Source organism: Eurytemora carolleeae, unplaced genomic scaffold, assembly GCF_000591075.1.
Source record: "Eurytemora carolleeae unplaced genomic scaffold, Eaff_2.0 scaffold206, whole genome shotgun sequence".
Taxonomy (NCBI): Eukaryota; Metazoa; Arthropoda; class Copepoda; order Calanoida; family Temoridae; genus Eurytemora; species Eurytemora carolleeae.
In genome coordinates, this window is record NW_019396213.1 from 75,257 (window position 1) to 219,296 (window position 144,040).

A 144,040-nucleotide genomic window follows, 5' to 3' on the forward strand; every position below is an offset into this window, starting at 1 on the left:
GTAGAAAGATATCAACATATATAGATAAATAGATTGACAAATAGATATATAGATAGATAGATTGACAAATAGATAAAAAAAATTGATATATAGAAAGATAGATAGATAGATAGAAAGAAAGACAGAAAGGTTGACACTTGTCTAGATTATATTAATTGTTTGTATTATATAAAGTATCTCCAGTAATACCCTCTTGTCACCCTCTGCATCCTAATATACTCCAGGGTCTCATTCCTACTCCAGGGTCTCATTCCTACTCCAGGGTCTCATTCCTACTCCAGGCCTACTCCAGGGTCTCATTCCTACTCCAGGGTCTCATTCCTACTCCAGGGTATCATTCCTACTCCAGGGTCTCATTCCTAATCCAGGGTCTCATTCCTACTCCAGGGTCTCATTCCTACTCCAGGGTCTTATTCCTACTCAAGGGTATTATTCCTACTCCAGGGTGTTACTTTAAGGTTTTGTTTTTATGCTATGTGTCAGTATTCCATCTCTCTGAAAAAGAGCAACCTGGCGAGATTTTACTGTTTTTGGTTTGTTTAGGTTCATTTAGTTAAAATAGATAGTCACGGAGGGTTGCTCTCCAGGATGCGTTTGATAAGAAAACACCAATATTTCTCATTTAAGAGACCAAATTGTTCATATTTGTATCACAATATTTCACAGTGTGTCCCCTCCTCCCTCCCTCTCTAGAAAATGTAACCCTGTAGGTCCAGATGTGAGGGGGCGGAGGGGACTCCCAGGAGGCGTGGCTGAAAGGGAGAAGGGGCGGAGTCGAGAAGGGAAGGATTGCAAGGTTTATAATTGTTTATATCTCATCCTTCCCTCATCCTTCCTTGCTCCTCAATAGATGGTTGGATGGTTTACATGGATTTCATCTGGTTCAACACCCCCCTTCCCCCCCACACACACACACTTTAAACCACATGTGTCAACCCTTACCCCCCCCCACCTCACCCTTGATCCATTCAACGTGCAACAATCAAAAAAATTTTAAAACTGATCTTTAAAACTATTAATTCTTTGTAAAAAAATTTCCTTATCCTGAATGTGGTTTGAAATAAAAATTTTAAGAGCAGAATTAGACAAATTATACTTCAGTCAGAAAGCAGTGGCGACGAATTTGACAAAAAGGGACAGGTCGTGAAATTAAACAGATTTCTAAAAGGGAGAGATCGTTAAAGATAAAGTTTTTTACAAGAATATCCCAAATACTGTAAAATCAAAAACTTGATTATGTTTGGACTAAATCTGTTTTGTAACATGATTATCAAGGTTTAATAGATGAACATTCTCTTTAAAGAAAGATTGATTATGAACCCTCAGCTAATTTGTTAATTTAGAGAAACCTGCTCCACTCTCATCTATCTATCTATCTATCTATATATCTATATATCTATCTATTTAGCCGTCATCAAATTCATCATTCTTTTTTAAAAGACAGACAACCGGCCCCCCTTTTAGATAGATAGATAGATAGATAGATAGATAGATAGATAGATAGATAGATAGATAGATAGATAGATAGATAACTTTGTAAGCCCCCCCCCATATCCCTTCTCCTCTCTTCCCTCAATAGTCCCCATCCTGCAGCTAATTAGAATATCCGATTTATGGATGGATAGATAGATATTTTGATAGATGGATAGATGAAGAAAAAACAATGATGCTGAATGTCTGTAGTAAATGACCTACTCCACTAAATAGCTATAGATCTGTACCAATCCAGGTACAACCTTCCGTATTCTCCGGCTTATCTGTTTTCTAGGATAAAACTCAATCTCGAACTCAAGGTTCCTCAATAATACCATAGTCAATATCAATCCGGATACGACTCTATTTGTATTCTCAGGTATCTGTTTTACAAGATACAACTCAATCTTGAAATCAAGGATCTGCGTTTGTTTTTAATCTTCCTGACAGAAACAATATGAAGAACTGACGAGGGTCATTCCAGATCAAAATATATTTTCAATAAATGTGGAACTAACATCTACTTTTTTACTCTTAAGAGGTTTGGTCCATCACCGAACTTTAATAATACACTAGTCAATATCATTCGAGATACGACTTTATCTGTATTCTCAGGTATCTGTTTCACAAGGTACAACTCAATCTTGAACGCAAGGTTCCTCAATAATACCATAGTCAATATCAATCCGGATACAACTCTATCTGTATTCTCAGGTATCTGTTTCACAAGGTACAACTCAATCTTGAACGCAAGGTTCCTCAATAATACCATAGTCAATATCAATCTGGATACAAATCTATCTGTATTCGATCTCAGTTATCTGTTTCACAAGATACAACTCAATCTTGAACGCAAGGTTCCGCAATAATACACTAGTCAATATCAATCTGGATACTAGGCTATCTGTATCTGTTTCGCAAGATACAACTGAATCTTGGATTTGAAAATTTTACGAAAATCTTAATTCTTTTGGTAATTTTGAGCATCCATATATCTTCCCTGGGGTCATGTAATGTCCCAAGCAAAATTTTGGCCCTATCGGTTCTGCCTTTTGGATACAAGCAAACAGACAGACAAGCAAAGTATATATAGAAGATAAATAAATAAATAAACAATTTTAGATATTAAAAAGAAAACATGAAAGAATCAGGAGAAAAAGAAAAAGTAAAACAGACATAGTTGTAGGGGGGAAGTTGAGAGGCAAAGGGGGAGTGGAGAGATAAAAGAGAAGTGAGGAGGTAAAGAGTTAGTAGGGAGTTAAAGGGGCAGTGGGGAGGTAAATTTGAAGTAGAGAGGAGTGTTACTGTTGAGGTAAAGAGAAGTAGAGAGGTAAAGAGGGAGTGGGTAAATACGGGATGAATGCTGAGGTAAAAGAGAAGTGGAGAGGTAAAGAGGGAGTGGGGAAATACGGGATGAATGCTGAGGTAAAGAGAGGTAAAGAGGGAGTGGGGAAATACGGGATGAATGCTGAGGTAAACGAGAAGTGGAGAGGTAAAGAGGGAGTGGGGAAATACGGGATGAATGCTGAGGTAAAAGAGAAGTAGAGAGGTAAAGAGGGAGTGGGGAAATACGGGATGAATGCTGAGGTAAAAGAGAAGTAGAGAGGTAAAGAGGGAGTGGGGAAATACGGGATGAATGCTGAGGTAAAAGAGAAATATGGAGGTAAAGAGGGAGTAGGGGGAAGTCCGAGAGGAGTGCTAAGGGAAAAGGGTTCGTGCAGGGAGGAAAATAGAGATTGGGGCAATAATTGTGAAGTAGGGAGGTAGGTGGGAATGGGGAAGTAAAGGGGGAGTGCTCCAAAGTAAATATGGGAATAGGGAGAGGTAAATAAAATGGGGGAGATAAATAATATGGAGTAGGGAGGTAAAGGGGGAGTGGGTTGATAGTTGCAGGGAGTATTGGGTGAGGTAAAAGTGGGGACATTACGGGAGGGGGGGGAGGTAGATGGTTAGGGATACTGAGATACAATGTGTTTATGTCCTGTGTTGTGTACTATATCTTCTTTATCTACTAATCTTCCAGGTTTGTTTAAACTATTAATCTTCCTTCTTCAGATCTTACACAATCCACAGATACAGGCTTTATACCTTCACTCTCCACCTTCATCCTTTGTTTTGTACTTTTCTTCACTTTTGTACGATTTTTTAAAATTCCAATATATATAAAATATACAAAGTTACAGAATTGGGAGCGTTTTATTAGACACTTGTATATATTTCAAATTATTCTCTCCTGAAGTAATTTTTTTCTATATTTTTCAAATTATTCAACCCCCTAAAAGAATTTTTTTCTATATTTTTCAAAATATTCGCCCCTGTTATTGTCAAATTGACCCCTCCCACTTTGCCATTCCTTAAAATTTTCTACCCTGATTAATCTGATTATTTGCCCCTAGATTACTGAATATCTGGCACCTCCCAAGTAGATGATTTGAAGGTATAAGTATAAGAACATCATCTCGACTTCATTTATAAATCTTTTCATCATCAGATCATTCATCATCAAGAATAGCATTCAGAGAATCGGGGCCAAGCAAACAGATAATCCGCTAAATCGGCAGAGTAACCGAAAAATCGACCAAGAAGCTGGAGAATCAGCAGAGTAACCGAAGTATCAGCCAAGTGGCTAAAGAATCAGCCAAATAGCTGAAGAAAAAGTCAAGTAGTTGTAAAATGAGTCAAGTAGCTGGAGAATCAGTCCAGTTGCAGTAGCTGGAGAATCAGTCAAGTAGCTGGAGAATCAGTCAAGTAGAATAAAGGTTGAATAAAAGAAAGTAAAAGAATGGGATAAGGAAAAGGCGGAGGTGGAATCTGTGGGAAAAGGGGTGTGAAAATAATATTTACTTAATCCCCATATAGTCCATAAATAAAGGAGGGCAAGCACCTTAAGTGTGATATGGGCGGGGCACTAGCTGCAGGCCAGCCAGGTGTAGAAGAGGGTGTGGCACACTATACTATTCAATATAACGACTTCACACATACTTTGATTCCTCATTAGTTGTCCAAACATTTTTCTAACTCGTTAGAAGAATAATGTAGCGAACTGACACTCCTCTTCCGGTTAACGAGTCAAATTTCTCCTGGCGCCTTCAACTCTAGAAATACCGTCCTTAAATTGATTGTTTGTGAGTTAACTCTAATTACAGAACTAAATATTCTTGATCGTGTCAAGATACAGTGAGAACCAGAAAACTGTGGAATAGCAAGACACTAAATATTCTTGATCGTGTCAAGATACAGTGAGAACTAGAAACCTGTGGAATAACATTAAAGCAATAATTAAGTGTATTTGATGCTTTTACAACAAAAATAGTTTTACAACGAATTAACTCACTTTTTAAGTGAAATTGGTCTGTTCACACTGCACAATTTTTGTGTCTTATGTTCAGTAGACTATTTAAAGTATTAACTTGAGTCTAAAAGTCGTCTTCTGTTCTAGAGTTTTCTGGTTATCACTGTATGACATATCTTTCAAAGGAAATTTTTAGCTATATGTAGGAAAGGAACCTATAAACACAAGACCCTAAAGTAATTTTCCAAAACAGGATACTCCTTCCGTAAAGGTGATATTTGACTGTAAGTTTTCTAAAGCGAAATTTTTTATTCAAGTTTTTAAGATATCTTAATTATTCTTAAACCCTAAGTGAATAGACTTATATATTTACACTTCTTTGTAGCAGCAGCGCTCGGCCCTCGAGTCCTGGCCTCGGCGCGTAACGTAAGTTGGCAGACCATATTTTAAAAAGCCCAATAAAATTAAAGCCTTGCATCAGAGAATCTTAAAAATACAATTCCTAGAAATGGGAAAATATGGAGTCGTCCTTCATTAATTTACTTTGAATCAAAAACGGAAGAAAACAAGAAAATTGATTTCATTCGTTTGGCTTTGTATTCATCCAGCCATCCTTTCCATCCATTAAATCTATTAAATCCATCCAATCTATCCAATATATCCATCCTTCTCTCTATTTATCTAGGACCAGATCCTCTGCCCTGTAACCTCTGCAGAATGTTAACTAACTTTTTGTAGCATTTAAACACGCACAGACAAACCCGGAGGTTAACAGGCTGACAGCTGAAAACTAGACAGCTAGACGCACAGACAGATGAAAGGACAACAAAACTAGACAACATGTCAAATTGTCTTGTTGCTTGGTTGTCAATCTGGGAAGACTACGTGCACAAGAGACTGGTTGCACGTCTAAAACATTTCCGATATCTTTGCAATCTTGAGCATTTCAACCCTTGATTATGTAGCAGAATTCATAATATAATATAATATAATATAAAAGGTCTACGATATGAGATTGTAAAGATTTATTTGGAATGTGAGAGGTTTGAGTAAGCAAAATATTGTCTTTATGTCAATTTGTCTATGTGTCTCCATGCCTAGTCGTCTAGTTGCACAACTGTCTATAAATGTCTGACAGTCTGACAGTAAGACAATTAGACAGAAAGCTGGTTTTGTAAAATATATGATGACAGAGAAACAAAAGGATTGAAGGATTGAAGAAGAAAAGAAGAAACATTGAAATTTGAAAAACCAACAAAAGCGTAAAACAATGGACTCAAGACTGGGTAGTGGGTATCTATTAGCTGGGAGGGGTGGGGGGGGGGCATGCATTGTGAACTCAGGTGATATTTAGGTCAAATTAAGGCACACAACCTTTTGAATAGGCGGGCTATATGTATATACATGGTAGCTAAGGCGGGCTATATGTATAAACATGGTAGCTAAGAAAGTCTAAAGAACGCAAACAGGATTTGAAATTCCATCATGAATCAAGAGATTTCAACGTGTGGAAGACTGATTTTTGTTTAGAGCCAAACTAAATCTTGTTTTCTTTATGAAAGGGGGGTTGAAAAATAACTCACAAATATTCAAGCCTCAAAGGGTTATATTTAATAAACATGGAAAATGTACTCGTTTAATCTTAGAGCCAAACTAAATCTCGTTTTCTTTATGAAAGGGGGGTTGAAAAAAAACTCACAAATATTCAAGCCTCAAAGGGTTATATTTAATAAACATGGAAAATGTACTCGTTTAAACTCAGTTGTACTTTTAAAGTTTATATCACCATTCTTTAAAAAAGTCATACAGACCTTTTAAAAGTTTTTTTACAAAGTCATTTACAAAAGACACATATTGTTTCATATATGATATTGATATCCATTTTAGGAATAATTCGGTTCAAATCATCTCTCTGAAGTCCTATTTTTTTAGGAAACTCAATAATATCTTTTTAAATAACATTTCATTCTTACTTCAAACTTTTATTCTGACAAATGACTTAAAATAAATTAATACATAAGGTTACAAAGTATCACATCTATATTTGGCAATTAATAAACAATATTTCTACCAATGTAACCTAACCTACAAGATAATATAACCCTTGCCGGGGCTAAATCATTCACACCATATTACAGTGTCTCAATGGCTTGAAATTTTCAACAAAAATTCACTAGTTTCGGCAAATTGTTCGATTTTTGTTAGTCGCCGATTTCAGTTTTTTGGACTGTAGCCTTGCAGAGAAGGATGAGTGGAGAGGGTCAGGTAGGGCTAACTGGACTATTCGGCGGTTATTGGGATCACTCGGAATCCAGGTTGCTAGAAGGGATCACCCGGAATTCAGGTTTCTAGTAGGGATCACCCAGAATCCAGGTTGCTAGAAGAGATCACCCGGATTTCAGGTTGCTAGAAGGGATCACCCGGAATTCAGGTTTCTAGTAGGGATCACCCAGAATCCAGGTTGCTAGAAGGGATCACCCGGATTTCAGGTTGCTAGAAGGGATCACCCGGAATTCAGGTTGCTAGTAGGGATCACTCAGAATCCAGGTTGCTAGAAAGGATCACCCAGAATTCAAGTTGCTAGTAGGGATCACCCGGATTCTAGGTTGGTAGGGTCTAGTTGTGTGAGGACTAAGGGTAGGGTTCAGTATGAAACGGGTTGACCCCAGAGTTTTTGTATTGCTAGGGATCATCCCAGAACTAGATTACACGGAGGGTTCAACCTATATCCAGGTCATTGGTAGGGCTCACCTACTCCTTAATAGCTTGTAAGGATCACACGGAAGAACAGGATTCCACCATCCCTCGAGAAAACACGTTGAACCAGGGAAACAAATCAGAATTTTAACATTTCTATTCTCCGGAGTTTGGTTTGGTTTGGTTTAGGTTTAGGTTTGGTTTGGATTTTTATCCGCATCCAATATAAGAAGATTTGCTGACGGCGAGCTCCGCCATCGACCAGATCCTGGGTTTGGAGGGAGGGAGGGGGACACCGTCCTTGACGGTAGGTTGGGTTAGTTCTCTCATATCTCCAGGTCCTACTACCCAACTACTTCTTTGGTCTTCTAGATCTGAAAAAAAAAATTAAATTAAATATTGAATAATATGATTCTTTATTCTGCCTACCATCTACAATCTACAATCTGCTGATTTTAGTTCAACTTCTACTTTTATATATCTTTTATTCTCAGTCGTTCGTTTCCTTGGTCTTTTAAATATTCAATTTGTATCCCCTGATTTAAGAATAACTTTTCGATCTCCTTTTTCTAATTATCCCCCCCCCCCTCCCTCCATCCGTTTGCATCTACCCCTCCCCTTTCTTCCTTTAAACCATCTTTACCTTCCCCCCCCCCTCTCATGTCCAGTTAGTATTTATCGGTCTGGTATATAGGAGGCGCCAGGACCCCCCCCCCCTCCCCAACCGTTACCAAACTCATTATGTCATTACTGTTAGAGATGAAGGTGAATAGGGGGGGAGGGGGGTCAGGCGGGATAAAATTTTGTTTTACATTTTTTAATGGTCTAAAGTAGCTTTTTCAAATAAAAATTTATCTATTTTCTATGTTTGTTATTCATTCTGAAATTTTTACTCATCACCCCCCCCCTCACTTACTAGGTGGATAATTGGAGCAAGCTAGCTTATATAGGCTAATTTAAATATCTGGGAGTAATCGCAAAACCAATACCCCACCCCTCCCCCCATGTTTGCCCCCATCTTGCCAAATCAAAGAATAAAAACCGGCAACATCTTAGTGATAATTTAGCTTCGAGCCATAGAGGGGTAAACCAAGAGAACACCGCGGCAAGGGGCAATAGAGATGAAAACCAATAGAGAACTCATCATCAAACAATTCCGACTTTAACACATTAAACACATTTCCCCTTTTCCATGTCAATTATTTGAACAATAATAAGGTAGATATCAAATTTTTCCTTAGATATGTGCAAAGTACAACAAATATTAAATGTTGTACATAAAGCAATATAAAAAACTCCAGCTATTAATGAATTTAATTAATATTTGTAATGTACAACTTGTCGTAAAGGTATATATATATATATAAATATATTTTGCTAGTTTAGAATTTCAAGTGTACACAAGGGACAGATAAACTTGAAACCTACACACAGCTCATTTTAATTTTCAACTCGACATTTAGCATATTAACAGCTCTAGACTTTGCCAGTTAACTTTATGCAAATCGGCTAGGTACGAAATTGAACATTGGTCCTAATATCAACGTTTTCAATTTAAATCCCATGTTTATGGACTTTCCCTGTGCGATAATAATATCTATCTATCTATCTATTCTTTTATTCATATATACATAACTATCGGCTATTCATAATTATTTTTAAACTATCGACTATCATCATCCATATATTTATCAATCTATTTTTTATCTTTCTATCTATCTATCTATCTATCTATCTATCTATCTATCTATCTATCTATCTATCTATCTATCTATCTATCTAATCTATCTATCTATCTATCTATCTATCTATCTATCTACCTGAATGTGATTTCTCCTCCTTGAATGAATGTTCCTGTAGATCCTCCTCATCTGAGACATCAACATCTTCATCATTTAATCCGTTCTTAGGCTCCCAGGTCATCTTATTCTCCTTCTTCAACCTTCTTCGTGCATTAGCAAACCAACAGCTAACCTAATATATATATATATATAAATTAAACCACCAGCTAACCTAATATATATATATAAATTAAACCAACAGCTAACCTAATATATATATATATAAATTAAACCAACAGCTAACCTAATACATATATATAAATATATTTAAATTAACTAGGCGAAGAACTTATTCAATGTAATAATCATTTAAAGGCTTTTATAGTTAAAATCAATTATAAACTAAATCAAAATCAATTGCTATGTTTGAGTAAAAATTTATTACAAAATTAATGAAAATCAATTGGAAAGTGTGAATAAAAATCAATTGAAAATTGAGTAAAAATCAATTGCAAAATTGGAGTAAACATCAATTACAAACTGAATGAAAATCGATTGAAAAATTTGAGTAAAGCTCAATTGCAAAGTTTGAGTAAAAAATAATTGCTATATGTACGGATTTGTTTTCAAATATGGCATTTTTATAAACGTGTTATTTAAAAAGAATTTTCAAAGTAACCTGTCAACCAAGAACCCCCCCCCCCCCAAATATATATTGGTAAATCTCCCTGCCAAATTTAAACATATAAATCAATGAATCCCTTGCAGAGAGAATAATGCGTCAAATTTCCCACTTTTAAAACAATTCCTTTGATTTATTATGACCCAGGTCCGCTCTCTTGAATAAATTGATTTTAAATTCTTATCAGGGTGCAGAATACCTCAACAAATACGATATTTTAAAACAACATAAAGGGACTGATCCCTAAAACAATTCCACATACCTGTGTCAGAGTCATCTTGGATATTATAGCTAACATGATCTTCTCCCCCTTGGTAGGGTAGGGGTTCTTCTTGTGCTCGTTCAACCAGGCCTTTAGGGTCGCCGTAGACTCACGTGTCACGTTCTTCCTTGTCGCCGCTAAACCGTAGGCGCCACCGTAGCCATAGGCTGCAAGCGAGGATGTGTCATAAGGATAATAGCCAGCGGCTGAGGCTGCAAGGCTACTAGAGGTCCAAGCAGCCATTTCTGCTGCGTCGCTGCTATTCTTTAAACTGTATGGATTTGCCTGAAAACACAAAATAAATATATTTTTTGCCAAATAAATTGTAAACATTTTCTAAAGATAAATAATAATAGTTTTCTTACCAAGGGGTTGTAAAAATTTTCCATGGAAAGGGAAGAATAAGGATTTTGTTCACTGGAAGAGTATGGAAGACCGGGCATGCCCGCCCCCAGGGCCATCATTGAGGAACCAAGACGAGGGTACGCGAGACCAAGGTTCGCGTGTTCAGGCAGGAATTGTCCTGGATCTAGATTATGTGGGATGCGTGAGTCTGCTAGGCTCACCGGAATCCTGGAAATGGTATCGGAAAGGGAGGTGGGGATTCCACGGTGGGCGGGGAGGGGGGATACAGCCCGCCCCTCCTCGCTAGAACACACAGGGGAGAGGGATGGGTTGGATATATTGGGAGAACTGGCTGGCACTCCAGTCAACATCTAAAAAAAAATAAAAATTAGATATTTCCTGAATGCCAAAAATGTTTATTAATAATAGATTTATGTGTATGTTGTCTATAATTATTGTCAAAAGTCGGCATCGATACACTTAATTATATAATCATTTTTAAATCATGTTTAAAATCAATGTTTTGGCCAGTTTTTTGCTAAAATGCATGAAACGCTTCAGCATGAAAAATGTGACTCGATCAATTACTCCGTGAAATCCAAAATTTGGTTTTCATAAACATGAAATTGACGTGAATCAGTGTTATAGTTTTGTGCTGTTGTAGTGGCGGCATTTGATTCAAGAGTGGCGGCAATTTTTTTGAAAAATCCGCGAAAGCAGAGACATCTGTCGGCTGCCGGTGGAACTCGCCTTGTTTAATAAAGCTAGATCCAGGAAAATGTGTTTGCGGATTTTAAACGATGCTGACATTTAGTTTTGGCGCTTGAGCCTATGCCAAGTTCTCGTATAATTAAATTCAAGTCAGGACTGATAATTCCACACTAAAATGTCAACAAATATTTGTGTTTTAACCTATGTATACGGATTCAAAACATTTCTTATATGTTTTAGCTAGGTGCTTAAAAACGTGCATTCTCTAATTTGACTAAAAGATTAAACTTTAAAATTATGCAATTAGGGTAGATTTCAGTATGTGCATTGTGCATGTTTTACCATTTTATTTAAAATAATAAAAAGCTAATTTTTAAAAACCCGTTAAAAATATATTTTCTGAAAAATACAAGACCCCCCCCCCCCATATTTACTGTGCAGTGCACACACACCTATAGATTCCGTTGAAATCATTAATAGTACAAGAATTCTTCAAATCATCAGTGTAAACCTTAACTTTGGGGGAAATATAAAATCTTTATGTCAATTTAGAAGTCGCCAAGCAGGATTTTAACTGACATTTTTCACAATTTTAATCAACTTTAGGGTCACGTTAATCTTTTATTAACTCCATGCTATGTTTGAAAGTAAGAATGTATAAACTGAAAAATGTAAATATTTATATTTTCAGTTTGGTTCGTATAGGTTTATGTTTATGGGTGTATGGGTAGACGTATGTTTTTGACAGGTTTATGTTTCTGCATCATTTGAATATTGCCCCTCCCCCCTCCCTAGCTTCATTACATCAGTGCGCACCCCCCCCCCCCTTCAACCCGTTATGCAAATGAGGTATGAAGATATATTAAGGAAAAAATTAATTCACAACCCTGAACCATATTTTACAAATAGCGAGAACTGGGCGGGGTTATAAGTTTGGAGGACTAGGGGTAACAAATATCATAAAAGAAGCAAAAGTATTTAAGAGGGGGGGATGGCAAAAAATTGCAAAAACGAAGTTGTGCGAATGTTTCTAAAGTATTAAATGAAAAAATAGGATTTTATGCAACACAAGTTTGAAAAATGTGAAAATATTTTTAAAAGCTTTAAGGAGACGATAACGTAACAAAGTAAAACTTCATAAGATTTAAAAATTACATTGAAAATTGGAAAAAGACTGAGCTCTGGCCACAAACTATGACTTTTTAATTTGTAAATCTTTCCAATCCGATGTCGTAGACCTTTGATGTTTCTAACTATGAATTCTGTTAAATCAAATCGTCGAAAATTAAAATATTAAAGGTTTACACCATCAGGGTGCAAAAATATAAAGATTAGAATCTTTCATTTTGTTGCAAGAAAATAGTTTATTTATAATTTATTAAAAACTAGTAATTCGGGAGGATTGTTTTGTAGAAATAGTAAAAAAATATTGTTTTTAAAAAACAAATTCTTTCTATTTGTAAAAAGCTGCAGAGAAATGAAAGCTTAAAATTAGATTTATAAATTAGTATTTCTGAGTTTTATATGTTATAACATTTATTTAAGTTTAAATTAAAATTTTTGCTTGATTGCATTGTTAAAGTAGAAATGTAAATTTAACATGATTATATTAAATGAGGAACATGAAACTTTTCTATGTTTAGCTTTTCATTATAATTTATACATAAAATATAAATGAACTTTTTAAAGGTAAAAATCTTATAGATTGAGCTTTTTTTTTAAATTCAAGCAATAGCAAATTATGAATTAAATGAAAAAGTTAGCTTTAAGGCCTTTTTATACTCAATTCTGATTTTTTTAAACTTTAAAATTTTTCAATCATTTTGAGCTAAGTAAATACACAAAACCCATCTTTACAACTACAAAAAAGTAAAGATTAAAATTTTGATAAAAAGATGAATTTAAACTGAAACGAAAAAATTATTTTTAAGCTTTGAAACTAACCTGAGAAGATGTAGGTAGTGCCGAACTATAACTAAACGCAAGATGTGACATATCTCTAAACTCAAGTCTTTATCAAGCACAACCATTCATTGTAGATTTATGCAGGCGCAGTGCTGAGAATGTATCTAAGTTTAGATCCTTATCTTATAGTCTATCACCTTGATTACTGTGCAGGGCAAGTTGGCTATTAAGAGACTAGTCGACGACTACGGCTGTGACATATAGCTGTGCTCTCACATGAAAACACTCGTCCCAATTATCACAAAGATGTATTACAAATGTTGGACAAGGAAACATGACCATTACACTGCTGAGCGACTAGAAACCGTGTCGGGCTGCGTGTGTCGCGGCCCGCGTGTACCCAGCCTAGATTGGTGCCGCCCGACTTATCAGCGCCGTTTTACACTCGCGCATTTTCACAACAGCGAATCCAGAGCAGTTTTGTCCAGGCCGGACGGTGGGAGTCCGGGCCGGGCGGGCGGGGGCCTCCGACCCGGCCTGGCATGTCTAGCTGATGAATCTTGACGCCTTCACACATAATGAGCAGGGTTCTGCATATTTAGCAAGTTTTTCTATTTGTTTCTTCCATCTTCCAAATTCTAAGTCCAACTAGCTGCCAAATATATTTAGTGTAATCTGTGTTAGCTGATAGTAGGAAAGTTAAACACACACTTAAGCTGAATATAAGACACATCACTCAGTTAACTAACTAACTATCTATCTATCTATCTACTCTTAATTAAGACTCATGAGGAATTAAGAGAATATATACCTTGATTAATTGATTTTAACTTTTAAGTAAAATCTATACTTAATAAAACAAGAATTAGTGAAACATTATAAATTTAATTAATAATACACTATTTTGTTTAAAATCATATATTTCAGCTTGGAAATCTTTTCATCCAACAAAAAAATGCCTGGTAATTTTAAATCAAGGGCAAAATCTTGGTGACAGCTCTAATCAGGACCAGTCTTGATATATATATCGCTGTGGATGTTCGAGTTTTAGTAATAAAAGATAATTTATAGACATTTATATTTTTTAAAGAACTTATTTTACCTTTTTAAATGTTTGTATATATCTGTAAATGTCAAAAAATATTAAAAAGAACAAAATATATAATATTTTAGCATTTCAAATATACACATATATTCACACAGTTATATATATAGTTAAACCAAGATTATTGATTGATGAGGATCCAGCGATCTGAAACAATTTGTATTGATAAATATGAAAACTGAGACGCTGTTTTGATTATTGCTTTATAGTTATAAATATATATATATATATACATTATATAGGTATTTAATATAGGAAATTATAACTGGACTCATAAAAATCCAATGATACTTTTTTAAACGAATTTCTGAAATTATTTTTTTAAACTTAAAAAAGATAATTTATAACTATATTAGTTTGTACTCTAGGTATCTGTGAAATATATCTTTACTAAAAATGTTTATAACTTTTTGATTTGTTTGCTAAGAAAGACATTAACCCCCCCCCCCCCCTCTGATATAACTAGAGAGCGGTGAGACCTGTAACCTGACAATTGTTTGTGTTCAATGTTTATCACTAGCTGGGTAAAAACTTAAAGTAACCGATATCAGCAAAAGATAAAGGTTATTATATATCCAACAAACGCTTTCGAGTTCTCAAAACAAAATCAAATAAAAGTATATTAGTGTTATCTATAATATTTATCATAGTCGTAATTATCTTAATATAAAATTTCCATCAAAAGTTTATGAAATTCGAGTTTTAAAAACTCACTTTGTTTTTAAATTAAACTTTTAATGGGAAAAGTTTGTTTTCTAACTCTTAGGTATATAATGGAGGAATTAAGAGGGCTCAAAGTCACAGTAGTAAACTAAAGAGAGAAGTGAAATCTAAAGCATGGTCTCTAAAAATTTGTTTAATGTGTGGGGGGAAGGGTGGGGGGGGTGGCCTTGATAGCACACAAAGATGATAAAACATTACCTAAGTTTTCACTTCTTAAAAAATTGCTTTTGTTTATTATGAATAATTTACATTACATTTTTGGGGTTTAAAGTGAGTGACTGTCTATGTAAGGTAGTCGAACTGAGTATGCAGTGTTGTGGAAAACTTCTTTCGGATTCATTTGAGATATATTAAACTTTTTAAATATCTGTAAATCCTGATTTTGAGCGCAAACTCGACGTTCAAAACTCCTACTTTGGGGGTGGATACGTTTTCAGAAGTTTTAGATGTGTCAAATGAATCCGAAAGAAGTTTTCCACAACACTGCATACTCAGTTCATCTACCTTACATAGCCGGTCACTCCCTTTAACCCTTAAAAAGAGTATTTTTTTCTTTTTTGGTACACTTGTGTAAAATGGGGATTTTTAAATTTATTTCATTATTATTCGTTTATTTTTCTAATATGAAATGCACTTTATGTTTTTACAAGAATTAGAAATGGTGTAATAATGAAACACGCACCTCTGCCCCTTTAGTAAAAGTAAATTCAACCTATTTGAAGTATAAAGTTTGACCACGTCAACCTTGTTGCACCGGCTAGTCCTGTCCATAGAGCTAGGTACAGTACAAACTAGGACCGGAAAAGTTGACCCGGCTCGGAAATTCAAATGTACTACAGCTGCCCGTAGAAACGCAATTTCTATAAAACTGTTATTAAAACTAAACCTTAGGTTTTAAAGTAAACAATCGGTTTTACTTTTTAAATATTTTAAATTTGAGCTTTTAATTATATTTAACATTGAGCTAATTAAAATTTAGCTTTGTAAATTGTAATTATTAGATTAAAATGGTGGTGAAACAAAATTTTTGAATAGCACTGCATACAATCCTAAAAACTGGCTGTTTCGTATAAATATAATTCAAACCAAACCGGCTTTTCGGTTAAAAATGCATGGTTCAGCTATATGAATTGAATATAGTTTTTTTTATCCATTTATTAAACATTTCTTTGACATTTAGAAGGTTTTATAAGAATCATTAAAGATTGAAGTTTGCATCTATGATTAGAACTGAGTAAATTTATGCAAAAATATAATTCTGAAACAATAGTTCGTCGTGTTGTAACAAACGATATTATTGTTAAAGTTAAAGCAAACGTTAAGAGAAAACAATTTTGCAAACAAACGCAAAAACGCAACGCCCATCTCTATCTAGCAAACATTTAATCTAGAATCCGTCATTTTCTCTACCCATTGTTCCTATGTATGCATGACTATGTTTCATGCTTGAAAAGTATAAATTTTGTAATTATATCTTTCGGCAACTTTATACCAGGCCGCAGAATCATTGCAGCTTTAGCAATTTCATTAACACTGTTTACAAAAGACAAAAATCCATTAATTTTTGCATCAGTTTGGCATGAAATCCACGGTTTATATTTCTGCCCGCTGAGTACTCCATACAACTGTGTACAGCCCTCCAGCTGTTCATGGGTCTTGGAGAAACTTTAGAATTCGTGAGACGAGTCGAGGGTTTTTCTTTTTTTCAGAAATTTATCGTTGGCAGTTTTTTTTCTGAAGAGTAGTTTACTGTACACACAGGTCACTTTTAAGTTTATCACATGTAATGTTAGTAAAAAGGTTCTTTAAAAAATATTAATAAATAATATGGATGAAAATATTGTATGTATTTCAAAATGTATAAAACTATATTTGAACTATAAGTAATACAACGTAGCTTCAAAATTGTGCTTTAATGTTAAACAATAACCTTAGCTTTGAACTTATTTTACATATGTAAACCTATTCTTATCCTTGTGGACATATTCTTATCCTTGTAAACCTATTATTATCCTTGTAAACCTATTCTTATCTTTGTTAACATATTCTTATCCTTGTAAACCAATTCTTATTTTTCTAAAGCAATTGTTATCTTTGTAAACCAACTCTTATCTTTGTAAACCTATTCTTATCCTTGTAAACCTATTATTATCCTTGTAAAACAATTCTTATTTTTCTAAAACAATTGTTATCTTTGAAAACCAATTCTTATCTTTGTAAACCTCTTCTTATCCTTGTAAACCAATTTTTATCTTTGAAAACCAATACTTATCTTTGTAAACCTATTCTTATAATTGTAAACCTCTTCTTATCCTTGTAAATCTATTCTCATCATTGTAAACCTATTCTTATTCTTGTAAACCTATTCTTATCCTTGTAAACCTATTCTTATCCTTGGTAAGCATATTCTTATCCTTGTAAACCTATTCTTATCCTTGTAAACCTATTCTTATCTTTGACGGGTTTTATCACAATATATCACTATTTCTAACACTCCACTAAATTATTCTATGTCTTCGGTAAGAATACTGCAGATTCTATTTACTGTAGCTTAGTTTAGGGTGTTTCATGTGTTCAAGTTTTGTAAGTCAGTTTTTTTCAATACCTTTTTTAAAGTTTGATCTTTTCCCGTATTCTCATATATATTTTTTTATCTTTAACCTTTTTTCTATCAATAATTGACTCAAAATTGTCCTAGTAAGAAAATTTCACGCTATAGGATATAAATCTTACATTTTTCAAATGATAATTCCTTTTAATGAAAAGCTATTGAAAAGAAAAACTATTTTAAATATGTAAATAATATGTAACTAAACAAATTCTCAATTTAGACTTACAAGAACCAAAAGCAAACTTGATTGATTGCCCATGATAACCTTTTTGTTCTCATCTTTTCCGAAAAAAATGAGTTGTGTTTGAAAAATACAATATTTTCACACAAATTATGCAAATTTTATGTTTTCTAAATATGTGGTGTACTGAATGCCAGATATATAGACAACTATAAAAGTTATGCATCAGATCTTAAGACCGCGTCGAATTTGAAGTGTCTCACGACTTAGGTTTTGAGATTTAACTCACCTACTCCCTTATACTTTTTTGTAGCCTTGGATATATTCATTTCAAAACTACGTTGTGCTTGTTTCTAATTAAAAAGGTCAGGAGCTTAAAATTGGTTTTGTATTAAAGCTTGCTTATTTTAGTTTGCAGTCAATATAAGACATGTTTTGAACCAACCCCAAAATCGTTAAAGAATTAAAAAGAAACCTGTGTTGGCTCTACCCCATATACTGCTTGTAAAAAACAAACTTATCTCTGGTTTGAATGTTATATGGTCAGTTTATAAAGCTCGTGAAGCATACGTTTATATATTCGTTACAACAAGAGGTTTGAATACAACAATATATTTGGATAAATAAGATAAGTATAAGCATGTTATCCTAGGAAAGATAGGCCTGGTATCAGGCTACTCCTAGTCCCTCCATTAGTTGTCTGTATATACATTCCTCGGGACATAATCTTATCATACCAAACCTTGTTCTACACCCTCACTCGTGTATTCTACATAACAAATATTCTTCACTACTTTATAAATAAAAAATAAACTTTTAAAATTGAGTCCAAACATTTTCTGCTTAATTTCTGAAATTTTTACTATGAAAATTTTGATAGGTTTATCCCTGGTGAAATCCATGTTTTTGGGGCTAGTATTGGGACTGGAGGCTGCGCGGAACATCTGATTTCGACCAATCAGAGACAAGAAAGCTAGGATTCTAGCCCGGCACACCAATACGCTTCTCTCATTGGTCCAAATTTTATTGAACGTAAAGCGGATAAGTGGTTGCCAAAATGTTTGAGCAAAAAGTCTAGTGGTTCTCAAATCCAAGGGGATAATACAATTATGCTGTTTTAGGTTCTGTAAATGTTCCTTTTTTACAAAACAATTTAAAAAGAATAAGAATTATGCATTTATTTGTTCAACTCCCCCCCCCCAGGGCCCGTCCCTCTTCTAGTCCCCCTCCCCCTCGACTCCCTATCCTTCTTATGTGTATACTGCATGTATACTACATTGAGCCAGTTTTGTCCCCAACCGAGTTGGTAAACACTAAGCCTATTAGCTGCATACATCTACGGAGGGGGGATGGAGCACCAAGGGGGGGGGGCGTCAGTAGGGGGGGGGGAGGCACCAAAAGAAACATGGTCCAAGGCAAGGAAAGTTAATTGCGGTTGCGTATTCTCTGCGTACATATTGAAACCAGCTCTCTCTGGGAGGTATTTGTAAACAAGAATAGATCCATCAGGGTTCGTTTAGTATCCGAGGAGGATAAAAGTATTTAATTTTGATAATTTACATAATAGTTTCCTATGACTAGAATATTTCATTGATTTTTATGTGAAGGATGCAGTAACATCCGTCTTGTGTTTACTTTACAGCCCAGAGACAGTACACTGCAGTACAAAAGATACGTACATCTCTGAAATAACTATCTTTACATTATAATTCTTTGGTCCAAATATTTGTTGCAACCCACACTCTCTTTTCTCATGGTTTAGGTTTAGAATTTATTAAGTTTTGTTTATGCAGATTTAGACAAAAAGAATAAGAAAAAACTTTATAATGTGAAAACTATAAAAGTTATAAGGAATAACAAAGAAAAACAGTAAATCTTCTGAAACTTTCAATTTGGTGAAAAATTAATAATGATAACTTTGTATGTTTGTCAAAATAGACAAAAATTTTCAGAAAAGATAAAAAAGAAGATATTTTATTGGAAAGAAATAATTTTTGGAAAATGTGTAAATTTCACGCTAGATTGTCATCTTATATGTTTTCAATCATAACTTCACTTATTGAAAAGCTATTTGAAAATTTCTAAATTTCTAATATGTTAACAATATATTATATGCTTTTCTCATCACCAAAGTTTCAGTAGAAGTAAATATTTCCATTTTCTGATAGCACCGATTGAAGGATTAATAACACTAATTGGATAAAGAGATAGATAGAAAGATAGATGTTACCGCCACACTATTTCTATTGGTTCAGAATAGACAACAAACATATGACTGAGCCCTGATTGGATCAGGCGCTAATGAACTCGGTATACAGGAGGGTCATACTTGAGTTAAATCATAACTGGAGGAGATACAAAGTGACAATGTTGCATAAGTTTGACCTGCTTTGTTTAATCTTTAATCTTTTTATATAATCCTTAGAATACATCTTTTTACCCGATCCTTGTTTTATAAGGACATTTGTCATCAAAAAGAAATTTATTTTCAAATATTTTTTTTGTATATTTAAATTATATAAACATTTTTCTTAAAAATCGTAACGTTTTTTTTTTATTTTTAAGCTTCTTTCTAAGACGTAAGAGAAAGAAGTAATGAAGTAGAGAAATGAAACCAAGAATTATTAAAATGGAATATTTGTGTACTAACTGTACCCAATTTATAAAAATTCATAAAAACAACACATGATAAAAAAGTTTCTTTCTACAAATTGATTTTTATACCCAATATAACTTTATAAGATGTATCTACCAAAAATCCTCGTGGTCTTATCCTATTAGACATGAAATCATACTTCTCAGTCTGAGAGAATTCTGTAAGATTATCTATAAATATCTACAATCTAGACAACCAGTAATGCCTTTAGTTTTGATTTTATGCGATGATAAAAATTATCCGGTTACATTTTAGAAATTCAAAACATTTTTCTTCTTTTTCTCCATAAATCTTCAAAAAGAGAAGTTATGATTTAATAATTTGTAATATCAATATTTTAAATCTTCAAAAAGAGAAGTTATGATTTAATAATTTGTAAAATCAATATTTTAATTTATTTTAGTTTGACATGACCATACCTTTGTCAATAAGTAAAATTGTAAAATATAGGACACATTAAATTTAAAATAAATGTGATTTTTCTATATAAAATCACTTCCTATTTATTTAATAAAAAGTACGTACGTAAACTCACATTACATTTTGTTACTATTTCTTCTTTATACTCTCTTAGACAGCGCAGTAAAGTTTTGCGCATTTCAATTTTTTACATATTTAGATAATTTTATAATTTGCAATTGATGTAGTTCTGTATTTTGATTTTATGCCTGCATGCTTAATCTACTTTACCCATGGCAAAAGGAGAGGGGGGGGGGGAGGTTGTAAACGGCATGGCTCATAGCCTCACAGTTAGGACAATTATTTCAAAATGTTTTTATCTACCTAAATATTAAAATTAATAACTAAAAACCACTCAAGTTTTCAAACCTTACATTTTAGTGACAATTTCTATAAAAACTACCCCTCAAACTTTTTCATTTATTATTGTTTGCAAATACTATTAATTAAAGTAAGACAAGATTAAAACAATCTCTGGCTGTGTGTCGAGTAATTATGTTTACAGGAACTGTGAAGAGGTTGCGTGGTTTTCAGAAAATATCTGGAAACATATTTCATAACATATTTTATAATTTAACTCAACTACTGATCATGTGACGGACGAAAAAAATCATATAAAATAAAAAATTGGAAAATCACTCAAAACGGTTGTCGTATGTGAAATTATTTTCTTTTGTAAACATCAATTGTCAGCTATAAAATATATGAATATATCACGTATCGTTTATAAAGGTAGAAACATATTCAAGACCAAAATACTATTTTTATAGCTTTGAAATATGGGTTCATCATCAAAAAAAATATCTTCAGAAATAATTTTTCTCCATCTTAGTTTTAATTCCGTTTCTAAAAATCATAATCATTTCCGTTTTCTACTTCTACAAAAATATCAAACACAAAGAAGAAAAGAATAATAATGATTAAAAATTTATATAAAATATAACTGCTCTAACTTTCTTAGCTCCCTTTCACAATCAAGTTTGAAATAATTTATATCTAAACATCTACAATGCATTTAGTACAATGAGGTTATAGTATATAGAGTGCACATAGAAACAATCAATCAATCTCATCAATTTTAAGACAGGGTTTACTTTGAAGTGCCGCAACGCCTTGGGCTTAGATTTTACCGATCTAACTCATTTTTGCTTTTCTGCAGCCCTTTACGTTTACATTTCAACACTATAAAAACTTGATGTTTGCTTTGGTTTGTAAGAAGTAATTGGCAAAATTCTCATCGATATTTGCTTGAGACCGTGAGACATTTAAAACACAGTGAGTAATGATGTATTTACTAATTGTACAAGCCAAGGTACTAATGCAAGGTACTAATGCAAGGAAAGTTATTTCAGAGATGTACGGATCGTTTGTACTGCAGTGTACTGTCTTTGTGCGGTAATGTAAACACAAGACGGATGTCATGTAAACACAAGACGGATGTCGAAGCCTGACATGGGATCCATCTTTCACATAAAAAATCAATGAAATATTCTGGTCATAGGAAACTATTATGTGAATTATCCAAATTATCAAAATCAAATGCTTTTAACCTCCTCGGATACTAAACGAACACTGATGCAGATTCTTGTTTACAAATCCCGCCCAGAGAGAACTGGTTTCAATATATACAATGGTACCATTAAAGCTCCTTTAAAGCTCTTTTAAAGATCAATATGTTAAAGAGCAATATTACATTACTCGGGGGTGATTTCTGAAATTAAAAAGGGTTTCAATCAAAAAAAACTTAATAAAAATGCAGACATAATTTCAACTTTTCCGTTAAATAGAGAGGGATGAACGTTGCACAATGATTACGAAGGCACTAAATAATTTTCTCTTTGAAAATAGATTATTTTTATCCTGATTTCTCTGAAAAGTAACTTGCGGGGTTTACTGACGAAACAATGGAGGAAATCACTATTGCAATATTTCATCGTTCATCGGTTCTGAGAAAACTGAGTACAATTTAAGATACAAAACCTCCCCATATACACTTGTACTTGTACACTTTACAATATGAATAGGCCATAATCTCTAAATATCTTTTTTCAGTAAACTGTCGAGTTTCCTAAGTGTACACTCAGGCTAATGTACACGGACAGGTAGCTAAGATCCAGCCCCCCTGATTATATACCAACATACAAGAAATACAATTGTGTCATCAGTGGTCAAGTTATCTTTTTCTTTAATAAATTACACTCTAAGATTTTGAATAAAATGTAAAACTGTGATCTGCAACTGCAAAGTTTAAGTTTACTAGGCCTTTAAGGCGCTTTGAGCACCTAATCTAGCTTTTAGCTTTGAACTGTTTTAATTTTGCAATAAAAAATATTTTTGCAAATTTTTCTGTTTAAATTGGTAGATAAAAAAATTGTGAAACGTTTCATAAATTGAAAAGTTATTTAAATAGCGAAGAAAAATCTTTTTTATAGCTATACATATGAAAATTTTATAATCCTGGCACCCCCCTCAAAAAAACCACAATATCCACAGCCCCCACCCCCCTCGTTTCCACCCTCCTTTAAAATAAATCTAAATCTGAGTGGTTTACCCAACAATCTAAACTTGAAAGAGATTTTATTGAAAACTGAGGAGGGGGGGGGGTCCCCCAGGAGGGGAATAAAGGGAGGGGGGAATTGATATTTTGTGTAAAACCATAAGGTTGAGTGTTGATACGGTATATGAGGGGAATAAACAGGGGAAAATACTTTCCCTCATAGACATTTTAAAAATATATATTCTGAATGTTATAAAATTAAACTTTTTTGAAAATAATTTATGAGGAAGATTTTTTTTCTGGTAAGAAGGGTTGAGGAAGGGGTTGGTGGAGTGATGTACGGGAATACAACTAATAATAGATTCCCACACTTTTATACATCATCTATGTACACAAACCACCCCTTCGTACAGTACACTATAAACAGTATACTTATTTGTAAATGAAATATATTCACACAGTTTGGCGAATCCTTTTTTTCTACAAAAAATATTATTTTTTCCAAAAAAATCAATCTTGGAAACTCAACGCTTCCGTGAAAACAAGTCATTTCAACACAATCTAGAACTTAACAAGTCATTTCAACACAATCTAGAACTCAAGAAGTCAAATCAACACAATCTAGAACTTAAGAAATCATTTCAACACAATCTAGAACTTAAGAAGTCATTTCAACACAATCTGGAACTAAAGAAATCATTTCAACACAATCTAGAACTTATTCAACACAATCTAGGACTTAGGACAATTAACAAAATCTAGAACTTAAGAAAACACTGAAACACAATCCGTAACTTCAGAAGTGGACTATAGCACAATATAGATCTTAAAAAGTGCACTGAAACACAATCTAGACTTTAAGAAGTGCACTTAAACACAATCTAGTACTTGAGAAGTCCCTTAAACACAATCTAGAACTTAAGAAGTCACTTAAACACAATCTAGAATTAAAGAAGTGCACTTAAACACAAAATAGAAATAAAGAAGTGCACTTAAACACAATCTAGAATTAAAGAAGTGCACACAATCTAGAACTTAAGAAGTCACTTAAACACAATCTAGAATTAAAGAAGTGCACTTAAACACAAAATAGAAATAAAGAAGTGCACTTAAACACAATCTAGAATTAAAGAAGTGCACTTAAACACAAAATAGAAATAAAGAAGTATGCACTTAAACACAATCCAGAACTTCAGAAGTCCCTGAAACACAATCTATTACTTAAGCAGTGTGCACTCAATCACAATCCAGAACTTACGAAGTGCACTTAATCACAATCCAGAACTTACGAAGTGCACTGAAACACAATCTAGAACTAAAGAAGTGTGCACTTAAACAAAATCTAGAATTAAAGAAGTACATTTAAGCACAATCTAGTACTAAAAAAAGTGAACTTAAAGACAATCTAGAACTAAAGAAGTGAACTTACGCACAATCTAGAGCTATAGAAGTGTACTTAAACACACTCTAGAGCTAAAGAAGTGAACAATTACTCGCAATCTAGAACTTAAGAAGTCAACTTAAGCACAATCTAGAACTAAAGAAGTGAACTTAAACACAATCTAGAACTAAAGAAGTGGAAAGGAAAATCTAGATCATAAGAATTGCGCTCAAACACAATCTAGAATTTAAGAAATGAACTTACATGCTATCATAGAAGCACAGAAGTCGAATTATTCTCGAAAAAAACTTTTCTCGGCATGAACTTAAAAATAATTATTTTCGTTCACTTAAACTCGTAATTAGTCGTTCCAAAAGAACTGCACTATAACAATTGTCAAAGGGGAGACCAGCCCACCCCTTCAGCGAGGGTCCTGTAATATTGTAAATTTATGAAGAACAAATGTTTTTTTAAAAATGAATGAAGATGGCACGGGCAGATAGTAGATAGAGAAGAAGATATCCGGGCAGAATATTTCAGATTTCTTCTATTGTGTTTCTGGAATTTAATCTTAGGAGTAAATCATATCAAATATAGCGTAGGAGTCCTGGGGGGGGAGGGGGGGAGATAGAAAAATATTCATTGTAAGTATGAAAAACTGGTAATTATCTTAAAATATCTAAAACACATTAAAAAGAAGAAAATATGTCAAGTAACTGGTTCAAGGTTTTCTGAGAACCAGGGGCGTATACAGGAATTTTTCCACGGGGGCTTAATTTCTTTCTTTCAAAAATTCCCCAGGGATCCAGGATCTAAAGATTTCACTGTATACACATTTGCTTGAAATAATTTATCCTAAAAACGGAAAGTACGGCTTTAAATTGTTTCTGTACGTCCAGCTTACAGATATTTGACAAAAAACAAGGATGTAATTTTAAAAAAAACCAAAGACAGTTGCTGAAAAAAAACCAATACATTTTGGTTATTATTCCACCATATTCTCAGAAATATTAAATTGAATTGAACTGGTTTTGTAATCATAATAATTTATTACAAATAAATATTAATGATAAACATGGGAATTATTATTGAATCAATTATCACAGATAAATAATGAGAAGAATTACATTAAAAGTCAAGAAGACGACTTTAATTCTAAAAATGCCGCGTGTGCGCTTTACAGTAACAAAACTAAATTCGAAAATCTAATAAAGTCAGAACAACAAAAATACTATTAATTAATATTTCTAAAAATTAAAACGAAAAAAGCATATTTTAAATCTATTATAAGTTTATAAATTTTACAATACATGGTGGAGGAAGTAAAATGATAATGAATTTATTAAGTAGTGACAAAAAATCTTGTTTCTGAAAACGACAATTAAAGTTTTATATTTCACCCTTATTTCCATTTTAAAGAGTAGCTTAAACATTTTATAACAGTGCACTTTTGTTCACATAATCCTGTAGTTGATGGCCAAAGGGGTTTTAATGTGAATCATTATGACACTATATTATATTCCCCAAAAGCTTTGAATTACCATAAATGAAGACGAGGGTGTCTGCCCCAAATTGTTTCGAAAGCTTTTAAATTTATCATTTTTAAAATTTGTCATATGGACTTGCATATAACATAAAGCACTAGGAAGCAGTATACTTCTAAACAATGAAATGTACAGTTCATAGGTTAACAGTTTAAACTACAGTATAGGTTTCCAGCAATCCTTGTTCATAACTTGGAGTAGTTAACTTCTACAGACAATACTTAACCATCCACAATTCGAATCAATATCATGATTATACTGAACAATATACAGGGATACCTACAAAAGATGAGACCCTAATGGGAACTTAAACTCCTTGAATCAATTAAGTTCTCTGATTTTGTGTAAATTTTGTGATACAGAGTTGTCGATCCTTTGTGGGTAACCCTGCAATATAGTACCAAATGATACTATTCATCTTGAAAAATCATTTCTGTCTTCTTTCTTATACTTATTCAACTACTCCAAGTTTAACAATAAGTTTGACCGTCTATAATTAACTGTTTAACAGTTAAATCTCGTCTCTGTACCATCTGGTAGTAGAAGGGTCACAGTTCTAAACATTAAAAAGGGATTGTTCAAATATTTGTGTAGTAAGGTAAGTACAATTCATTGAAAAAATGTTAAAGGGAACGTAATTTTAAGTGACCTTCCATGCAAAGACGACCATTTCCGATCTACAACGGTACACATAAACGTAATGTCTTATCAAGTTTGAATTAGACATAAATGTTTATAATTTGGAAGGGGTCTCTAAAAAAGTGACTTGCGCATTTCTACTGGAGGTGAACATAAAGGAATTAACAAAATTAAATAATTTTAAACATTGAAAAACCGCGTTATATTCAACATGATTGATCGGATGTTTCAAGGGAACCGGGGATTGAATGGAGGGTCACTTGAGATTATGTTTACACTCGTATTATATCGATATTTAATTTTTAGTGAGATTAACTTTACTTCTCTTCATTGCATTACATATTTTCAAATATTTCAGGGGACAATAGTTCCAAAACAAACACTTGGCCCATTTTAACACTGAGTGTTAGAAATGAGCACAAATTGGCTGGGTTTTTAGGATCCCGGCCCATATCGACAGTAAAAGTCGTTGATAAAAACTATAACCAACATTTTATTAAGCATGAAGAGGACAGCAATTCCCAATTTAAAACTATTTTCTAAAATCAAAATTATAAAAGGAGTTATTTTTATATTAAAACCCTTGACCGTTTTCAAGACAATGTTAGGTTTTCCATTTTCGGGCATTTCCTTAATTTGAATCATTGTCGCGTTTTCGAGACAAAACCCACGTTCCCGTTTTTGAATACAATTCAGGACAAAGCTCACTTTCATAACTTACAAAATAAATCACTGAAAGTCAAAATTATCTTATGTTGTTAAGTAAGTGCTTAAATGCTTGAAAATTGGCATTGATATGAATTCCAGTAATATGTTTCAAAATAGGGATATGTTCGAAAATGAAATCAAGTATCATCAAAAACCAATTCTCACAACTTATTATTAGTGTAAAGTTGATATTTCTGGTATCAATATATAGTTTTAGCAATTTTTTTATAAATATATGGTGTAGTTTTGTTTAACTCGGCTTGGATTTAAAGATATACACGCTTGGAAAAGATAACTTTGCAGACTTGGCCTATTTCTAACACAGTGTTAGAAATGGGACAAGTGTTAGTTTTGGAACTAATTTCCCTTGTATTTATGATGAGATTTAAGTTCAATTTATTAAAACAATGTTTAGTTTTATAAATAATTAAGTATTAGTAAGATTGATTTTACAGGATTTTTCTCTTGAGTTTGGAACGCTAAAATGTTCTGTTTTTAAGTGGGTTACATGTTTGAACTAAATATTTTCAAATATTAGTGTTGTGATTTAAGTTTAATTTATTTATAAAATGTTTTGTTTTATTGATAATTTTAATTTTACAAGGAAATTTTGTTTCTTTTCAATTTGGAACGCTAAAACGTTCAACTTTTAAAATTGATTGAATGTTTTTTATTACATATTTAGTTGTAAAATCTAAAATAATAACTTACTTATTAGAAACCCAGACTAGTCTAGGGGTCCTGAGAGGATTCCATTTAACCACAAGGGGAACAGGAGTAGTATTATAACTCTTAGTGCACCTAGTAACCGCTTGACCCAACCCAAACATACCAGTACTAAATAAACTAGTTAAAGTACTTATCCTGACCCAACCCAAACATACCAGTACTAAATAAAACTAGTTAGAGTGCTTATCTTGACCCAACCCAAACATACCAGTACTAAATAAAACTAGTTTAAGTACTTATCCTGACCCAACCCAAACATACCAGTACTAAATAAAACTAGTTAAAGTGCTTATCTTGACCCAACCCAAACATACCAGTACTAAATAAAACTAGGTAAAGTACTTATCTTGACCCAACCCAAACATACCAGTACTAAATAAACTAGTTAAAGTACTTATCTTGACCCAACCCAAACATACCAGTACTAAATAAGTTAAAGTACTTTTCTTGACCCAACCCAAACATACCAATACTAAATAAACTAGTTAAAGTACTTATCATTAAAGATGAACAATTAATAGTACTAGTATTATACAAAAGAATTTGTTCCCGTGGTACTTTCTTGAAATTACGAACTGTCCCTAGGCGTTTTTACTATTTGTAACTGTTAATGGAAAATTTAGAAATAGATCATAGACAAATTACAAAATTCTTAGTGAAACATTGATACAAAAGAAGAAAAAAAACCATTGCACAAATTTATGGTTTTATGTAATCTGTAATACATGCTCAATTTTGTGGTTATATAATCCTTAATATAATAGAAAAGTTGTGATAAAAAGCTTTACTGTTTCTTGGTTTTAAATAGACTTTTTCATGCATGAGGTTTTATTTCATCATTTTGAAATAGGAAACTAAATTATTACACATCACAGCAGAGGGTTGTTTCAAATGAGTTTAAATGTTCATTAAATATATTCTTTTTTTTTTGGGGGGGGGGGGAGATGCAGTGATGAAGTTTTACCTCGTCTGCCAGAATGAAAGTTTATTCTCTGGTGCTGAATAGGTGACGAGATTCTTTCCATCAGTATTAAAGGAGAGAGCTGTAATAGCAGCCTGGAGAATGGAGATACATCAATCTTCCATTAGAATTAAAAAAATATTCTGTGTTCATAGGTCAGGACATTGTGTTTTGTTTATCTTGAAGGTTTGATCTCGGATATACAATATGAGCACTTTTAAATTCGAGGACCAAGACTTGATCCATGAAATTTATATCTGCAGTGCAGGGGTTGGTCACCATGGTGTATCGAAAATGAATTAAATTGATACGTAGGTCTGCCAAGACTTGATACCGAGATTTGCAACAATAAAGTTTTGACTTTAGATAATAAATGCAACAACGTGCACTATCAATAATATCCGAGTAAAAACCTGCATGCTACAATAAATTTTGAACTATTTTGGCTGTTAAATCCTATATTTTCAACTAACTTGCCTCTTACTCTAAATTTTCAATTATTATATATTTGCAACCTGACGGTGTGAACCTTTAACATTTCTAACTATAAACTCTGCTAAATAGATGACAAATGGAAATTCAATCAGGTTGCAAAGATAAAGGAATTAGAAAATTAGGAGTATGCGGCAAATATAAGTTCCTATACGTGTAGAAATGTCAAGAAAAATATGTTTATTATCCAACTTAATGGTGGGATTATAAAGTCTGATGTATTCCTGGTGAGCGGGGATAGTTTGAACTTTGCTTGCTCTCAGTTCATACATAACCATAGAACCAGACTTAGTTCCTACTGCTATTCTTCTAGTAGCTAGGCAATGGGATACCTGAATACACAGCTTTAGTAACTTGGATAACTTATTTATAAAGTTTTTGTTTAAATAAGAAAAAATCAAGAATTAGTTTTAAGCTGATGTTTTGGCTTGTTAAGAACATGTTAATGATAAATGATAGTCTAGTTGTGTAATCAAATGATTTAATTGATTTATTTTTAAATTGATAACTTAATTTTTATTTAATTAATTTGGTAGATTTGATGATCAATGGGTAGATTTAATCCAATTAAATAAAATTATAAAATGTGATTAACTAATTACATGATTATTTGGTTGATTTTAGTTCCAATGATTAATTATTTTAATGGGTAATGTTTGATGTAATGAATGAAAATTCATTATTGATTGATTGATTGATTGATTAATTAATTTATTACCTGGTGGAAGGTTTGTACTGGAGGAAAGACCTCTTGAAGAGGTTTTTGTTTTAAATGATTATGATCAACACAGTGTAGAATTATATCTATCACATCAGTTAACAGATCCTAAAGAAATCATTATTAGTCAAATTTTAGGTCAAGTTTATGTGGAATAGCTGATGTAAATTAGCCACCTCGTTCATTTTCCAGTTTTGATTAAAAACCCAATTATAATTTTCAATTTCTGCTTCAAAACCAATAAAGGAATAGCAGTGTTGAACATTTTTCAGAACTAGAAAAACGACAATTTAACATTTTTAAAGGTTTACGAGAACCGTTGTGATACGAAGTATGACGCAGACTGATTTTGATGTATTGCGCAGGCTGGTTCTGCCTGTCAAATCTGGGAGGCTCTGATGCTGTACTGCGGAGGCTCATGGCGGCCTGGGGTTATCTCTCTAATTTGAGTTTATTGTGAGTGTTACCTTTATTTCCGAAATGGTTGTGTCGAGGTTGATGAGAGTCTCGAGGACATGGAGGACCTCAGCCTTACTTCTTGATAGAACGTGGTGGTTTAGGTTCACGTTTAGGGTCTGCTGGTTCGAGGCCAAGGTGTTGTACCTACATTAAGATTCAATTTTGATTCAGGTATTACAGTTAACAATCGGACTAGAAGTAAATAAATAAAAAAAATATGACAACAAAAATTAAATTGTTTGGTCAAGAAGAAAATAAATAAATCCCCCAAAAATAAAGGTTATAGCATTTTTAAGAAAAACCTCATTAAAAAATATTTAAACTTTACTAGTTTAGTTATAATATTACTTTAAAATTTAAAAATTGATCTTTGTAAATTTTTATTTGTTGTTTAAAAATTTAAACTTCATTAGGTTAATTTTTAATTTCAAAATTGAACCTCGTCAATTTTCGTTTATATTTTATTTTATTAACCTCATTGGCAGAGTTAGGTTGACATGCATAAGTTAGTTAACTTGCAGAAATGTTTTTACTTAATGATGAAATTAAGTTGATAAAATGTTGTCTTCTGAAAAATAAGACAATGATACAAACTGACCTCGCAATCTCTTTGGCAATACTGGTAATGAAGACTCCTGCCCTGGCTTTGGCAATACTAGAGAGCGCGTGCCGCGCTGTTCGACAACAGTCAGCAACTGAATAAAATGTAGGATTTAAAAATTATTTGTACTAGTATGAGGTAAATGTTTAATATTATTTTATGAATTTCATAATCAGAGCAACATTAATTTTACAATTTTTTAAACTTTTAACTTAAGAAATCTAGAAATATTATCTATTATTTAAAAATATTTCTAGATTTCTTAAGATTGGGTAGAAAAAAACAAGAATTTGGGAAAGACTTAAAACTCAGACCCATAGGAAGGATGCCGAGCAAGCAATCCCTGTAAATTATGATTTTATATTTTATTTAATAAAAATTAAGATTTGTTTAGTCAAACAACGTTTATTTACCGGGTGTGAGAGGAAGAGCATACTTCTGACTTGGAACCCATTTATCAGCTTCACTTGCCATATCTAGGAGTCCTAGGAGTACCTTCGATACTTCAAGATGGGGTTCCCACAGAACAAATCCTCGTCCTACAATCAAGGAATTGATTAAATGTTTTTTAATAACAAATTAATTTATCACTGATTTGAAAGAGCGAGACAAGTGTGAATTTTACTGAAATATTTCTTTTATGTCTTGACCAATTTTTGATTGGGGAAAATAAATAACTTTCCAGGGAGAAAGCAAATTGTGAAATTGACATTCCTATATAAGTTCGCTATATCCGGCCAAAAGGCTGACCGAACGGGCTGGCATTTTTTCAGCAAACCCAGGGGTAACATAAGCTTTAAAAAATTCAACTTTTTTATTCCACGGGCAACGACGGGCACTTTAGCTAGTTTCAAATGTAATTGGCAATTTAAGTTGAGTTTGCAAAAAATGCTCAATAGATCTTCAGAACTGATTGTATCAAGTACCATATAAGGATTCATATATCTCAAAAAATCTAATGACATGAAATTAAAATTCTAACTTCCAACCTATGAGATCAAGCGCTGCTCTCCTGAGTGGTGTATGAGCTGGAAGCTGCTCCGAGGCTGGGGAGAGGACCAGGTACATCAGAGCCTTTGCGGTCAGCCGGGTCATCACAGTATCAAGGGCAGGTATTCCACCTTCTTTCTTCTCATCCTTAAAAATTCAAATATTTTTTTCCATAAAAAAATCATAAAACTTAACAAGTTGTTAATTTGTTGCACAACTATGTGTCCTGATTGCCAAAATGGGTAAATTGTTGTTCTGTGACTGCTTCTTCAGACTCATACTGTAATTTAATAAATATTTTTATTGCCGTAGTTCCCCTGCACTAAAGGAATCGCTAACCATTCTTCACAACTATCTTGCTCTCATCGCTTCACGAAAGGATCAGCCCAAAAAATATGTTATCAATGGGCTAACTCAAACAGTCTCTAGACTCTGTTAGTCCTCAAACTAGAGAAAGACTATATATATGTACATAAATACTGTAACAGATTTTAATTTTTCGACAACTTATATATATACATTGACCATAAAATGATATGTAATAATTAATCTAGTTTGAAATACATTTATTATTATTATTATTATAGAAGATTGGTTTAAAGCAAACAAACTGACTTTAAATGCGTCTAAAACCAAACATATTCTCTTCAAAAATAAAAAAGAAGATGTAAGTATCACCTCGCTTAAACTTCAAATAGATAATAAAGATATAGAAAGAGTAGGAACTGGATGCAAAAATGAATCATTTAAGTTTGTAGGTGTTCATTTAGACGAAAATCTTAACTGGAACCATCATCTTAAGGCGGTTAAAAACAAAGCATCCAGTGCAGTTTTTGCTTTGTCAAGTGTAAAAAATATTCTTCCTAGTAATATTAAACTAACCATTTACAACTCTTTATTTCGATCATTTATTGAATATGGAATTTCAGCCTGGGGATGTAACAAATGTTCAGAAATGAAACAAATTCACATTTTACAGAAACGAGCAATACGATTAATTGATAACTCAAAAGCCACGTCTCATAGTGATCCTCTTTTCCTTAAGTATAAGATTCTAAAGATTAATGATCTGGTAGACTTTAACCAAGCTATATTTATGTATAAATATACACATAAACTTCTTCCTGCATCTTTTGAAAATATTTTTAAAAAGCTTGGAAACTTTGAAAGATCTCTTAACTATCAACTTGACATTCTCAAAATGAGCTCATTACAGTATTTACCATCAAGCTCTCTTCTTAAGATGTGGAATAACCTGCCTCTTGACTTAAAAAGAAGCAACTCTCTAAGTATATTTAAAAATAGACTACTAAATTCTCTTTTTGAAAATTATAGGACAATGTGTTATAAACCGAATTGCTATTCATGTAAAACTAATTAGATATGTTTTAATATGCTTTGATATTTGTTGTGTACATGTCAGAAAATTACTTTAAACTCTAGTTATTCGAATTAGTGTATAAACTATTTTGCATATGATAAATTTGCACCCTGATCTCTAATCGTTCTCCTTAAATCTATTTAATTGAAATATTTTGTTATTATTACTAAAATTAGGTGGAAAAAATAATCAAAACAGCCAAGAGCTATTTTCCACCTAATTGCTTTATACTTGTACTGTTAATATAATCATCAATTTTGTGATTGTAAACTCTATCTGTATACAGATACATTTATTTTAGCAATAAACTTTATCTTATCTTATTACTAATTTCACCCTACCTTTTCCAATTCTAGATCAAACAAAGCTCCAATAACTCCACAAAGAATAACAGCTGTGGTTTGATTACGTTTGGCAGCAGCAGCACTCGGGTCGTCTTCATCCGGCCTATTTAGATAAAGAATTATTTGCGGCATTGGACATGAAACGTGCCTAGAACTAACCAGCAGTCTTCAGATCTGTTTCAGTTTATCTAAACTAGGAAAATACAAATGATGTTGTCTTCAGGAAACAAGATAACGATACAACAAATATTAAAATTACACGAAGAAAAGAAAATATATTTTTGATAAACAGGACAAACCAGTTTTATAATTTGGAGAGTTAGGAACTTTAAAATGCGACATTTATGATTTTAAGCAAGAGTCTTTACTATAAAATTAAATAAGAACTAAAATAATTGCATGCAAGAACTTTTTAAAACTATGAACACTTCCATTACTATTAACTACAGACATGTCCATTCTTTTCACTCAAAAATTTTGTCACTTTTTTCTCATTAAAGCGTAGATGGAGAAACTGAAAAATTCATCAAGTACTGTAACAGAACACTTAAATAAAGGAAAAAATGTATCATATATTGTCAAAGATTGTATAAAAGAGCAAACTAAAATAAAAAGCGATAGACAATACATTTTTCCATTTTAGTTTAAGCCACTCATAATGGAAAAATGTTTTGATGATGAAGATAATATAAAAACACTGACAACAGTATGAATGAAAAATGGACTGTATCAAGAAAGTTTACCGAAAGTCTCGGGCAGAACTCGCTCTAAAATCAAACAGGATTAATCCAAACCCAATTAATAGGAAAATAAACAGATTTTCAGCAATTTAAATTCTTAATTTTCTCGAAATTTGAATTATCTTAACCCCTAGTTTTGAGAAACGGAATTTGGCTCTTTGGAAATAGATCCACTGGGAAAAAGAAAAATGAAAATTTTTCGCTTAGACGAATTGGCAAAACTTCCAATCGGTTTTTTTTTGTCATTTTTAACTGATTATTAACCAAATCTAATTCTAATTGATTTTAATCTTACCAGCATAAATTCCGTACAACATATTTTTTTAACAGGGTAAATTATCATTAAAATACATAAGGTTACTTTATACTTGAGGTACTGGTACATACTTGAATCATGCAGTGCATTTTGTTATGTGCAGTGTACAGCATTCAGGTTTTTGCAAACATTAAATTATTTAAAGGGAGTATTAATGAAATTTAAAAGGAGGGAAAGGATGAATTAGATTATGAGAATAAATCAGTTCTTTTATAACTTAAACAATTTCTTAAAGTCACTTGGTTCATCCTTTACACCATTTAAAGATTTCGAAACACTCCCTTTTTTATAGTAGTAATTTTTACAAGGCTTCAGGCTCTCAGCCTTTTTAAATCTGTACGGCAATCGACAATTTATTAACAAATTTCCCCCATCTTATAGAATATCAAGAGCGGGAACATTTTTAAAAGATGAAAAGACTTTTCTTGAAATACCTTTCATCTTCCTCATCAATATGCTGGGGTTCGGGTGGGGGAGAAGATGCTCCAGTGTTAGTTCCATTTATAAGATTATGAGAAGTCTGGAAAGGAGGATCCCCAAACTTTGGAACGTATGGGCTCCAAATCTAAATAAATGTGCAAGCTTTTAAAGAAATATACAAAATGATATTTTAAAAAAAAACTCGGAATATTTGTCAGAAATTCAGTTTCTTTGTTAACAGTATTTTTACTCCTCCTGATGCATTTCAATAAATTGCTGTCAACATTTATCAACTTTCCATGATTGTAAAAAAATAACAATTTTTCATAATTTAGGTTTTCAGGACAACTATACTGGAGATTGAATACTTGGATAACATTTCATTATAAAAGTAAGTTGACAAACTATTTAATATAATTTTTTCTTTCCAATTTTAATTAAAAGTAAAATAGTTGTAAAGTTAACCTCTACAAGATGTTTTCTGCCAGTTGGTCCCATATTCTTCAATTCTGCAACCAGTAGTTCCTGAGAAGCCAGGCGAACCTGAATAATGTCATGTTGTAACAAGTCCAATTCTTGCCAGAATAAGGTCCGTCTGAATAACGCATTTTGACTAAAGATTGTTTGGCCGATACTGACCTGTAAACATCTATCCTGCCATTTAATTGCTAGAATCTCAACTTGGATCCGTTTATGACGAGCAGAACCTAATTGTTTCACCTGCAACACACAACAGTCAAATCAAATCAAATCAAATCAAATCAAATCAAATCAAATCAAATCAAATCAAATCAAATCAAATCAAATCAAATCAAATCAAATCAAATCAAATCAAACCATACTAAACCAAACCTGATTAAATCAAATCAAATCAAATCAAACCAAATCAAATCAAATCAAATCAAATCAAATCAAATCAAATCAAATCAAATCAAATCAAATCAAATCAAACCAAACCAAACCAAACCAAACCAAACCGAATAAAATCAAACCAAACCAAATTAAATCAAACCAAAACCCATCAAATAAAACCAAACCATACTAAACCAAACCTGATTAAATCAAATCAAATCAAATCAAATCAAATCAAATCAAATCAAACCAAACCAAATCGAATAAAATTCAACCAAACCAAATTAAATCAAACAAAAACCCATCAAATCAAACCGAACCAAATTAAATAAAACCAAACCAAACCAAACCTGATCAAATCAAATCAAATCAAAACAAACTAATAAGCTTGTACGGCAGCTCCCTAGCATGATAAGGATACGCAATCACGATCAGGGTTTTATGTCAGATGCAGGGTCATTTATTTCATAAAGCACTTGGTTGCTATCTTTGGCTCTTTAAAAAGTAATTTGCAAAATTCTCATCGATTTTTGCTTGAGAACTTGAGACCTAGATGGGGGGCAGAAAGAACCCCAGGTCCCCCTAGAAAGACCCCCTTTAGGCTCCCCCTAGTCCTACACCAGGGGTGTACTGGGGGTCTGGAACCCTGTGTATACCTTTTAAACATGCCCCCTAGTCCCAATATATTTAACTTGCATTCATAATATTATCTAATCAATTGCCAATTTTTCAATTTTATGATAATTTCACAAATTTTTTTTATTCATACCTTAATCTTATTTACAAATTTTTCTGGGGGTTTCATTAAAAATCCATTTTAAAGTTAAAGATGGACCCAGAGTATTATTTTATTAAGTAAATTGCACAGGGTTGGGAAGAGGGGAGAGCAGGGGTTTATTGGGAGCAGATAATATTTTTCTATTTTTTTAATGCAGAGGGTAGGGTGCAGGACGGTAAAAAGGCGAGTCGGTGTAAACAAAGTAAACAAATTAAAAAAGGCCATTAACTTACATTTTGAAAAAGCTTATATCGAGTTTAAAACTGATATTTTTCTTCTTAATACCGGTTTATAGGGGTGTGAACAACGACCGGTAAGGGGGTGAACTAAAAAATTTCGGCCAAAAGTGCACCCCCCTAGTAAGGCTAATCTCCAGTACTCTAAGATAGCTTAAAAATGAAAAAATCGAAACATTTATAAGGATCCCATTACGTAATCACATAAAAATAAAAAAGGAAGTGATCAATTATTTCTTAATCTAATTTTAAAAACAGGCATAACACGAAAAGAATTCTTTATTCTTATGTAATAAAACTCTTAAATTGAAACTCATCCACCGAAAAAAAAAACTTTCAGGTAGTTTAAAGGTTGTTTATTATTAAGGAAACTACCTTATCATGCAGAAGAACACAGTGTAGAGTAGATAGTAGGCTCCAGCCCTGTTTTATATGCTCTTGTTGTCTAAATTTAAATGTCGTTCAAATAAAAATAAATTGATTTATCACATTTTCCATCAACAAACAAAAAACAACTTTTCTGCCTCCCTCGTATTAAAAAAAGAAATTACTTTTAAAAACTAACATAAAAAATGTCATGACTTACTTTGAGAATGAAATATCTAGGTTCCCTACATCCATTGCTCCATGTGTGGCCTGTCGAACCAGCTTCCGTTTCCGTTCTTGCTCCGGGACAAAGCTTGCATTTGAGACTGATGTCAGGGTGTTGGTTACAGAGATTAAAGAGAGTAAATGATGAGTTGTTATTGTGTGAGAAAGCTCCCAATGTCCAACAGCTGAAATAAGTATCAAGTTAGCATACGGTTTCTCCATATTAATTAGATTCTTCAAAACACAGGTCATGTGTGCAAATATTTAGCAGGTTGAAAAAGAGTAATCTTTTACTTTTTCGCCGTTTTAACTGTAAGGAAACAAAGGAATTGAGTCTTTACATAAGCTCGGATTTTCTAGGCTCTATGCAGTCCAAAGTCGTAGACCTTAGATATTCAAACTTGGAATTCTGATCGATCAAATAATCTTAGTTTAAAATATCAAAGGTGTACACTGTACACCATCAGGCTGCAAAGATAAAAGGATTCGAAAATTTAAGTTTGTGACAAAGACTCAATTAATATCTGTGAAAACTATAAATGAATCATTAAAATTAAACTTTAAAGACTTCCCTTAAAATGGGACATTCCAAAAAACATATTTCGTGTCATATCTAAAGTACTAGACTAATGTAAATACTACCTAAATAGTACTCGACTAGTGTAGTTACTACCTGTAAAGTACTCGACTTGTGTAGGTACTACCTGTAAAGTAATCGACTAGTGTAGGTACTACCTGTAAAGTACTCGATTAGTGTAGGTCCTACCTGTAATGTACTTGACTGGTATAGGTACTACCTGTAAAGTACTCGACTAGTGTAGGCCCTACCTGTAATGTACTTGACTAGTGTAGGTACTACCTGTAAAGTACTCGACTAGTGTAGGTAGGTTTGGATTGTCCCGTCTTGGATTCCAAGTTGGAAGAACTAGAGACATCCCTCCTGCTCCAGATACAAGACCAAAACTTACTGGAAATCTGACAAAACATCATTAACAAAGAGATAAAACTTTTTAAAAAAATGTTTCTTAAATCTTTTTCCTTTTCAAACAAAGATTGCTTGATTTGCCAACTGCTACAAAATGTATGTAAGACAGAAGGTATTAATGAAAGAAAAAAGATGAATAAAAAAAAGAAAACTTTATTCAATTTTGTGGGATTTATCACACCTAATATTTCCCGTTGTAGTAACTTTTTCACCCTGCTATTAAAATTTCAAATTTCATACCTAATTTGTCTCATTGTAGGGTGATAAAGTTACTTAATCACCCTACAACAGTGTGATTAAGTAACTTTAACGACCTGCTTTTAAATAATTTAAGTAAAACTGAACAAAACTATATATTTTATTGAAACTGGTATCATGCGTGCGAAAGAGTTTTTGCTGCAATTTTCAATTTTTCTAGTTTGTTTTAGATCAAAAAAAAAATCCCGGCAAAAACTTTTTCGCACTCAATAATACCCATTACAATGACATAAATAGACATAAAACATATATTAAAGTAAGATATCTGTAGCTAGACTCTAAATTGCGAAGTTATGCTAGTGTTAAAGTATGTTGAACACGTTACTGAAACGAACCCAGAGAATTGAATGCTTGGCCTAACATTTCCAATTGTTTAATTTATTACAAAACTAACAATTAAAATAGGAACTTGAAACGAATCTGAGAGCTGAAAACTTAGATTTTGTAAAAATATTTTTAATTAATTTTTTAAGTAAAAATGAGAAAGTTTACCTTGGTTTCAGCAGTCCCAGTTTAGTGAGCGCAACCTTATCCAGGTCCTTGTCTAGACCCCAGGCATGAAGGAGGGAGAGGAGGAGCTGACCTATCTCCAGGGTCAGGTTTATCTCTAGCTGGAGAGAACTAGGTCGTAATCCGTTCTCCTCAGTAATAGATCCTAGAGAATAGAGGGAGTTATAATATTTAGAGAGAGATATAGAGAAATACGTTCTCCTCGGTTTTAGATCTATGAAAATAGAGGAAGTCATAATATTAATAGATATGTTGTAATCACTTCTCTTCAGCATTAGATCCTAGAGACTAGAGGTAGTATAATATTTAGAGAGACAGGGCATAATCCGTTCTCCTCAGCAATAGATCCTAGAGAATAGAGGGAGTATTAATATTTAGAGAGACAGGGCTTAATCCGATCTCCTCAGCAATAGATCCTAAAGAATAGAGGTAGTATTAATATTTAGAAAGACAGGGCTTAATCCGTTCTCCTCAGCAATAGATCCTAGAGAATAGAGGTAGTATTAATATTAAGAGAGACAGGGCTTAATCCGTTCTCCTCAGCAATAGATCCTAGAGAATAGAGGGAGTATTAATATTTAGAGAAACAGGGCTTAATCCGTTCTCCTCAACAATAGATCCTAGAGAATAGAGGGAGTATTAATATGTAGTTAGAGATATAGACTAGGGAGTAACCCGTTCTCTGGGAAGAATCATGGGTTGGAACTTTTTTCTCCTGAAAATTCGCTAGAGCGCAGTAAGCACTTTACCTTTGTCGCTCATATCTTCATGCATCCTGTCCTCAAACTCTCGTTTTGCTTTCTCCAACTCTTCTTTGGCCTTCTCAGCACCCTCTTTCACCTATACAATGTTCAGTCAAACTTTATTAAAAGAAAGGGATATAATGTATTGATCGTAAATATTAAAAGTGACTACAATTGATCAAAACATTTTTAATTATTTTTTTTTTTAATTTTGAAAGCATTGAAATTTCAATTTATTTAAAACATGGCTGTTACGTGAATAATGCTTCTAAAGATAAATAATTGACAAAATTATAATTACATTTTAGGTCAATGTTTATAAATATGTAATTCAGGAAATGGTTTTCTTGAAATAATTGATTTAATAAAAGGAAACATGATGTTATGTTTGTATTTTTATTTATTGCTACCTTAGACATAATTCCTGTCAGTTTCTTCTGAGTTTCTGGACTTGCAGTTATACCAGCTTGCAATCGAGAATCTGCAGTATCTTTTACCTGTAACATTAACAAAATGACAAAAAAAAAAAAAAAAAAAAAAAAATCAGAACAAAAACAAAATTAATCGAAAAAAAGCAAAGCAAAACAAAACAAATACCAAAACCAAACAAAAAAAACAACAAAAAAAACAGAAAAAAAATAATCAAAAAAACCCCAAAAAAAATAATCAAAAACAAACTCAAAACAAAACAAATACAAAACCAAATAAAATGAGAATTTAAAAATAAAACGAAACAAAAACAATAAATTGCACGAGGACCCTCGTATATAGTTTAATTTATTTTTCTTTCCCCCCTCAATTTTTTTGATTTCCTTCCCCAAATTCGATAACTTAAAAGACATAATTTTTTAATATATATATGTAATCAAATCAAATCAAATATCTCTTTCCCTACCTATCTCCTTCCCTACCTATCTCCTTCCCTACCTATCTCCTTCCCTACCTATCCCCTTCCCTACCTTTCCACTTCCCTACCTCTACCTCTCCACTTCCCTACCTCTCCACTTCCCTTCTTCCCCCTCCCTACTTATCTCCTTCCCTACCTATCCCCTTCCCTACCTGTCCACTTCCCTTCTTCCCCCTCCCTACCTTTTCCCTACACCATCCTTCCCTTTCTTCCGCTGTTACCCTTCCCCTTTTCCTTTACCTTTTTCTCCTATTTTCCACCTCCCTTTTCCCCCTTTTCTTTCCTCTTTTCTTTTCCCTTTTCCTTCTCCCTTTTCCTTCTCCCTTTTCCTTCTCCATTTTCCTTGCCCTTCCCTTTTTCCTTTTCTTCCCCTCTTATGGGTCTTTGATTTTATACACCGCTGCAATAAAAACCCAAACCAAGCAAATTAAAAAAAAAATACAAATTATCTACAATAACATGTGTAAAACACGAGATCTTACAATAAAAATAATAATTATTTAAAGAATAAAAAATCTGCAATTTAAGAATAAACTAAAGTTAATCTGTACCTTGTTTAAAAATCCTGCAATCTTTTTGGCCGCATCTGGACTATTAACTTTAGTGAGGGCTCGGATACGTTCATATTCAGCCTGGTTCGTTAATCCTTGAACTTCCATTGTTCCTAAAAAGTTTTCTTCTTTAACAAATTCAAAAAATAAATAATTTGAGTTCAACTCATTCGCTCATCTTTTAGACCTTCTAATCTTATTCAAAATAAGTTCAGGTTTTTAAAATCGATTTAAAAAAGATCAATCAGTTTAAAAGTTCGATATTTTTAACATTAATAACTTGATATAATTCCTTGGGATAAAAATTGACCTAAAAAAGTATTTGCGACCGTTACTTGTAAATTTTGGACATATTTTGATAACGTTATTAGAGGAGAGCTTAAGTTCCGTTCATATTATTAAAGAACACTTTTTAGTTATAATCTCAATATATGTATAAATTTGATTTGATTTTGTTTGGATAAGGAATTTATACTTATAATTTAGTACCTGGAGACATAACCGTGTATTCTTCTGTTAGAAGCTGTACAATGAGTGCCTCGACATCAAAGAAGAGAATGTGCCCCTCGGGGTCCGCCTGGTTGGTCCTGAACCCGTCCACTACCAGGGGGAAGGCTCTCACTTTCTCCTGGTACTGGTATTCCTTGTCTCCTGGTCCTTGCAGTTTGTTTATCCCCCGCTGAGTCGCCATTTTTATTGCCGCCAGGTTCCGATGTCGGATACCTCGGAGGAGTCCTAGAGCTGGGTTGGCGAGGTTAGCCTCTCCTCCCCCCGCCCCTCCTCCTCCAGCACCTCCTCCTGATCCTTCGTCACAAGCTTCAAGAATATCCTGAGCAGCCATTCCAGATACAACTCTAAACCACAAATCAAATCTTTAAAGATGCACAAAACTCCATGATTGGTTTTATATTTTGATAATCCCGTTTATTTCTAGTCATGTTAGTTCTTGTTTCGAATTTATAAATTGATTAATCTACTGAAAGACTTGAAAGCATCATAAAACTTGTATTACGTGTTATGTAAGTAAATCTTTATTTCAATCAATCCCCCTTAAATTGTAGGTCCCCACTCATTATCTTTTTCATAAAATTGTAGTGCTCGGCGTTGCAAGTGGTATTTCAAAAATTGTCCAAAACGGAAGAAGACGATAAAGATGAGGGGTAAGAATGAGCCATCTAATCTGTTATCCGATTGGACACATTTTGCTACAGAGTTATGCTCTGGTTTATTATTCAGATTTATGTTCCTGTCTAGGTGTCCGGTTTCCATCTGCCAAATATAAATAGATCCGTCTGAGCAGCAGACAAGCATAAAATCATCCAATGGTTTCCATTTTATACTCGTTACAGGGAACAGTTGACGTGATGCAAGTAGTATACAACGTCTCTCCTAGTAAAGGAACTGTAAGCGTAATTTTAAGTGACCTACATGTAAAGAGGGCAAAGCCCGATTATCAACGTTACATTTAAAAACTATGACTTTTTATCGAGTAAAGAGAGCTGTGTAGTGTGTATTCAAATTAAAAACCAACCCTGACATTACCGAATATTTTACGTTAAAAGCGGTTCACAAAAATTCAAAAGTAAATATTTATTTTCTGCCACTTCAAAGTAAGTGAATATTAATATTTTAAAACTGAAAACACCAAGCAAACAAAGTGTTTCACAATTAAGAACGTTTAAGGATAAGTGAGAATAAGATCAACAACTTTGATCAGTCAAAGGTTATAATATGGTACCGTTGTGAATCAGGCATATTGCATGGAGAGTTACATTAAGCTTACAGTTCCTTTAAACGGAATTATATCTATAATTAAGATATTAAATGTAAGAAATAATTTCAACTGCTTGACCAGGTTAAAGAAGGTTTAAAATATGACTAATAAAGCTCTTAAATAGAGAGTTAAAATATTCCTAAAATCTAACCTTTAATGAGAGTAATGTCACTGAATGATCACTAGCTACCCCACAGACACAGTAACCAACTCTGTGAGATACTCCAGGTGGGGGAACATATAGGCGTAAAACCTGATAACAAAATCAACCAATCAATTACCCAATCAATCAATCAGTTAATCAATGTTATCCAACCCTTTGGATTCTCCGGAGGGGGAAAACTACAGACGTTGAACCTGATCATTTTTCAAACAATCAGTCAATTGATTAATCAACCAATCAGTCAACAGATAACATAATCATCAGTAACCAACCCTTAGGATCACTCCGTGAGTAGGAATATACAGCAATCCTTTTATAAATCAATTAAACAGTCAATCAATCAACGTTCTAAACCCTGTGGGTTTGCCCAGAAAATAGAATCTTTTTAATTTTTGATTGAAAATAGTTTTTTTCCTTACCTCTCCCCCATGACTGGAGAATCTATGTATCAAGGAACCAGTGTAAATATCCCAGAGACAAACAGAGAAATCAATTCCTAAAATGTCACAAAATAGATAATATATTGTGACTTTACAAAAAAAATACTGCTTTTCGTTCAAGTGGGCAGAGTTAATGAATTCTGTGCTTCAATATCTTCAAATTGCCCCATTAATTTTTTAATAAAGGAAAATGGAAAAAAAGTTTTAAAAAAATATTTAAAAAAAAACAAATTCACAAATTTTGCAAAGGTTGATTATGGAGACAAAAAAAAAATTTCAAAAATATTTAAAAAAAAAAAAAATTCACAAATGTCGCAAAGGTTGATCATGGAGACAAAAAAAATTTTAAAAATATTTGCAAAAAAAACAAATTCACAAATGTCGCAAAGGCTGATTATGGACAAAAAAAAATTATTAAAAAAATATTTGCAAAAAAAAACAAATTCACAAATGTCGCAAAGGTTGATTTACTTACTGACCTCCGGAAATAAGATGTGCAACATCATATCTCGGGTTCTCATTGTTAGGATAGAGCAAGCAGTTGACCCGCCCTGTGTGCCCCAGGAGCAGCTGATGTTGGGGCCAGCTGGTGTATTTATGATGTTTGCCTTCAATACACAAATATTAGAATACAAACTTGGAAACCCAGCTTTGTCTGGAAACTAAACTTTCTCTGTAAATGTCAATCTAATAAACTTAGAATTTTAAACCAAGATAATAAAATTCCCGTGGTTCTAACGAGTTCCATAATAAAATTAGAATTTTAAACCAAAATAATAACATTCCCGTGGTTCTAACGAGTTCCATAAAAAATAAGAGGCAAAACGAATAAAGGTTCATGCGCTATAATTGGACAAACGAACAAACAGACAAACAAAGATTACTACTTTATATAAATAGATTACAAATAATTTGTACGCTTTGCACCCCTCAATATACCTCGAAGTAAATGCATCATGATGGTCTGAGTTGCTGGAACCAAAACAATACTTCCATCCTCTCGACCTAAAATCGGGAATCATTAGTTATTTTAAAAAATGTATTGTGGAAGACGATGTTTCGACCTCCAAAACAGAGTTCCACAACAGAAAGAGAACGCGGTATTCTACTCAGCCTCGTGAGATTGATTTATAGAGTTATAAAAAGTTTTGTCATATCAATAAATATATACTGGAATGAGTCTAACCGAGTTTTATTAGAGTCCGTCCTCCGACCTCTAAAGTATATTACATAAACGTAACATTTTGGTGGAAATCCAATCTTTAAGATTGCATCCCTAAAACATTCTTATTTTTCAATACAAATATAACACTATAAAATAATCAATAATCACAGTGAGTATAATGAGGGGGATTAAAGAATAGGGCACTTTAAACCCTAAAAGAATAATTAATTCCTAAGTTTATAAATATTTTTTGAATCTATAGTTAAAATCAATAAAATAAAACAAAATATTTTTCCAGAACGTCCCTCCAATTTTCAAAGAAGTGAACGTTTCTCTTACCCCCCCCCCCCTCTTCCCTTCAGCCTCGACTGCCCACTGGTAGTGACCATTTCACTCATACAAAAAACCTACGTATTAGCCCGGAATAACACAGTTAAACTTTCTAATTGGCGAAACAGATATCAAATGCCTACCTAAGACTAGACGGCATTGAACTGGCAGGAAAATATGACTGGTTAGTGCAGGAGAGTTCTCATCATCATCTCCACTCAAATCCTAGAAAATAGTTTAAATGTCGTCTTTATCCATCATCAATATATGTTTATAATTTCAAGAAAGAATTTAAAGCTCAGGCTTGTTTACCTTTCCCCAAAAACAGCCTTTAATTTATAATCAAACGCGTCTGCTTTAAATATAAATATTTACCCATGAAAATATTTTCTAATCTCTATGGCCAGTTACTGGCAGAAAATTCAAAGGAGTCTGAAGGAAAGAGTTGCTCAGAAAATCAAAATGTAGCATACTCCCCTACTGTGGTTTTAATACTTGAAAGTACATGATTTTGGTTCATATTTTGATCTTACTGATCTAGAATATTCTAATGAATACTAACCGGGGATTGCTGGTTCATATTTTGATCTTACTGATCTAGAATATTCTAATGAATACTAACCGGGGATTGCTGGTTCATATTTTGATCTTACTGATCTAGAATATTCTAATTAATACTAACCGGGGGTTGCTGGTTCATAATTTGATCTAATTGATCTGGAATATTCTAATTAATACTAACCGGGGGTTGCTGGTTCATATTTTGATCTAATTGATCTAGAATATTCTAATTAATACTAACCGGGGGTTGCTGGTTCATATTTTGATCTAATTGATCTAGAATACCCACTGGAGGTGGAATAATACTCTTCCAGGATTTCTACAATTAACAAACCTTTTACAATTAAGAATAATAAGACTTCAGCGAATTTTTGTCTAGCAAGGGAAAATTAAGAAAAAAATGTTCAGGTCAGATTTTAAGCGAACTACGAAATTTTTCACTCGTTTAGTTTGATTTCACAAATATAAATAATAAACTTGTATTTTATAACTTTCTGTTTTTTTTTCTTTATTTTGTTCTTTAATGTTCCACCCTCCCCCCTCCACATAAAAAAATTCTGTAACTTGGAAAATAATCAAATTATGTTACATTAAAATAAAATCACTAGTATCCGGCCATTCAGAATTTTTTTGTTTGAGAGAAAAGTGTTTGTCCCTTAACACTATGAGTTGCTACAGGATATAAACTATCCGCCGTTCCATCCTTTTCCGCCTTGAGCTGCAGGGCAGCACACTCCGCCGTATCCGGTATTCTAAACATTACAACCATAACATCAACTATTTTATCAATTTTTATCTAAAATGCAAATATCCAACCATCTATCCTACCAACCGGCCAACCAACCAACTAACCAACCGGCCAACCAACCAACCAGCCATCCAACCAAAAACACACAACCAACCACCCACTCACTCGCTAAACCAGCCATTAAATCACCCAACCAACCAGCCAACCAAGCTGTAACACCCTACCACACCCTACCAACTCCTACCTCCAGACACTGATAGCTCCCTTGTTGTCTCCCCTAAGTAGATATCCAACCAAAAACACACAACTAACCACCCACCCACCCGCTAAACCAGCCATTAAATCATCCAACCAACCAGCAAACCAACCTGTAACACCCAACCACACCCTACCAACTCCTACCTCCAGACACTGATAGCTCCCTTGTTGTCTCCCCTAAGCAGATATTTCCACCATCTGCCTTCCTTGTTGAAGATCATATATTTGAATGCTGGAGGACAAGATAAATTCTCTTCCACCTCGGGTTTGAGCACACAGAACAGTCGAGGTCTAAATCATTAAATTTAGTTTTATCCGTTCTAACAGTTTCAACATAAGACGATAATTTGGCTAGTAAATTAAAGAAACTGCAGGCATACTTTTATTCAAAGAAAGGCATGACTCATTCACTTCGGTATGCCTTAATCTTTGACAAAGCAAACATTACAGCAGCGACAAAGAACGTAATTAACAAAATTCATCACTTTTGAAGATGCAAAAACGACGATATCTCCTCTGATGATGAACAGATAAAGATTTAAAAAGGGTACCGAAGTGAAGTTTTAGAATAAAATCAACCAACTGCATTCTAGAAAGTTGATATTATTTTCTAGTTTTAGCAAGTTGTCATTGAGTTGTATATTAGAGCTTAAGGAAACTAAATCTGCAAAACTGTTTAAAAGAAAAATCTTCAAAAACTATTTAGATAGTTATGCAAGCTATATCTGTAAAAAAATAACTGTTTTTCATGTGGATAAACTTTGTCTTTGCTATCTTCTTCACCCTGTATTTCATAAACATGATTCTAATATTGTATGTTTGTTACAACCATCCCGCTGATTACCCACTCTTTCCTTTATACTTTTTCACCCCCTCCATACCTTATTCATGATTTATCATCATTGTTTTGTTTAAAATGTATACTGTAAAGTGTACATAATTGTTTTGTTTATAATGTACACTGTACAGTGTACATCCATCTATTTATTTACAATTCTTATTAGCTTATAATGGGTCAACTAATCAAAACAACCAACTCTGGTTAGGCGGGTCCAAACTACATAGTAAATTGTGATTTATTATTTGTATTATCTCGTGCTTTGTAGTTAAATAAAAATATGAAATGAAATATTATTATTACCTGCCCGCTTGACCATCAACAGTTTTGTTATGAAAATCTTTGGACTCTACAATACAGTTAGTTGGGAGTTTATACAGGTAGCCGTGACCGGTATCTGACCAGCAGCATATACGATCAGCCGCTATAAATTCACCTCCTATCCATCTAAAATATCAGGATTTATGGGACTGCTAACCATTCTTGACAGCGTCAATCGAAAAATCATAATTTTATCGTACTTGTAAGTTTAATTGATGTCCATGAATCATCCTTTAAAATGTGAAGTTTAAATTTTAAAATAATGCAATTCAATAAAGTTTTCCCATAAAAAAAATCTCTATCAGTTTTAAAACAATTAATTGGTGGATTTTTTTTAAAGAATTACAGAATATTAAGTTGACAAACCTCTCTCCTCTCCTGCAGGGTACACTGAGGAGACAGGTGAAGTCCCCGGCATCGTACACGTTCCAGTAGGTCGCACACACTACCAACACCGTTCTCATGTTATACACACAGCAGGTCATTGACAGGGCATTCAAACATCTACACAAAGAAATTAAAATTAGCGAGTAGAAAAAATAAACATAAAAATCAGAAGTTCAAAAATCTTTTCCATATTTTACGTTGAATCACATCTTAACAAAACAACCAACCCTGGTTAGGCTGGTCCAAACTGCATAGTAAATTGTGATTGCTTAATTGTAATATCTCATGCTTTGCAGTTGAATAAATATATGAAAATATGAATGAATTAACTAAACTTTTGATTCAAAATTTACAAAGATGTACATTTTGTAAAAAAAAACATTCCTTTCTAGTTTTCTAAAAATTACCAACAAACAAGGATTTTTTTTTTTTCGAAGGTTAAATAACTTTTAGGCAAAAAATCCAGTAAACATTTTTTTTAATCAGAGGGGGGGGGGGTGGAGACTGGAGGTCCGGAATACCCCTGAAGTTTTTTTCATTTTCTTATAAAAGCTGAACCAACCTGATTTGTTTACTTTCATTTTCTAGAATATTATTCGAGGATTTATCCTCCTCCCCGCTCAACGTCCAAACCTAATTCAATTTTTTAACAAATAATTTTCATGAATTTAGATTAATGATCAAAAACCTAAGATTTTTTTTTAGAAAAATTATTATTTGAAATATTTTCGATTTAAAAGAAGGTTTTAAATTGAAGCAATCAATTATAAAGCTACCATATCTTGGACCAGAAATATACATGCAATAAATACTTTTCTCTGATATTTTTTTTTTTTCTAAATAAATTAATTTCCATAATTGATTAATTGATTGATGGACGATTTATTTTTAGCATTTGTTAGTGTATTGTTTTACCTTGACGGTACCAGATGTAGTTAATGCAAGAACAACATCATCCTGACGGTTCCTTGGCCGCAGTACATGGAAGGATGCAATCCAATCGGGGTTTATTCTTAACAATTATGTAAATTAGCAGTACAATGACGGTGCCTTGGCCACAGTACAAGGAAGGCTGCAATCAAATCGGGGTTTATTCAGAATAATCATGTACATTAGCAGTACAATGACGGTTCCTTGGCCGCAGTACATGCATGTACAGTGTACATCAAAAGTTCACAGACAGGAGAATGAAACCACCTCTAAGGTTGGCTAAAATTTATAAAAAGCTTGGTCAACATAAATTCTGTTAAATGTCGTCTTTTAAGTTATAAACTTTGAACTGAACCAATCATATTTGGTCTTACCTTGAGTTAAGTGTAAATGTGACTGTAAGAGAGTATGGATCCATGACCAGAACCTCTTCATAGAACCCACAGCAGAATAGTTTAACCACACTTGAGTCTGGAACCCTTCAAATCAAAATCAAAAATCAAAATCAAAATCAAAATTTAAAATCAAAATCAAAATCAAAATCAAAATCAAAATCAAAATCAAAATCAAAATCAAAATCAAAATCAAAATCATTATAAAAATCAAGTCAAATCGCATGTAAACCTTTATATTTTTGTAATGCACATTGTATTTCCTAGTACCTGTAAGCCTGTATATTTGTGTGAATAAAGTTTAACTTCTTGCTGTCTATGCACTGCCCGTCCACGGTGTCCCAGAGGGACATCTCCCCGTTGTCGGAGGAGGAAACGATATGGTGACAATCTGTGCCTGGAGACGCTTTAGCTATACACCTAAACAATTCATATTTAAGTTTCAGCGTTGCAACCAAACTTTCCAAACTTACATAGTTAGTTCAGATTATGTACTATGTAGCTTAACTAAATTTAATTTAGTTTGTACCCCAGTGAAGTCCAATAATAATGATTACTTTCCAATTTCTTTAATAATTATTTAAATCTTTTTTTCTGTTGTTTCCAAATTCCCAATATTTATCTACTTTCAAAACGTTTTAATTCTCATTTGAAATCTTTTTTATTTTATTTTACTGTTTCTTTTTCAAATATTATAATTTTATTTTTATTCTGTCGAAGCTTTTTTAAAGTTAATTTTGAAATTCTGCCATTTGAAAAAGGTCATTTGGTTCACAACATACGGAGTCAGAAGTTAACTTCTTTGTATACTGTCTAAAATTTTTAAATAAAAGATAAAAACATAAAAAATATTTTGCCACTTCGCAAAAAAACTCAATAAATATTGGATAAAAATACTCTGAAGGGGCCGTGAATGTAATTTCAAGTTACAGGATGGCATGTTCGTTACACAAGGGTACTCTTAAAAGCGTTGTAAAAGTATGAATTAGAAATCCGTGTTTATTTTCAATTGTGGTTTCTCTACGTAAGTACTTACGTATTTTTACTGCAGGAAAACATTGATTGAATTAGATTTTTTCAGCTAAAAAACTGACATATTTCCCACATTATTCATCAGATCAAGATTTCAAGGGTACTGTTGTAATTATCGTATGATTCTTTTTTAAAGGAACTGTCATTTGAAATTAAACTTTCAGTTCAGTCCCTTTAAGATGTAATGGGTGGAAATTTTCCAAGAAAATATTTACCCCTGGTTACCTGACTAATGACGTGTGTCCGATCAGCATATGACGTGGATTCAGCTTCCATGTATCCGTGTTGTCAAGAGCCCAGATTATTATCTGTCCATCCTGCAATATTTTAAAACAATCAAGATTAAACAATTATTGATTGGTTTAGTTTTCTTGGGATCCAATTTAGTGAATTTGAACTGCAGGATCCAGCAGTCTGTTTAAACTTCAATCACCAATTCAAATCCTTCCAAAATCTTTAACTTTGAATCGGTGGTTCAAATTTGAACCGACAGTTTTTAGTTGAGCGACGTAGTTCAAATTCATTAAATTCGGTCCTTTGGGGCCTAAGTAGTGATATGCAATAAGTTGGGTGGTTTTTGAGGGTTTAGGACTTTAAAAGATTCACAAAAATAAGAATAAGAAGTGAGAAGTTTGAAATTTTGAAATTACTTATTCTAAACCTTTTCTTTTCGTACATTATGCCAAATTTTGACTATGGGAGAAAATATTTGAACAAAACGAACCAGAAACGAAGCAAAAACACACGCGTTAAAGCAATAGATTTTGATTCTTTTTCAATTTTCTCTCTTTTAGTATAAAAAATATTTAATGAAAGCAAACTTTAACAGAGACAATTTTTGAAATGTTGGAAGTTGTGAAAAGTTAAAAAACAAACCAAACACCTAGTCGTTAATAAAAATATAAATTAAAAAACTCGCAATATTATGGATAGGGAACAATCCTGATCAAATATCAAAGATACTCAACATTACACAATTGTCTGGGGAAATAAATGACTGTTTTTATAAAATAATAATTTGATTAACAAAACTCCAAGCAGCCCCTTTCACATTACGTTTGAATTAACTTTCGTATAAATATAAACTGCTTAAAAAAATACTTTTTATTAAATAACAGTAATTAGATTAACATAATAGTTTGTATCTATGATTAGGGATGTGATTTAAATTGGATCGTTTTCGGTCAATTTTTTCTAAATTTTCTATCCGGGTCAAAATGTGGCATAATGTAAAAGTAGCAGAAGGTTTTCCAATTTTTTTTTCTTGTAAGCATTTGTCGTTTTATAAGCAAGTCAAACTTTGAAGATGTATGCAAAAAACGATCCAAAAAAAATGCAAAACGAACGTGTTTTGACGAATGTTTTTGGATAATTTTTCCAATTTTATTTTTTTTTGGATAAAGATTTGATTGATTTTTTTCTAAAAACGATCCAAAACGATTAACAACACTACCTGTGATCCAGTGACTAATGTTCTCTGATCTCTCATCAAGTAAACAGAACTGATACAATGAGAGGGTGCATCACGACCCCACATCACTAAACAAATACAGAATATTAAAAAAATGTTTTCAAATCGGGGTTCATAAAATGCAATCTTTCATCAAATCTTTTACAAAACATTTATTATCTAAAGTTAGAAATGCTTTTGTAAAGTCATTTGTTGTCCAGCCTCCTATATTTCAGGCAACTAAGAGAAAGACTTTTTATTGGTGAAATAAATCTTTTTACATTACAGCTTTAAAATTGTCAACAAATCTTGAAGTAATTTGCCTCTTTCAAGCATTGATGATAAAACAATTAAAAGATAAAATGTTACATACCAACAGGGACTACAAGATTGCTAGAGGCCATGTTGTATCCTTCTATCCTCTGACCTCTAGACCTTGTTCAACCTCAATGCTTTGTTTTAGTATGGGAAATCTCTGAAACAGTAGTAATTCAATGCATATAATGGCATCAGATGAATAATTTAAAAGGCAATTAAAAATAATTTACAAAGATTATTGTTTTGGTTTGGAAAATCTCTGAAACAGTAATAAAACATACTACATATGCAAGCATCAGATGAACAATTTGAAAGGCAAATAAAAAACAGATTTTTTTACAGCGGATTTTTATAAATATTAAAAAAATAACTTTTGAGATGATCCCGTTGAAATAATTATTAAAGAAATACTGTAAAAAAACGACATATCACTCTTAATACAAGGTTTGCTAAGTCCTCCTATCGTTGATAAGGATGCACCGTGTTGGCAGCTTTAATATTAGTTTTAATTGTTGATGGAGCCTTGACGTTCTGCATCTGCTGGCTGGGGGCAGGACTCTGTCGGGAGGGTAGAACAGGAGCTACAGTCTTCAATCCTAAACAAGATTTGTTAAATTAATTTCAAGTGAACCTCCTGAGTAAAAATTATGGAGATATGATTATTTTCTATTTGCGAAAATCATTATTTTTTTACTGGGGTTATTTGTAATAGTGACTCTCTTTGTGCATTAAAGAAAAGGAAGGGGAATGAGAGAATTTGTAACCATTTCAAACACAGAAAAACGATAATATCTTCCTTTTTGAACTAGTTCGATAGAGGGCTAATGGGTACACTTGTAAATCCGGCATGTACAGTTTTTAATGGACAATATGATTATCCGGTTTAATTGGTTAGAATCTGGATACTCTGGATACGCAATAATTAGGCTAATTCAGATCCGGAAGGGAAAAAAGTTCAGATTCACAGATTCCGATCAAGGCGGCAAAATAAAACAGAATTAAAATCTTTTTAGTTCATTAGAAAAACATTGGTAACACTTCAAAAATGATAAAAATAACTAACGACAGGGAAAACTAGACCTTCAGATTAGTCGCATATGAGTAAAGTAGGAAACATCTGTATTTAACTGGCATGAAATATTACTTGACATAAAGCTAATTAATCTCTGTCCGATCTAACTGAATAATTTTTAATTGATTATCTATTTAACCTTCTAACACTAACCTTTTCCATTATTTATAGCAGCTAGTAGAGATTGTGTATCTTCATTTCTGTACGTAATTTCAGCTTCAGGTCTATTAAAGGCTCAATTCAATCATGGCATGTATTTTTTAAACTTTAAGCAATTGATAATAAGCATTAACAATTGAATAAATTGAATCAAATCCTCAGAAAATGCACTGAAAAGTTCATAAAAATGTATCAGTTGATGGTTACTTTATTGCATCTATCTTATATTGTTTACAATATTCGTTTGATCGTATTTCCGACCGTAACTCTTAACCCCTCCGATTTTGATTGGAGAACTTAATAGTTCTTAGTTTGGTTTAAGTATTTTAAATTTAGTTCGCCTATTTGAAAGGGGGAAGTTTGGATTTCTAGACAAAGATGGGTTCCTAGGTTTGTCAATTAACAATTAAAAATCCAAACCACTCGATCTTGTAAATTTTTAATTCAATGATTATGTTAACTAAAAATTCTAAAAATTGATTGATTGATTGATTCCTTGAGCTAGATTTTGATTCCATCTCATCCCTTTCTCTCCGGATGAGCTTCAAGGTCTCCCTCGTGATCTTCTCCATCACAGCGATCTGTTTCTGCTGCTGATCCTTAACAGAGAAAACTAAGTTTATCATTTTAACTCACATCATCGTTAATTTTTGTTTAATTTATTTTTTATAGATTTTTTTTGTATTTTGCACAATGTGCGTGACATTTTATTGTTTTGTTTAAATGTACAAAAGGATTGCAGGTAAAATAGTGATGTAGAAAATGGTAAGAATAATCAAGCGAACAATAAAAAAAATACCTGGCTAGCTCCGTTAGCTCTAGTCTCGAGGGTATTATACCTCGCCTCTATCTCCGGGTCCGGCCTGGTCCTCAGGTAGTTCGGGATCAGGTCATGGCTAAACGTTGTCACCCTAAACAATATAAATAATGAAAAAGTTTATTCACGATCTTCAAGTAGGTGGGGGCTAGAACGAATCATGGCTGATTTCTCCAATCGAAGTTTTAAAAAAAAACTAAAATTCGATGTAAAAAACGATAATCTGAAAGTTGAACATTGACTGGCAATTGGCATGCTTGTCCAACCATTTTTTAATCGGTTTCCTCTAGAAACCATTTATTTTGTCGGTAATTTCCCAATATACGATTTTTGGAGCCCCCCCCCCCTCATATCAATTTTGTACACGGATCTTATATGCAACACATGGATATAATTGGTCATGTGGCCACAGCGCCCGGCCCCCTAGCCCGTCCTAGCCGCGGCCTTCGACCCCCTAACCTGTCATAGACGCAGCGCCCAGCCCCCTAGCCGCGGCGCTGGGCGCCTAACCTGTCATAGACATATCTATCGGCCCCCTAGCCTGTACTAGCCGCAGCGCTCGGCCCAGAAATTGTCTTAATCTAACCTAACCCTAAAAAAATGAAAATAGATAATAATAATTTTGCTGAAAAATAAGTGGTCATGTAAAAAATTAATAGGAGGGGGAGGGGGGGCGGGGGGGAGTCTAAAAATCGTGTACTAGGACGGACCCTATTTTTACCAACTTAGCAACCAAACAACCTTAAAAACTATCAAACTGGAAATATCTTAAATCCTATGACCTGTGTTCTGTGAGTTTAAGAAGATCTTCGTCTCTATCTGGTGAGAGAAGGAGGGGGAGTGTGATGTACTTCTTCAAGGGTGGAGTCTTCTCATGCTTCATTTGCTTCAACAACGAGTTCATCTGACCTAAACGTTACAATCACTTTCAAACCCTACAGTAAAGATTACAACTAGGGAAAAACATGATTGAAAAGAGTAGGAGGGGGGGGGGCGTGTACAGGGACGTACCCTCCCCCCCAGTCATACGTAGCGTAGTATTACAAAATACCTGATATTAGAGCATAGCTGTCCAGAAAGGAATGCCAGTTTAAGTTAGGATCAGTTTCAAGTTTAAGTATAAGTTGGCCCAGGGAGGATTTTATATCAGTTATTCTGCCGCCCAAAGCTTCGGTTCCGAGTTCTAACTGCTTCTGTTCTCTTTCGTTCGCCATTCTTTCTGAAAATTAAGATTTTTGAAAATAAATAAACAATTTGACACCTTTATAAATCAAGTTTACTTGCTATCGCCAGCATACTTTAATAGTAAAAACATTGATGTGACGCCTTTTTTGATAATACTGACGCACAAATATTTAAAGTACAATTTGATACTTGATAGCGTCACAAGTATCTGGTTTGTTTTGATTTCTCACATGACGGGATAGGGGAGGCACACAGTTGAGCAGCTGAGCTGATTACAGCCAATCGATCATGAGAAGGGGGTGGGGGCGGCCTTAGAAAATAAAATAAACTTATTGAAAATATATTTTATTTGCACAAAGCATTTGGAAAAATAGTGATATTTTTAAATCTTTTATTTTTTCTTCTTCATCCCTGTTTTGGTCGTCTTTGAAATTCTTGAATACCGCGTTCATTTCTAAGATATAATAAAATAATTTACTTTGTAAACAAATAAATTTATTCAGAAATCAAATATAATGGCTACACTTTGACATAACGCATAAAATTTTCTTCTGTAAAGTTTAATTTTCTCTAAATTAATCAGTTATTAAAGTATTTTAATGTTTTCGTTTAAATTACTTCTGAAGCCTAAAGTAAAGGAATTAGTCATGCATAAAAACTTTCCTTCCTTCTCTTCTTCCCCATTCTATATCTTCACTTCTTCCAATAAACATGGGTTTTTAGGGTCTGTCCTAGAGAACGATTTTTGAACCCCCCCCCCCCCNATGTAGAGTTATAATGAGGATGTCTTTGAAGACTTGGAGTTGCTGATGATGGTTCTGATAGACTTTGTAACTGGTAATCTTGCATCAGCATCTCACGGATACTGTCTGAATTTGCCATAGCTTCTCTTGAAGATATTCACTGTAGTCGACTGTTTAACTTCTTGTGGGATAGAGTTCCATTTTCTTGGAATTCTCAAGCTGAAGAAATTGTTCCTGATACTGGTCCTGGAGTTTTGTATTTCCAAGTTCAAAGGGTCATTAGCCATTCTTGTCACTCTGTTGTGGTTGATCTTTCTAAACCATATATTGCAGGGTTGACATCACAGAATCCATGAATTATTTTAAATGTCTGAATCATGTCGGCCCGCTTACATCTTTCTTCAAGTGAAAGCAACTTCAACTCAATCAGTTTCTCCATACATGATCACTTTTTCAACAATTTTTATTTAAATTAGTATTTATTTAGGGCAAGGTTAGGTTAAGACACTTTCTGGGCCGAGCGCTGCGGCTAGGACAGGCTAGGGGCCGAGCGCCTTGGCTAGGACAGGCTAGGGGGCCGGGCGTTACGGCCACATGGTCAACTATATCCATATCTTACAAAAATCGTTTTTAGGAAATTACCATTATAAATTTTTATGACCTATAAATATTATATCTAAATTTTTTTTCAGAAATTGTTATCTATTTTTAAGATGGTTGGTATGAGCGAGGAGCAGGTTGTAAAAGTTAGATCAGATCTATTATTAACCCAGCAGAATATGGCGGTTTTCAGTGAAATGCTGACGGAGCTTACTCCTGGGAAAGAACATCCTCAGGTGTGTATCAACCCCTCTAGTATTTCCAATATCTCCCCTCCCCTTCCTAGTCTCTCAAATATCCCCCCCCCACTCCTAATTTCTCTACACAAAGAAATAAATTCTAACAATAAAAATATTTCAGAATATTTTAATTACATTTACAATTTTACTAATTTTTAGAGAATAGACATTTTATAATTTGTACACCTAATGGGTTCGTCCTAGTATACGATTTTTGGACTCCCCCCCCCCCCCCCTCCCCCTCCTATCACTTTTGTACATGATCACTTTTTCAACAATTTTTATTTAAATTAGTATTTTTTTAGGGCAAGGTTAGGTTAAGACACTTTCTGGACCAAGAACTGCGGCTAGGAAAGGCTAGGGGGCCGAGCTCTGCGGCTAGGACAGGCTAGGGGGTCGGGCACTGCGGCCACATGGTCAATTATGTCCATGTCTTACATATAAGATCCATGCACAAAATTGAGAGGAGGGGGCGGGGGGGAGGGGGTTCCAAAAATCGTATATTAGGATATTATACCCACCTAAAAGCTTTAACAAACATAATAATTACATTCCAGACAAAACGGTAATCTGGATTTTATCATATTTTATTGTTATAAGCCAAGATTCGGTAATTTCCTAATATATGATTTTTGGACCCCCTCCCTCCCCCTCCTATCAATTTTGTTTATGATCTCAAATATAACATATGGATATAATTGGTAACGTGGCCGCAGCGCCCAGCCCCCTAGCCGCGGCGCAAAGCTCTCTAGCCTGTCCTAGCCGCAGGGCTCGGCCCCTAGACTATCCTGGTCGCAGCGCTTGGCCCAGAAATTTCCTAACTTAACCTAAAATAATTAAAAATTAAATAATAATATTTTTTCTGAAAAATCAAAAGTCATGTACAAAATTGATAGGATGGGGGGGGGGGTCCCAAAATCGTATATACGGACGGACCCCAAGATTCAAGTTACTTTTTTCTGTTATAGATAACGTCAACTTTGCATGATTAAGATTTTAATCTTTTATTCCTTTAGGATAAATCTTTATTTGATGAGCTTTATGTTACCTGTAGATCAATGCAGACTAGATTAGTTGAACTTATAGATCAGGTAGACTCAGAATTATCTAACCCCCGGCATATTTTATATTTTCTTTAAAAGATATCAATGCCATTTAGTTATATACATATATATATATTAATTCTATATAATAAAACTCTTCCCTCATATATATTTTTGTATATATGTTAGCTATATCTGGCATATGTATATATATTAATTCTAGCTGATGTTAAAGTTAGCCAATGTTACTCCCCTGGCAACCAAGGGTTCCCTTAAAAAAAATTCAGCCAATTTTGTCCAGCTTTTTGTCCAGCTATAGCTAACATATATACAAATTTATATATATTAGGGAAGAGCTCTGTTATATAGATTTAATAAAACTGTTTTGGTAAAATCAAATTCAAGTTTTTTTTTGTGAAAAGGAATGTTTTTGAAACACTTTCCATTACCCACACTTTTTTTAGTCTTTATTCACAACCAACAATAATGTAAGTCATGTTAATCACTTAAAAGTATTTGATTTCTAGAAACAATGGACGAATTGGTTTTGAGAGAATGACATATCTATGTTTATTGTATACACTTTACAGTATACACCCTTTAAGAAATATAGACATTATGCCTGAAGTCATAGAATTAGAAGTTTAATAGAATATATTCCTTTACAAGGTTTATTTTACAATAAAAGTAAAAAATGTATATGTACTCCAACGGTGGTACTTAATAGTAAGCTGTACAGGTGGATGATGACCAGCTGACCGCTGAGCTCCTGGAGGTCAACGACGACATGAACAACCTGTTCCTAAGATATGACAGGTAAACTGTTCCTTAGATAATCATCTTATTAGAAAAAAATAATTGTTTGTTCTGGCTAAACTTAGAAATAAAGAACTTTGGGGTAACATTGTTTTCTCCTTGTATATGGCAAAACTATCTTAAGATAAAAAAGTTCCTTGAGGAGAATATTTTATAGAAAAATATTATGGAAAATTGATCAATTTTAGAGAGAAATAACTAATTTATTGGAGTAAAAGTATCTAAAAGGATAAAAAAAAAATCGTCCTTTGATGACCAATGTTTCATTTTTTTCCCAGTGTGTGATTCCTAAAAGATTGGGAGGATCTGCTAATAAATTGATGTTGTTATTTTTAAGATATGAGAAAAACAAAGGACAAAGCCAAGGAGCAATCAGACGAACTCCAGCTGTAAGTATTTTATTACATTATTTCATGACTATTATGTACTATTGGGACCTCCCTTTAGACACAGTTAAAAAAGAGGGGTTTTAAAAAATGGCCGTATCTCTGAATACTTCATCAAGTTGATGCATAAGAATAAGGGAGGAAAAGGAAGTAAATAATTAAAAATTCTTCCTTTGTTAAAAAAATCAGTAAATCTTAATAAATGTGAACATGACCTGGATCCGGATCCACATCAAAAATAAATGGATTCTACGCACTGGCCCCCTCTAAACTAAAATTACTGTATGACCCCCTCTGAACTAAATGTACTGAAAGGCCACTCTAAATCAAAAGTGCTATAGGGCCCCCTCTAAACTAACTGTACTGTATGGCCTCCTCTAAACGAAAAGAACTGTAGGGCCCAAACTAATTGAACTGTATGGCCTTTTCTAAACTAAATGTATTGTAATGTTCCCTCTAAACTAAATTTACTGTACTGTAGGGCCCCCTCTAAACTGAAAGTACTGTATGGCCCCCTCTAAACTAAATGTACTGTAGGGCAAATGTACTATAGGGCCCCCTCTAAACTGAAAGTATTGTAGGGTCCCCTCTAAACTGAAAGTACTGTTGGGCCCCCTCTACTGTACAGCCCCTTCTACTGTAGGGCCCCATGTAATCCATTAGGGCCCTCTCTAACCTAAATGTTTTTTTGGGCCCCCTCTGAACCGAAAGTACTGTTGGGCCCCTCTTTTGTAGGGCTCCCTCTAAATTAAATGTACTCTAGGGCCCCCTAAAAACAGAATGTACTGTTGGGCCCCATCTGAACTAAATGTACTGTAGGGCCCCCCAGCCCCCAGACCAGTATCTGAAGTACCTTTAATTGATTTCTCTGGGTCTGAAGCTGAACCTACTTCCCTTCCACTACCTAGCCTCGTTAAAATAAAGGTAGGATTTAGCGTTCAATAAAATAATATAATTTTAATAAAAAATTAAGTTTTTTAATTTTGGAACAAATTTTTTTTGTCCTTAACGGATTCGGAAGAAGAAAATGTTCTGGAATTTAGTGAAACATATTTATGAGCTTTGATCAATTATTTTTTTAACGGGAATCCTATAGCACTGGTTGTATCTACGTGATGTTCTAATCATCATAAAATGTTCATCATTCACTCTTTATTCTAAAGTGGTTTTAAAACTACGGGGCCTAAAAATCAAAAATGTTGAATCTAGAATTGCTTGCTTGGCGAAATACAATTCTTCAAGGATGACATCTAACACATATGACGAACCCGATTGTTAAAAATACAGGGTGTCTCACAAAATATGACAGACGAGAGACGACTTTAAGGTCGTCTTTGATCTTTGAAATAATATTCGGCATTCATTCTTCAACCTAATTTTACAAGAAATATTTTTTTACAAAATTTTTGTAGTACTGGCTTTTTCAAAAAATGTTTCTTTTTCGTGGTTTCTAAAATTTACTGAAGATATGAAGAATTTTGTTCAAATTTAGACTTTTTATAAAAGTAGGCTGACAAAAAGAATGCTGTCGTATAATATTTAGAAGGTCAAAGACAATCTTCAAGATGTGTCTGAATTGTTATATATCGTGAGACACCCTGCAATGCATGTTTATTTAGGATGAAGATATGGCTAATGTGGCGGACTGGATCGGAGACAAGGATGTGGTTGAGGGGTTGGAGGGAGGAACTACAAGCGAGTTTGATAGATTTCTTGCAGAGAGAGCAGCAGCTCCAGAACCGAGCAGAAAATCAGACTAGAACAGCTATTATCAACTCAAGCAGGAAATAAGTCTAGAACTGCTCTCATAAACTCAAGCAGAAAATCAGACTAGATTTGCTGATAGAAATCCAAACAAAAAATCACTGCACCTTGGATGTTCAATAAAAAATTGATAAAAAAACTTTTTATTACTTTTAAACCTAAATAAATATGAGACAATGATCACTCCTCTGAATACTGCTGTCATAACATCCTTTTAATCTGGACAATAAAGGAAAAACTTTATTTCAAATCTCAAAATAAATTATTAATTACTTTAAGAGACTGTTCAGATATTTGAGGAGTTGGTAGGATACCGAGTTTTGAACCAGAGTTCTAAGTTGCAGGATACTTCTAACCGATAACTTTCCTGTTTTTACAGCAGATCTTAGATTCTTGATATTTAGCGTTTTAAATGTAAAACTAAGTTTCAAATATTTCAAACACCACAGAAATGGAAAAAAAAAACACCTTTTAGTGCAGTTTATTTTTGAAACTTAAGAATGGTATTATTTAAAACAAGTATCTTCCACTTAACATAAATATCTGGACAATCCGTTAAAATACAGTTTTACTTTTTGAAACGTGATTCTCAAAACCTTGTTTTTATTTTTCATCGACTACTTAATTTCAGTGAGCTTACGTTTTCAACTTGAAAAATTTTAAAAATTTTCCATTGTTGATTTGAATTTTATTCTTGTTAAATATTAAACCATTTTTATATTTTAAACCGCTAAAATGTGATATAATTATTAATAATTGTATTTTTATATTTTAAAGAGATTAACCTTATATGTTCAGTTTAGTTTGGTCACTGTATTGTACTCGAGTTAAGGGATTTTGTTTATGTTTTCTGTATTTGTGAATAGTTCACTGGGACCCAGAAACCTGTGCAACAAGAACACACTGTTATGACTTTAAATAGTCCAATGAACATAAAACACAGCAAAGTGTACTGTATACAAACCAAGGTTCTTCAATATGGTTGGTTATGGTTACTCTGGATGCGCTCCAATGTACGGAAAAGGTCGTCTCCTTAGCATGGATAGATAGAATCTGCAAATGACGTCGCGCTCGCCTCTATAATCAGTGATGTCATATGCGGATTCTTTCGATCTAAGGAGACAACATTTTCCGTACATCGGAGCGCATCCAGACTCACTGCCAGAGTAACCAACCTATTATAAAGAACCTTGATACAAACCCGTTTCAATAAGTTTATTCTCAAGCTACTGTTCAACCTATTTGCTGTATAACAACAACAAACACACGTAAGATTGCTTAAATTCCGTCTTCATATTTTACAGTTTTTTGGGTTTCACTGTGATTTTTTATTTTTATGAATATTCATAATGTATATTAGTTTTATGAGATATAACTCCGCGTATTTCATTTGATCAGCATTTTTAAACCATAAGATTTGTTTTAAGATCACAAAAGTATAATATAAACAAAGATACATCTATATTCACACTTTGTTAGAATTCCTCTCGCCACTAGTCGTCGAATATCAATACAACGAAGACGATTTATGATTTCAATTTAGTTTTCTATCACGCTCTTTAAACCTAGCATGGATATATATAATCAAGGAAACAAATAAAGCAATTAAATAACGGCCTCTCTTTTTTACTTGTAAACTTGTAATTCGAAAAAAAAGCTTATTAATTATCAGAACTCTAATACAAAAGTCGTCTTCATTGTATTGATATAAATACCGACCACTATACTTAAGTTAATTTATGTATTATGTTAAGTTTGCACTGTCAGCACAGTAGATAGATATAATTTATTTAAGTATAAGGATCCAGTTTAATATCAGTTTATCTGATAATGAAAAAATAGCTATGTTTACTTGGGATCATTATGATTACAATTAAAATTAATCCAGTCCTGAGAGGTTTTTTTCAATGTAGAGGTGTACTATGGCTAATTCCCCTAAATACGCCTCCCTATATTATTTAATTATTCATGAATACACAAACAATTGGAATTTATTGTTTTATTCTTATTGGGTTATGCAGAGATTAAGTTTTAGCTACTAGAAAAATTTTTACACAAAAGTTTGTTCTGTTTTTACCATCATGCATAAACTTTAGTTCGTTTATACCATAGTCTATTTTACTATGTATATTTATCTTGTTAAAATCTATGAATTTTTCTATATTTATTCATTTAGCTTCATTTTTAACTCAGCACAGCATAATTATCGACACGATCACATTCCACAATACAACAGGGGTGTTTATATTCTCATTGATCTTCCCCCCCCCCCCCACCCCGGGAAAAAGTCGTCAACTACATTTGAGAGATTATTGAAACTTTTGTATAGATAATTTTACCTTGGGGTAAATATATAAAATTTTGGAAATTTGTTCATAAGAAGGTATAATGCAGATTATTCTACCAAAGATTAGACGAATTATGAAATTCGAGAAAAATTTACCCCTGTCGTACACCGTGCACTTTATTGTAAAAGTATATTTTCTGTTTCAGAAAATGGAAAATTTGGAACCAAAAACATTTTTAAAATGCAAGGATGAGACGGTATCTCAGTTCGCAGCTAACACTGCTAGCATGGCTAGGTACTGGTATCCACGAACAAAATTAAAAAGTTTACATCTTTTTTATACCTTTCAGGGCCAGTCAAGGCCCTTAACTTTTGAAGTTAAAGACTAGTCTATCCACGTAATTTTAAGTGACCCTAAATATAATGAGTTTCCGATTTATAAAGGTCCCATTCTAAGAATATATCGGCCTTTTTCTGTCGTGTGTTAAATTCTGACAATTATTTCATCATTCAGAATAAATCCTTAATTCACTCAAGTCCTAAATAAAAAATAAAAAATTTTCAACTAGATAAACAAGAATCTCTTGCATCCTCGATCTGATAAAAGTTTACAGGGTACCGTTGTAAATCGACCATGCACCTTTATAATTGTAGGATTACTTAGAATTTTGTGTTCAGAATCCCTTTAAGAGTTTGACGATAATGCCTAAAATAAAAAATTCGGATAAATTCTATATTCATATCTGAAAAATAAATGCTTTTACTTTTTAAGCTCATGGTCAAGCATTTTTATGGATAAGGATGAACATAATCAAAAATATTGCGTGGAGTTATTTTTTTAATTAATTGATTGAATTTTTTTTCTATTTAGGAGTAATTTAGCGGCAAACCACGCAGAATTAGCGGAAAATATTATAAATCTAGAGGAAAAGCTGGAAATGTTTACGCAGATGCTCCAAATTCTAGAGAAAGATAGGTTATAGACTTTCTCAAAGTTGAAGAATTTCCGGTAAAAATTTATGTCATAGTATAGGAATTGAGTTTTGGCCACAAACTTTGATTTTCTCATCCGTATATTTTTGCAACCTCAAATTTTAACATAAGAACTCTGCTAGATCAAATGGTCTCTAATTATAATAATAAACCATTCAGGTTTCTACAGGGATTAGAAAGTTCGAGTTTGTGGAAAAAAAACTCAGCTTCTTTCTGATTATTCACAATTGTAACATTTTTTTGTCTGTTCAACTACAACACATTTTATTTATTTTAAAACACAACTTTTTATTTCGAAAATGGTTTTTGTTTTGTTTTGTAAAATATATAAATAATATTTTTAGGTATCAGATGCCGGGACATTTGTTTATCAGCCAGTTGATATTTTCAAACCAAGTGATTACATTCAGCAATCATCGTAAAATATTCTTTCGGTTTCTTTCACAAACACCAACTAAAATAATGCTAAAAACTGTGCAATATGCTGTTTTTATGCTAAAAATAATGCAAAATTTTTTATGCCTGTAAGAAACAACATAGTATATTTTTTTCAAACCAATTGATTATTTTTTATAAATATCGTAAAATATTCTTTTTGTTTGGTTTGTTTCATAAATACCGTGGAGCTTTTTGTTTTGAGAATTTAATTTACAAGCATCAAGATATCATTTTTTTTCAAGCATTGAATTATTTAAGAAATATTGCAAAATATTCCTTTTTTAAACCACATGATTTTTAGTCAAGAAACACCTTGGATTTTTTTTAAAAAACTGCATTTGTTCAAGGAAAAGCTAAAATCATTGTATACATAGAAATATTTTTTCAGACCAATTGATTTTAATCAAGAAAGTAGATAGAATATTTTTTTTATGAAAGAAGAAAATAGTATTTTTTGTTCTAAACCAATTGATTTTATGCAAGAAGCAACATGGATGTTTCTTTTTTAACATTGTTTATATTCAAGGAACATCATAGAATATTCTTATTCAAACAAATTTATTTTTTGAACCTAACTGTTTTTATTTAAGAAACTGCATGTAATATTATTTTCAAATTTTGTGTCTACTCACACTACACTTGCTAGTCGACTAGTCTATTTTATGTCTACTCACACTACACTTGCTAGTCGACTAGTCTATTTTGTGTCTACTCACACTACACTTGCTAGTCGACTAGTCTATTTTGTGTCCATTCACACTACACTTGCTAGTCGACTAGTCAATTTTGTGTCTATTCATACTACACTTGCTAGTCGATGAAACCCTTATTTCTTAACATGTTTAAGAGCTTGCTGAGCATACTGATATACAAAATAATGATCAAAATGATCAAAATTTAGATCTTCTTCTTTCTGTTCATTATATAGATCTGAAAAGGTCAAATATAAAAATCTTTTTATTAATACTTGAAACTTTTCTATTAATTGAAATGTATATCGAATAGATTAATCAAATTATATGTTTTGACTTATTATGTTATACTTAAAAGGTGATTAATAATTAATTTTAATTATTTTGTTAAATATCATATGATGTATTAAAATAAAACTTGAAACTGCAATTGTGCAATTTGTAATAAACCAGTAATTTTTTTATTTCACACAAACATAAGTGCTTTTAAAGTGATTCGAAGTAAAAAGTTTATTTAACTGTATAGGATGCGACATTTCAACATTTATTCAGAGATGGACAACGGACATGTAATAGGACATTTCAAAAACTCAGCTTTTCTCAGTATGCAATGAAATTTTCTGTGGATAAATAATTTTTTTTCAGCTACAGCCAACATGGAAATGAGCGAAAAGCTTTATCATATAGATATATGTTCCACGTTTGTGAGTGGAATGGAAGTTATATGGGTGCGGTGTGCCACTACCCCTACCCCTAATATTTCGTCCATGGTTTGGGAGAGAAGGCTGTTTTAATAGGAGAAAAGATCTGGTTGCAATGATAATTTGTTTCCCCAATTAAAAACAAGACTAACCTCTTCCGTCCTTCATTCATAATATTCAAGAAAACCGGTTTTTTCTGCAAGCCGTTTCATAATCTTTAAATGATTTAATCTTTTGAAATCTCTATTATGCCTAGCTTAAATCTCCCAAATCATAAATTGGGAGACATTTATTTAACTTAAATTTTATCTCAAGAGAAAATATATGTATGGTTCAAATTAGCTCGTTTTTTTCACATATTTTCTTGCAGTGTCAAAATTTGGCATTGTGCACAGAAAAGCAAATGTTTAGAAATATACAACTTTGATATTTTTGTAGAACCTATTCTAATTTCTTAACCTAATTCAAGGTGTGCCTTATTTCACTTTACCAATGTTGTCAAGTCCGTTTATGTAAAAGAATAAAAAAACAATATTAAGAATCTATTTTTTCTTTCTGTTAGTTTGTATTATAAATAATAAACGAAGAAGTAAAAAGCTTAACTTATTACCAAAAAGGGCCCAAACAGCATCGTATATTAGCTAAACGAATTAATAAGTATTTACTTTTAACAAACAATTAAAACAATAAAACTTAATTATTAATTAGCAACAATTCGTCAAGTTCTTGCACGAGTAGAACCTTCATTAACAAAACCATTCTAGGTTTTTATTTTGTTTCCTTCTGGCCAACTTTATCTTTGGTTAAAGGTTGTGTAAATGTCAGATAGATTAATCTTAAATATCTGACATATCGGAAATCTCTCAGGGGTTATAAATGTACAATTTCATGAAAGAAACATTTTATATTTCAAAGGAATTGAGTGTTTGACACAAACTTATATATTATAATCCCTTTATCTTTGCAACCTAATGATATATACCTTTGATATTTCAAAGGAAGATTATTTGATCTAATATAATTCATAGTTTAAAATATGTAAGGTATACGACTTTGGGTTACAAAGATATATGGATTAGAAAAAACAGAGTTTTTAAAAGTTAATCTTTTTTCTAAAATACAAAAAAAAAAACAATCCTTGTGTACCCTGTAAAAATGTTCTAGACATTTATCCGATTGATTTATCCATGTCAATTTCAGGGGAATTGTCTTCGGACAGATTTTCTAGAAAATACAAGTTCTTGAAATAACTTGATGTTCTCACAGTTCCCTTTTTTTCTAGAGTTTTCTAGAATATTTGACAACATTTTCTTTATTAACATTATAATAGTATAAGTCTTTAGTCAGCTTGTCGTAGATTCATTTCTTTCAACTCATGTTTAGAATTAAATCATAATTATTACCGTAGTTTTTTTAGATCTATAATATTTTTCATCTTAGCTAAAGGGACTGTAAAGGAAAAATTAAAGGGGGTATAGACTGAAACCTAAGTATCTTAAGAGCTGATTGGGACATGAAAGTTCTATCTGATGTTCCTGTCTCGAGAAAGTTATATAAAACTGTGTCAAATTTATATAAAAATGTGTTAAATTTCAAATTTATATGAAAATCTATTTATACACAACTAGCTGAAGGGCCCGGCGTTACCAGTGGAAAAATAAAATTAGTAAGATGAAAAAATATCGAATTTTTTAAGCCTATGACACCCTCCGACCACCCATGTGTCCACAACAAAATTTCAACCCAATCAGTCCAGCTATGCGCAACGTATATATATATATATATAGGAATGTCTTGTTTTATTATATTGATTTCGTACAAAAATAGTAATAGTAGGTTAAACAGATCATATTCAGCAAATACGCAACTAATCTGGAAAAAATCGCAACAAATTTGAGGTGAAAAAGAGTTGAGTTTTTGCCACAATCTCTGATTTTCTAATCTCTATATCTTTGTGACCCAATGTCGTAGACCTTAGATATTTCAAACTATTAATACGTATAGATAAAATAATCTAAGTTTGAAATATCAAAGATTTGCACCATCAGATTCCAAAGATATTGGAATCAGAAGATTTTAATTTGTGGCAAAAACTCAATTCCTTTTCAAGCATTACGTCTTTTCTGATGAGAGCATGTTAACATTGCTCCTCAATTTTGAAAATAAAATTACGAATTCCCACCCCCCCTTCTATCCTATACCTTTCTCTTGTCATAAAAACATGCTGTATACTGTTTGCATTGCCGGCACACTTTTATCTTTTTACATTTTTTCTTTTGATAATTACACAAAGATAAAAATGTTAATATATTTATTTTGTTTAACATGTATACAGATTAACTGATTATAGTGAAACAAGATTAAAAATCAAAAGAATCGAAAAACATGAATATTATGTGCGACCCTTGGTTTTGAACTATTTCAGTTTAAAAAAAAAAAATTTTAAAATATATCATCCGACTGTGACTGTGACAGATGATAAAGTTCACACATTATCTTAATTAAGTTTTCAGATGAAAAGAAAACGAGCACACTCTACTTTTTACTTCAAAAATTAAAAAAAGAATATTTCTCTTTAATGTTAGAAGGAGCAAACAAATTGAAATTTCAAAAATTTATATGTTTAAAAAATGATTTTGATAAAGAAATGTATAAAAAATAAAGATTTCAATATAATTATGATAAAGAAATAATTGATTCTACCATTCATTTAATCACAAATTTCTTTTGAAAAATATGTTTCTAAACAAGAAGCTAATTCAAAGGTATGTTTGGGTCTAAAATTTTTTGAGAAAAATTAGATATTAGCCAAGCCCATTGCAATTGTAATTCAGTTAAGAATTGAAACAAAAACTTTTGATTTTTAAATTTGCAAAATGTTCTATCAAAAATAAGAAATTGATACAAATTGTTATCGATCACACAAAGTTAACCAGCACTCTAGTAAGGATCACTCATCAGTAAAGACCATACATCAGTAAAGCTCACTTACTAGGTGTTTTTTTTAAACTCATTTTTACTCCCTATCAACATGTGGGTCTTAAAATACAGACATCTTTAAATGTGTTGAGAAATTGAAAAGATTACGCTTTATTATGATAAATAAGGATGCTTTCGTTACATTTATTATTTAAAAATTGAAGAATTTAAACATGTTCTATGCACAAATTATTTTGTATATCGCTCACAAATAGCGAAAAGGACAGAATTACATGCTACATCATTCCAGAGTCCACTGGTTGCCAACGTTTTTCCAGTATTCATTCTTACACAGTCCTGTCCATTAGGAGCATTATAAGCCCAGTTAGTAAAGGTTGGAACATTAGCATCAGGATTTGCTGCAAGTGAGGAGACCATTGGATCATCCCAGAAAAATGCATTTTTCAGATAATCTGAAGTATCTGCTTGAAGTCCAATGTAGAAGTTGAAGTTGGACGTAGGATACATCATGTTGATATACTTTGCTACACAATAGTTCTCCTTCCTGGTTTCAAAGGTTGCTAGCTGATATCCATGGGTGGAGTCTCCGAAGGTATTGGATAAACAATGAATATGCTGATAAAAGTAATCTCTAGGAGTAGTGATGTCTATATAGTATTGATGACCCTCCATACCTTCATCAGTGCCTGCTACTAAGTTTTTATGGCAACACTCATAAGGAACATTGAACCCATTAGCACAGATGTCAACCCAAGTAGCTTTCTCCTGGCCATAGAGAGATCCTTAAAAATACAGGTTATTCATTTTTAGATAGAAAACAAAAACAAAAAAGGAATAAAATATATTTGAGCATTGATGAAGACACTATTAACAAATTGTTACAAAATTAAAGGACGGGAGATTCATTTCAAGTGACCCTCCATACAAAGATGGCAATGCCCATGAATGTTTAAAATTTGGAAATCTGATTATTTTGATTTTTCTACCAAAGTGTCTTAAGCATTTCTTTTGCAGATTTTTGAAATACATAATTAAGCCATTCAAATCCATTCTGATTGTGAAATATACAAAATGTAATCCTACCTATCAAGAAAAAGAAGAGTGGAAGAATCAAAGAAGTCATGATGTTTTCAATGAGCTAACAAAACTGAAATTAAATGGATTCTGTTCTGATATTTATACTGGAAAACCGATTCTCCTTCTTATCACCTCATTTTATAAAATAAAAAAACTGATTGTTACAAAACTCAAAGATTCTTGGAAATTATAATTGAAGATAAAACACCACCAGGGTTATAGAGGACAAATCATCTCATTTTAGTTGTTTACATTCTTCTTTTTGTAAATGTTTTCGACATGTTTGTCTGCAGCGGAGGGGACTCATTTTTTGGTAAAAAGTATGATAAAGGAAGAAAAAATTTGCCTTTTAATGTCAAATTTGTCATTTCCCCAGGGGGGGGGGGATAGTTTGATAAAAATTTATAAACTAGCAATTTTCAGTGGGACCTTTTTCAGATTCTTCTCCACGCTTTTTTTGTGTCAATTCTAACATTTTTTTATTTTTTGGCTATCTAGTTTATTTCTATGGCACTTCCCTGTCCCATGCATTTTTGATGTATCAAGATTTAGATTTTGTATATATTTGTTAAATTTTTACAAATTACAATAGTCACGACTTCAATACTATTCTCTTTTTTTACATTTTTTTCATAATTATCACACAAACTCTAATTTATGTTATTACAGTTGAAGATTTTAGTTCTATACAACATGTTAGCTTAAACCATAAACCAAGTTCCGAAATATTAGAACATGTTAGAGCGATAAATAAAAACGCTTGAACCATGAAGAATGTTAAAACATAAAAGCATAAAGATGGCTAAATTTTAGGAATAGACCTAACAACCCTAACAAGCTTTTTTTTCAAAGTGTTCTAAAATAAATGAAGTAATGAATAAAATACCTAGCCTTGTAGTAAAGAATAATGTAACGTTGTTTTACAAATAATTCAAACTATAAAGTATCAGAATGAAGAATAAATATAAATCTATTTTAGTAATGGATTATTCCAAAATTTAGATGTAAACTTTATACATTAAAAAAAAACTTTAAGCTTCTCAAAAAATTATTTATGATGATTTGCCACAAACTCAAATTTTCTAATCCATATATATTCTACAACCTTGGGTTGCAAAGATTTAGTCATTTGAAAATTAGAGTTTATGGCAAACACTAAATTCTTTTTCAAAAGAAGGGTTAATGGGACTCTTTCTCAAGTTTTTAGCCCTAAAACTGAACCAAAAAGATCACAAAGAAACATAAATTTTGGACAAAAATTTCCCTTTTTTTATTTCATCATTGAAACAATCAAAATTCTGTCTTGAGTTGCAGGTTCTAATCAATAATAAATGCATTGTGCATTGTGCAATGACCATGTAAGGATTTAAAATAGTTGTGACTCTTCACTTTAAATGATTAATACAAAATATAACATTTTGTCAAATTCCACTTCTTGCTATTTAAAAAAATGTTTTAAGCGATGGTTTGAATTAGGGCCACAACAAGACATTATTACTGATAAATGTCTTCAGACTGAATTTAAAGAATTTGAGCCAGCTTTAGACCCGGCTGAACTGTCTACCGCCGGTTCATATTTGAGCCATCGATTTAAATTAACTTCCTTAATCTTTAGCTTTGAATCGGTGATTAAAGATTTATACTGGCAGTAGATAGTTCAGCGACCCAGCTTAAATTCTTCAAATTCGATACAATTCATTTTATCGAAGCAACCCAAAGATATTTTGTAAATTTTGTTATTTTTTCATATATTCACTTCATTAATGTTATGAATGATATACGAATGATATAAATGAAGCTGGAGTGATACACATTGGATGCTGTCACAGATTTTAATTAACTAGCAAGTGCCATGAAAATGTACATGCATTCACTCAAATTGGCATGCTCTCTTCTGGTCGAGATCAAACCATCAAGAGAGTTTGGCTATAAGGTTAAGTGTCATGCCGTCATAGGGATTTCTTCCAACTTTTTTTGGTATGTCTGCAAATACCACGGGTTTATAGACTATTTTTCTATGGTTTTGAATCTCCTGTACTTGATTTCAGCGTTGGATCATTGTACTGTAAACATGTACTAAGGTACTTGATTTAAGTCCTGAATCTTGTACATTTGTACACTGTATACACTGTAGACTGGTCTAGTTTTCTAAGAAGTCCTTTTTAGCTTGTTCTATACTCTGTCTATCTTCAGCAACTTTCCTGAAAAAAAAACAATCAAATAATAAACCTAGCTTAACCATTTAATCAATTACTAAACAACTTTACTTTAACTAGTTAATCAATTCATCAGTCAATTAATGTCCAATACTTTAACCAATTAATCAATCGCTTAAATAATAACCAATACTTTAACCAATTAATCAATCAAATAATGACCAATACTTTAATCAATTAATCAATCAAATAATGACCAATACTTTAATCAATTAATCAATCAAATAATGACCAATACTTTAATCAATTAATCAATTCATCAGTCAAATAATGACCAATACTTTAATCAATTAATCAGTCAAATAATGACCAATACTTTAATCAATTCATCAGTCAAATAATGACCAATACTTTAATCAATTAATCGATCGCTTAAATAATAACCAATACTTTAACCAATTAATCAATTAATCAATCAAATAATGACCAATACTTCATTCAATTAATCAATTCATCAGTCAATTAATGTCCAATACTTTAATCAATTAATCAATCGATATAATTATAACCAATACTTTAACCAATTAATCGATCAATCAAATCAAAAACTTTATTTTAATCAATTTATCAATCGTTTAAATAAGAAACAATACGTTAACCAATTAATTAATCAATCAAATAATCAGCTTTACTTAAATCGAAAAAAAACTTTACAATAATAAATTAATCCATCAATCAAAAAACCAACTAATCAACTTTACATAAGTCATTACATTATCAACTAATCAAACAATTAAATTATTAATTTTACTTTAATTGATAAATCAATCAATCAAATAATCTTTACTTTTGTTTTGTTAATTTCGTCCAAACTTTAATCCCTAAATTTGGTCGTGAGAGGGTTTAAGAGAATTTCTTTTATTATATCTACCTAGGTCCAATAAATCAAGAGCGATAATAAAATGTGTTCACTGATTTACAATTTATCTGTTGCCTGAAGATTGTTACTACCAAATAAAAAAAAGTTCTGAATAATAAAACTTGAGAAGTTGGGCTTGGGCCATCCAAATTAAATCAGCCGATAACTAAACTTTGGTTTTGTAAAACAACAAGAAATGCAGATCAATCATGTGTAGAACGAGACATTTCGCAAATACTTAGTCTTCGTAATTTATCAGGCTGTTTTAACAAAATGTGTAACCACAAAAAACACACACACAAAAAAGTCTAAAATTCAATGCAGGGTACCGTGCTTCATGCTTTATTACGTGCAAGTAACTCTTTAATTTTTCTATTTAAAAAAAGTGTGTTAACTAGACAAAAAAGAAAAAAATAAGTCTTTTGCTAGAAAAGTGTCAGTCACATCTGATATTCTGAATTCATATTCTCAGTTTCATCAAAACAGAACACAATTAATCAAATTAACTTATGCATGGAATTAACTTTTTATGACCGTTATCAATATTATTCTTCACATCATTCTGAAATGGAAAAATAGAAAGAAAAATTTTAAAAACATTTTATTTCCGGTTTATTTCAAGTAGTACGGATTATAAAAGGCAAAAACAGGACCCACAAAAGATTAAGCCCATTTTCGTGTTTATTTTTGATATGTTGCAAGAATTAAAGGATAAATTCTCTGCAGGGTATGAAATGCTTATATCAGGTTGGTGTGAATCCTTTCCCCTTTTATAAACCAAAAATCTTTAATACAAAGTTCTATGGGAAAATATACCTGAGAAGAGAATCCATTGATTTTGACTGCGCAATATTTAGAGGTGAATCCTGGGTTTTAGACTGGGAACCAATACAGGAGTACAGGGTTACATAACCAGACATCTGACGTACTCTGATGCAACACGTTATTTTTTTTTGTAATTTAAAAGATTATCATGCTCTTAGCCTTGACATCAACAATTACACGCAATTTCTTGTCATCAAAGAAAAAGAAGTAACACTTTTTTGCCCATCCCTAATTTATCATTATTTATTATCAGATAGAAACAGGGTTAAGGTTATTTACTTTCTTCATATTTTCCATTTTTTTAAACCTCTTCAATCAAAATCTACACAAACGTTAAGACCCCAAAAAGGAAACTCGGGAGTTTCGTTCAACAATACTCTTTTAAATTTCGGACTCAGAGGAAAAATATGATATGTACATTGCGTACACAATCATTGGTTTTATTAATTCTCACATTCCCTTTCTTAACCATTGTCAAACAATCTTAGGTCAAAGAATCTGAGTTTCTGCAACAAACTCAAATTTTCTTATTATTATATGTTTGCAATCTGAGTTTGTGGAAACCTTTGATATTTCAAGCTTAGATTATTTGATCGAACAGAATTCAAAATTTGAAATATCAAAGCCAAGATATTACAGATAAACCAAAAAATATGAAAAAATTTAAAAATGTGAAAATAGAAAGAAAAAAATTTAAATTCCTAAATCTTGCAACCCTATCCAGGACAGATACACGACCCAGGTCAGAATCCACCTAAAATATTATTATTTATAATATTTATCTTTATGTAATATCATTGTCAATTTACAAATAAATAATGCAAGATTTTACCCCGCTTTTCAAAGATAATATTCGTTGATTTTTTCAAATTTTTCTAAATCAAGAATTAACATTTTTTAAGGCAACATCAATTTCAGCTGGCCATAAACCTTCCTTAAAGAGGTCGTATAAGTTGCTACAAATGTGGACTCGATGGTATCGAGAGCCAGATTCTAGGTTTTAGCACGATAGGAAAATAAACGTAGCTTTTAACTAGAAAATCTTATCTCTGTTCTTTGTAAGTTTTCAAAAATAAAATTTGTTTACTTCTCTGAAATTAGCGAAGTCAAAGATTATAGCAACATTACGTACAGAAACCGTTAGGTATAGCAACAAGGCGTTTTTTGCGTGAGAATATTTTTATATTTTAGAAAATAAAACTTTCTGTAAAACAGTGTAACTTATCATAATTCCATTCTAAGACATTACACTTTATATTTCCCTGAGACACATTTTTCAATTCTAAGGCATTTCATGTTCATTTNGATGTATACTGACAAGTTGACAACATAAATCATGTATAAATTCTTAATGTGGTTACATAAAACTCCGTGTTACTAGTTTACCATTGTTTTGAAGTCCTTTTTCACAATCAAAAATACAAATATTCTATGCTTTAAAAAATATTTACCAAAGATATTAACCAGAACGATTTATCAAAATGATTTTATCAATCGTTTTGAACAATTGTTTAGATTGAGTAAAAATTGTTTTTATGAAAATGATATCTATAGTTTTATTTTTACAAAAAAACTGGTTTCAATTAAGCAACGGCTTAAATATTGAAACATTGAATACAATTGTAAGTGAAACCAACTATATTTGAGCCGCGGCTTAAATTTAAGCCGCCGCTCAAATTCTTTAAATTCGGCCTCTGTTTCTATAATGTTTGACTCCAAAATTAGCCTCTAATAGATTAAACTGTATACAAAGGTTACTGGTAAAGCTTTATTCTAGTGTCGTTTTTTTATAGGGCAATTTTTGCTGTAAAACTTTTTAGCTAAGTGCAGTTTTTAGTGACTTTTTTTATTAAAAATGTCCGTATAGCCTGTTCTAGCTTCAGGGCTTAGGCCCCTACTCTTGAGCTACAATGCTAGGCCTCTCTGGAAGCCTCAAATGTCTAACCTAACTAATGTGAATTTATTTAAGATGTATGACAAAAATTACGTTTCTAAATAAAATTAAAAAATCATAGGGGCAACGGCCCAATGTTACATTGTTCTAATTTCTAAAATAAATGATTTCATGCGATTATTTTACACTCAGCGCAGTTTGAAAGGATCATGTTGATCAGAGAACCCTTACAGAGTTTCTAATAATCTTTTTCTTAAAGAGTTTCAAATATTCAAAAAGATTAACACCTTGAAAATTCATAGGATAGGTAAACATTATTCTTGAAACATATTTGGGGGGGCTGATGGCTGTTAAAAGAAAAAAATTCTGATTATTTTAATTGCTTTAAATAGTTAGATTTTCGACTATCTTGTCTATGACTAACTATGCAGACTAGTATCCGAACTACTTTGGATTTTCCTTTACATCTTAAATTGGCGTCCATCACAAATTTGATACCGTGCATTTTATAGTAATAAAACCCTCTTTAATATATATTTTGCTTTTATCAGCTATATGTTTTCAGACATTATAAATGAATTGGTGAATATAAAGAATCAAGTTTCAATGAGAATATTCTGATCCTGACCTTCCAAAATCCCCCCAGGGGTTATGTAAGGTTTTAAAAAAGCTAAAATATAAAAAAGTTATTCTTATAATCAGAATCTGCATGATTTCCTAATTATGTTTTGGAAATTTTCTTATCATTATCAAAAACATTTGTTATTCTTATAATCAGAATCTGCATGATTTCTTAATTATGTTTTGGAAATTTTCTTATCATTATCAAAAACATTTGTTGTCAAAAATTGAAGAAAAATTCCAATAAAATTCTAGATGAAGTATTCTCTTCATTAAATGATCTAATTAATGAAGATTGAAAAGTATACTGTGAACTTTAACAATATTTATCAACAGTCCTATTTCCAAGAATCCTATATGTTCCAAGCAAACATTCTGTTGAACTTGCGTTTAATGATAAGCATGGAATACAATTTCCAGTATAAATATCTGCATGGAGTCCCTTTCACTTCAGTCTGGTGGTTTACCAATTAACAACAACATGACTTCTCTAATCATTCCTTTCTTCTTTCTTTTAATAGGTAAGATTAATTATCCCTACAATCTACTTTATTTCAAGATTCATAAAAAATATGCCCTGCAGTACTTCAAATAAGTTAAATTGTCTAAAATGACTTTGCAAAAGACACAAGTTTACTTTAGCTCAAAGCTTCAAACTTTAAAAAAACCTCAGAACTAAAATTGTTTTTCAATTTGATCTGTAGTGTTGCCCTGCAGAGTTCTTATGATTCATGATACATACATTTCAGAACTATTTATTCAACTGCATATTTGTATAGGATTTCTTCATGGCCAGGAGAAGGCTGCTTGGGTTGACATCTGTGCTAATGGGTTCAATGTTCCTAATGAGTGTTGCCATAAAAACTTAGACGCAAAAACTGATGAAGGTATGGAGGGTCATGAATACTATATAGACATCACTACTCCTAGAGATTACTTTGATCAGCATATTCATTGTTTATCCTATACCTTCTCAGACCCCACCCATGGATATCAGCTAGCAACCTTTGAAACCAGGAAGGAGAACTATTGTGTAGCAAAGTATATCAACATGATGTATCCTAGTTCCAACCTCAACTTCTATATTGGACTTCAAGCAGATACTTCAGATTATCTAAAAAATGCATTTTTCTGGGATGATCCAATGACAGGTCATGTTGGTGCATTAGTTCCGGCAGATCCTGATGCTAATGTTCCAACCTTTACTAACTGGGCTAATAATGCTCCTAATAGACTGGATTGTGTAAGAATGAGTACTGGACCATCAACTGCAACTAATGGACTCTGGAATGATGTAGCATGCAATACTAGGTTTTTCTCCATTTGTGAGCGCTATGTAAAGAAGTAAATGTGTAAAGGTTCCATAACCAATATGTATATTTGCTTAAATGATTCAATGTCACACCCTAATTTTGGTATTTGTTCTTGTAAACTAATATGGGCATTGTACTTAAATGTCATGTTTCAATTTTCAATTTCAATAAATCTGATAAAAGCATCCTTAGTTATATTAATGAGGTGTAAAATCTCAAAACAAGCTCAAGATGTCTGTATTTGAAGACCCAAACCTTTAAAGGGAATAAGATTGAAAAAAAAACATTAAAGGGAGTGTTCGCGAAAAATGAAAGGAGGTATAGGCTTAATGTGATAAAAAAGCGCCTTCAATCTCTACTAATCTTACTTCTATCTGTTGCGTCTATAAGGAGAAACTTGTTAAAAACGACTCATACCGAAGAATGTAGTGTCCATACAAATTCAGAAAGATGCAACATGCGACTTAGACCGTAAACAAATCTATTTAATTTCAAACAAATCATTCAGATATTACAACCTATAGTCATCGATTATCTTTCGCAACATTTGTAAATAGTTGATTTTTCATAATATGTTTTAATTGTTATGATCTGAGAGTTACTTATAAAAACACACCTTCCTGTTCCGAGGATTTTTGGTAATGAAGACGACATTTTCATATTTTCCAGGAATGTTCGAAAACAAGTTGTAAGCTAAATATTATTATAAAAAATCACGCGCCAAATTAAAAATATTTACCCCCCCTACAGAATCCTTATGTCCGCCCCTGGCGCTAAGTTATTCGGTATGAGACGTCTTTAACAATTTTCTCCTTATAGACGCAACAGATAGAAGTAAGATTAGTAGCGATCGCATTAAGCCTATACCCCCTTTCATTTTTCGCGAACACTCCCTTTAAGAAGAGAAGAATTAAGATAACTATAAAGGAATTGAGCTTTGTCACAAACTCTGATTTTCTTATCCCTATATCTTTTCATTTTAATGTCAGAGACCTAAGATATTTTAATCTATGAATTATTTTAGATCAAATAATAATTGTTTGAAATATCAAAGGTTAACACCATCAGGTTGCAAAGATATAGCGATTTTGCAAATCAGAATTTGTGGCTAAAACTCAGTTCCTTTGTAATGAATTTTGATTTTTTTTACAATTCACTATCAGTTCAGACGTAATTGGAATTATTATATTGGAATGCAGATTTTTGAGAATTGAAGGAATTATATTTATTTATGCAACTGCCCGAACATAGAGGGATTAAAGGCTTGAATTTTAACCGAAAAAACTAAATTAAGTAAGAATCCCGGCAAAAATATAATTTTCCAAATTATGCATAAGGCAGTTGCTTCTATAATTTTTTTTATTTTTAAACTGAAAAATCTCGAAGAAAACTCTAAAATCTGCAAAATTTTGTAAAAAATCCAAAATTTGTCAGTGTTAGTTTAATTGGCAAGGAAGATGTTGGATTCTTCAATTATCTTCTTGGATTCTGAGGCGTTGATACAGATCAAGGAAGGAGCCGAAAAAAATTTGAAATCTTCTTGGACATTATTATTAATAATGTCCCAGGACAATTATGAGAAATAATATCCCAGAAGATTAGTTTTGTTAATCTTCAATAATTTACAATGGTTTGCATTTCTCATCAACATCAACATATTGAACAAAACTTAAACCATGGAAATCCTTTGTCTCCATTCAAAAGCAGTGAAGCAGCTTCTTTAAAGTCTTTTAAGTTAAGTAATTGTCCTTTTTTGGTTTGGAATTCAAGTGATCAGAATCAAAACTCTAATTTTGAATAAAAGATGCTTTAGTGCATTAAAAATGGTTAAAAATTAATTATACAATTTTCTAATTCAAAACTTAGGTAGGATGTTTTCTGTTAAAATGTCTCATTTCGTTTTATGAAAAACACCCAGTTTTATAATTCCTATAGCTTGCAACCAGATTATGTAGTTCTTTGATATTTCAAACTTTGAATTATGCTTTATCAACTACGAGGCAACCTTTGGCACTCTAGTATGCCGAGTCCATTAGAGCCTGATCCAATCAGGGTTCAGCCATGTGTTTAGTGTCCATTCTGAACCAATAGAAATTGCATTGCGGTAACATTCATCTTTCTATGTAGATCATTATCCAATAAGAGATAAATCCTTATTTATATAATTCCTTGCTATGTAGATACAATTTCTACTTCGTTTCTCAAACATAAATTTTTGAGAAGCTTAAATTTTTCCAGGAGCCTTTCTCTAGATAGCCCAATTAATACAGCATTTCTGTAATTTTGTTAAAATCAATCTTACGATTTGTACGTAGTGTTGTGATAAGAACAGGCAGTGGTTTGAGGTGTATTTCATAAAACTTTTAACTGTAAATTTCAATTCAGAAATTGCTAAAAATGTTTGAAAGCATTTAAATTTGTTTTTGCTTTCTTTGCTTCAGAAATTAATACCACTTTCCACTGATTACAAATGAATAACTTCTCTGAACCCTTCCTTCCAATTTGTTTAGTAAAACTTGGGCTTTCTGACAAATGTGTAAATCAGATCAACTCTAATATATTTATTAATGTTATGCCGATGACTTATTTTTAATGCTATCTAGAAATATTTATTTTTAAATCTTTTCAATTTTTAACAAGAAATGCATTTTCCAAATTAAATAATATGTATCAGGAAATCTTAATGTTATATACAAAGAACAGTTCATTAATATTTTATTTTAAACATCTGAAAAAGACGATACAATGATATTTGTTGTTTACAACTGAATCTGTGATCTAAACTAAGGGATAACGCTCACAAATGGAGTAAAGTTGAGAATTACAATCAACATGAGTCCAAAGTGCACTTGTAGGGCTTCCCATTCCTGTTGTCATTTTAACACAGTCCTGTCCATTAGGAGCATTAATGGCCCAGTTGGTAAAAGTTGGAACATTAGCAGCGTAATCTTCTGAGTAGCCAAATTGCCCTCTCATAGGTAATTGCCATAAAAACCCATTCTTCATGTTGTCCGAGGTTTGGCCTTGAAGGCCTATGTAGAATTCATAGTTGGTAGAGGGGTTCATCTTGTTCTGTCTTGCACTAATGTATTTAACAAGACAATAATTTTCCTTTGATGTTTCAAAAGTTACCAGCTGATATCCATGGGTTGGGTCTTCTAAGGAGTTGGTCAGACAGCTTATGTATTGGTCGAAGTAGTCTCTCGGAGTCTCTAGGTCAATGAGATACTGATGACCTTCCATACCACCATCAGCAGTTGCTGTATTTTTATGACAACACTCGTCCACAGTATTGAACCCTTCAGCCATAGAGAATAGAATATATAGAGAGGAATTAAAAGAATCTCTCGGTATGAATTTTTTCAGTACCTTTCAGCCTGAAGGGGAGTTCAAAGTGTACAAATCATGTAAATGTTCACAAATTATATGCAGTAGAGTACATTAATACAGTATGTTCCCTAGACTATCCATTTCAATTTCGAATTTTTTAAACTGTTAAATAAACTTTATAATGAATTAGGTGAATAAAAACATCATTTGATTTATAGTTATAACGGAAAATCATCGTTTGTAAAGTGGAAGGCATAGAGTCTATGTGAAATGATCATTGGTCAATTATGAAACCAGTCTATTTCATAGTTTGGTTTTCTTTTAACAATAATTTTAGATTTTCTATAAAATGATATTCCAGGGCCCAAGAGGTTATATAGCATAAATATGTGAAGTACACCTGCAGTATGGAAACAGTACAACAAAATGGCCGTTTTACACTTTTTTACAGTAAATTCCTCTCTATATATTCTATTCTCTATGCCTTCAGCACAGATATCAACCCAGTTGGCATTTTCTCCAGAAATAGAACCTAGTTTTGGGGAAGATTAGAAATGTACAGGCCTGAATTTAATCCAAACTGAGTTTTTATTTAATATATATATGCAAATGCACTAAACCTTTTTTGCATTTGAAACATGAAAAAAGATTCCAACCAAGAACATTTTAAGAATTTTACTCTTTTTATAAACCCAAATTTGAAATATGAAAACTGGTTTTTATTTTCTTTAAATCCCAAGATTTAGAAAAGTTCTAACCAATGCTAATTATGTAGAGGATGAAAGAAAGAGACATGAAAATCATGTTTACAGGAATCTTTAATCCAGACTGATAATGAACAAACTAAACTCTCTATTTATAAAAAGGGATTTCCAAGAAGTTATAATCTCAGGTAAACATAAACTCAATTTTTTAAGCCCCAGAAATTCTAGGAACCATGTGAGTAGAGATAACATTATTATTCGTAAAAATATTTCACCTGAATTGCATTTTTTAACCCTATCCCCGCTGGGGTACTTGAAAACCAGGATACGCTGGGGGGGGGGGTCAATTTGACCCCCCCCTCTAAATCCCATGTTTTATGTCAAAATATGACAAATGATACATCATTAGAAAGCTCTTGTGCTCTACTTTTAGAATCTGCAAAAAATTTTGCAAATTTGCGAAAATTGAATTTTTTATCGCAAAATCCAGTTTTATAGTAAAAATGTTTGCAAAAAATTTGTCCAAAAAATGACAAATTATACATTTTTGAAAAGCCCTTGACCATGCCATTTCAAATATGCAAAAATTTTTGCAAAATTTTAAATAACCTGATTTTTAATCAAGAAAAACTAAAAATGTGCAAATTTCCTTTGACAAGTTGTTTGCAAAAAATTTGCAATTTTTTTTTCGCAAAACTTGTGCAATCCGTTTCCTTATGTCATAGGCTTTCCAAAAAGCTAAATTTTATCAAAATCTGACAAGTGAAAGTGGGTCAAAACAAAGATTTAGTTTGCTACAGGCAAAAGCAGTCATTCAGGCAGTGTGCCTGAGGACTCAGGCAGTTAGTATTAAAGCCCGGTTTTAGGCCTAAAGGGAGGGCTTTGGGTATGTAAGAAAAGTCAGAAAATTTCAACAGCCAATACTTTTTGAGTTATGCAAAAAAAACTACAGGGGGGAGTCAAATTGACCCCCCCCAGCGGGAATAGGGTTAAGTAAATCTTTAGATCTGCTCAAAAGAGGATTTTTTAATAATTTAAAAATAAAAAAATTGAAATAAATCCCTTTAACACTTGAATATTTTTATGATAGCGTTTATTCTAATAAAATGAAAAACATATGAATATAAAAAGAAAAAAGTGCGGGTGTTTTTATTAGACTTTTATATCTTGATTTAGCACACACAGGGCAATATTTCTTTTCCGGATTTTCTTGCCCTGGACCAGACAGCAGGGCTCCTAGCGGACAGTCAAAAAGGGCACATTTTGTTTGAAACATTGCAGTTTTAGCGTTTCTAGAAATTAACTTTAAATCGATACAACACCTCTTGGAATGGAAACTATTGTCTTTTTTGATCCATTTTCTAAATAAAAGTTGTATATGTTTCAAAATTCTGATATGTTATGAGGGTTGAAATAAAATTTGATTTTATTCTTCTTTATAGAAAATGCCACATGATATTCTTATTCCTTAAAGTTAGATTTAGGTCGTCTTTAATTTTCATACTGCATCTTTAATTACTTTCATAATTTGTCATTTCCATGAAATGCGTATTTATATATGTTGGTTTTGGGTATGGAATCTACCCTTAAAAGGCATGCCGACCTCCTCAGGCTACTCAGGCGGAAGAAAAAATCAACATTTTTTTCAGGCTAGCTAGGCAGTGGTGTAACACCTTGAAAAAATGCTCCAAAAGACTAATCCTGACAAACAATCATTTTTTATTTCTTGTCTGCCATATTAAAAGACATTAATTAAGGCATTTGTTCACAATAAACTGCAGACTTTGTTTGGGTCACCGTCACACAAAATGTAGAAATCCTGATAAGCAAAATCATGGAAAGTAAATATATGCACAATGTATGTATACTAATATTATCAATATCTTTATTGTTTTCTTTATTACTTTTCTTACACTTATTCTTCTTATTGTTAACATAAAAGGGACTGTAAATGTAATTTCAAGTGACCCTCTATAAAATATGGCAATGTCCAATTTACAATGGTACACTTAAAAGATTTGTCTGATAAAGTATGTTTATGTTTCTTTAAACTGTTTATTTTCATTTGTGGTTTCTCTGGGAAAATTACTTCTTGCTTATAAGAAACAATGGAGAGATTATCAGAATTAAACACTTTTTGAATCAGAAAAAGATGATATCTTCCACATTTTTGATCAGATTAGGGTTCTAAGGGTAATGTTGTAAATCTGGCATTGCCATGTTAGAATGAAGGGTTACTTTACGCTTAATTTAAATCCTAACCTGAAGGTATAAAAGAACAAGATAATGAAAGACTGCCGTATGATCAGGAATATGACTCTCCAGAAACTCAATCTTGTTCACCTCGACATAAATATATTAAAAGGAATTATCACCTCAACATAAATATATTAAAAGGAATTATCACCTCAACATAAATATATTAAAAGGAATTATCACCTCAACATAAATATATTAAAGAAAATTATCACCTCAACATTAATATATTAAAGGAAATTATCACCTCAACATTAATATATTAAAGGAAATTATCACCTCAACATTAATATATTAAAGGAAATTATCACCTTAACATAAATTATTAAAGGGAATTATCACCTCAACTTAAATATATTAAAGGAACTGTTCACCTTAAAATAATTATATTAAAGGAACTGTTTAACATAACATAAATATATTAAAGGTTAACTGTTCACCTCAACATAATTATATTAAAGGAACTGTTCACCTAAACATATATATGTTAATTGGAATTGTTCACCTTAACATAAATATGTTAAAAATACTGTACACCTTAACATAAATATGTTAAAGGAACTGTTCACCTTAACATATATATGTTAATGGGAATTGATCACCTTAACATAAATATATTAAAGAGATTGTTCACCTTAACATGAATATATTAAAGGGACTGTTCACCTTAACATGAATATATTAAAAAGACTGTTCACCTTAACATAAATATGTTAATGGAACTGTTCACCTTAACATAAATATATAAAAGGGACTGTACACCTTAACATAATTATATTAAAGGAACTGTTCACCTAAACATAAATATATCAAAAGAACTGTTCACCTAAACATAAATATGTTTAACTGTTCACCTTAACACAAATATATTAAAGGAACTGTTCACCAAAACATAAATATGTTAAAGGAACTGTTCACCTTAACACAAATATATAAAAGGAACTGTTCACCAAAACATAAATATATTAAAGGAACTGTTCACCTAAACATAAATATGTTAAAGGAACTGTTCACCTAAACATAAATATATTAGAGGAACTGTTCACCTAAACATAAATATATTAGAGGAACTGTTCACCTTAACATGAATATGTTAAAGGAACTGTTCACCTTAACATAAATATATAAAAGGGACTGTACACCTTAACATAATTATATTAAAGGAACTGTTCACCTAAACATAAATATATCAAAAGAACTGTTCACCTAAACATAAATATGTTAAAGGAACTGTTCACCTAAACATAAATATATTAGAGGAACTGTTCACCTAAACATAAATATGTTAAAGGAACTGTTCACCTTAACATAAAAATATCAAAGGGACTGTTCACTTTAACACAAACATGTTAAAGGAACTGTTCACCTAAACATAAATATATTAGAGGAACTGTTCACCTAAACATAAATATGTTAAAGGAACTGTTCACCTTAACATAAAAATATCAAAGGGACTGTTCACTTTAACACAAACATGTTAAAGGAACTGTTCACCTTGACACAAATACATTAAAGGAACTTTCCACCTAAACATGAATATATGAAAGGAACTGTCCACCTTAACATATACTAAATTAAAGTTAAACATTTGAAAACTAATGATAACAAGTGACAACTAGTGAAAACCAGTGACAACTAGTGACATCTATAGTGACAACTAGTGACAACAAGTGGCAACAAGTAACAACAAGTGACAACTAGTGACAACTAGTGACAACTAGCGACAACTAGTGACATCTAGTGAAAACTAGTGACAATTAGTGACAACCAGTGACAACCAGTGACATCTTAAAAAAGAGATTTTTTGTCCCCAGGACATGATCGGGTTGTTACGATCAAATCTCGGAATTTTTTCTATTGCGAAAGTTTGGTGTTTTCTGGGTTTTTATATTGATCTACCAGGGGTTGTAATCTGGCAGCACATTCATCCATCCACGCTTCATTTATTCTGAGAAGAGGGTTGACAAGATTCCAGCTGCCTAAGATTCTTCTTAGGCCTGAGAATATAGAGTGCAGGAATCCTTCTGATATACTGGAATGAGGCCCGGGTGCCGTACTGATAGGAAACGTCACACTCATTGCTCCCTAACATCTGTAAGCCCGGATTGGATACCCCCAGGTACCTATAGCTGGCAACCATAGACTCTCCCTGCTTGTCCACCATTCCTCTCTTCATCGTCATTCACTTGGATCAATCCCTCTTGAAGCTTCTTTCTTGTTGAGCAGAAAGCACGCACCCTTTCGCTGCGAGAGTTGTTGACAGCCGCCCCTCTGTCCTCCTACATCCGTCAGGTGGTCATAACTGCTAAACCAGATGTCGGCTTCAGATGTTTTTGAAACCACAGGTTTGTGTGGAGTACGGGAATCGAACCCGTGAACACCAGCCTGGACACCAATCCAGTTACTGGCTGTGGACAAGTGTGCTTAACTTCAGTGATCTAACGAGAACTGGTGTCACACACTCTCCACCCCACCCCACCAGTGACATCTATAGTGACAACTAGTGACAACAAGTGGCAACAAGTGACAACAAGTAACAACAAGTGACAACTAGTGAACGCTAGTGAACACTGGTGACAACTAGTGAACACTAGTGACAACTAGTGACAACTAGCGACAACTAGTGACAACTAGCGACAACTAGTGACAACTAGTGACAACTAGTGATAACTAGTGACAACTAGTGACAACTAGTGACAACTAGTGACAACTAGTGACAACCAGTGACAACTAGTGACAACTAGTGACAACTAGTGACAACTAGTGACAACTAGTACAACTAGTGACAACTAGTGACAACCAGTGACAACTAGTGACAACTAGTGACAACTAGTGACAACTAGTAACTGCTAGTCAAGACAACTAGGGACAACTAGTCACAACAACTAGTGACAACTAGTGACAACTAGTGACAACTAGTAACAGCTAGTCAAGCCAACTAGGGACAACTAGTCACAACAACTAGTGACAACTAGTGACGACATCTAATGACGACAACTAGTGACAACTAGTGACGACAACTAGTGACAACTAGTGACGACAACTAGCGACAATTAGTGACTGTGACATCACTGAATAAATTAGACAATCACAGAACATTGTGTAAAGGAAAACAATTTGATTGTCAGAATACAAAAACAAATATTTAGCTTTTCTCCAATTCCCACCAATACAATTCTTCTAAACATTTACAAAATATATAAAACCTTTGCAAAGAAATGTTCAAGGAATTATTTTTTTACGAATCATGATTTAAAATAACCAATCCCTGTTTTACTATTATGTAATTGTGCAGAGTAAACATAGTGCAGGTTTAGCATTAGACAGGGAAATGAGTTTTATTCATTTTCCTGTTCAATAAATCCAGATTACAAGATAGAGACATTCTTTATAAGGACATATCTTGAGCATGCTTTCAGAGCTTGGGATCAATAATAAAGAAAGTTGTAGAAAAATTGATAAATAGAAGTATATGTACCTGCATCTGTCTGTACCTGTACCTGTACCTGTACCTGTACCTGTACCTGTACCTGTACCTGTACCTGTACCTGTACCTGTACCTGTACGGTATCTAACCGAGCTAGGCCAGTGTATAGGTTTCCTGATCAAAGAAAATAAATGAATTGTACCTCGCAATCCCATGGACTAACCGGGGTGAGATGCGTTTGGTTCATTCAATTGAATTAAATCGTATTTTGGTCTATAATTCAACAATTTTTAAACTTACGGAGTTGGAATTCAATACTTTTCATTTAAAACTCATCCATCGCCAAAATAGTTTAAATGAGAAAATGCAAAAAATTATGTTGTTATGTTAATTGTGATATTTGAATCGAAGCCACCTTGCTTACTGTGAAAAGGACCAATTAACCGTTAAATCTGCGTGCCATGTAATTGTGGGCGGCTTACAAATTCGATTCCCCCCTTATTTTTTTAAGGGGGAATTTTGTTACTTTTACTTTAAAAACATGACTAGATGGGGATTGAACGGGGAAAATGTGTTTTATAAAAAATCTCCATTTTGAGTGACAAAGTGGCGACAACCAGGTAAAAGGAATTGAGTCTTTGTCACAAACTATGATTTTCTAATCTCTATATCTTTGTAATCCAATGCCTTATACCTTAGATATTTCAATTTTGTTAGATAAAATCTAAGTTTGAAATATCAAAGGTTTACACCATCAGGTGGAAAAAATATAGGTATTAGAAAATCAGAGTTTGTTACAAAGACTCAATTTCTTTGTTTAAGGCTAAGGGGTCTGGAGGTTCTTAATGTTCTATATCCTTCCATTTTAATAGATTCTAATTCTTTAAATAATTATATTTGTCGAAAACTCAAATTTTTAATCTCTATCTCTTTGCAATCTGATTGTGTAAACCTTAGATATTTCAACTTAGACTTTTTCATCTAACAGAATTCATGATTTGAGTTTGTGGCAAAACCCGATTTTCTTTATGAATATTATAATTTATATTAAATCTTTTATTTTGTTTCCTATTCCAGTCCAATCCCTCCAGCTTCTAGCTTCCTCACTCCTCTCTTCGTCTGCTTCTGGAGTAGCTACACAGTTGTCATCTGTTGTCCTGAACATATGTAATTTTAAATTCATATTATTCTAAAAAATGTCAAATTTTCATGAAACAAAATTTGTTGGAGCACCGGAACCAAATTCAGCTTACTAGCTCAATGCAATGTTGATGAATAATGATTTTCATCTAACAAAATTTGACGAATTATGCTATTAAGTTGAGTTTGGCTCCGGTGCTCATACAAATTTTGATATTTCTTTACAGTGTAATTTTTTCCTTAAAGTTAGTTTACATAAGAATTTGTCTAAATTTGAATTTTTTAATTTACCTTTCCAACCTGATTGTGAAACCTTGTAAACAAATTTGGTTTTTATTCGCTGTGAAATATCAAAGGTCTAAGACTTCAGGTTACAAAGATATAAGAATTTGATATATTTAAAGGTTTAGGCAAGTAATCAGTGTGCAATTATAGACTTACCAATGAACAAAGCTAAAGAGATGTTTATAATGTAAAAAATACAATTTTTACTTTTATCACTAATGGAAAAAAAATTAATCATTTTAAAATGTGAAACCTGTTTTTTCACNTTTATAAAATAAATACTAATTTAATTGAAAATTATTGAAAAAGTGGTCATGTACAAAAGTAAAATCTGCAGTGAAGTCTTCCCCACCTCCACACTCGAAGGTTGGAGTTCAGCGACTGCCAAAAATACGTTTATACATAAATGAATTCATATATTTATTTAACAAAGAAGAATAATATATACTTATTATATATTTATATATATATTTACGCGAACCTTTCAAACGTTCAAACAAATTTAATATTCATTGCTCAAATTTAGAAAGTTTCATTTTTATCATTTGAATATATATATTGAGTTTACACATATTACATAAATATGATATATTTCGTATTTTTTCTTTTTATCCACTGATAAAGGAATCTTTATATTTTTCAGACTTTTAACCAGTGACGCCTTGATTCACTTATTTCATGTTAATATTTGTAAAAAGTAATAATAAATATTTTTAATATATTTTCGTCGCTGTTTTTAAACTTTTCAAAAACATCCCTAGCATCCAAACCATTAAAGTTAGTGGTCTAATATTTTTTTTAAATAGCTGGCCTTGAAAAGTTGAACTAGGGACTCCCCTATTTCAACTAGGTCAAAACATAGGTGGGGGTGGGGTGGGGGAAGGACCTCCCCCCATCATGGGGATTAGGGTTAAATTTGAAGACAATATTCACTAAAAAAAGAAATATATAGAACGGTACAACTGTCAACTATAAAAAAAACCGTCTCACATTTTCTTGAACACTCCCTTTAAAGTTAGAACCTTGTTCTAATATCCTGGTTGAATACACAATTAATTAAACAACTAGGGGAAACTAGGTAATGCATGCCAAACCAAACTATAAAGGTTTAATTTCTTTTATAAACTTTAATGTTGGAAAACTTATTTATAATTCTAATTTGTATGCAAACCTGAAATATAATTTCACCATTAATTTAACTTAAATGCATTGCACATTTTTTTATTCTTCTTAAATATTAAAAATCTTGTTTTCATGCAATCAGAGCTCTTTTCAGAAATCCCACTCTTTGTGTCGAATTCTTGACATTTTTAGAGGGTTATTCACAAAATATTTGACAATAAAGATGGTCATGAACATTTTATGAACATCATTTTATGAACATTTCAAACCTGGTTTGTAAATTACGTTTTATTTCATATTTAATTTTTGTAATACAGAATGGTAATTAACGTTGTTGCAGTGAAAAATACACGACATTGAATCCAAGAAAATCGGTTGTCTGAACATTTAACGAATTAAATTAAAACTATTTTTAAAAAAAATTTTGTGTGTTTTATTTAAACAAAATAGCAAATATTGGAAAGAGGCAATAGCGGAGTTTGACCAATTTACAGAACTCAAAATATTCAAAATTGTGCAAGATATGGCCATAAATTGTTTTCGCGAAAAAAATTAATAAAAATCAATCACCCTCCAAAATAATCTCCCACCCCGTTCCACAAATACCCAAACTGGAAAGCTTTAAAAAAAATTTATTTTCACTTATGTTAGTGATTTTTATCACATTTGTATCATTAAATCCCCAATTTAAAGGGACTGTATGCATAATTTCAAGTGACCCTCCCCATGCAAAGATGACATATGCTCGATTTAAAACTGTAGCTTTAAAAGCGTGGTCGGAATAAATATGAATTAGATATCCATGCTTTGTTTCTTTAAACTGTTTCTTTTCATTTTCAGTTTCTCTGCGAAAGTGATTGGCAAGATTGTTGTCTATTCTCAACCAATAGTTTGGCGGTAACATCTATCTTTTTATCTATCTCATTATCCAATCAGAGTTATGAATCATTCAATCGGCGCTATCAGTAAATGGAAATATTTACTTCTACTGAAACTATGGTGCTAATGGATATGTACCTGAACCCTAAAAGTACAACTAGCTGTTCCCCGTCTGTGTACAGTTCCTGACTGGGTACAAGGGTTTCAACAATACAATACGATCCTTGTACAAGCTTTCGGCTAGACTCACCCTGAACAGTACAGTACATGTTAGAAAATTGTTAAATGTCCAAAGGTAATAATAAATATTTTTGGCTTTGTTCTGGTTACCACTGAGTTATGATTTGTAATATTATTTGGTTCCAAATATACAAATATTTCAACTTATTCAATAAGAGCCACTCCCAATTTAAGTTCGGTTCAAACAAATAAACTGATCATAAATTGGGACAAAAAGAAAAATAATTGTATTTTCTTTTCAAATGTTTTTGTCCCCGTCATTCTTTTCTAATAACACCTTGACAAAATTCTGTCCAGATCCAGCAGTGATTTATTTCATTGAAATAAACTCGTAAAATCAAGAAAATTAAAAACAAGTTCAAGATAAAAATTTAACCATGTATTTTTTTAAAGCTCAAACTGACACTTGTCGGGGCTAGGTGGCTGCTAGATATATTTTCTAAAGCTCAAACTGACACTTGTCGGGGCTAGGTGGCTGCTAGATATATTTTCTAAAGCTCAAACTGACACTTGTCGGGGCTAGCTAGCTGCTAGATATATTTTCTAAAGTTTATTCTCAGTACGGTTCCCTTAAAAGCTTTGTCTGATCAAGTATGAATTAGATCTTCGTGGTTTTTTTTTATTTTAAAAGCTGTATATTTGCATTCGTGGTTTTTCTGCAAGAGTGCTTTAGAAATAATGAAGAAATTATCAGAATTAAATAGTTTTAAAGCCAGGAAAACGACGGTATCTTCCACATTTTTGATCAGATTCAGAGGAACAGGGCATAATCCTCTTCAAATGTCTCAAGTTCATTGGACTAGTTCAAGTCATAACTTGAGTCTAAAAGTCGTTTTTCTATTCCAGAGTTTTATAGTTATCACTGTAGTAAACGACATGTTGTATCTGCTTGGCAAGATTTAGAGGATTTGTCTATTTTATTCTCGAATAAATTTAGTATTTCTATATTTGATGTTGGAAACTCGTAAACCTAACTTTTTCTGGGAAATACAGGAAATATCAAATATTAAATGTAATTACAGTTTCTTCTTTCAATTGGGAAAAATGTAAAAACCACAGATTTGAAGTTTTCGTTTTTGAGATTAAATGTGGGATGAAAACCGGTTGTTTTGAAACATGCACGTGCACGAATGTTATTAAACTTTTAACTATTTCTATAATAACCCCCTCTTATAAACTGATATCACTGATACATACTGCAAAAAGTTGGGCAGACGCTGAACTGCAACCTTCCAATGTGCGAGGTGGGGAAGAATTCACTGCCGCGCTTAATTAAAAGCATGATTAAGGGGGGATGACATTTGTAGATCGGGATTGAATCCTAGCCGCAGCGCTCGGCCCTGAAAGTGTCATAACTTAACCTAATCCGTGGTCGCAGCGTTCGGCCCCCTAGCCTGTCCTAGCCGCAGCGCCCGGGCCAGAAAGTGTCTAAACCTAACCTAACCCTAAATAAATACTAATTTAATTGAAAATTATTGAAAAAGTGGTCATGTACAAAAGTAAAATCTGCAGTGAAGTCTTCCCCACCTCCACACTCGAAGGTTGGAGTTCAGCGACTGCCAAAAAGTTGTATGGCCATGGATAATTAACTGTACAGTGTACAGTGTACATTGTAGTAAGACAGAAGTTCATATATGGTGTCGTCATAGAGAATAGAATATATAGAGAGGAATTAAAAGAATCTCTCGGTATGAATTTTTTCAGTCCCTTTCAGCCTGAAAGGGAGTTCAAAGTGTACAAATCATGTAAATGTTCACAAATCATATGCAGTAGAGTACATTAATACAGTATGTTCCCTAGACTATTCATTTCAATTTCGAATTTTTTAAACGGTTAAATAAACTTTATAATGAATTAGTTGAATAAAAACATCATTTGATTTATAGTTATAACGGAAAATCATCGTTTGTAAAGTGGAAGGCATAGAGTCTATGTGAAATGATCATTNTATATATGTTTTGTGTATTGATATTGTCATCTGAATATATATGTTTTGTGTATTGATATTGTCATCTGAATATATATGTTTTGTGTATTTATATTGTCATCTAAATATATATATATTATAGAGGTCGTGAGGACGGACTCTAATAAAGCACAGTATACGAGTATTATTTACTTAGAACAGAACAGGGATACCGAGATCATTGTTTACTAGTTGCACGAGATCAGAATAAGTTCAATGCTCCGTCTCTGAGCTCTCAGAATACTGTTGTGGAACTCTCATATAGAGGCCAACTATCGTACAGGGTGTCCCAATAAACATGGGAATTCAGTGACGAATTCGATATCATCTTTTTAAATAATTCTTTGATTTAGTATAGTGATACTTACTGAGAAAGCTGTAATCAGTAAGAGTTTTTGTTTGTTTATGTTTTGGCTGCATACGGTTGTACTTAGTAAAACAAGAAAATTGCAGTATACAAACAGAGTAAACTTGTGCGTCTACACTGTTGATCTTGCGGAGACATTATACTCACATCTTTACAATCTTTTACCCTTTTCATAAAATAAACTCTAGCAGACATAATAATATTATGGCTTTTGAAATTAGTTCTTACAATGCTAATTCATAACAAAGACGATATCCAATTCGTTACTGAATTCCCATGTTCTTTGGGACACCCTGTATTCCACAATATTTTATTTTTGAATATTTTGTCCTTTTCTACTCTCCATGCAAACACAATCAAATGAAAGGATCATTCTTTGCACAATCTACGTTAAACTAAACTCCTTTTACACCATAAGGGTTCAAAGATATTGGGAGCAGAAAATTTGAGTTAGTGGCAAGAACTTAAATCCTTGCCTTTCTTACTCCAGGGTGTATATGGAAAACTAGAGGTGGTCCCAAAGAAGTAGAAGTAATTGAATTTTACCTCACAATTGCAGAATATAAGACCAGGTATATGAACTCCATTATTCTCAAGTTCTCCGCGAAACTCTTCTAGATCCGTCTTTGTCTTTGTCCTACTGGAAGTTCTGAAAATTATCATCATTATCATCATTATCATCATTATCATCATTATCATCATTATCATCATTATCATCATTATCATCATTATCATCATTATCATCATTAATTTTAGACACCCTGTAGGAATACATAATTTTTAGACACCCTGTAGGAATACATGATTTTTAGACACCCTGTAGGAATACATGATTTTTAGACACCATGTAGGAATACATGATTTTTAGACACCCTGTAGGAATACATGATTTTTAGACACCCTGTAGGAATACATGATTTTTAGACACCCGGTAGGAATACATGATTTTTAGACACCATGTAAGAATACATGATTTTTAGACACCCGGTAGGAATACATAATTTTTAGACACCCTGTAGGAATACATGATTTTTAGACACCCTGTAGGAATACATGATTTTAATACTAAAGAACTGAGTTTTTGCAACAAACTCGAATTTTCTAATCCCTTATCCCTTGTGTTGAAAAGCTAAAGGAATTAGAACATCAGAGTTTGTTTCGAAGACTCAATTCCTTTTCTAGAAAAGAATACTAAATAATGCAATTTATTAGGTCGGAAAGTTTTGGATGGACCAACTTAATTTTATTTGGTTCGTGTAAGTTTATCTCATTTAAACTGATTTTAATTTAAGATAAGATAAGGGGGGGGAGGGTTATAAGGAAAAGGGCGAGGAGGGATTTTAAGTTTTTTTTTGCATTATCTTTTTCCTGCTCCCTGGCTGGCTAGGTTGTAATAAATTTTCACATTTTAGACCTTTTACAATTTTATTTTTATTTCACATAAACGCTAAATTATGGGAAAGTGTAAATAGAAATATAAAGTATAAAACAGGAAATAAATAGATATTCATAGAATTTTTAATTAGTTGTGGAAGACGATGCCTGGCCGCGTTAAACTAGTTCCACAAGATTCAACAGAAGGAGATAGAACGGATACGGGGCATAGTACTGATATGATCTCTACGGTCTACACGTGCGATATCGATATTGACTCTAGTTCTGAACCCTCTAGTAATAAGTTATAAGAAATATATATACTGGAAGTTATTTATGCGTTTTATTAGAGTCTGACTCACGTCCTCTATATAGTCTTAATTTTATATGGATTTGACAAATTAAATTCTATTTTACTATTTGCATTGTCTTTTTTAGCTGCAGGCTCCAAATAAATTTGATAAATAAAAAAACTTTTTACGAGTTAAAAATATGAACAAAACAGCTCACTTTCCCCCCCAGTAATTTGTGGAGTATCGTTATTCTTGAACACTTGATCTCTATATCCAAAGTAAACACTTGATCTCGATATCTGATATCCAAGGTGAGCACTTTTAAATTTGAAGATAAATCTTTATCACTTAATCATAGTGAGCCCACAGTTTTGGATATCGAAGAAGAATTAAATTAATCCATAGCTGGGAACTTTTGATTTCTGGATATCGGGATTAATGCTTGATCCACTCTTTCTTTGCCTCGAGGCTTGTTTTCCTCTTGTTATTAATCTATAGATTGATTAACTGATCGGGATTCAGGATATCCCATTCAAAAGTTTTCAGCTCATAGTGCGTAAGCTGGAAATCAATACTTGATCCTGAGATTCACAACAAACTTCACAGGTCGGAACTTTTGTATGGAAAACCGTACTAATCTTGAATACTTGATCTAGAAATCCAACGTAGGCATTTTTAAATTTGAGGAGAAATGCTAGATCCCTCATTTAAAGTTATCCCTTGATCCCAATATTCACAATACAAAAATTTTGACTTCAGAGGATGGATATCCAAAATTCAGAGGTTGGATATCCAAAGTTCAGAGGTCGGATATCCAAAGTTCAGAGGTTGTATATCCAAAGTTCAGAGCTTGTATATCCAAAGTTCAAAGGTTGTATATCCAAAGTTCAGAGGTCGGATATCCAAAGTTCAGAGGTTGTATATCCAAAGTTCAAAGGTCGGATATCCAAAGTGAGCACTTTTAAATTTAAGGAAAAATGCATGATTCCACAATTAAAGTAATTCCTGCAGAGTAAGTTCACTGCAGAATATCAAATATATTAAATTTATTTTATCCGAAGATTAGAATGTAAATTTTAAAAAAAGTGTTTACCTTTCTTCTGTTAATGATATCCGCCATTTAATTATAGATGGCGCTCAGTCCTACTTTTCACAGATCTTCATTTTTCTGAAAAATGTTTTTTGTTAGTTCAAAACTAGAAAATTACGTCGCTTGGAATGGTCAAGGATCTGTAAATTGTTTGATGGACTGCATTGCATTTTAGTGTACTGCAATTGATTATAGTATACTGCAATTTATTATAATGTACTGCAATTTATTATAGTACACTGCAATTTATTATAGTGTACTGCAATTTATTTTAGTGTACTACAATGTATTATAGTGAACTGCAATTTATTATAGTGTACTGCAATCTATTATAGAGTACTGTAATGTATTATAGTGTACTGCAATGTATTATAGTGTACTGCAATTTATTATAGTGTACTGCAATCTATAATAATGTACTGCAATGTATTATATTGTATTGCAATGTATCATAGTGTACTGTAATTTATTATAGTGTTCTGCAATGTATTATAGTGTCCTGCAATGTTTTATAGTGCACTTCAATATATTACAGTGTACTTCAATATATTACAATGTACTGCAATGTATCATAGTGTAATACAATATATTATAATGTACTGCAATGTATCATAGTGTAATACAATATATTGTGATGTACTGCAATGTATCATAGTGTAATACAATATATTATAATTTACTGCAATGTATCATAGTGTACGGCTGNGATCTGGGCAAAATTTGTCCCAAAGTCTCCGACATAGGACCAAAGGGATGATATTGATTATGTATCTCGTATGTAAATCAAAGTCAGAAAACTCCCAAAAAGTCCTTCATACATTTAATAATTTTGATCGTCCTAAAGAGTCTAAAATAGACTTTTTTGGATCAAGTTTGGAACCATTTTGAAATTTTTCTTGCTGCAGACGAACGAAGCTGATTTACCTCGGTAGAACGCTCATTACAATTACTGCAAAGATCTAATTGACATCATCTGATCCGGAAAATAATCCGGTATAAATATAGTGTAAGCATGAAGAGAGGCTTACTTTTAAATATGCCCGCAGTCGACAATAGAAGTAGGACGGATGATAAGTCGCCTCGTGTATAATGTGTCGAGATATTTGCCCGTTAAAAGATACCAGCCTATACTCTAGACTTATTCATGTCAGTTTCAGGCTTTTTATTTTTTTTACTTTTGACCACTATTAAATGGTAATAATAATAAACTTTTTTTAAATTCAGCACTGAGACTTCTAAAAGTACCACTAATTTTTTTAAACAAAACTTATTGATCACACCTTGTATAAGTTCAAAAATAAAAATAAATGAAGTAAAAAATCTGTTCTATATATTACATCTATTTGTAAAACCAATTTGAATTATGTTTTACTTGAAAGTTGTTGTTATATATATATATATAAAGGTGAAAGACGAAAGTTCAATAAAAAAGAGTCAATAATAATCAGTATTTCAACTTTGTTTGCCGAAACTGGATATAAAAGGAAAAGAGTTGGAATTGTATAAATGTCGCCCACACGTCAAACTAAACCAAAATGCACAGAAGATTGATTTTTTTATGTTCAATCCTTTTGTTCAGACCAAAAATGTTTTAAAGGATTTGAGTCTTTGTCACAAACTCAGATTTTCTAATCCTTATATCTTTAAACCCCAATGTCATAAACCTTAGATATCTTAGACTATGAATTCTGTTAGATCAAATAACTTAAGTTTGAAATATCAATCAGGTTGCAATGATATAGGGACTAGAAAATATCATTTTGTGGCAAAGGCATTTTTTTTTGCTCCGCTAATGATTTAAAGGGTACTGTTGAGAATTTAAAGGGTACTGTTGAGAATTTAAAGGGTACTGTTGAGAATTTAAAGGGTACTGTTGAGAATTTAAAGGGTACTGTTGAGAATTTAAAGGGTACTGTTGAGAATTTAAAGGGTACTGTTGAGAATTTAAAGGGTACTGTTGAGAATTTAAAGGGTACTGTTGAGAATTTAAAGGGTACTGTTGAGAATTTAAAGGGTACTGTTGAGAATTTAAAGGGTACTGTTGAGAATTTAAAGGGTACTGTTGAGAATTTAAAGGGTACTGTTGAGAATTTAAAGGGTACTGTTGAGAATTTAAAGGGTACTGTTNTGTCAGAAGTTTGGGATTATATTATTTGTTTTTCAGATTTTTGGTTTATACGATCTTGTAGTTGTTGTCAGAAGTTTGGGATTATATTATTTTTTTTTCAGATTTTTGGTTTATACGATCTTGTAGTTGTTTGTCAGAAGTTTGGGATTATATTATTTGTTTTTAAGATTTTTTGTTTTTAAACACACTAGTCGATGCATTTTTTCTGGGGTCAAAGGAATTGAGTCTTTGCCGCAAACTCTGCTTATCTAATTCCTATATCTTTGGAACCCAATGACGTACAGCTTAGATATTTCAAATTATGATTTTTATTAGATCAAATGATTTAAGTTTGAAATATCTAAGGTCTACACTATCTTGTTGTGAAGATATGGGGATTAGAAAATTTAAGTTTGTAGCAAAAACTCAATTCCTTTCAGAATAAAACATATTCTTATTCGTTGGTTTATTTTAGATTTATTTTTATCATTAAACGTATTTAAAATCATCTAATCTAAACCAAAAAAAAAGATAAGTTAAAACCAACCCCTTACTTCTTAAAGTTTAAATTAACAATTTATGCATGGATATCGATCAAATGTCAAGAATATATATAATGTATATATATATTGAAATGCACTAATTCACGTAAAAAGTGAAAACAGATTTTTCCTAGATAAAATTGTTATATTTGTTTGTATCAGAAATTGTAAACATTTTGAACTGTGAAATGCATCAACATAAACCCTTCCAACTATATTTTATTTTGCTCAGAGTTCCATTCCGCATCTCAGAGTCTGAAGAGAAGTAGATAAAATGTTTCTTTTGTCGGTTTAATGATCCGGGATGTATCCTTGACTCTTCGCTCCATGGTCTGTGATGAATTATAGTGCTTGATCTTGAATGCGTAAAAAGAGGGTTATATATATATATATATATACATAAGAAATATATAACAAACTCCATACAGAGACAGTTCCAAAAAAAAGTGAGAGTTAGAGAATAAATGTATACTGTCACTGCAGTATCTCAATCTTGTTTTGCTTGTTTTTAAGACAGTAGGAGACACATTTTTAAAACTCTGAGTATCCATAAACCTTTCCTGAGGTCAAGTGAGGTTCCACCCAAAATTTGGACCCGATTAATTCATCCGCTTTGACGTTCATTGGATGCAAACAAAGACACAAACAGACACCCAGACAAGCAAAGCAAAAATATATTCATGTCAAAAATCTAGTGACAGAAGTGATCTACAACACCGACAAAGTTATGCAGTAACTATTTAGACCGAGGCCATTTACAAATAATGCCAGTTTAAGCTGTTAAAGCTTTAAAGTGTTTTTTTTTCTAGCATCAATGATTAAAAAGCAGAATAAGGGGACCCTCCTTTTCGTTGCTATACATTTTTGGCTTTTGACCTTTAGTATTGAATTGTTATTTACAGAGAAAGAAAAGATTTAAAATTATGGTCGTGTCATAGAGTTTTTAGTCTTTTTTTATAATTATTTTAGAGTCTTTTAATGATTTTCTGATAATTTTTTTGAGCAAAATGGCCTTTATGCTTACGGGACCAACACTATTAACCTGTTGGGTATCTTGCCCAACAAAGGAAGGGCTCACAAAGATAATGATAATGATGATGATGCACTTTATGTAAGGACCCACTACAAAAAGATCCAGACAGCTATGAGAAGTTGCATTACTCTTAAAACAGGATAAACTTTAAAGTGTCGCAATACCTTGGCCTTTTGATTTTACCCCTCTAACTCATTTATCCTTTTTTGTAGGCCTGGACATGTACATGTTAAAACTATAAAAGAATTGTTTTTAGTTTTAGTTTTTACGATGTAATTGGAAAAATGTTTTTAGATTTCTGTTTAAGAGCTGGGAACCATTGAATCACTGTGAATATTGAAGATTGGCATCAAAAGTCGTATATGCGGCTTAATATGAATATATAGATACCAGGTTAAGAGGGTAAAGGGAAAAGGAAACTAATGGATATAGAATACAATAACGTATGAACACAGCTATCCAACAAATGGACTGTCAGAACGCAGAAGGCCACGGAGTTTCGATTTACTTTTTCCCATACAATATTGGGTAATGGTTATTGCTCAAAAACGCAAATGCAACTAAATAAAATAGTCAAAGTTTTTGCGGATAAGTTTTAAGTTGGTTTTGACAGGAAAGAAGTTCAACATTTTTTCCAAAGAAATTGAAATATCTGTGGATTTTCTGTTAAATAATTAATGTTCAGGATGAAGAGAATTACGAAAAAGGTACCGTCCCGAGCTGGAACTTTTGAATTATGGATATTGAGATCAATGCTTAAAGGGAGTGACCGGCTATGTAAGGTAGTTGAACTGAGGACGCAGTGTTGTGGAAAACTTCTTTAGAATTCATTTGAGACATATTTCACTTTTTAAAAGTCTGTAAATCCTGAGTTTGAGCGCAAATTCGACGCTCAAAACTCCTGATTTGGGGGTGGATACGCTTTCAGAATTAAATTTTTTTAAATTATTATTTAACGACGACATAAAATGTAAAAATATTCTACAATAAACTACAGACGCCATGTTTAGGAACATTTTGAGAATATAAAAATTAATCTTATTTGCGAATAAATTCGAAGAAAATTAGAAATTCAATATAATACTGAAAACGAAATAATCGATTTTAGCATTGATTTATTGACAAATTTCTTTTGTGAAATATGTTCCTAGCCATCTAATTAGATTACTGTATAATTTTTACTTTATTTTTCGTTGTCGTTATTTAATAATTAAAAAAAAACTAATTCTGAAAGCGTATCCACCCCCAAATCAGGAGTTTTGAACGTCGAATTTGCGCTCAAACTCAGGATTATACAGATCTTTAAAAAGTGAAATATGTCTCAAATGAATCCTAAAGAAGTTTTCGACAACACTGCATACTCAGTTAAACTACCTTACATAGCCGGTCACTCCCTTTAATCTCATTCTTTTGTTAATCTGCAGATTAAATTGATCTTCATTCGATATCCCGCATTGTTTATACAGTACCTTCAGTCAGGAAAGGGCTTTGATCAGGGGAGCGTGGAACTACAGAAATGAAGAGATTAAGCATTGATTCTCAAAATAAAAGTGCCCTCAGTGGATCCCGATATTAAACTATGAGCTTTTAATACAAAATGTCCCAACTCTGGTCTTCATTGTGTTGTAAAAATGTTAAATTTTGTTTTCATAAAAAATATTTTCTGCAATTATTTTAACTTAATTTTCTGAATATTAGATCTTAGGGGAATACCTGCATAACCTAGAATTCAAAGTAGATTTTAGAGATTTAGTTTCTCAAATCTTGAATAAATTTGTCACTTTCTACATATTTAAATGTTTACAAGCCTGTCTCCACTTCGCTTTCTTCAAAATATACAGATTTCTTTCTTTAAAAATAGAGCTTCGAGCATTTTTCTGAATGATTTTTTAACGTGACTGTAGTTATTTTGAACATATTTTTAGTTGCATTGAACATTTTTTAATTAATAAGGGTGGTCGGTTATGTACCCCTTCGCTTCCTTCCTCTATGCTTCTCATGAGCATTACAATACATATTAATTAATTAATTAATTTACTCATATAGTTTATTTTAAAGCTGTTGGAAGTATATTTTTAAACACAAGAACAAGCCATGCAGATATTGTAAGAATTTAGTATATTATGTACAGAGCCAACCCTTCTATAATTAAAGAATGCTGCTTTCTACTTCAAATCATGATTTTTTTTGACAGAGCCCCCCTGTACCCCCCAACCCAGACCCTTAAAATCAAATTTCGCCATTCCCCCCCCCCCCTCGAGTACACTTGATTAAATATAGTACTGCGTGGTTGATTTGTAATTAAAACTTTTTTAAACTAAGATAACCTTTCAAATTTCACATAAATTTACCCTGTAGATTACACGAGGATATCTAGTGCTTGACATTCTGAAAAGTTTACGGAAGATTATTCCTGCATTTGAAAAGAATTGAGTCTTAGCCACAATCTCTGACTTTCTAATCCCAATATCTTTACAACCGAAAGTCGCAGACCTTAGATATTTCAAACTATGAATTTTGTAGGATTAAATTATTTATGTTTGAAATAATGGAAGTTTACACCATCATGGTTGCAAAGAAATAAGGATTAGAAATTTCCAATTTGTGACAAAAACCCAATTCCTTTATCCGGAATAATCGTCCCGTAAACATTTTCAGCATGTTACACCAATAGCTCTGTGAAACATCTATGAGATTTTATTCTTAATTCGGTTGAGAAAGGTACCGCCGTTTATGTCCAAAAGTTTTTAATTGTTTATCATTCTTAACAGCTTCAGGAAAAGTTATGTAATTCCTTTACGGATCCACATTGACACATTATTATTACATCTATGGGTTTGGTACTTTATGTAAATTTCCGTACATCACCAATCTTGAGATTGGACCCAAGGGTAGGATATATCAACACTATCAAAAAGTATTTTTTTTCTGTATTTTTCACTTCTCTGAAAGGTTCTGTCGGCGTTTAAATTAACCCTTTTTTAAAAAATGTCATGCCTGATTTACAACGGTATCATTTGAATTGTTATCTAAATTATTAAAAAATGTTGATTTAGTCTTTTTCCCCTCCTGAATAGAAATAAAATCCGCGTTAAACTATTCAGCAAAAATCAACACGCAATTAAATCACTAATAATTTAAAATTTATTTGGTTCAGGGTTAAGGAGGGGGATATTCACCTAATTCATTATAAAGTTTATTTAACAGTTTAAAAAATTCGAAATTGAAATGGATAGTCTAGGGAACATACTGTATTAATGTACTCTACTGCATATAATTTGTAAACATTTACATGATTTGTACACTTTGAACTCACTTTCAGGCTGAAAGGGACTGAAAAAGTTCACACCGAGAGATTCTTTTAATTCCTCTATATATATTCTATTCTCTATGGAAATAACAAAAAAATAATATATAAAACGAAATATGGCGGAAAATTATGATGTAAAATTCATCATCAATCAACATAATTTCTGTATCGTTCATTTTTCATTTACAGAGCTTTCAATATTAACTTTATAAATTATATTTACATATTCATATCTTGGGTATTACATCACAGTATACAAACTTCCAAACAATATATATGCTTGATTAGAAAATATGGGAGTACACACTGTAGAGATAAGGAAATGATAAAAAATCGTAGTAAACAGATCTTGTACACTTGAATGAGGGGAGGAAGGCCAGCCACAACAACTTCTCGTCCGAGCCACATTCTCCTCATTTTCTCCACTAGAGTTTCAGTAAAAGTAATTATTTCCATTTACTGTTATAGCGCCGATTTAAGCATTTATCTCTAATTGGATAATGAGCTAGATAGAAAGATAGATGTTACCGCCAAGCTATTGCTATTGGTTCAGAATAGACAACAAACACATGACTGAACCCTGATTGGATCAGATGCTAATGAAGTCGGCATACTAGAATGTCTCGCCCGCACCACCTCGAAATCCTTATCCTTTTCTAATTCTTGAAGATAAAACTATTTTTAACAAATCTTGCCACGTTAGGGCATAAAATATTGCAATGATTAAATCATGTTTGAATCTTAAGAGACATGAGAATGATGTCAAACTTTATTCAGGTAAAACTTTAAACTCTTCTGCCTCCGTAATGGCAAACCTTCGCGATATGAAATAAATAGCAAAATATTCGGCATACCTATCATTTTCCACAGGAACCACCCGGAAAAAATCTTTAGTTTTCACTATAATTAAGAAAAAAGATTAAAGTTCTATAATCTCGGAATTATTTGCGGCATTCTACACCAAGAATATCTGAAAATGCTCGTAAAAAAGGTTTAGTATAATAAATGAGTTGGTTGAGTACACTTGATTAAATATAGTACTGCGTGGTTTGGTTTAGTATAATATATGAGTTGGTTAAGTACACTTGATTAAATATAGTACTGCATGGTTTGGTTTAGTATAATAAATGAGTTGGTTGAGTACACTTGATTAAATATAGTACTGCGTGGTTTGGTTTAGTATAATAAATGAGTTGGTTGAGTACACTTGATTAAATATAGTACTGCGTGGTTTGGTTTAGTATAATAAATGAGTTGGTTGAGTACACTTGAATATAGTACTGCTTGGATCTATTAGATTTAAAACAGTTTAAACCTTAATCTGATCAATACTTCGTAAGATAAGGTCGTTTACCTTGGTTGAAATCTAGTGTTTAATTCTGATAATTTTGTTTAAAGTTTCTGAAGCAAGAAACGCGCATATCAATTTTTTAGAGAAACCACAAATAAAATAATCAGTTCTCAAAAACTAAAACATGGATATGTAATTCATTCTTGATCAGACAAAGCTTTTATGGGTACCGTTGTGAATCGGACATGCAAATATATCATTGAAGAATGTCACTTAAAATTACGTTTGCATTACCTTTCACTGAGATCTGCCGCGCCCTAGAAGTTAAGCATGGCGTATACTGAGTATTTATACATTGCTTCCATGAGTGAACATAACTCAGCTTATGTATATTTTATTGAGAGGATACCAGGTGTACCTTCATTGGGTATTATTCTTATTACTCTTCCCTTCATATTTAACTTTTATCTCATTATAGATCAATGTTGGCTTTTCTTGGTGTAATTCTTAAAGAGACATAATTACAATTTCTTAATAACAAGAAATGTGCAAGTTACTTCTCCAGAGAAACCGCAAAGCAGTTGAAAATATAAACAGTTTAAATAAACAAAAAATTTATATCTAATTCATGATTGGTTTGACAATGCTTTCAATGGAGCCGTTTTGAATCGGCATTGCCATATTTCCATGGAGGGTCATCTACAATAAAGTTTACAGTCCCTTTAACGGGAGTAATACATCCAATTTGTTCTCTACATGTTTCTGTATTTTCAATTGACCGATCTCAACTATACACTGCACTACATAATAAAGCTTTTACATTATGAAAATAAAGTACTAATAGAGTAGGCACTGGGCAGTTTTACTGCCTTATTTACTCAAACTTTGAAAAATATATTGAATTTTTTTAAAACATGAATTATAAATGCAAATGTACATAAACTAAACCTGCAACAGATTTTTTAGTTCTAGTAATAAAGTTTTTTGCTCATATATATCTATTTGTATGTTAGCTTTGACTGGACCGAATTGGCTGACATTTTTTTTGGGAACCTATGGGAACCTATGGCCGGGGTAACATAGGGTAAAAAATTCGATTTTTTTCAAAACTGGAAATTTAGTTTTTTCAAATTCGTTTTTTTAATTCCACGGGCAAGGCCTACTTTAGCTTGTTTGTAAACATAATCTTTTGCATTCAAATTGGAAAATTGAACACTCATACTATTTATTATCAATTAGGACAATTATGTTTATGCTGTACAATGTGAAAATGCACATTTATACAAAGACAGGAACAGTGGAGTGTAGGTAGGGGAGTATACCAATATTTTATTGCTTGTATAAATCATATCTGTGTAAAACTTGAAAAAAAATTCAAAATAATGTAATATTAGAATGAATATTCTGCGAATATGAATATAAATACATTTGGAATTCATTTTATAGGGCCATTACCTTCAAGCTTGTTGGCATAAATGCTATCTTTCTTCATAATAATGTTTTCTTCTTAAAGATTATCTTACTCTTTTTGAGTTGAGGTTCAAAGGCACAGTATAGGCGTAATGGCAAGTAATCCTCCATTTTAAGATTTCTTTTTTAACCTTTTAAGGTTTAAAGACAGAGTAATTTCAAGGAATCCTCTATTTTTAGATTACTTTTTTAACCTTTTACTGATCTAGGATGACGGCCTTATCCTTATGTAGATACAGAAATGCTTGTTATTGTTGAATACTTAGTTTTCAAGCTGATTAACATTTAGGAAATATTAATATATTCTTTCCAAAGTCGTAAAAAAATAACTTCATTCGAATTTTTTTTAAACCGCGTTGGACATGTCAGCGAATATTCAGTATTTTTGAGAAATTTATGTAACGTCAGCTGCGTTGAGTTCACACAGTACGATAGCATACACTCTATTTGTCGGAAATTTGATTTTAGAGATCAACACACGGAGACGGAGTTATCTGTCATTGATGATCAGTGCAAGGTTTAAAGGGTCACGGTGGACTAAGCCAGTGGGGTCGGTCAAATAGGCCTAGGATTAGGCCGGGTACTGTGAAAAGTCTGAACGCGCCATGGGAGTTGTCATAGTTAGCCCTCCGACGGGACTATGCCAAGAAAATTGACCCCTGTCGTATGTTAGTCTGGTTTGGGCGACGTACTGTACCATAGGATTGGGTCAGTGCACGCTGTTATCTGGCAGGCCGGTACAAACTGGGCAGGTCCTGTTCGAATTCAAATTTACTAAGGCCCAGAATGGGGTACCGTTGTATTTAAATCTTGAAATCCATTTTCATTACATTCAAAATGGTACCTCTTATTATAATCTTTTGGCTGAAAAAAAATATTGGAGATATTTGTTTAAGTAATATACGGATAAATTCATAACAAGTTCTGGTTTTTTTTTCTTGCCTTCTTAGTTGATTTAGATTAGATGATTAATTGGCAAAACTACATAAAAAGTTTAAACTTCTGGTATTCTCAAATCATTAAACATTTTTTATTAAAATAGAAGATAAATTTTAAAGTGTCGCTTATACTTTAATTTTAAATATGTTGTTATGTCCCCTCCCCCCCTCCTCCATTTCCCTCATAAAGAGGTCGTATTTTGCGTTTAAACACCTTAAACACTTTCACTGAATATATAATATACCTTCTTTGAATAAATTTAATTTTCATTAAAGGAATTGAATTTGTAAAGTTAATCTAGATAGTAGATATTGTTTTAAAAGTATGTTAATACTCTGTATGTCAATATGTCCGATATAATTATTTAACTGTGAATACTTCAAGCTAAAACAAAAACAGAATAACATAAATATATAAACGTTAAACAGCCTCCTGATAAGAATGTTAAAGGGATTGTTAAGGTAAAATGAAAGGATTGACTAAAGCCTAGAAATGTTAGAAGTTGATGGCGACCAATATTAGTTCTAACTGATGTCCCTGTCTCGAGAAATTGATATAAAAACTCTAATATGCTGGAAATCATATTTCAGGGGATATTAGTTTCAAGACTAACACTTGGCCCATTTCTAACTCTAAGTGTTTTTATTATCGACTTTTAGTCTGGATATGGGCCGGGATCCCCTATCAATTTGTGCCCATTTCTAACACTCAGTGCTAGAAATGGGCCAATGGTTAGTTTTTGAACAAATGTTCCCTGTATTCACTTTACCTTAACCCTATCTCTGCTGGGGTACTTGAAAACTAGGATATGCTGGGGGGGGGGTCAATTTGACCCCCCCCCCTCTAAATCCCATGTTTGATGTCCAAATATGACAAATGATACATCATTGGAAAGCTCTTGTGCTCTGCTTTTATAATCTGCAAAAAAATTTGCAAATTTGCAAAAATTGAATTTTTTATCGCAAAATCCAGTTATATAGTAAAAATGTTTGCAAAAAAAATTTGTCCAAAAAATGAAAAATTATACATTTTTGAAAAGCCCTTGACCATGCCATTTCAAATATGCAAAAAAATTTGCAAAATTTTAAATAACCTGATTTTTAATCAAGAAAAACTAAAAATGTGCAAATTTCCTTTGACAGGTTGTTTGCAAAAAATTTGCAATTTTTTTTCGCAAAACTTGTGCAATTCGTTTCCTTATGTCAAAGAATTTCCAAAAAGCTAAATTTTATCAAAATCTGACAAGTGGAAGTGGGTCAAAACAAAGATTTAGTTTGTTACAGGAAAAAAGAGTCATTCAGGCAGTGTGCCTGAGGACTCAGGCAGTTAGTATTAAAGCCCGGTTTTAGGCCTAAAGGGAAGGCTTTGGGAATGTAGGAAAAGTCAGAAAATTTCAACAGCCTCAGACCAATACTTTTTGAGTTTTGTAAAAAAAACTACAGGGGGGGGTCAAATTGACCCCCCCCCCCCCCAGCAGGAATAGGGTTAACAGTCCTTTTAATAAAGTACATGGTATTTTCAACGAAAGAGATATATTTGTTAAAATGGTATACTTAACCTAATTACGTTTAGATGTTATATAGAAGTAAATATGCGCATTCAAATGTAAATTAATAGAAATAGAAACATTTGCCTTGTTTGTTTAGATCAAATAAACGTCCAAACGGCTGATTCGATTGAGCCCGGCCAATAGTCAAAATTACCCCAGGGTCCAAGTACACCAAATGTGACTTTGGGCCGTTCATAATTAAAATATTCACTCTACAAATTAGAATGTGCGAAGAAAAACATTTAAAAGCCAAAAAAAACGAAAAAAAGGCCGCAAAGCGCCTATAATCCTTTTATGTAAATCTTAAAAGTTTGTATATACGTATTCGTGACACGCTATATTAATTTTAAATGGCTATGGATGACAAACTAAGATACTTCTAACTGTTTAATTTCACTGAGGTTCTAAGGTTAAACTGTACCCGGAGATATTCGTCCTCGCACTGAAGTGAGGAGGACCTCGTAATACCACGGCCAGCCTCGGATGAAACAAGTTACTCATTCACAACATATACAGTTTATACGACTTTACAGTTTATACGACTATACAGTTTATACGACTATACAGTTTATACGACTATACAGTTTATACGACTATATCTAATAAAAAGAATTTATCCCCAACCAAACATAACTCTTGTACGTTTTGAGGATGTATTTTTAATTGCATTTGTTTGAATTTCAAAATAATAATAATTCACAACTTAATCTTTTTATTTAGATTCTGGAACCTCAACTTTACCTACGACTCACTTTTAAACACAAATCTCTGGATATAGCCATTATTCAGGTATAATTGTCAATATACACACACACACATATAGAGCATCTATTATATTGGATATACGTTGTTGTCTGTCTGTCGGTTTGTTTGTATCTAAAAAACGTCAAACAGCTGAACCGATCGGGCTCAAACTTTGTGTGGGGCCCCAGGGAAGGTTTCAAAAATTTCAAAAATTTCAAAATTTAGTCATCAACAAAATTCTATCTTTATTAAATTTTGAAAATCCACGAAATAAAATCAGCGAACTTTTTGCTTGTTATTGTTTAAAAGTGTATACAAAGAGAAATTGCTCACAATTAAAATAGAAAATGAACGCGAAGCGCGCTAAAAGCACAGTTTAATATAATATGCATATAATATATAATATGTATGATGCATGTATATAATATATATATTATATACATGCACACTGCATGCAATATCTTGAATCTTTATTTAGATTTCTAAAGTTATAACATTTCAAATATTCTTAAAATATTTTTTGTGCCTCGAACTTGTCACACAAATTGTAGGTAAAAGGGCCATTGAAGGGACTGTAAACCTAATTTAAAGTAACCTCTTATTCTTAAATAGTTTTCAAATCAAGGTTATAACAATTACATATTAAAGGTAGAAAGCATAGATAAATAAATAAACATAGATACAGGGTGTCCCACGAAACATGACAATAGCAAGACGACTTGAAAGTCGTCTTTGATATATGAATTTATTTGTGACATTTAGTCTTCTATCTACTTTAACATGTATGATTCTTGAAACAATTATCACATAATTCTCCTAGCCCTGGCATTTCCAAAAAGTGGTCTGCGTTTTTTGTGCTTTCAATATTACCGGAGATATAAAGAGTTTGGTTCAGATTTCAATTTTGTTAAATAAAAGCAAAATTGTCAAAATCTGAACTAAATTATTCATATCTCGGGCAATATTGAACGCACAAAAAAGGCAGACCACATTTCGAAAATGGCAGGACTAGGGGAATTTTGTGATTATTATCTCTAGAAATTTACTTCTAAAATTAGGTTGACAAATAAACGCAGCAAATTATATCAAAAATCAAGACGACATTCAAGTCCTCTTGCATACTGTCATGTTTCGTGGGACACCCTGTAGCTTTATATGTACGCAAAATCACCAAGAATTGTAAGTGTACTTCAATGATAAGCGGGGTGGTTTGGTGTTTTAATGGATTTCATAATAGAGTGTAAAATAACTCCGGGAATGAAACTATTTAAACAACAATATTTCACTGAGCAATATATCATATTGACGAGAACAGAAAAAGGACATGAGAAGGACTAAACTAACTTAAATTTCTCTCTACAGAACTCATGTACACCACAAGTACTCAATGACATAAGAACAGCCAATGTTCACAACCGACCTAGTTAATCTATATAATAGGAATATCTTTAAAACATCTCTGTACATTTATATCTTTCAAGATGAAAAATGTCGTCTTATGCGCAATCTATCTTTATCTATGGTAGAAAGGAAACTATACTGGGAATCGGATATGCCGCTTTTGTTTTAAATTAAGTGAATAGTCCCTTTAAAAACGAAGGTTAGTTTAATTTAGCATGAAATATCTGATTTACCTTAGTTTGAAAGTTTTGTACCGCCTTTTCAAACTACAAAATCCTTTGTTTTGTGCTAGAAAAATATGGATATTTCATTCATTCATGGTCTGATAAAGTTTTTAAAGATAGCGTTGTGAATAAAACATGCCATTTCTTTAATCAAAGAGTCAAGATGTAACGCTAATCTATCCTACCAGGGATGCTTTTGTTTTCTTTGTATATTGAACATTTTTCGTTTTCATCTGATCTCATTTTTTTGACATCTAAGAATTGAAGTTTAGATAAAAAGAAAATGGATTCCTGACTGTCAAATTTAAACACAGTCATTAATCTTTCAGTCTTTATTGATCCCTTCTTTTATATTTAAGTCTTTCATTTTCTCCTTCTATACTAAACAGTCTCTTTTACCTTTCTTCATTTTCTCCTTCTATACTAAACAGTCTCTTCTACTTTTTCATTTTCTCCTTCCATACTAAACAGTCTCTTTATTCTTCTTTCATTTCTCCTTTTAAACCAGTCTCGTTTCCCTATTTTAACGTCCCTTTTTCTACCAGTCAGTCTCTTTTCTCTATTTTCCCTCTTTTTCATCTTTAGCATCCAGTCTCTTTCCCCTCTTTTATTTTCTCCTTCTAAACTGCATCTGTTATTTCCCTTTTTATACCAGCCAGGCTCTGAATTCTTTTCTTATTTCCCCTTTTATACCAGTCAGGCTCATTATTCTTCTTCTATTTTTCCTTTCATACCAGCCAGTCTCTTTATTCTTCTTTTATTTCTCCTTTTATACCAGTCAGGCTCATTATTCTTCTTCTATTTTTCCTTTCATACCAGCCAGTCTCTTTATTCTTCTTTTATTTCCCCTTTTATACCAGTCAGGCTCATTATTCTTCTTTTATTTCCCTTTTTATACCAGGCAGGCTTTTTATTCTACCTCTATTTTTCCTTCTATACCAGCCAGTCTCTTTTCCTTCTTCTATTTCTCCTTCTATCCAGTCTTTTTTCCTTATTTTCATTTCCTCTTTTAGACCATCCAGTCTCTATCCCCTTTTTCACTCTCATTTTACAACAGACTCTCAGTTCGCCTTTATTACCCAGTATCTTGAGAGGATGTTACATATTCCAAGATGCTTACCAAAAGAATTGGTTTCCAACAATGATATGATATGACATAAAACATTTCTTTAAATTTCGACACCATCGACTACCTATTATTGCCAGTGCCGTCAAATTTTAGTGTAAACCGTTCTCACCCAGTCACCTGGAATCAAGCATTTCAAGGCATGGTTCTTTTGATGGCCTGTAGCTTATTCTTAAAAAAAATCTACTTTGTTATTGGAGAAATAAATTTTCAGTTACAGTTTTGAATTCTTTGGGAGATTATAAAAATTGGTAGAAACGAAAATTGAGAAAATGTTGAAAAAAATTAAAATTAAATTTTATACTCCTTTTTTGGAATTTTATTAAGTTCTTAAATTTGTGTGCAGAACACAGCTCTAGCTTTGCAACTTTGTTTGTGTGCAGAACACAGCTCTAGCTTTGCAACTTTGTTTCTGTGCAGAACACAGCTCTAGCTTTGCAACTTTGTTTCTGTGCAGAACACAGCTCTGGCTTTGCAACTTAATTTCTGTGCAGAACACAGCTCTAGCTTTGCAACTTTGTGTATGTGCAGAACACAGCTCTAGCTTTGCAACTTTGTTTCTGTGCAGAACACAGCTCTAGCTTTGCAACTTTGTTTCTGTGAAGAACACAGCTCTAGCTTTGCAACTTTGTTTCTGTGCAGAACACAGCTCTAGCTTTGCAACTTTGTTTCCTGTTTACATGAAAATCCTAAGATATGATTGAAAGTGAAGTGTATTAAATAAAATTGAAAACTTTTTTTATCTTAACAAAACTTTTTTTATGCACTTGTAAAAAAGTAAAAATTTTCATTATGATAAATATACTATTTGATATCTTTAAAGAAAAATATATTGATAAATAACCTTAGCATTGCGTATTTTTTGGTGATCCATTGAAATAAAACTAATATTGATCTAAACATTGTATTATTTTGGTGTTTGGGGAACAGTATAAACCCCACTTACCCTCTAACAAGCTGATAGTTAAAACTAGGTGGGGGATAGGGGTTTATATTTTAAATACATTAAATAGATAATAATAAAGAACATTTGTTTTCTGGTATACATGTCTCATTAAGACAGAAAAACTGAAGACCCCAAAATTTATTTGAAATTTTCGAATCAAAATTGAATTTAGTTTGCATAAAAAAATTGAATAATGATTGGCATTTGATTCCGTTTGTTACCTTTAAAATATAAAGTTTGTCTCTTTAAATTCCCTAAATTAAAGGGAACAATAACGTAGAATATCAAATAGAAAATTAAATAATTTATTGAATATACTGATTAACCTACATATATAGTTCAAACTTTTTAATATAGGCTCTTCGCTTCTATAATAGATTAGATACAGCTTAGATTTATCACAAGGGTTTACCTATTCGATCTTTAATATCAAACATAAACAAACCTGGAAAATACAGGTTTCGAAACTGTACTACGACAAATCAAAAACTATAATAATTTAAAGAATTTTTCAGCTTTAGTAAATTTTAACCATTTATCTAAATACGTAAATAATTTCTATGGACTGTTCATATTTACAATATACATTCAAAATATTAGAATGGGAAATCAAAATATAAATTGTACAGTAAGCAATAATGTATTTTAAGAGTGGATTACTTAAACAAATCTTTTATAAATTATTCACTTTTCTAAAAACATTTTAATTTATATAATTATAATTCACAAATACTAGAAAAACTGCAAAAACAACATGAGCGACTTTTTAACCTTTAAACAACGAAAACAGATTTATTACGGTATTAGAAGAGAGAACTGTCAACAACTTAAACCAAACCAAATCCAACATTTGCAGCATGACGACTGAGGATCTTCCATTCAAACGTTGCGGCGCTGAAAAGAGAAAATCTAAATTATAGGAAAATATATAAAACTAGGCTTTTAGGGCGCTTCGCGCACATCTTCTATTTAAATTGTGAACATGTTCTTTTTGTTTACATTTTAAAACCAAGAAGAAAAAAATTTTGCGGATTTTTTAAAAAAATTCGCGGATTTTCAAGGATTTTGATTTTTTTACAAAATTAAAAACCTTTATAACACATTTTTTAAATTTTTGTCATTCATATTAATTTTTTATCATTTTTATCAGTCAAGTGAAGTCCCACAAAAAATTTGGGCCCAATCGGTTCAGCCGTTTTGACGTTTATTGTATACAAACACACAGACAGACAAGCCACATTTATAAATAGAATTAAAAGAACATTTTTTGGGGTTTGCAGATAAGACTGACGATAATGATAAAACACAGTAAACTCATTGTTTATTATTTGATTATGATTCGTCATACATTCCTTTAAAATAAAATCATTCATCATTTATCATACTTTATATTATATCATATATATTCAATATTAAAGATCCTAGATCCTTTATCATACATATATAATACAGGGTGTCCCAATAAATATGGGAATTCAGTGACGAATTCGATATCGTCTTTTTAAATAATTCTTTGATTTAGTATAGTGATACCTACTGAGAAAGCTGTAATCAGTATGAGTTTCGTCTGCTATGTTCACATTTTGTTTGTTTATGTTTTGACTGCATACGGTTGTACTTAGTAAAACAAGAAAATTGCAGTATACAATAGAGTAAACTTGTCCGTCTTCACTGTTCATCTTGCGGAGACATTATAGACACATCTTTACAGTCTTTTACACTTTTCATAAAATAAACTCTAGCAGACAAAATAATATTATAGCTTTTGAAATTAGTTCTTACAATGCTAATTCATAGCAAAGTCGATATCGAATTCGTCACTGAATTCCCATGTTTTTGGGACACCCTGTATCATATATCACATATACTTAAAATAATTGAATAAGAATTATTATACCCTGAGAGGTTCCATCCTGAGCCCGTCTTGCATACTGTTTCCCAAATCTACCAAGGGTTCCTCATTGTCCTAATTTTGGCAAAGTTTAGAAACTGCTTTAAATACTTGAGAAAAAAATAAGGATCGAATGTTAAAATATATAAACCTTTTTTAGGCATTTTTAACGTGATATTTATTTTGATTAAAGAACCTGAGAATTATTGAAGGACAGTGTATCAGCTTTCATCATCTTTCTCATGTTTGGCCTGAGGAGAGACAGAAATATTATAATAACTAAATCTTTTAGAAAAGATATATATTACATATTACATAGGAGAATCGCATCAGGTGGGTCATTTGAATTTTTAGAGGCAAATTTTGAAAATTTGATCATCCATAAACCTTTCCACGTGAGGTAAATGTGGGCCCGATTAATTCAACCGTTTGATGTTTATTGGATACAAACAAACAAACATGACACCCAGACGGATAAGTAAAGTAAATATATAGATATGTAAATTGTACAAAATTACTTAGGATGCATGAGCACGAAAGGAAGCTCTGCTGCCAGCTCTCCACCAATAGCTCCCAACATCAGTTTTACCTAAATGATAGTATTTGCAATACATAGATTACTTAAAGATACTAAGTAAAATGGCGGCACTAAGTAAGATGGCAGCACTAAGTAGGATGGCGGTATATAAAAAGATGACGGATACTAAGTAAGATGACGGATATTAAGTAAGATGACGAATACTAAGTAAGATGACGGATACTAAGTAAGATGACGGATGCTAAGTAAGATGACGGATACTAAGTAAGATGGCGGATACTAAGTAAGATGATGGATACTAAGTAAGATAACGAATAATAAGTATGATGGCGGATACTTAACAAGATGGTGTGTAATAAACAAGATGGCGTATAAAAAAAAAAAATGGTTGATAATTAACAAGATGGTGTAAAATAAACAAAATGGCGGAATTTAACCGAGTTGGAGGTGAAAAAAAACAAGACTACGGATATTTTATGTTAGACACTAAAAATCATCACACAAGATCTGTGTTGTGATGTGCTCTGCTCTTGAATGATATATAGTTCTAATATTGAAGATATTTCTTCTCTGTCCTGTCTAGATTTCCTTGATTAGTTTATTTGAGATTGTATTTGTTTTTGATTAGTTTTGGGATTAATTAATTTCTGCCCCTGGCATCAACTCTCAATAGATTATTGTGTGTACTACATAAGAGTAATTAAAGAATTGGTGGCAAAGCAAAGATGGAAAAAAATAGGCGATTGAATTAAATATGATATAAAAAAACAATTTGTCAAATATTTGTTTTATGAATAAAGTTTGAAACCATGGAAAGAAATTATTATCTGTTATTATCTGTTATTTTTTTTCTTATTTCATTTTTTTATAGTGAGATTTTTTGTATGCTCTAAGGTCGTCTTTACCTTGACAGAGTAGGAAATAACCAAACCAAATATATCTCTATTATTTTCATCAGCCAGCAGAGTTGAGCTTGCTAGTGTAGCATCATCTCCTTTCTGGTTTCCATCAATAGCAACCTATATTTATTTTCTTTATCCAGCTGTATACAGTAAGAACCAGAAAATATTGTGGAATAGAAGGACAACATTAAAGAAATACCGTATTTGATGCTGTTACAAACCGAATAGTTTTACTAGATGCTTAAAACTCGTTTACAAAGTGGTATGGCCTGATTAAACTTCGCAACTAATGTGCCTCATATACATTAAACTCTTTAAAGTCATAGCTTTAGTCTAGAAGTCGTCTTCCTATTACAGAGTCTTATGGTTCTCACTGACAGAATTAATTTCCAATTGTCTCTTTGTTTGTGCGATTATGGCCTCTTTGATCGAATTGCCTGACATTTTTAGTGGTGAACTCGGTAGAACCACGGGAACGTTCTAAGCTTGGTTTTAAAAATCGATATTAATTGGGTTGACCTTTTTCTAGAAAGTTTAGATTCCAGGCAAAGTTGGGTTCCCAAGCTAGTTATAAAAGATTTAACATGATAAAACTTCAATTAATGCAGACCCAAAGTAATAATTTTACTTTTCGCAAAAACCTTCACTTTTGTTTTCATACAAGATGCAAAATTAAATAAAGAATTCTGTTTGCACCATATAATATTATATATTATAATATTTTTCAATTTATCTTCATAATTGGTTCCAAAAACCTCAATAAGAAAAGCTGTAAATATCAATGAATTTGCAGAACCTTGCATAACAAGAGTGTGTACATTTTACGAAAATGTTTAAATCTACTAAATGTATCTTTATAAATATCTAAACGTTGGTTCGAAATCAAATTTGTACAATTTACAATATTTTGAATTTGTCCTCGTTTTCTACAATCTTTGACTAACAATAGAAAGAAAAGATTTAAGATTCTTTTTTTACTTGGAGCTAACCCTTCCATCAGCTTGAATTTGAATTTTGGCAAAAGGTATTGATTAAAATATTTCTTGAAATTTCTTAATAATAATAGTCAGTGAGCCTGAATTTTAAAACCCGATTTTAAACGTTAAATGAAAATTTTATATCGTAATCTCTTTCTTAAAATATCATAAAATTGAATTCCATGAAGTCTAGAATAAATTAGATACGTTGTTAGATTTAGAAAATTCAGAATTATTTTCATCAGCACAATCGAAGCGCAATCTATTTATAAAATGTATTCCTTTCATTATAATGTATAATGTAAATATATTTATCTAATTTAATTTATTGTGATGGCAAGCTGTTAACGTTTAAAAAACTAGATACAAGTTTTTTTTGTCTGTAGGCTTTTCTTAATTTATTTTTAAGAATTAGAAGAAAAATGTATAAAGTTGCTAGAATAGAAAAATTATTGCTTTTATTGCTTTTATAAATATTTTCTAACATTTTGTTTTTTCTTTTTCTTAAAATGCCTACCCCTGATTTCCCACAGAATCTGGCCGAAGGGTAGAGAATAAACTGCTTCTGCAGACTAGATCCAGGACCAATAGGACATCCCTGACATTATTATTATTATCATGATCATTATTATTATTATTATTATTATTATTATTGTTATTATTATTATTATTATTATTATTATTTTTATTATTATTAATTTGAGAAGTTACCTTTGGAAAATTGCATAATTGGGAAGTTGCGTCTTGTGAAATTGTCACTTGGGAAGTTGCCCTTGGGAAAATGCGTTTGGGAAAGTAGCTAACACCATTATTATTCTTATTATCATATTTGATTATTAATGTAAATATATGGCAGAATTATTATTATTATATAAACCTCATTGTCACTTTAATTTTTCTTATATCTGTTATCATTACTTATTAATATTATGATATTTACGATTATCAATTTTACTAATATCATAATAAGGGTAAAAACTGACCTCTGATGTTTCTACCCTGAATATTCTGGATGTGTGATGACCTCCTGTAAACATAGCGACATCTATACACTGGACGACGTTGACGACAATCTTCTTGACAATCTTCTGGGAGTTGTTCTTCACGCAGATACTCACCTTGATATCATCCCCGTGGTAGTACAGCTGCCTAATCATAAAAGGAATTTAGTCTTTGCTACATAAACACACATTTTTCTAATCCCTATATCTGATGGTGTAATCTTACATAGACTAAACTGGACTAAACCAAACTCTTCAAACCAAACTTAACCACCAACTAAAAGAAAGCAACCCAAAATAAGATAAATCCTACCTACCCCCTCTCACACCAAAAACAAACATAGCTCTTGAACCTAACTGAACCACACTACATTAAAATTTACATATCTAACGTTATTCTTAGCTCCAGTTCTAACTGAGAAACTAAACCAAGAACTTTTCTGATGTTGCTTCTGGATAAACTAAACCTAGATCTACCTATTCAATGTTGCTCCTGGAGTATCTAAACTTAGATTTAACAATCCAATATTGCTCCTGGAGTAGCTAAACCTATCTAGTATTGCTTCTGGACCTAGATATACTTATCTAATATTGCTCCTGGAGTAACTAAACCAAGATCTACCTATCTAATATTGCTCCTGGAGTAACTAAACCTAGATCTACCTATTAAATATTGCTCCTGGAGTATCTAAACCTACCTATCTAATATTGCTCCTGGAGAATCTAAACTTAGATCTACCAACCCAATGTTGCTCCTAGTGTAACTAAACCTAGATCTACCTATCTAATATTGCTTCTGGAGTAACTAAATTAAGAGTTACCTGTCTAGTGTTGCTTCTAGTTCCAATTCTCCCGGAGTAAGAGCGAAATCTTTTCTAACTACAGTACAGGGCTGCCGTCCTGGCTTTGTAGGAGCATATTGGATCTTTCTAAAAGGACAAAATTTGCAATTTAAAAATTTTATTTTTGAAAATATGTTCGTAGACTTATTTAATTAAAGCTATATTTCTTCTAAATCTAATATTATTTTTTTCTCAAAAATACCTTATCGCCATATTGACCATTGACTCTCTGTTCTTATCGGTGGTGCTGGCAATCTGATAAATAAATGTTATTTTATATTTTATGTTGCTGATATTACAAATTTTTTTAAAAAGTTATTTTATTTTCCATTTTAATGAAAGGAACACTAATTTTCTCATCCCTATATCTTTGCAACCTGATGGTGTAAACCTTAGATATTTTTGATCTAAACTATTTGATCTAACAAAACTTATAGTTATCAAAGGCCTGTAACATCGGGTTGCAAAGATATAAGGATTAGAAAATTAGAAAAGTTTGAGGCAAGAAAACAATTCTTACCTTCGCCCTAAGTTTTCAGATGTAATTTCAACATTCATTCAAAAAAAGAATTCTTGAAAAAATTACTATTCTATAATGTTGACAAAACTTTTAAATGCTAATTTTGTAAAATTGTACATTTTTGTTGTTGGATTACTAGCAGAAATGTGAACTTTCATAATTTTCTAATTTTTTATTTCAATTCTCAAATTTTGCAAAAAAATGTGTTCAAAAGATTTGAAAATTCTTGTTGATCTAAGTTTCAAAAATTTTCTAAAAATATTGAAGAAGACAACTTAAAAACAAAACACTGAAGATTGAATTAGATTCTGATGTTGAAAGGTTTCCTGATATAGTACTCTACTCCACAGGGTTCACCTACCTCTCCAGGGGCCATTGTCAAGATCACTGGATAGTTCATCCTTTATATATCAACCATCCCCCGCCCCCCCCCCCCCCGACATAGTCAAGATCACAGGATAGTTTATCCTTTATATCTTAACCATAAACCCCTCCCTCTTGTATACGATATTTATATCTTGTTACGATATGTATATCTTGTATACGATGTATATCTTGTATACGATGTATATCTTGTATACGATGTATATCTTGTATACGATGTATATCTTGTATACAATGTATATCTAGTATACGATGTACATTGTATATCTTGTATACAATGAATATCTTGTATACGATGTATATTGTATATCTTGTATACAATGTATATCTTGTATACGATGTATATCTTGTATACGATGTATATCTTGTATATTGTATATCTTGTATAAGATGTATATCTTGTATACTATGTATATTTCAAGGTATCTATATCAGATATAAAGTTGGTGTGCTACCTATTCACGCTAATTAAACATTCGAAAAAATGAAGAAAGAAAAAACTCTCTGAAAGGATTGAAGTCCTAATTTCAACTAACTTGCATGTCAGATTCCCAACAGTATCCCTTTCACCTATGTCTCATCAAATATAAATGAAATATCTGTATACCTGAAAAAGGGCACCGTAGTGAATTTAGGGTCCCTTGAAATTAAATCCCTTTAACGTCCTTCTTATCACGACGCTTGAGACATATATTAAATTTTTATTTTGATTTAAAATGGTCAAAACTATCAATATTCTCTCAGACTCCTGAGATTTTGCTCAAGTATATCCTTTCCCCCTGGTTCAGCGTGTTTGTATTAAATATAAAGTTTCCCTGAAGTTGGAGAATGCATCGGAAAGTTGAGAGTGAATGGAAATGTGTTCTTTCCCATTTTACTAAAATATTCAAAGTATATAAAGTTGTTTTATCAGAAATGAGACATCTAGGTAAACCTTTAAGCAAAATACACAATTTTAGCATCAATCCTAAATCTACTTTTGTGATCATTTTCAAACTTAAACATCCTTCATAAGTTTTGCATTTAGGGAATTTATCAAAACTATTTAGAAGTTAATCGACCAAAATATTGTCTTTAAAAAGCATGATTAATTTTAGGCTGTCTTTTCCCCACATCATTCTGGGGACCACTGTATAAACCTACTTGAGAAGGCGTTCCTGTAGCCTAGATGGAGGAGGTTGGGATTCTCCCCCCTCAGGGAATAAAACCATCTCAGCTAGGGTTAACTCCTTCTTGAAGCATAATCCCATAGTTTCATCTTCCTGGATTACATAGTATCATTATTATTATTGTATTTATTCAACTTCAAAGCAGAACATGAATTAGATACTCAGAACCAAAATCATTCTAACCAGAAATGGTTGTAAATATGTTAACTACACAATAACAATTTTCCTTTATCAAAAAATTATTTAAAGTAGAAAAAGGTTAACACGTTTTATTAGAAATTTATTATGACAGTTTTGTGTCCTAATCACTGAGAACCAAAATGTTCAAGCTCTTACGCATAAATCGAGCAGTATTACTTCTTTTAAACTCAAGCCACAAACATGCGCGTTGACATTTTAGAATTTAAATGTCTAGTGCTACAATAAAGTATAACTGAGTTGGTGAGGTAAAACAAAAGGCCAAGGCGTTGCGACACTTTAAAGTCGAGGCTGTCTAAAAATTTGATGACTAACTTTCAGAATTGTCTAGAGCTCAGTGAACTAACAAAAGTAATACAAAGTTGGTCCAAAACTCCTGAAAATCAACGGCATGATCCTGACTAAACTTTTTAAACGATTTTATTTCAGTGTTTGAATAAATTTTAATAACATACTGAAGTCAGAAAATGTATTCGCTAAAACAAGAAAAATATTTCATAAATATTACCTCTCTACCATATCTGAAGGTACAGATGAGCTGAACTGTCACCTTTTTATCGTTAATAAACTCTCTAAAAAGAATTTTGTTTATAAATTTTAAAATTTTAATTTCTTTGGATTTAGTTTGAAAATTGTCCTACTTGTCAATGTGAACAACTCCATCAATGGGATCTGATCCTGTCACGTGATCCACAAACTCTCGCCGTCCAAGATAGATGGTAATTCGGCCGTCGGAAGATCCCTTCTTGAATACTCTGTAAATAAGTAATTTTATCAGTAATTTTACTCGAGCTTGCAGAAGCATATTTACACTGTAGATTGTCGGCTTCTTAGTCGTTAGCTTTTTTAACCTTTAATGTAAAAGTCAAAGCTGTTTCCATGTGCCAAAAATTAATTTGCGAGATGCTTCAGGCAATTTTCGCGAAAATATTCAGGTTTTCGAAAAAATGCGAAAATAAGTGTCTAATTTAATATATTTTGGCATTTCTGCGGTATTACATAACTTTCTTTGCAAAACTCAATTTTCGCATGCGAACAGTAACCAACAATTGCTATATCTTGATGATTGTCTATTGTAAGGAAAATGAAGATAAAATATAAACAAATATATATTTTTTTTGGAAGAAAGCTGAAGAACTATGTAAATATTTGTTGTTATCGTAATATTACTAATATTAAGAAAAGTTTACCCAGAACTTCGGAGAAAAACGAACAAATTTATAAAATGTCGTCGTGGTAATTTTTCAATTTTTTTTTACTATTATACCTTAATCTCATTATTTGTAAAAATAAATAAATACCCATGAAATATGGGGAACAGTCTTAAAGATAGAGTATCTTTTTGTCAAATTCCAGAAAATGTGGAGCTTGATTTTAACAGTTAGGGCCGCAACCTAAATTGCCTAGTAAGCACCCAGGACTAGGGACGAATCAAATTATTTAAGTCCTAAATATCGAGTGCAATTTTCGGAACTTTTAGCTACTGAACCAGACATAAGATATTATTAATCTTATTTTATTGACTCCAAAACTGGAACACTTCAACACTTCAACACTTCAACACTTCAACACTTCAACCCTTCAACACTTCAACACTTCAACCCTTCAACACTTCAACACTTCAACACTTCAACCCTTCAACACTTCAACACTTCAACACTTCAACACTTCAACACTTCAACACTTCAACACTTCAACACTTCAACACTTCCACACTTCAACACTAAACACTTCAACACTTCAACACTTCAACACTTCAACACTTCAACACTTCAACACTTCAACATTCAACACTTCAACATTCAACACTTCAACATTTCAACACTTTAACATTTCAACACTTTAACATTTCAACACTTTAACGCTTCAACACTTCAACACTGGAAAACTTCAAAACTTCAAAACTTCAAAACTCCTAAACTCCTTATAACTCCATGAATAAATACAAAAACATTTAAAAATCTAATTTTTTATTAGTCAGTCAAAAATGTTTGCTGTTACAAATATCAAAGGATGCAATTATGCATTTGAATCTATTATATCACTCTTAAATGTCCTTGATTTTAATGAGAAACAAAATTGGTCGCATTAATCTATGTTTCGTTACAACCCGAATACAAGATTAATACATGAATATTTAAAAATATGTCTGCAGTGCATAAACTGGTTTTAGAGCTTGGCCCGGATTTGACGAAATGATATTCTTTCGTCTTAAATATCTCCATATTCTTTTAAAAACTAAATAAAGTAGATTAGGAAAATTTCATTCTTTCGATGTTTCCGTAGTTAAGCTGTAAATTTTTCTCATAAAATGTTAAAACTCTTTGGCTGAGACTGTTTGAGAAAGCAACATGTGAATTTCGACAGCGCAATCAAGCACAAGAATGGCCGATATTTAATACAGATAATATTTAATACAGATAATATTTAATACAGATAATATTTAATACAGATAATATTTAATACAGATAATATTTAATACAGATATTTGATAATAATTACAGACCTACGCTCAAAAAAGTTTTAAAATTATTCTTACTAAACTTTGGTGCAGAGAAATTAGATTTAACAGTTCGGTTCTTGTCAGAGCAATTTGACCAGATTAAAAATAAGTTATTTATCTTTTAGAATGTTTTGTCGGCGGACACCTTTTGAATGAAAAAGTATAAAAACTTTAAACTATAAACCAGAACGCGATTGAATTAAGATTGAAGACACCGAACCCATCTATAGGGATGGTTTTAATATTGTCAAGATTACAAAAATCCGTTTCAAATTCTTCGTCAGAGAGAAAAAACAGTTAAAAACTGTTTGTCCTTGAGTTGGATTGTTGCATTTGTTGACGAACGAAAAAAATTGGTTACGGGCTAAAAACACAAAAAAAATATTTAGAAAATTACCTGAATGTAACAGTCATGCTTGCCTTCTGTTTCTAGACTGTTCCCACATATATCCTTCCAAGGCTTCCTTTAATATTTGAAAATAATTTAACCTATCCCCCTGCCCCTTCTTCCTCTACCCCCCTCCTCCACCCCCCCACCCCACAAAAAATATTCCAATTTAAAAAAAATTTGATAATTTTTTTTTCAAAAATTGTGAAGTAAAATTAGACCTGGCAGCATAATTCTAAAGGAAGCCATATAAAAATAAACCATATGGAGCCATCATACCCTTATTCTATATTTAACCTGATATTCATTAAATACATGTAGAAAGTAGAAAGACGACATCTAGTATTCTATCTGTAATGGTTGGTTAAGTTATGGGGTTTTCTTACGAAATAACCCTGAGGCAGAAGCCTATAGGAGTTACGCGCATGCGGCGTATAGAACAGGTTCTCTTTCTTGGGCGTGCGCGTTACTCACTTTGGCTTCTGCCTTAGGGTTATTGTGAACAAAACAATTAAATCTTGAAAAGACGACATCTAGTGTTTTATCTGTACTATCCATTAGCTTGAAAACGGCTTAAACAGATCGGGCCCAAATTTTAATCACCGATTTAAATCCTTTCTTAATCCTCCACTCAGTATTTAACAAAAGTAGATTTATCAAAATCCATCAGAAAAAATTAAAAATCCGCGAAAACCACAGATAGAGCAGCAATTAAAATTAAAAATCTAAGAGTGCTTAGCTTTATAGATAGAAACCATCCTATCAATAGGAAATTTTATAGATATGGCTTTTCACAGAAGACAATTCACAGACAGGGTATTTCATAAATAGAGACAATTATCCTCATATTTAAAAGTGCCCACATGTCATGGATATCGAGATCTAGCGTTCAAGACAGACACTGCATATACCAAAACCATAATTAATTCCATTTTTTATCAATTGTATTTTCATTTAAACATATTATCTATTTTTTTCCACAATTTCACGTTATTAGATTTTTTATGTCTCTGGAAATTCTTTGTTGTCTTTGAAATTATTAATCTATAAAAAAAATGTTGATCTCTATGAAATGTCCTGTCTATGAAATGTTCTATCTATGATTTTGTTGTCTGAAAATGCGATGTCTTTATATGAAATGTTGTAAACACCAAAAAAAATACATATTACTAGGATTAAGATAAAAAATAGAACTTAAGTATTTTTATTCTTAAATTAAATGTTATTTTAAGAGTTCTTCATTTATAGATTGCCAGGTTCGATTTTTTAAAACGTACCATTGTCTAATTTAGAATGCATGATATTTGAGAATAGATTATTTTTAAATGGGGTTTCTCCAATGTTATATAATAATGTTGGTTACTCTCGATGCGCTCCAATGTACGGAAAATGTCGTCTCCTAAGATAGATAAAAACCTCATATGACGTCACTGATTATAGAGGCGGGATTAACGTCATATGAGGTTTTTATCTTAGCCGCAGACGACATTTTCCGTACATTGGAGCGTATCTAGAATAACCAACCTTATTATACAACCTTGGGTTTCTCTGAATAACGGGTTCTGCGATATCTTCCACATTGCTAATCAAATAAAGGTTTAAAGGGTATATCGGACATCACTTCAAATTAAAACGACAGACCTTTTAAGTTTCATTATATTTCAAGTATACGTTTATTAAAGTAATAATAATCATATAACTAGCCCCCCCCCCCGCTTGGACTGCATATAATAAAGGAAAATAAATAAATGTATTATTCCTGTCAACATTGAAGACTTACAAGAGTGCAAGAAACCTTTTAAAATCCGTTAAACTTGTTCTTTAACATTTTAAATTTATTTATTTAATTTAACTAATATTTTATATATTTGACGAAATAAAAAAGGTTTCTTCTCTTTTTTATACTTTAAGAATATGTGTGATAATCTTAATTATTTAATTTAATATATTTTCTGCTCAATTAAAAGTTTTGAACTCTAATATTCGGGAAAACAAAGAGAGATAGTCAATATTCATTTAGTAGAAGGTTGAAAAGATGGATTGATAAAGAATAGATTCAGAAATATAATTATCGATAAAAGGCAGGGATAGCAAATATATCGTTTAACATTTACGAATTAATATAGATAGATAGAAAGATAGATGGATAGATAGATAGTTAGAAAGATAGATTGATAGAAAAATAGATAGATAAATAGATAGATAGATGGATAGATAGATAGATAGATAGATAGATAGATAGATAGATAGAAGGTTAGAAGGTTAGAAGGTTAGAGCTGTGAAAACTCGACCTTTTTAGGAACTTGTTTGTCTGAAGAAAGTTTCATGGAATACAAGATTTCAGGATCTACAATTAGGACCCGGAGTAGGGGGGGGGGGGGGGGCAAAAGGGTTTAAAAAATATAAAGTCTTAAAATGTAAGTGAACACGTGTAGCGACATCAACTTGATTTATCGAGGTTAAAGTCTTTGTATGGTTTCTAAGTCGATGACTGATCTACAACTTGAAAATATATGTTTTCGCCCCTAAAATGACCCATGGTATAAACTTAGTTTGAACAGAGAAACTGCCCCAGTTACCCAGGGATTGCGGGTTCAAAGGTTTGCATTAAAACTAGTCTTTTTTAAAGATTTTTTATTAATCATAACCCAAGATATTACTGTAGTAAAACATTTAATATTTATGTACAACAATGTATGAATGTTTAAATGTATAAATGTATTAATGTTTAAATGTATAAATGTATAAATGTTTAAATGTATAAATGTATAAATGTATAAATGTTGAGATGTATAAATGTAAAAATGTATAAATGTATAAATGTATAAATGTATAAATGTATATATACTTTGCTTGTCTTTTTGTTTGTATCCAATAAACGTCAAAACGGTTGAACCAAGGGACCAAATTTTGTGTGGGACCTCACGTGACCCCAAGGAAGGTTCACGGATGATCAAAAATTAAAAAATTTGCCTCCAACAAAATTCAATTTTTATTAAATTTTGAAAATCCACAAAATTTTTGCTTTTTTTACACATGGAGAAAGCCTGAAATATAAATTTGGGTAATTTTTTAACTTTTGCTAAGTTTTAAAAAATTCAACAAGATTTTCTAGTTATCGTAAAAAATGTCTTCGAAAGGTTTTAAGAAAAATCAAAGCGTTTTTTAAAAGTTGAAGAAAAAAAACAATGAAACAATGTAGATGACGCTTAAAATAGGTTTCTTTGTCTTGACGTTTTTATCAACTTTTAGACGAACAATTTGATATTTTCAAATTTAAAATTTTTTAAAGTTTCTGTAGTATTCCATTTTAGAATAGTTGAGATGGGTTGGGTAACAAAGTTGTTCCTAGGGCTTATACCACTGGTGGTCGCTAATCAGGTATTTAGTATAAACTGAACAACTATTTATTAAAGGGACTGTATATAGTATATACTTAACAACTATTTATTAAAGGGACTGTATATAGTGTATACAAAACAACTATTTATTAAAGGGACTGTATATAGTGTATACAAAACAACTATTTATTAAAGGGACTGTATATAGTATAAACTAAACAACTATTTATTAAAGGGACTGTATATAGTATATACTAAACAACTATTTATTAAAGGGACTGTATATAGTATACTAAACAACTATTTATTAAAGGGACTGTATATAGTATATACTAAACAACTATTTATTAAAGGGACTGTATATAATATATACTGAACAACTATTTATTAAAGGGACTGTATATAGTATATACTAAACAACTATTTATTAAAGGGACTGTATATAGTATATACTGGACAACTATTTATTAAAGGGAATGTATATAGTATATACAAAACAACTATTCATTAAAGGGAATGTATATAGTATATACAAAACAACTATTTATTAAAGGGACTGTATATAGTATATACTGAACAACTATTCATTAAAGGGACTGTTGCGTAATGTTTACAAATGACGCACACATTTATGGAGCAAAGAAAAAGAAAAAAAATTGCAAAAATCTTTTTAAAATCTATAAACAAAAATCTGCTCCATGTAAGCTAAAAGAATTACGGAAGGACTATTACACCAATTTCTTTCTAAACAATTTTTAAATCTGTGTTTGACGCTAAACCCTTTAAAACTACTTTTGAGAAATTGGCCCAAGTTGTGCATAATTAGTTAATAAGTTTTAATATCAATTTAATAAAAAATGACTTTTTATTTTCCTGAATTATTTGGGTTTTCATGAAGATTTTCTATGTTTAGGTTTATTATTATCCTTTACCCTCGTTCTATCATGTACCAGTAGTTCCTCTTGTACCACAATCCTACCTTGTACTGCACCCACAGCTAAATCTACCAACAGCTCATGGAAATAGGTATGTACAATGTACACTTTTGTTGGCAAGTTTATTATTTATCATATTCTGTTTCAAATGAATGATAAACAAAAAATTTTATATTGATATCAATTTTTGTGTCAAAATTTGTAAATGTCAAGGCGCCATTTAACAAAATTACAGGTTAAAAAAAAGTTAGAATCGATTTTTTTTTAATGATTTTATCAAAATGGATTTTTAACGTTTAATCCAGAAATTACAATGATAGAATAAGAAATAGATATGAGGGGGTATCAGTAGCTAACTGTACCATAGTATAATACTAATACAGATGATAGTTTAATGTTTAAGGAAACATGAGGGTGTATTAGTAGCTAACTGTACCATAGTATAATACAAATACAGATGATAGTTTAATGTTTAAGGAAACATGAGGGGGTATTAGTAGCTAACTATACCATAGGATAATACTAATACAGATGATAGTTTAATGTTTAAGGAAACATGAGGGTGTATCAGTAGCTAACTGTACCATACTATAATACTAATACAGATGATAGTCTAATGTTTAAGGAAACATGAGGGGGTATTAGTAGCTAACTATACCATAGGATAATACTAATACAGATGATAGTTTAATGTTTAAGGAAACATGAGGGTGTATCAACAGCTAATTACCATGGAGATTGTGCTGACACTACACCAAACTGGCAAGAGTGGGAATCAGGAGCAACTGCTAATTTTAGGCTGAAGCGACCAGCTTCTAGGTAGGAATTCTTACACAGTTGTTGGCGTTTATATTAATACAAAAAAGACGACTTTTCTGTTTAAGTTTTGATTTATAACAAGCTTTTTTTCAAATTTTAAGTTTTCAAGTATACTAAGAGAAGCTGTTAACTGACAACCTCTTTTTTGTTTCCATGTTTATGTGTAATACTATATCCATGCTGTTTCATAATTGGTAGACACCAAAACTTAGATCGAAAGTTGTCTTCAGTTATAGGAAGGAATCTGAACAATGATTTTGGATTGTCACTTTTAATAAATCTGTTATAAAGAGTTGATGATGAGGAGAGCTGGAAGGTAGAACTTATCTGGGATAATGATGTTGAAAACCTTGAAGTATATAATGGATTAGCAGATTCAAAAACAGGAAATTCCTTCAGGTAAACACTCTAGATCTTAATCTTGTACTGTACCGACAAAGTATTGTGCAATGTACCGTACAGTGTAAAGTACACCCCATCTGTAGACCAGTCTCCAGCCCTAGCACGCAGATTTCACAGTCCGGCCATTTTCCGAGCAAGCTGTGACTATCGATCAGAATTTGACCAATTAAACAAATATTTTCAGTTTTTCTTATGATACTTTTTTGTCGGTGCATGCGTATAAAATAGATCAAATTTCTTGTGGCAATTTATATGACTGCACGCTAGAGAATTTTAATGGTTGGTCGAAATTGAAAAATTCTGCCGGGATAAAAATTCTGCCGGGATAAAAAAGTCGACTTTTAACATTTTTAAAAATCCACAAAAATCTGCGAAAACTTTGGTTTATTGTAATAGCAAAAAGAAATGGCGGCTTAAAATCAATAGTTAAAAGCTAAAATTGTTACTAGGAAAGTGGGATGCGAAGCGCAATAGAAAGCTATAGATTAATGAAAAAAAATCTCCTAATGAAATGTTTCTAGGATCTCCCCCACAGCCTGGAGCACTAAGACAGCAGGAGGAAATGAAGATGAAATAAACTTCAGCATTAAAGCAAACTTTAACAAAAACCTTCCTCGTCCAGGACTGAAAGCAGTTACATATGACGGAGTTCGTCATGAATGCAAACCAGGAGCATCAAGATCTTCTGTTGTTACAACAAAGGTTTGTGACATTTGATCCTTTTATCATAAAATTAAACACAATTCTCTAACAGCTTATCAAAGGAACTCAGAAATCTCCTCAAACTCAAATTTTTGAATCCTTACATCTTTGCAACCTAGTGGTAAGGTTCTTTAACTCCCAACAGACTGGGGGTGGGAGCGTTTGGCGCCCCCCCTTTAGTTATTTTGGTCCTAGCACTCTCATTTTTGACACTATCACCGTGAAATGTTGTGACTTTTCTAGGGGGGGGGGGATGGCGCCAAACTCCCCCTCCCAGGCTATACATAGATTCAGACCCCCCCCCCCCCAGCCCTTATGGGGTTAATATTTCAACTATACATTTTGCTAGATAAGAAAGTCAAAGTTTAAAAAGTTTAATATAAAAAGAATTAGAAAATTATATTTAGAGGCTACCCAACATTCTTGGATTAGTTTAATGGCTACATTTAAACCTTCAAAACTTATTTTTCGATATTTTTTAGGGTGCTCGATTAGGAAACCATGTAACCTGGCCTAAGAAGATTTTAGGATTGTATATTCTTCTAGCTGATGATGATGAGGTATATCTATTATCATTGTTTACTTTTGAACGGACGGTTATTTTTTTCATTTTAATTTTATAATGGCTCGAACCCTTGACAATTTTATCTGATTAATAATGGGGAAGACATTGCAGTTGTTCATGGATATTTGTACTTTATCTAACAAAGCTTTAAGGGTTGCTTCTCTTTCAATGGAGGGTCACTTAAAGTTAAGTTTACTGTCCTTTTAAAGAAACCCCCAACCAACCAAAATAAGTAAATGCCAAACATTATTATTCTGCTGTAAGTATCTTTGTACAAAATAGCGTCAATATGATGTACACAAACTCCTCCTCAAGTCGATATCAACAGCAATCTATTTTTTTGAAGCGATTTCGTACTGCATCTTTGCAGAAAACAGCCAACTCATATTTTCACGATTTCTTGTTGGCCAGTAGCTGAAGATTTGTGTGTACCCGATAGTTTGATATCTTAAAGGAATTAACTTAATCCGTTGGATATCCTAGAGAGATTAACTTAATCCGTTGGATATCTTAGAGAGATTAACTTAATCCGTTGGATCACAAAAGAAGCGGATTATTACTGTGTGAAGAGATTAACAATATAGATTCATAAATATTTGTTTAGGATGGTTATGATAGCAACGCAGACTGGGAACCCCAGCTGTTTGACTGGCAACAAGAAGCTTCTAATGTTCTTTTCTTTACTTTCATACATCCTGATACAATGGAGGTGACATACAATTTTGGAACTTTCAAAAAAACATTGCTTATGGATTACAAAAACCAACTTGATTTTTCGCAAAATCTAATTTTATAATTTCTCATAAAAATTGGCTCTAATTTTTTGAGGACTAGCTGTGTCCAGACACAGTATTTACATGTTTACAAAAAAAGTATGTGTTTCTAAAAATATTCATGAAATATACTAATAAAACAGAAAAATGCTAAATTTTTTATTGTTTTTGTTTTATTCTGATATGTTTTTGTTTTCCTTAGATCCCTCCTTCCTTCCAGAAGCTGGCAGCAAGCAGAGGAACTGACCAGCCTGGAGCAGTTCCTAAAGATACTGTTATCATGTTTGCTATCGGAGGTAGATCATAGCAAAACAATTGTTATTAAAATTATGTCCCTCTCAAAAAATGTGATGAAAGGAAAGAGATAGTTCTATGGTTTACTTTTTTTCAATGACAAAAATCTATTCAAATAAAATGTTAAATAGATGAACAAATAACTTGCCTCAAACTCTAATTTCCTAATTCTTATATCTTTGCAACCTTATGTCTACACCCATTATGTTTGACTATTTAATGTCGCAGAATTGATAGCTTAAATATCAAAGAGCTCTACGATAACAGGTTTCAAAGTTATAAGGACTAAACAGCTTGAGAATAATCAGTTCCTTTAGATTGAAAAGTGAAGAGAATGTATTCACCGTTCAGATCTTTGGTTCGTTTTGTATTCACCAATCAGATGTTTGGTTCGTTTTGTATTCACCAATCATATGTTTGGTTCGTTTTGTATTCACCAATCAGATGTTTGGTTCGTTTTGTATTCACCAATCAGATGTTTGGTTCGTTTTGTAAAAGTGATTAGCATCTGAAATGTATACGAACATTCTTTTTTCATTGTTTCAATTAATTTTTATTTCTAGGATATGCCTACTCTCTGAAACCCAACCCCTGGCATTGGTTGACCTCTAAGGAAGCAGCAGAAAAAATGGCTGAAAAGGTAAAATACTAATAATAGCTTTAAACGCAATTTTATTCTCACAAAAGATAAAAGTTTATTGACGACCAGATGTCATTTAATTAATACAGATACATTCCATTAAATAATATAAAGTAATAGCTTATGGAACCCAGCGTTGCCCAGGAATTATTCATTCTCTAGGATGTACACTGTAAAGAAATGAGAATTTCGGAGGGAAAAGATTTCAAATATCCAGACAGACCCGGATACCTATATTATATTATATTTCAGGTCTCCACCTGGCCTGAGAAGTATGGATGTGATGGCATTGATCTAGATCTGGAGGAAGGAGCTGGAGCAAAGTATGTTACTTTTTCAAGATTTTGTTCATGAAAAATTATCCACCTTTTTATGAAGTTTGGTTAAACCCCGTCGCGCAAAAATATTTTTTAATGCAAAATATGTGATTTTTTTTAGTGAAAAACATTGTTTCCAGGAGAAATTGAACGGAATACTTAAAATTATTGTATAAAAGAATTGAAAAAAGGGAAAGTTGAAATATCATTTTTGTTTTATTCCTCAACGCTGAAAATGCCATTTTGAAAATCTACACCATTTTGTTATTTCTTAGCTTAAGATCGGAAGAAGATGTCTTAATAGTGTGATTAGCATTTCTTTATCTGATTGTTTTTGATACCTATAAACAGATATTTTGCGGATAGATTTATAATTGATTTATTATTGCCTTTTAGTGTAATGTAATGCTTGATCTCGATCTTTTGTTCATCTACAGCGTAATTCAACCTTTATTTGATATCCAGTGATGCCTGATATTCAACCAATCAGAGTTCTCTTTGCCAAAAACGAATAGCCAATGAGAAGCCAGGGAATTTTGCGGGTTCAACCAATGAGAGAACTGAGCTTAAAATTCAAAAGTGCCTACTGTGGATATCAATATCAAAGATCTGGTTAGCAATATCTAAATAAAGCATGTTATTTCAGGAAAGAAGCTGGGCCCAATATGATTCATTTCATTCGAAGATTGAAAGAGTTGAGTCCTAATATGATAGTTAGTCAGCCAGCTTACGGTTATCCACAGGTACAACATAAAAATGTGTCAAAGGCAAGGGAATCAATAATACCATTGAATAACTAGATGTAATCAATGATACTGTTGAAAAACTAGATGTATTCAATGATAATGTTGAAAAACTAGATGTAATCAATGATAATGTTGAATCTGATGTGATCAATGATACTACTGAATAAGTATATGATGATTGGGTTCAAGCTGAATCTGATGCGATAAATGATACTATTGAATAAGTATATGATGATTAGGTTCAAGCTGAATCTGATGTGATCAATGATACTATTGAATAAGTATATGATGATTAGGTTCAAGCTGAATCTGATGTCATCAATGATACTATTGAATAAGTATATGATGATTAGGTTCAAGCTGAATCTGATGTGATCAATGCTTCCTGGGATACTGAAGGAAACCATCAAGGTTTGGCTGATTCTATCGGACTTATGGTTTACGAAGGAACTCAGGTTATTATCTATTAAAAGTATTTATTAAAAAATGTATGGAGAAATATATTTAATGTCTTATGAGATCTTAAGCACAGTTTTTGCAAAGGTCCATAAACTCGAAATTTTGTTTTAGAATTTTATTTAAAACAAATTTAAAATAAATTAGCAATAAAGAAGGTTAAAGGTTTGCACCTAAATAGATCTAATTTTCAAGAACCTCTCTTGCTTGCTGGGACACATTATATAATCTTTATACACACTTTTGATATTCCACTATTACTATTTAGCTTTTCTAATTCGATGGACAACATTTTTTCCATATTTAAATATAAATTTTATTCTTTAGGCTCTTCAATATGTGAAAAATTATGCCAAGGGCTCCCAACAATGGCAAGGATTTCCCATAAAGGTAAAAAAATATTCATATTTTCATATTTCAGAAATGTTGAGCACAGATTGCCAAAGCATTAATATTTTTGTATTTACAAAAGTGCTGAAAAGGCTGATTTTGATGTACGTTTTCTAGGTGAATGCCCCCACTAGTACTATACTGCTTGGTGCTAAAGGTTCATCTAGTTCTGCTGATATTAACAAGCTGGCCAATGCTGCTGTGGATGATGATATTCTTGGTATAATGGTTTGGTATGCTTCAGGTATCATATATTTATATATATAAAGTAGTTTGTTTGTTTGTATGTTCTTCATAACTCATGAACCCCGTGACCGATTTGCCTCTAATTTTGTTTTCAGTTAAAGCTGTGTTCTTAAGCTATTCTTATATAAAGGAATTGGTTACACGCCTCAAGCTCTAACTTTCTGATCCCTATATGTTTTAAACCTGATGGTGTAAATCTTGGATATTAAAAATTTTGTCAGAGTAATTAAAGGTCTACGACACCAACTTGCAAAGGTACGGGCATTGGGCATTGGAAAACAAGGATGTGAGAGTGATCAGTTCCTTTTGGAAGACAACTTTCTTGACTTTGATTTTTATACATTTGCTTCAATTATCACACAAAAGTTTGCTGAATATAAAAGATTGTTTTTTTTTCATTAAAAAAGGTTCGACGGCGTTATTTTGTTGCTCATTTGGTTGCGTAGAAATCCGCGGGTTTTTTTTCTGGTAAAGCCGCGGCGCAAAGCAACTGTTGAGATTAAAAACCTGGATATCTCCACTTTTATAAAGATCACACTTAATTTTCACCATTGGTCTATATTTTTTTATAAACTCTACCTTTTCCTAATTTTGATTTGTTTTTGTTTAGTTAAGAACGGGTTTGATTATTCCCCTTTCTGGGACGCATCGACCAAGAACGACAGTATTGAAGGGTACAAGGCGGCCATGAAGCTGTTTAACAAAGCTATGTCCTCTGCCAAGACTGTTGATGCACCTGCAGTGGAGGTTGAGGTTGTTAATGAAGGTGTGACCTCCTCTGAAGAGGTGTCTACGGAGCCTGCAGAGGATGTAGTTAAGATTATCTTAGAATAGTTCTTGAAGTTATTAAGAACTTTGTTATTTACAAATGTATGGAATATTTCCACAAACAAATTTTTGAAATAAACGAAATGCACAAATAAAAAATAGAATGTTTTCATAATTTTATTTGAGTGAATGGTGAACATACACAATTGTGTAAAAATGTGCTGAATAGTTTTAATCATAGATTTTAGATAAATCAATTATAGGATAAATTCTATGAAATTAACATTTTAAACTAATTTCAAAATGTTGAATTTGAAGATTAGTTTAATAGTTTGATTGATAATTCATAAATGTCCAAAATCCTGATAAAAGCCTAAAAATGTGTTGAATTTTCTGTTTTTTATTTAAGAGGAATCTTTTAGCCAAATTTTTGTCATTTATACATACATCATTTATAACTAACTTTTACCATACATAAATTATAAATAATAATAATTATAAATTTGGCGATCAGCTAAATAAAGTCCAAAAGGTTCACGATTAACTAACTATATATTTATATCTAAATTACATGGTTAAAAAGTTCTGTTGCAATACGTGGTTCAGGAAACTCCCCTTAGCTTCTCAGCTGCCGCGGAGAATTCTCCAAGAAGGACGACTTTCATAACCGCCACAGTAGTCCCCCAGAAGGAACGGCGGAGACGTGGCGGAGCTGATTCTTCTATCCCTTGAAGACCTGTAAGGATTCTGACGTGCAGGTGCAGGTGGAGGATGAACTCAAGGAACGAGTTGAAACCTGACTTTCTTGGGTATTCTTGTGGCGGAGGATGGCTGAGGATCCGAAGAACTTGCTACTGGACGACGGCTGGGTCTTCCTCGAGGCGAAGGAAGAGCAGGAGTGAGGGGAGCACAGGTTTCAGTCGATCAACAGAAACCACATCTTGTTTGGAACCAATCTGGATGCGGAAGTATTTGCTCCGCCTTTCTAAAACCAGGTAAGGCCCGCGATAACGAGGAGCCAGAGTAGGTATGACTGCATCCTCGCGAACAAACACGAACTTAGCTTTCAAGAGGGCTGCAGGTAGCTGAGACGGAGGAACTGTATGAACATGATGAGGCGGAGGAACGGTGAAACCATCAATGGCTCTTTCAACCTTCCTCAGGAATGACTCAGGAGGAAGTTCCGGAACATCCAGAAGTTCACCAGGCAAAGTTAAAGGAGAACCATAGACAGCCTCGGAGACTGAGAGGCCAGTATCATCCTTCAGAGTAGCTCTCAAACCCAAGAGAACCAAAGGAAGGTGAGAAAACCAGTCCGAACCTGCTAACCCGGCCCGGAGAGAGGATTTTAAACTTCTATGGAATCTCTTGATCATACCGTTACTTTGAGGATGGAAGGAGGTCGTAGTAGAGGGTGAAATCCCTAAAACAGAACAGACTCCATTCCAGATTGAAGATGTGAACTGGGAACCTCTGTCTGATGTGAGAACTGCAGGAACTCCAAACCTTGATATCCAGGTTGAGATGAAAGCACGAACACAGGACTCAGCGGAGATAGAGGATAACGGAACAACCTCAGGCCATCTTGTAGTCCTGTCTATCATGGTTAGAAGATAAGAATGGCCTTGACTGGAGGGTAGAGAAACCACAATATCAACATGAACGTGAGAAAACCTTCGGGTTGGAACTGGAATAGATGGAACAGTAGAGTGAATGTGAGTTGAAATTTTGGATTTTTAGCAAGGAATACAGGACTTTGTCCACAAACCGACATCCCGAGACATTCCTGGCCAGACAAATCTTGACGAGATTAATCTCCTGGATGCTCTGACACCAGGGTGAGACACACCATGTAGCTGATCAAACAGTTTACGACGTAGTTGAAGAGGAACTAGAGGGCGAAGAGAACCGGTTGAAATATCACACAGAACTTCTCCTGAACTCAGAGGATGAACAATTACTGATAGAGAAGGGTTTGATTTCATTTCTTGTACGGACGAACAGGCAATTTGGAACCTGGATAAACTTGAAGCATCCAAACCATTGAAGGATCTCCTCCCAGAGCTGGGACCAAGGCGGATGTAAAATCCTTTTCATCACTAGTTAGAAACACTGTAGGAAAAGAACTCGAAAACCTCTGTCATCTCCAACACCTCCGACACCTCCGACACCACAGGAGGCAGGGCACCAGGGGTTGGAAAGGCGTGAGGCTTAACAGGCTTAGACGGAGATTGGAAAGAACTTGGAACAGGGTTTAAATTGGAGCAAGGTTTAGTTGGACTCGGAGAAACTGAGGACGGATTTGACTCAGGGTTTGGAGCGGAGCAAGGTTTAGTTGGACTCGGAGAAACTGAGAACGGATTTGACTCAGGGTTTGGAGCGGAGCTGGGCGAAACTGGCCGGGACAGAGCGTCAGCTACAACATTCTCCTTGCCAGGAATATGAACAATGGAGCTAGTAAATTCTGCCAGGTACGATAGGTGTCTCTGCTGACGAGCTGACCACGGAGGACTTGACCTGAACAAAGCATGAGTTAATGGCTTGTGGTCAGTAAATATTTTAAACTCTCTACCTTCGAGCATGAAGCGGAAGTGTCGAACAGAAGAGTGAGCAGCCAGGAGTTCTCTGTCGAATGCGGAGTATTTCTTCTCAGCGCCAGAGAGTTTCTTGGAGAAAAAAGCCAGCGGAGACCAAGATTTATCCGGGAGTTGTTGTTGAAAGACAGCTCCTATGTTAGAGTCTGAGGCATCCACAGCAAGAGAGATTGGCGCGTTGCACTGAGGATGCACTAACTCCGGAACAGATGAGAGGAGTCTCTTTGCTCTAGAGAAGGCGGAGTCCATGAGTGGAGTCCAGGAAATGGTTTTTCCAGGACCTTTAAGAGCGTCTGTGAGAGGAGCAAGGACTTGAGCTGCGGAACGGAGAAACTTCCTGTAAAAATTAACCATTCCGAGAAATCTCTGGAGACTGGGTTTGTCTGTTGGCTGTGGAAAGGCGGGATAGCGGTGGAGTGCTTCACCAATGGAGAACAACCAGAGGCGGTGAGGCGATGACCAAGGAACTCAATCTCCTCCACAGCAAACTGGCACTTAGGCAGGCCAATAGTGAGACCATATTCACGACAGAGGAGAAACACGTCCCGGAGATGCTGGACGTGAGATGTTAGATCCTTGCTGAAAACGAGGATATCATCAACATACACAAAACAGTAAGGAAGGTCTCCTAAGATCTGATCCATTAAACGCTGAAATGTGTTCCCAGCGTTCCGTAGGCCGAACGGCATTACCCAGAACTCGAACATCCCAAAGGGGGTGATGATGGCGGTCTTCTGGATGTCCTCCGGCTCGACTGGCACCTGGTAATATGCTTTCTGAAGATCTAGTTTAGAAAAAACAGATGAACCACTGACTCGTGAGGTGAAATCGGCAATGTTGGGGAGCGGATAACGGTCTGGAACGGTGGCGGTGATAAGACGGCGGTAATCGTCGCAGGGTCTCCATCCTCCATCCTTCTTCTTTACCATATGTAGTGGAGAGGCCCAAGGAGAAGTGGAACGGCGGATAATACCGGCTTTTTCCATGGCGGAAAATTCTGCTTTAGCTACAGCGAGTTTGGCAGGATCTAAACAGCGGGCTTTGGCAAAAACTGGCGGTCCAGGCTTGGTGAGGATATGATGATGAACTTGATGACGTGGAGGAGCAGCAGTAAAACCATCAGACTGCAGGACATCAGGAAACTCCTGCAGAAGGTCAGACACACACTAAGGAGTGGAGAGAAAAGCTGCTTGCATAGATGATGTAGAAGGCGGCGGTGAAGAGGAAAAATCAACGGACAAACTTCTAGATGCACTGTTTGAAAATACTTTCTTGCTCCTCACGTTCACACTGAGGTCATGATGCTGGAGAAAATCTGCTCCAAGGATAGTAACAGAAACTGGAGCCAACTGAAAAGTCCATGAACAATTCCATGTTCCAAAACGTAGAGGAATAATCCTGGAACCTGAAATCTAAATTCTAAAGTAATAGTCAATGTCATTACAATTAGATGTTTTTTTAATAGAAAAAAAGGGTATGGGCACTGAAAAATACATTTTTACTTCTAAATAATGTCATTTCCATATTAGATTTATTTAAGATCTTAACATACTACATTGACGACAAGAACATTTTAGAAATTAGAAAATAGTATATTTTGGCGATCAGCTAAATAACTACAAGGTTCACGACTAACTGATATATATATTTTTATCTAAGATATGTGGTTAAAAGTTATCTATATATTCACATGGTTTTCATTATGATTACATGGCTAAAGAAACTCCCCCTAGTCTTCTCAGCTGCCGCGGAGAATTATCCAAGAAGGTGAATTCACAGCATGAACCGAATCCACAGCGTTAACCGAAGATCTGGGGGACAGACTGCTCCGGTAGATCTCGTCAGCACATTGAGAGAGAACAGCGATGTCCACGGTATTATCATGCACTAAATGTGACCTGACATCAGATGGAAGTTGTCTGAGGAAAGCGTACCGAAGGAACAAACATTCTTGATGCTCTATAGGAAGAAGAGCCCGCATCCTGGACAATAACGCTGAGGGCAACATATCTCCAGACAAGGGAAGAGACATAATCGATTCACAACGAGCTCTCAAGTCTCGTCTGTTAAAGAATGTGTCTGTAACAGACGAGACTTGAGAGCACTGTAAGGATCGGCTGCAGGTGGGTTCCTGATGATGTCGATGACGTTATCGATTTCCTTCTGGGGTAAGGACGCCACAACATGATGGAACTTGGTGCTGCTGGCGGTGATGTTTTTGAGATGGAATTGCGACTCTGCATTAATAAACCAGGATTCGCAACTGTCAGCCCAGAAAACAGGAAGCTTCAGAGCAACAGTGTAAAGATGGCTGGACTGGTTTTCAGCGTCCACGGACAAAGCTGGATCTCCAGGCATCGCGACGCTGAAAAATAACACTGTCGAACTAGTTTTTCGCTTACTGTAAGAGCCTGTGAATAAAACAGGGAGGCAGGCTTACTTTTCAGCCGAAAATAAATCTAGTGAAAAAATTGAACTCAAAACACTGAGTTTTTATGTTTATGAAAATATGCACAACTCGGTGGGTTGTTTCACTGATTGGACTTAAGAAAACGTATTCAAAAATGTCCGGGGTCACCAATTTGGCGATCAGCTAAATAAAGTCCAAAAGGTTCACGATTAACTAACTATATATTTATATCTAAATTACATGGTTAAAAAGTTCTCTTGCAATACGTGGCTCAGGAAACTCCCCTTAGCTTCTCAGCTGCCGCGGAGAATTCTCCAAGAAGGACGACTTTCATAACCGCCACAATTGATACATATTTAAATTTACGCTTCAATTCAGTAAATAATTCCTGTTTAAACCTATTAATTAAACACTCATTAAGCTGAAAAAAGACGACCATATTGATCAGATAGAGATTAAAAGGATACAATTGTGAATCGTTCATGCACCTTTTTCAAATGGAGTATCACTTGAAATAAGATGACAGGTCCTTTCTTTCAAGAATATTACAGATACATTTAATTGCATTTATTTGACCAAAGCAAATGAGTCTTTGCCAGAAACTCTAATATTCTTTTACTTTGCAACCTTATGATGCAAACCTTTGATATTTTAAACTTAGATAATCTGATCTTACAGAACTCATGGTTTGAAATAAATACGACCAACGACTTTGGGTTACACAGATATAGGGATTAGAAAATCAGAGTTTGTGGCAAAAACTCAAATCCTTTCTTAAGTTATTTAGCTTCTAATGGGGCATCTGAAAAAAAATAGTTTTCAAGATGATTAAGACCATGTTGAGAATATGACACGAAAATTAATATTTAAAAACATATACAGGGCTACCCACAGACGACTGTGCGGAATTTATTGAGCTCTTTTAAAAACAAGGTTTTTCTTTAGGAAAACCATTTAGTAAACAATTAAAAATCATATTAAAGGCATGAAGACCACTTCTAACATTCAGATTTCAGATTGTCATATTCCATATTCAATTAGTTTTGGGTCGTCTTTATGTCCTAGTGGTAAACAGAAAAAGCTTAATGTCGTTGTCGTTTAGTTTTAACGTTGCTAAAGTTAGTAACCTTCAGACGATTGATAAATATAATAGTGGACTGATAGCTAACTTATAATTTAAGAGTTTTATCAAAGTTACAAATTACAAAATACCTGGCGACATTCTGAAAATTATACGAGGGCGATTTTTATTCAACTTTATTCTGGCTTTTAATTAAAGGGAGTGACCGGCTATGTAAGGTAATTGAACTGAGTATGCAGTGTTGTCGAAAACTTCGTTAGGATTCATTTGAGACATATTTCACTTTTTAAAGATCTGTAAATCCTGAGTTTTAGCGCAAATTCGACGTTCAAAACTCCTGATTTGGGGGTGGATACGCTTTCAGAATTAGTTTTTTTTTTAAATTATTAAATAACGACAACGAAAAATAAAGTAAAAATTATACAGTAATCTAATTAGATGGCTAGGAACATATTTCACCAAAGAAATTTGTCAATAAATCAATGCTAAAATCGATTATTTCGTTTTCATTATTATATTGAATTTCTAATCTTCTTTTAATTTATTCGCAGATTTCTTCAAATTCTTTAAATGTCGTCTTTTCAATAATAGTTATAGAAAATATGCGAACATCTTTGTGAATAGCGAGAAACTAGAATAATGAGATATTAGAAACTAATAATTGAACATGATTACTTATTTTCGATGATAAGATTAATTTTTATTTTCTCAAAATGTTCCTAAACATGACGTCTGTAGTTTATTGTAGAATATTTTTACATTTTATGTTGTCGTAAATTAATAATTTAAAAAAAACTAATTCTGAAAGCGTATCCACCCCCAAATCAGGAGTTTGAACGTTGAATTTGCGCTCAAACTCAGGATTTACAAACTTTTTAAAAGTTTAATATGTCTCAAATGAATCCTAAAGTAGTTTTCCACAACACTGCGTCCTCAGTTCAACTACCTTACATAGCCGGTCACTCCCTTTAAAGTAGATATATTTTGTTGTGTAAATTGCTCAGGGTTACCTAAAGAAAAAAATAACTCGAATATAGGGATTGACAAGGGATGGAGTGCTGAGCCGCCATGATTTTGCTTATATGTATGCAT

At 32.6% G+C, this 144,040-nt stretch overlaps 10 protein-coding genes and 1 long non-coding RNA gene across 21 annotated transcripts; 4 read left to right on the plus strand and 7 right to left on the minus strand.

The window, feature by feature from the left end:
* Window positions 1-6,731: 6,731 nt before the first annotated feature.
* LOC111698321 (homeobox protein caupolican) lies at window positions 6,732-13,747 on the minus strand. The gene is made up of 5 exons (XM_023468633.1): window positions 13,188-13,747; window positions 10,553-10,903; window positions 10,188-10,472; window positions 9,283-9,436; window positions 6,732-7,836 (listed from the first exon to the last, which is right to left on the minus strand). The coding sequence occupies exons 1-5, from the start codon at window positions 13,236-13,238 to the stop codon at window positions 7,673-7,675; spliced, it is 1,005 nt and encodes a 334-aa protein (XP_023324401.1). The 5' UTR covers window positions 13,239-13,747; the 3' UTR covers window positions 6,732-7,672.
* A 13,016-nt stretch (window positions 13,748-26,763) lies between these two features.
* On the minus strand, window positions 26,764-53,498 carry LOC111698322 (WD repeat-containing protein 7). 4 transcript variants are annotated; one of them, XM_023468634.1, is made up of 40 exons: window positions 53,377-53,498; window positions 53,007-53,092; window positions 51,779-51,870; window positions 50,792-50,941; window positions 50,504-50,608; window positions 50,115-50,211; window positions 49,762-49,832; window positions 49,179-49,316; window positions 48,795-48,938; window positions 47,798-47,944; window positions 47,303-47,399; window positions 46,889-46,966; window positions 46,230-46,311; window positions 45,531-45,596; window positions 45,071-45,199; window positions 44,571-44,647; window positions 44,140-44,241; window positions 43,461-43,603; window positions 42,704-43,068; window positions 42,215-42,327; window positions 41,167-41,253; window positions 40,763-40,853; window positions 39,996-40,158; window positions 39,120-39,235; window positions 38,256-38,445; window positions 38,045-38,114; window positions 36,443-36,523; window positions 36,269-36,346; window positions 35,818-35,948; window positions 35,071-35,094; window positions 34,325-34,430; window positions 32,602-32,749; window positions 32,026-32,151; window positions 31,610-31,706; window positions 31,020-31,155; window positions 30,553-30,660; window positions 30,059-30,166; window positions 29,346-29,437; window positions 28,364-28,489; window positions 26,764-26,861 (listed from the first exon to the last, which is right to left on the minus strand). In XM_023468634.1, exons 1-40 carry the CDS (start codon window positions 53,405-53,407, stop codon window positions 26,810-26,812), a joined length of 4,443 nt encoding a protein of 1,480 aa, XP_023324402.1. In that variant the 5' UTR covers window positions 53,408-53,498; the 3' UTR covers window positions 26,764-26,809. The 4 variants fall into 4 exon arrangements, with proteins under 4 accessions (XP_023324402.1, XP_023324403.1, XP_023324405.1 ...); XM_023468635.1 differs by lacking the exon at window positions 35,071-35,094; XM_023468637.1 differs by lacking the exons at window positions 26,764-26,861; window positions 28,364-28,489 and adding an exon at window positions 28,535-28,647.
* LOC111698324 (mediator of RNA polymerase II transcription subunit 8) lies at window positions 53,478-69,462 on the minus strand. Its single transcript, XM_023468638.1, has 7 exons — window positions 69,458-69,462; window positions 56,421-56,584; window positions 56,152-56,278; window positions 55,352-55,463; window positions 55,048-55,151; window positions 54,547-54,617; window positions 53,478-53,917 (listed from the first exon to the last, which is right to left on the minus strand). The coding sequence occupies exons 2-7, from the start codon at window positions 56,581-56,583 to the stop codon at window positions 53,781-53,783; spliced, it is 714 nt and encodes a 237-aa protein (XP_023324406.1). The 5' UTR covers window position 56,584; window positions 69,458-69,462; the 3' UTR covers window positions 53,478-53,780.
* On the plus strand, window positions 57,971-64,642 carry LOC111698325 (TOM1-like protein 2). Of its 8 annotated transcripts, none has more exons than XR_002764512.1 (7): window positions 57,971-58,133; window positions 59,153-59,227; window positions 59,919-59,995; window positions 60,333-60,384; window positions 61,201-61,305; window positions 62,001-63,126; window positions 63,332-64,642. XR_002764512.1 is itself a non-coding variant. In XM_023468640.1 (7 exons), exons 1-6 carry the CDS (start codon window positions 58,011-58,013, stop codon window positions 62,139-62,141), a joined length of 573 nt encoding a protein of 190 aa, XP_023324408.1. In that variant the 5' UTR covers window positions 57,971-58,010; the 3' UTR covers window positions 62,142-62,165; window positions 62,436-64,642. The 8 variants fall into 8 exon arrangements, 4 of the variants coding, with proteins under 4 accessions (XP_023324408.1, XP_023324410.1, XP_023324411.1 ...); XR_002764513.1 differs by having other exon boundaries at window positions 62,001-63,113; XR_002764514.1 differs by having other exon boundaries at window positions 62,001-63,113; window positions 63,360-64,642.
* Window positions 65,772-67,594, plus strand: LOC111698326 (uncharacterized). Its single transcript, XR_002764516.1, has 2 exons — window positions 65,772-66,462; window positions 66,636-67,594. It is a non-coding gene; the product is annotated as an uncharacterized LOC111698326 (long non-coding RNA).
* Window positions 69,463-70,330: 868 nt separating the features above from the next.
* Window positions 70,331-71,383, minus strand: LOC111698315 (uncharacterized). Its single transcript, XM_023468626.1, has 2 exons — window positions 71,280-71,383; window positions 70,331-70,978 (listed from the first exon to the last, which is right to left on the minus strand). The coding sequence occupies exons 1-2, from the start codon at window positions 71,317-71,319 to the stop codon at window positions 70,425-70,427; spliced, it is 594 nt and encodes a 197-aa protein (XP_023324394.1). The 5' UTR covers window positions 71,320-71,383; the 3' UTR covers window positions 70,331-70,424.
* A 989-nt stretch (window positions 71,384-72,372) lies between these two features.
* Window positions 72,373-92,413, minus strand: LOC111698314 (uncharacterized). The gene is made up of 7 exons (XM_023468625.1): window positions 92,283-92,413; window positions 89,787-89,875; window positions 88,852-88,892; window positions 85,298-85,378; window positions 75,875-75,927; window positions 75,165-75,278; window positions 72,373-73,474 (listed from the first exon to the last, which is right to left on the minus strand). Exons 1-7 carry the CDS (start codon window positions 92,411-92,413, stop codon window positions 73,414-73,416), a joined length of 570 nt encoding a protein of 189 aa, XP_023324393.1. The 3' UTR covers window positions 72,373-73,413.
* On the plus strand, window positions 78,107-79,188 carry LOC111698316 (uncharacterized). Its single transcript, XM_023468627.1, has 2 exons — window positions 78,107-78,209; window positions 78,468-79,188. Exons 1-2 carry the CDS (start codon window positions 78,122-78,124, stop codon window positions 79,034-79,036), a joined length of 657 nt encoding a protein of 218 aa, XP_023324395.1. The 5' UTR covers window positions 78,107-78,121; the 3' UTR covers window positions 79,037-79,188.
* Window positions 81,704-83,169, minus strand: LOC111698317 (uncharacterized). The gene is made up of 3 exons (XM_023468628.1): window positions 83,090-83,169; window positions 82,816-82,863; window positions 81,704-82,300 (listed from the first exon to the last, which is right to left on the minus strand). The coding sequence occupies exons 1-3, from the start codon at window positions 83,133-83,135 to the stop codon at window positions 81,780-81,782; spliced, it is 615 nt and encodes a 204-aa protein (XP_023324396.1). The 5' UTR covers window positions 83,136-83,169; the 3' UTR covers window positions 81,704-81,779.
* Window positions 92,414-114,445: 22,032 nt separating the features above from the next.
* LOC111698327 (phosrestin-2) lies at window positions 114,446-125,785 on the minus strand. The gene is made up of 17 exons (XM_023468644.1): window positions 125,767-125,785; window positions 125,479-125,545; window positions 123,220-123,333; window positions 123,087-123,150; window positions 122,355-122,473; window positions 122,027-122,088; window positions 121,154-121,214; window positions 120,828-120,834; window positions 120,510-120,562; window positions 120,287-120,394; window positions 119,448-119,613; window positions 118,982-119,062; window positions 117,491-117,604; window positions 116,566-116,636; window positions 116,244-116,298; window positions 116,054-116,122; window positions 114,446-115,050 (listed from the first exon to the last, which is right to left on the minus strand). The coding sequence occupies exons 2-17, from the start codon at window positions 125,493-125,495 to the stop codon at window positions 115,036-115,038; spliced, it is 1,176 nt and encodes a 391-aa protein (XP_023324412.1). The 5' UTR covers window positions 125,496-125,545; window positions 125,767-125,785; the 3' UTR covers window positions 114,446-115,035.
* Window positions 125,786-128,046: 2,261 nt separating this feature from the next.
* Window positions 128,047-137,033, plus strand: LOC111698329 (uncharacterized). The gene is made up of 16 exons (XM_023468646.1): window positions 128,047-128,069; window positions 128,784-128,850; window positions 129,724-129,836; window positions 130,445-130,564; window positions 130,856-130,963; window positions 131,488-131,668; window positions 132,151-132,228; window positions 132,838-132,942; window positions 133,209-133,302; window positions 133,864-133,940; window positions 134,193-134,263; window positions 134,904-135,000; window positions 135,357-135,458; window positions 135,787-135,849; window positions 135,967-136,093; window positions 136,706-137,033. The coding sequence occupies exons 2-16, from the start codon at window positions 128,794-128,796 to the stop codon at window positions 136,927-136,929; spliced, it is 1,617 nt and encodes a 538-aa protein (XP_023324414.1). The 5' UTR covers window positions 128,047-128,069; window positions 128,784-128,793; the 3' UTR covers window positions 136,930-137,033.
* The last annotated feature ends 7,007 nt before the right edge of the window (window positions 137,034-144,040 follow it).

Bases quoted from the DNA above. Each gene is read 5' to 3' on its own strand.
- LOC111698315 (XM_023468626.1), bottom strand. From the start codon at position 71,319: ATGACTTCTTTGATTCTTCCACTCTTCTTTTTCTTGATAG. The intron at 70,979-71,279 runs GTAGGATTACAT...TGTATTTTTAAG, and splicing joins ACTCTTCTTTTTCTTGATAG to GATCTCTCTATGGCCAGGAG.
- LOC111698314 (XM_023468625.1), bottom strand. From the start codon at position 92,413: ATGTACTGTACTGTTCAGGGTGAGTCTAGCCGAAAGCTTGTACAAGGA. The intron at 75,928-85,297 runs GTTAGGATTTAA...ATAATATTTTAG, and splicing joins TTGTTCTTTTATACCTTCAG to GTGGATTCTGACCTGGGTCG. The intron at 73,475-75,164 runs GTATATTTTCCC...TTTTTTTTTCAG, and splicing joins TCAATGGATTCTCTTCTCAG to GAAAGTTGCTGAAGATAGAC.
- LOC111698316 (XM_023468627.1), top strand. From the start codon at position 78,122: ATGGAGTCCCTTTCACTTCAGTCTGGTGGTTTACCAATTAACAACAAC. The intron at 78,210-78,467 runs GTAAGATTAATT...ATATTTGTATAG, and splicing joins TTTCTTCTTTCTTTTAATAG to GATTTCTTCATGGCCAGGAG.
- LOC111698317 (XM_023468628.1), bottom strand. From the start codon at position 83,135: ATGATTTTCATGTCTCTTTCTTTCATCCTCTACATAATTAGCATTG. The intron at 82,864-83,089 runs GTTAGAACTTTT...CCCCAAAACTAG, and splicing joins CCTCTACATAATTAGCATTG to GTTCTATTTCTGGAGAAAAT. The intron at 82,301-82,815 runs GCATAGAGAATA...CTATGGCTGAAG, and splicing joins GGTTGATATCTGTGCTGAAG to GGTTCAATACTGTGGACGAG.
- LOC111698321 (XM_023468633.1), bottom strand. From the start codon at position 13,238: ATGTCACATCTTGCGTTTAGTTATAGTTCGGCACTACCTACATCTTCT. The intron at 10,473-10,552 runs GTAAGAAAACTA...TTGTGTTTTCAG, and splicing joins AAAATTTTTACAACCCCTTG to GCAAATCCATACAGTTTAAA. The intron at 7,837-9,282 runs GTAGATAGATAG...TTTTTTTTTCAG, and splicing joins GGAGGAGAAATCACATTCAG to ATCTAGAAGACCAAAGAAGT.
- LOC111698327 (XM_023468644.1), bottom strand. The intron at 121,215-122,026 runs GGAAACTTTATA...TGAACTATCCAG, and splicing joins GATGCATTCTCCAACTTCAG to TGATCTTGACAATGGCCCCT. The intron at 117,605-118,981 runs GTAGGCATTTTA...AAATAAATATAG, and splicing joins GATTCTGTGGGAAATCAGGG to GTTGCTATTGATGGAAACCA.
- LOC111698322 (XM_023468634.1), bottom strand. From the start codon at position 53,407: ATGGCCTCTAGCAATCTTGTAGTCCCTGTTG. The intron at 38,446-39,119 runs GTAGTACCTACA...TACTTATTTCAG, and splicing joins ACTAGTCGAGTACTTTACAG to CTGTTGGACATTGGGAGCTT. The intron at 35,095-35,817 runs GTATTTCAAGAA...GTTTGATTTTAG, and splicing joins ATTGATGAGGAAGATGAAAG to AGCGAGTTCTGCCCGAGACT.
- LOC111698324 (XM_023468638.1), bottom strand. From the start codon at position 56,583: ATGGCGAACGAAAGAGAACAGAAGCAGTTAGAACTCGGAACCGAAGCT. The intron at 54,618-55,047 runs GAATCAATCAAT...AGCCTTTAATAG, and splicing joins GAATCAAAATCTAGCTCAAG to ACCTGAAGCTGAAATTACGT. The intron at 53,918-54,546 runs GTTAGTGTTAGA...AATCTTGTTTAG, and splicing joins TGCTATAAATAATGGAAAAG to GATTGAAGACTGTAGCTCCT.
- LOC111698325 (XM_023468639.1), top strand. From the start codon at position 58,011: ATGGTTGGTATGAGCGAGGAGCAGGTTGTAAAAGTTAGATCAGATCTA. The intron at 59,228-59,918 runs GTAGACTCAGAA...TAAGCTGTACAG, and splicing joins TAGTTGAACTTATAGATCAG to GTGGATGATGACCAGCTGAC. The intron at 59,996-60,332 runs GTAAACTGTTCC...GTTATTTTTAAG, and splicing joins CTGTTCCTAAGATATGACAG to ATATGAGAAAAACAAAGGAC.
- LOC111698329 (XM_023468646.1), top strand. From the start codon at position 128,794: ATGGGTTGGGTAACAAAGTTGTTCCTAGGGCTTATACCACTGGTGGTC. The intron at 132,229-132,837 runs GTATATCTATTA...ATATTTGTTTAG, and splicing joins TTCTAGCTGATGATGATGAG to GATGGTTATGATAGCAACGC. The intron at 133,941-134,192 runs GTAAAATACTAA...ATTATATTTCAG, and splicing joins CAGAAAAAATGGCTGAAAAG to GTCTCCACCTGGCCTGAGAA.